Raw genomic sequence first — 144,179 nt, forward strand, 5'->3', positions numbered from 1 at the left:
TAAAATGAAAAAAATGAAAGTAAACAAGCAATTATCATAGTATTGCAAGCAATCCATAAGTCCCCTACCGGTTAGAACCCCATCAACATTCTGAAGGGCCATTGGCCATTCACTAACATTTCAATTTTTCTATATTTTAAGTAAATTTGTTGGAAAAGTTCTTTAAAAGTGATCACAGGAAACAGTTTTTATGAACAGACAGACAGACAGACTGAAGGACACTCTAAAGTTAATATTTGAAACATCCCTGTTACCAAAATATAACATTTTTAAAAGCAAATTTCTTAAAGAGGAGATAACTCTTGAATTAAAGATGCAATTTCATAAAAAAAAATCAGCTCTAATGTTATATTTGCCATGTTTTAAGCCTATTTGTTGCCAAGGCAACCAATATTTTTTCTAAATAGGGAAAACAGATAAGACATGCAAAATCCCAAGACTGCCATCTACCCATATGTCAAGTTTCATAAAAATATTTCCAGTACTTTTTGAGTTATCACTGGATTCAATGTATGTGTAAAATTTGCCATATTTTCAGTCTATGTGTTGCCATAGCAACCAGAATTTTCAACAAAGGAAGAAAAGAAAAAGACGTGCATAATCTCCAGACTGCCATCTACCCATATTACAAGTTTCATAAAAATATTTCCATTACTTTTTGCGTTAACACAGGATCCAGTTTATGTGTAAAATTTGCCATATTTTCAGTCTATTTGTTGCCATAGCAACCAGAATTTTCAACATAGGAAGATTAGAAAAGGACGTGCATAATCTCCAGACTGCCATCTACCCATATTTCAAGTTTCATAAAAATATTTCCAGTACTTTTTACGTTATCACTGGATCCAGTTTATGTGTAAAATTTTCCATATTTTAAGCCTATTTGTTGCCATAGCAACCAGAATTTTTAACATAGGAATAAAAAGAAAAGACGTGCATAATCTCCATACTGCCATCTATCCATATATGAAGTTTCATAAAAATATTTTCAGTACTTTTCAAGTTATCGCGGGATCCAGTTTTGTGGACTGACGGAATGACAGACAGACAGACTGACAGACGGACAGACAGACAGACGGACAGACAGACAGACGGACGGAGGGTAAACCTAAAGTCCCCTCCGGTAAACCGGTAGGGGACTAAAAAAATAAGGCTATGTTTGGTGTGGGTACATAAACATGTACGAACCACGAATATTTAAGCAACAACAAGAACAACACAACTTTGTTTTAAGAATATTGTCCTGTCTTTGTTTGATTTAATAATAAATCAATGATTAAAAATCCGCATCGAACATAATCAATAAAATATAAACAGTTTTTCATCTTTAAACATAAGGGCAATGTTGTGAACGTTTAAATATTGTGGGGAAAAAAAAGAATTTTTTTCGGACGATCGTCACAGTCACATCATAAAAATCGATAATTTACATTTATTATGTGGTTTACCCTTTCAACGCTATCTGGTTTTTGCTTTTCAGCTTTGATCCAATTGACAGACAATTTACTTCGGTTCACAAGGTATATAAATTTGACATGTCTCAAATTTATACCATCTTTCATTTCAAATACTGGGGGAAAATGACCTCTTGATAGGACAAAGTATCACAAACAGCACATTAAAATTGCAATTGATATTAGAAATGAAATATACAAATTAAATTACAATGGTCAAATAATTTACAAATATTTACACCCCCCACACAATGACATAAAAATAAAGTTGAAAACTATGGAGGTTATTCGTTGCCAAAAATCCAGCCTGGTTGATCTGAGCTGAACAGCTTGTTTACGGACAAAATACAAATGTATTTCTTTGTTTGTTAACTCCAATGTTGCATTCTTGGATTGAGTTTGCCGATTTAACATTGTAAACATCTATTTCAACAAAATACATTTTGTTTAACTACAAAACATTATCTGGTTTTCTTAGAGTAGCAATACCAAGTGTTCATCATAACATGCGGAATACTCATTGTTTGAGTATACGCCGACAAAATAGAAGTTACTTTCTTAGCTTTACATTGTCAAACCACCGTGATTTGGATAAGCATAATCCAGCTGTATACGTTTTTCAATAGAAGATAAATAAGCTCCGCCCATTTTCCAGCCCACTTCATCATCGTAAATTAACGTATTTATCCGCTCATTTTCGGTATTTATGTCAGCTGCTGGTCTGAGATGAAACAAGAGCTTCCGTTTACTACATCCTTAAGGTGTTTAGTTTTTCACCAAAACTTATTCACTCGTTTGATTGCCATTCTATGCCTTCATTCAATCAATATCAGTGGGCTTTAAATGAGCCGTGTCACGACAAAACCAACATAATGGGTTTGCGACAAGCATTGATCCAGACCAGCCTGGCATCCGCGCAGTCTGATCAGGATCCATGCTGTTCGCTATCATTTTCTCTACATGTTACAGGGTTTATAAGCGAACAGCATGGATCATGATCAGACTGCGCAGGATGCGCAGGCTGGTCTGGATCCATGCTGGTCGCAAACCCATTATGTTGGTTTTGTCATGACGCGGCTCAAATGATTATAGGCATATAAATTTAGAAACGATATAGATACCGCATTTCCTAGAAAATGAAACTAAAATAATCACCAGATTACTTATTGTCTCAATCTAACTTTTAATAGGGCTGTTTGAGAATATTTTCAAGGAAGTCATGATTATTGATAAGACTATATTCAACATATTCTTTTTAGAGACAATAAATTTTAATGAGCGGATTCTAATTTGCATAGAAAGCTGCTACCTTACCACTTTCAAATTTTCAAGTCAACATCTGATAGAGATTTTGAAACGACCAAATACAGACCAAATTCTGGCTGTTGTCTTTCCTAGTATGAGCATTTGCTATAACATTAGTAACCTTAATTTAAGCGTATGACTTGACAAGAAAAAAACTCTAAACATTAGTAAAAATAAAACCAAAGTTGTATGTACCCTTTATTACATTTTTTTTTATTTTTACCATACTGTACAGATATATTTTCCCACTTTTACAATTTTTTTTTCAATAATAATATTTAAATGAGTCCAAAGATATGTATGTTGATAATCAATTTATGTTTACCCTGTTTATTTTATCTCTAAGAAAGCCACCACTTACAAAACTTAATTAATATTCTGTATAGTATTTCTTGTACATAAAAATAGTTTTCTGCTTTTGATCAGAAAGACAGCAATTCTAGGTAACAGCTATTGACAGTATGTATACACAGAATTTAGAGTTGTCATTGATTTAGTTAAAGGGGTTCGCTGAACACCATAACCTACATCAGCTTACATAATTTTAATAATAAAAGGCTAAATCATATCCTATGACTCAAAATATTTCCTTATGGACGTAAACAGAGATGCTAGGTTAGACTGAATATTTTTTTCAACATTAAAATTGGACAAATTCACAAGTTTCTGGTTATACAACGGAATTATCGATAGTAAACTTTGAATAGTTCCGTGGTTATTCACTTGGTCAAAATTTTGGGTTTTTCTACAAACCAATGTAGTCCTTTCAAGAAGGATGTCACAGGCTTATTGTTCAGTTCTTATTATTCATGTTGCCATATTGAAATTCTAGTACTGACGGCTGAATGTAAAACAATACCGAACAAATGCTTCAGCAAATCGTTTTTATCCTGTGCTTAAATACGTTTTAAGAAAATCAGAGGATATTCAAAGTCAACTATAATGCAGTTTATGTATGTGACATATATAACAGTTTTATTTAATTACTCATTATTACTGTACATTTAAGAGCTGCCTCTCTTTATATTCTATTCTGCTCTCGTAAAAATTAGCTCCGCCAATTAGTTTTCGTCTATTTCCGTGATAATGCCACATATGGAAGTTGCAAAATCGTTTACAAATGTTAATCGCGTTAGAACGTAAAAGGAAAGTGTGGTGCTGTCAACCTGGGAGTGTTCACTGATGCAGTTACATTCTCAAGATCATGATACACAGCATTTTAAACGTGTTGTGTACGTTCTAACATGTCGTAAATTTGAAGTTATACATTTCTAAATGCAGTTTGCAATTAATCTAAGTTCCATGTTTACAGCTTCCATTTTAGCAAATCGAGGTTATCAAAACGCTTAATACCAGTGCAGTATGTAACTCTCGGATCGACAATTAGATTTTTACTTATATGTTTAGTAGAACCGAAGCATGCATTGTCAAGTTTCAAATGCTGGATTTTTGGCAACGAATAGCCTCCATAGAAAACAGAATTTAACAGTTTTATACCGATTTCATTTTGAGTAGAAACAATCATTTCTTTTGCGCGGTTTTTAGCTGAATTCTATTATATATGTTTCGTATCAAGAATAAATAAGAAAACACTTTTCATCAGGATGATTTTATAGATTTTTTTAAGTTTCCTCATTTCTAAACAAGTGCCCTCTAACACCCAGAATAGTGTCCATAGCTCATAAATAAATATCGTACGCATACAGGTGTCTTTTAAGGCACATAACTGACGTATATTGTCATCTTTTCAGTTCTTTTTAGTGTCCATTATGGTGGTCATACCCTATGTAACATTGGTTAATAATCTGAGTGTATGTAAATGTTCGTGAAAATAATCAATCAAAATTCATAAATATTGTATGCAAACTTAATAAACATGTCTCGAACAGAAGAAAAGAAAATAAAGTAAAAAAATATATTGATGAAAAACGTGTATAGAAACTTTCCTATCTTTGTTTAAATTAATATTTACATTGTTAATAATAATCATTTTGTATGTAGCCTGTCTTAAGCAACTTAATATATCTTTAAGAATAATTAATGTTACCTGTGTCACATCCGGTAATCAGCACACCACGGCCGGAAGTAGATATTTTTTTATCAAAATAATATGACCATATTTCAAGAAGTATCTTCCAAATAACATATAACAAGACTGAACATAAGGTGTATTTAAAGAACATATAAGGTATGAAACATAACGCCACTGTAAAAGTTATTTGGTAAAATTCGTATCCAAAGCAACCAATAAAAGAAACACAGTTTTTCATCTTAAATCATAAAGCTATGTACACGTCTGTGTTGTGAAAGTTTAAATGATTTCACATTTATCTAATGCAAAACAGATTATTTTTTCTAGGACAATTAATACACCTTAGAAAACAGAAAAAGTACGTAGCTTATTTTTTATTTAGTTCAGATCCGAGCTATTCAATGATGGTCTATAGTTAATTTGGTGCACACACGTCAATAAAGTTGCTTACGTTGATATTTCTCAATAACTATTATTATTCACTTTTAATACTCGGCAAACGGGATCTCTTCTTAGGAAATCAGTACGCCGCGACCGGATGTGGATATTTTTGTTATAAAAACACAATGGTAATATTTTCAACAGATAACAAGATTATACAAAAAGCGCACTTAAAGAATATATGGAATATTAAACATATTGCCACTTTTATAAAATATTTGGTAATATCCGTCTCTAACGAAATCTATAAAAAAAATACACAGTTTTTCCAGTTTTTCTTCATTCAATATTAAGCTATGTACATTATTTTGTTGAGTGGACGTTTGCAACTAACTTGATCATGTTGAAATATTAAGCAAAGTTAAAACTAAATGGATGATCACCACACCATAAAAGATTTGTAAAGCACATTTGTAGAGTAGTGCATCTTACATCATATTAACCTATTTTATTTCGGTTCACAAGGTTTATAAATTAATATTAATTTGCTTACATCGACATGTCGCATTTATACTTAACATAAGTTCAAAATACTGGGAAAGGGGATCTTTAAAAGGAAACGAAAGCAAAACAAATACGCACTTTTTTCTATAATTTTTGTTAAAAAAGAAAAGGAAGTTAAACAAAGAAAATAAAAATTATGACAACAAAAATGAATAATATACGTGTGCGAAATGATAGGACATTTGTCATGCGATAAAGTAGTTCCGCGCGGCCTATAAGAATAAAACTTAACTATTTTTATACACACAAACTGTTGAATTAGGTACTGTCAAAATGGTGAAAAAGCGTTGGTTATAAAACCCGGTATCTTGCTCTATAGGGAAGGGTTTGAACATAATTTTAGCCACAAAACCTGGCTAAATGTAGGAATGTATACGTATTACAGTAAGTCCATCAGCTGAATACTTAATCCAGTACAGTGCAATGTTTTGGAAAGGGATCCATAAAAAATCACTTTTGAGAATAGTTTTAGAGTATGGTATGAAAACATGCTCGTTTTCGTCGTTTTTCTTTTTAGATTTAGTGAAAAATCGAATATTTCTCGTATCATATAGATAAAACTTTATGTTATTACTTTTTTGCATATTACAATCATATATGTCATAAAATGTTTTGATAGCATGATAAATCTAACCGCTCCATTTAATATGACATTACATGACGCGTTGTTTTGACTTTGATATTCATCACATGTAACACACTTCATTGGTTATAATAGCTCATTTTATTCTGAATTTATAAAATTCGAGTCTTAAAGAAAAACGTGTGTCCTCAAAATAAAAAAATATAAAATAAGAATAAAAAAGAAAGAAAGAAATAGATAAAAATAAATAAAATAAAACATTGGCTAATAAAACACACTGTTTCGCTACCCGCTAAACATATATCTATTCATAAACAACTTACAACAGTTATAGTATTTCCTTTCCTTACTTTTCTTATTACTAAAACTTACATCCTAATAATATCTTTATAATTTAAGGTATTTTGCCCTTAATTGCAAATTATATATTTTTGCTCTTAAACTTTGTAAAATTCAAGAGGAAAATGATTGAAACTAATTGATGAAAACAAATTCGGGGACGGGAGTTGTGAAATATGCTACCTTTTTAATTATTCGTCCCTTAAATTGATTTTTTTTCTCTTTTAGAACAATTTCATGTGTTAAATGTATATGTTTTAGTTTAATCCCTGTCGTGGTGCAAAATTTGCTTAGATTATATGTATTTGATTATATCATATAAAGCACGGCGAAAAATTATTATGTTTCAACAAAGCAGAGCAAATTTTATTTTAAATAAAATTGCTTTAAATTTTGTTTAAGGACTGAAGAAAATAATAATAAAACATTAGCAAAAATATTTTAGAATAAGGTATCGGTATCCTTGATTTTGATCGAATTATCTGCTCGTGAAAGTGATCTAAGAGTAAAAATTCAATTTCAAGGGCTGATTACTTTAGGATGGTGACCCAAGTATTTTTTTTCATCAGTTTGTTTAAATCATGATCCCAAAGTCTCACTTCTGGGCTAAATTTTCATTTCTTTTTTGCCATTGTAAAACAATGCTAAAAGTTCAAATGAGGGGGCTATTACCTTTATTGATGTTAACATTTCCACAAATATTGAATGTTTGTTATATTGATAAACATTGTTTTTAACATTTGTATTATAATAGGAATTGCTAGAAAAAAGAAAAGGTGTGGGGTTTGCGAGGATTGTGAGGCACAAAATTGGATATGAGAGGTAATGGAATAGTGATACCTGCCGTTTACGGCAATTTAATAATATAGGACATCACGGAACTTATCAACAAACAAAACTATACACAAGACATACATGTAAAGGAACACGGAGGTGTTACCGTTCTGGAACTGTCGTTAGTAACACCACCACTGGGGAGTTTACGAAATGGCGTTATATCTAAAATAATTAATATTAAAGTCAGTATATATTGCTTGTATGATACTTTTAGACTAAAATGCATAATACCCGGTACTATACTTTGAAATATTTCTGCATAGAATTTCTGCATAGCTGTGAATTTGAAAATAAAAAGGTTTTCATTTAACTATGGAAGGTTTTTTTATTGAACTATTTTCTCTCTATGCCACTTCCTTAATTAAGCAGTTTTCAAAATATAGTTATCTTACCAAATAGTTTGCATTGAATCCATTGTGAATGTGTAAATATATTAAACGACTTGTTAGACAATTTAACATAGACACTTACATAATATAGAGCTCGAATTTAAAATTGGAAAATTATCGTTCTGTCGCCCATGATTAATAGTAAGTAATTCATTTTCTATGTAAATGAGCATCATAAACTATGAATAATTTATGAGCAAGATGAAAAGATGCAAACAAAGAAGTTAAATGTATATATGTTTGCTATATATTCATGTCTACATTACCAGACAATAAAAAAACAACTTATCTTCTTGTCGTGAAATATATAGCATTTCTTATTTCTAGACGAATATTTACCAGATGACATTTCCGCAATAGCCAGAAATACATAATTTATTGTTTATATATATAAGTTATATGCATTGCAAAGCTTCGAAATATGGAGAGATCAAAGAAAAGTAACATTTAGAAGTAAAGACTGCAATTATATGTGAATTATTTTCTTCCTTTCTTTGAACTTGTACAGTTAAGTCATTCAAACCGTAATCAGTAGCTGTTGTAAGGATAAACACACAATAACAAGTTTTTAATCATGTGATAAAAAACACCCGATTTATTAAGCTAGACTAAGTAATAATTTTATCCTAAATGAATAGTATTTGAAATTATTAAAAATATACATTCACTGTAATTTGAAACAGAAGGAAATGTTGTGTACCTAATGTGTTACACAAGATTTAGATCTTACAATGATTTCTATGATATTTTCTTTCTTTCTCAAATATAAAAAGTCATGTATAACAACTTTAAAGGTTTCTCATTTTATTTTAGAAAAATTTTATATTTCTACAACGTGTGTATCAATAAATCGTATTATAGTTGTTCTATTATTGGTTTTCAAATGCACTGGAAGTGGATCAATTTGAAAATAGTGTTTAATCAGTTGTTTCAAGCTGTTTACAAACTAATGTGAAAACAAAACACTTATCAGGTAGTTTAGATATTCAGGGTTAGATTGTTGGTATACTCGTATTTTGTCAAATATTTATAGGTGCAATGACCTATCTTTTCCAAAATACAATTAATATACGGTTTTCCGCGTATAGACGTCTGTAATGCCATTTTACATGTATATTAAGCAATTACCCGCCATCCGAGTGAAACGAAAAATCTAATACAACGTAAATAACAACTCCTATGAGAATTGTACATAGAAGTTTCTGATGCGACATACACGTATATTTTCTATTTTCATCATGTAATAAAACATTTTATTATATTCTTATAAATGAAATATTTAGAAATATTGATGAAATAATATGCGTATTTTCATTTTTCGGTAATTTTACTGTCAATAATTTATTGTTCAATGCAATGAATTATGTTTTCCGGACTACTTTCGTGTCACAATCTAATTAAAATCAGCTCTTAATAACGCTACGCATTTGGATCTCCCTTCTCGTGGTCTTTCAAACAACTAGTTATTGGCGAGCTTTCATTATTTTGAAAGCGACGCGGTTTCTAATTTAAACCCTTGGAAAACCAATATTATTTTCCAATGAATGCATAATAAAGAGTTGCTCGAACCCGAGAGGCCATTGTACATCGCAAATCAGTCTTATACAAGAATGAAATATAACAATTTTTTGTTATAACTTTTATTTCTTTTGGCGAATAATTTCCATCATGACTGGGTATAAAAGCAATTTAGAAACTTTAAATACACATCATATTTGCTCAGACAACGGTCGCAAATAGAAAAACGTTATGTTAAATTTCAGCTGAGAGGAGTGGTCAAATATGAAATATTGAAAAATTAACACAATTAAAATGCACCGACAACGGTTACACGTGTTATGTATGGCCGGTAATTACACAAACATTTTTGATGTCCTTTGAATCATATCGTAGTGTTGCAAGAGCACCGACAACGGTTGCATCTGTCTAGAAATTGACTGTTTTTTAGGTACTTCGTCACCCAGCATAATACATGTGTCCCCAATCATGAGGAAGCGTTTTGATAGCTGACTCCTGAAATGTAAAACAAAGCACAGCAGAAAAAAAGGTTGCGGAGGGCGGGAAATTAAAAACCTAGATTAAGATTTTAACAAAATTTTTAAAATATGATCAACAGCTACCTTTCTCAAAGAGATCCAAAACGAAAAGGGTGCAACAGGTTCGCGCAGCTCCTTCTGTAGTGTTCTAAATATAACTCTCAGACTGAGCATGCGTATTGATACGCAGTACAAGTGATCGATATTAAGACATGTGTCATTCATGTAAAATAAAAGAGTTTAATCTTGAATGAGTAAACTTTGATATAAACTGAGCAATTTTCACGATTTTGATAACAAACATGACAATGTCTATATATTGTCAAACCAATCTTGCAAATTAAAAAATGACTTTATTTTGTTAAAAATAACTTCTAACATTCTTTCTTACAAAAATAATATTTTTTTAACTTCCAGGGATAACGGTTTTTGATACTTTTTCTAATGCCTATTGAATAGGAACGGGTTGATTGCATGGATAAAATTAGCTTTCTCATAAAATCCGAATTATAAAAAAGGCGAAACATATACGGTCGTCATCAGATCTACATGAAAGAAATAAGCAGATCCGAACTTTATTCAGATTGGCCAAATCACAACATTTAATGAGTAGTCTTTCAAAATGTAATGCCAAAAAAGAGAAAAATGTATATGATAAATAGAAAAGTCAAGTTGCTTTTTTTTAAAATACAGGATTTATTTTCATCTTGTTATATGAAAATTACTAGTATCATATTAAACTCACATGAACATTTATTTTCATACCGATTGATGAAACCTATGGAAAAACAACTTAAATATATCTTCTATATTATAGTAAAATATACAAATTACTCGTATAACCACTATTACAATTAAATAAAATAACTAGAGAAAGGAATTAAAATTCTATAGATCATCATTTCATATCGAATGCAACGTTAGATCATTGCATACGACTGAACATTTTATTTTGTATATATTTATTTTCGATCAATTTTATTTAATTTTCGAATTATTTCTTTACATTTATTATATTATAGCGATATTTTCACGTTAAGTAAAATTTACTTTACTAAGCCTTTTCTATTATTAAGAAATACATGTACATTATTTTCAGAATCAACCTTACTGAGAATTCACATTTCTTAAGAATGTAAGAATTAAATAAAAAGGAAAATCATCGAGAATATTTAAGGCTGCGATAGCATATGCTTGAAATTGATGTAAGAAATGCTTGCTTTATTAAATCTGAATGTATTTTTCTTTATATAGATATAACTTTATCAGGTTTCTTAAGCCATCAAACAATCTCATTCCAGGAAATTAATAAAAATGTCTTTCAACTTTACTGGCAAACTGTGTGTATCGTAAGAAGAAATATTACAAAATGAATCCTTTGAAAATAGTCCATATCTTGAAACTTATATCTTGTATCTTGAAACATTCAGACATCAAAATATCAGAACTAATGATGTGTCAACATTGTTTTTAATATGAGAACTGTTAAGTTTGCATTTATTATCTTAATTTATGAACAGTCATTCCTTTATACTTTTTCACAGCACATATTTTATATTTTGCTTTATCATGATTTATCAAAGTGAGCCATTATGTAAATATCATCTACGAATGGATTAAAAAAATATTTTCGAGATTTTTATGGTTTAATGTAGACTTTACCATTTACTTGTGTTCAAATGTTTAGAACATTCGTTCTCTTCGTTTTATTTCTAGAATAATCACAATTCATTTTTAAACGATATCAACTAAGGAGTTTTATTTAGTAACGATTGACAAAAACTCCTGTATATATAAAGTATAATAGATAAGCAAGAAGATTAATGTCAAGACAACACAATTTCTACTAAGGTCAACAGTTAATGTGAAAAGTACGTTTTATGAAAATACTGACGCTATAGACAGCGTATCAGTAAGCTGACTCCCAATAGTGATTACCTCCCCTGATCAGTAAGAAAGAGTAACAATGCGCTGATAGTTGATATGTAAGGTAGAACTGCATACTTAATCTCAAGTTCCTACCGACATATTTCCTACAAGCAATATGTCTGATAATTTGGATCCCAAACTTCACAACCTGGAAGAAGACAACATTTTTTGTTGGTCCAGAACATATACGTCATAACATTGCAAATCTATAGTAAAATTACCCCTTGTGCAGTAGACAGAGGCAGTTAAAATGGTTGAAATTCATCCCGTTAAAGCCCAAATGTCTACTGTGGTCAAAAACCAAAAACAATAAATTTCGTCCGTTTGGCAACAAATACCTGCATAAGAAACATTTCCCTACTTTGACAACCCCCTATACATGCAAAATATCACAAAGAACTAGGTCCGATGCAATTTAGATATTTTGTTATTGCTTAAAGTTTGTACCCCGCCCCCAACCCCCATCCCTGTATCAACAATCAACAGCATGTGATTTCTGGCTATGTTTTCGAATTTGCCAATGATCGTATTAAATGTCGAAAAAACAATTGGTGTGTTATCTTAATTAAGTTGTGTCTAATTTTACTCAGTCTTATAATGACGTAACCTCGGATATCAAAAATAACTAGAATACCTGTAACAACATAAATATCTGATAATCAAAAGGTCGGTAAACAAACCTGATCATAAACTTCCAAAAGGAAGCCAATCAATTATTTCCAGATAGTGCTGTTTCATTCAAGCACTGATTCCATCCATTATTTCCGTGGTTTAAGTAGACATACGTATCAGACAATTATTATCGAAAATAAATCAAATTGAACTGTCGTGCCATCTTATGTTCGTTTGTCAAAGTAGTTCTTGTTAGTTGACAGATAAAAGAAAATGAAGTTATCTTTATAATTGTATTCTCTACAAAAAATAAAGACAATCACTTTTTCAATAACTATCAATGATTGTTTATTATTCACGTAGTACATTTAGATAAAAACGTCATCTACGATGATAATTCGCATTTAAATATGTATATAATAGATATGTTTAACCAAGATTAATTTGTGCAAACAAGGAAGTGCAGTTAAAAATAGGATATTTGAGTAATACATCATAATAGAATTTCAGATGCATCGAGTATCCACAAGTAATGGTATAACTGCTGAAGTTTATGAGCGGGATCTAATGTTATCATACATTATTGAGTAAAATACCTCATTCTATAAGAAGAGGACATAGTTGTAAAATTTAGGTTTTGCAGCTGTGTACGAGTTCTATAGAATCAGTATGGTATTCAACCATGTACCTCTCTTACACCTTTAGGAGAAAACCTAATCATAACATTTAGGAAAACGCTTAAAATCAACAGAATGTTTCGTATAATATAGAGTTAACAGTTACTTCGAGCACAATTTGGATTTTCTATAGCAATTATGGACTCAGGAATGAAAATGGTAGAGTTAAATTTGAATTTGATTTTTTTACTCGGAAAATCAACACCAGATAAGGTGGTGTACAATGTGCGTTTGTTACCGAATTTCTTACTCGAGCATAACTGATAACAATGTATCGGATAAATATTAAAGGTACACATAAATAAAACAAAACGCACGTTGTACTCCATTTTTTGTAGTACAAATTCTAGGAGGTCATATGTTAGATTGTGTGAATCGTAAAATATAGAAGTCAATCTTCAAATGAATGTAAAATAGGCAAATCTTATATTTAGGGCTTACTTAAATTGATTTAGTATATTTGTGATGATTTTCCTCAAGTTGTAATCAAGCAATGACGTCCAAATGCTATAAATTGTAATATGTTTCCATTTTGTTCCTTTTCAAGACGAAGTGCATAATTTTGTTAATTCGAAAATAGCATATACATTTTAATAAAGATTGAACATACCTTTACTAAACTTTCCTTCCATTGATGATATGCATGCATTATGTGTTCATTTGCAATTAATTAACTCCAATAACTTCACAGCGAAGATTTTACCATAGGTCTTTAATATAAGTCTCTTATATATTTCAGTATATTAAGGAAATACATTTTAAATGTCCCTTGTCTTGATTACGTCAAAACTATTTTCAGCATGCAGTGCATCAATATATCTGCGTTTTATCAAAATGTCTTGTCTCTAATCTAAATGAAAATAACACAGACGCTTCCGTAAATGCCGAAATGACATGTTATTGGAAGCAACGGAGCGAAATTCATATCCGTGCATTGCATAATAGTATGAATGAACATATTTTTGAATAAGTTTTTCAACATGATTTCAAAACGGAAACTTGTTCTATTTGCAAATTTTTATATTTTTACAAGTTTTACAAGTCCGTGAATGAATATATCCTGAAGAATTATCATGAATGTTTCTCACATTTTGGAATTATATTAGCAAGCAAATTTATATGTTATTCACAAAATAAGATTTTACGTAATAAGTTATTACCTAAATGACATTCATTAGCAGAATAACACTCTGAAAGTTCATATATCAACCAATTATTTTCTCTAATGATACAAAACTGGGATCCAAAATTGATTAATTGCCCAATTACTGAGTTAACCCGCCCTACCATGGATGTTCCAAAAAGTTAAAAAAAGATTTTCATTTATTTTGATTCTTATTTGAGAAATGTATTCTTGTACCTTGCCACATTTGATGATTTTATAAGCAAACCTTTAAATATAGTACTAGTATCGTGTAATATTTTTTTTCTTCTGCATAATTTTAAAATTAATTTAAAGTTAACTTATTTAAGTTTAAACTATTCAAGCAAAACATTTCGAATGGTTAGGTGTTGCTGAAAAGAATATTAAATTAGAAATAGTGAATGATTAAAAGGTAGATGAATTGTTTAAATTTTTCCCACTGCTTCTGATACAATTGAATGGTAGTAAACTTACAAGTATTCTTAATTCATGCATTTGTTGCAAACATGTCAATTCACTGTTCTACATACTTTTAATATGGCATAATGCGTTACATGAATAGAAAATATATTTACCATTTAACGTCCGAATCTAATATATTAAAAACGCTTGACTTCGCTATATGTTTCGCCTATGTAAATTAAACCTTGGAAAACCAACACTGAGGGTTTCCAGAACAAACATGGCGTAGATATGGCATATAGCTGACAGGTAAACTTGCAAAACAATATTGCCCATAAAAAATTGAGTATTTTATTTCAATTTTATTCTTAATGTAATGGTCAAACACACAATGAAAAGTTTGTGGCCAACGTTTTTTTTTTGTTCTTTTTAAGTACAGTTTCTCAGAGTTTCTCGTTTAGTCTTTGCGTTGATTGTATTCATGTTGTTTTCAGTAACTAAAGTGTCGTTGTTCTAAGTTGAACATTTGTTCTTGTTTGTTCCATATCATTAAACTGTTACAACAAAACCCCATACTTTATAATAGTTTTAAAAACTAGGTAATGCTATTGTGATGCCTTATTCTGAAGTTTGGAATCAAAATATTGACATGGTACATTTGTATCATTTGTTTTAATCACAAAATGACACTTTCACTAACTATATTTTGTGAACCACAGTCTGTAAATTTTAGGTATCTAGAAACTGTTTGACATTGGTGCCACAAACTTAACGAAGTAAGTCAAGTGCCTAGCTTCTTATATAGTGATAAAAACAATAATTCGCTTTTCAAGAATGTAAACCTTTTTCACGATAGGGCATTTGGCTGTATAAGTATTGATTCTCAATTCACTTTATAGATCCATTAAAATTCTTTAAACATTATTTCATGGTGGTGTTTCAATGTTGAAGAATAATTTCTAAAATATTAATCCAAGAATTGCTATTTTCAATCTATATAATATATTATGCTACTTCAGATTTGCAATTATTGTAATTAATTCATTTAAAACATAGTTTCTATTTTGCTTCGTTTCAAATATAATATAAAATATCAACCAATGAATATTTAATTCACTCTCTGACGTAGGACAAAGCCATCACTATCAGAAAAACGCGAATAAATCATAATCATTAATTCATGCTAGATTTGTTTATCGCTTGGGACTGTTTGATACTTCACACAAATAAAAGACATTAATGCATCTATAATTGTTACCTTTACATCAACTCCGGTTTTGCTGCCATGCTTCTGCGTTTGTTAAAGATAACTGTTCAAAACAACTAAGACATAATGAACGCTTTTTAGAATCAATCTATTGATCTCATATCACATCATGCATTTCATTATTTCATTGCATGAAATCATGAAATTGAACGATTGAACAAATGAAGTAAACAAAATGTAATTGTTTTCAGTTCCTGAGAGTTGTGAAAAAAGAATCGTACAATATTAAAAGGTGAACAAGCTTTAAAACCATGACTACTTCAATTGCTCGCAATTTATAAATAAAGTTCAGCTTTTTTGTAAAAGAAAACATACATAATGAACAAAAAACAAACATGCCTTTAGAGCATTTAGACAAAAGATTACTTGAAAGAAGCTTGAAATAAACAAATCAATACCTTCATCAAATAATGAAAGTAACTAATTTGATTTATATAAATAAATTTCTATCCTTTAAAGATACTTTTCTTTATTTTAGAAGCTTGATTCGGTGTAACATCATCATCAACAGCAAAAAACAAACATGAATTTGTGTTTTGTGTTAAGATTGAAAAAAACAACCTAACATAAGATAATACCGTTACGATTTTCCTTTTTATTCGACATTTCTAACTATTTTCGGTATTTATAGATGTCAAGAGTGGTAGCTTGACATGACTGATTGTCCGTGTTTGTAGTAACAAAATGCTTTGTACAGACTTGCAAATTTTGATTAGATTTTCGATTTTGAAAAATGAACGGAAAATATATCATGAAATAGCACATTTTGACAAAGGAACTTCACTGAGCAATTTTTACGTAGTAGGGGTTTTTGAAATAGAAAGATGTGCAAACGATAATTGAGAAATATACTCAGGAAAAAAAAGAAAATCGTATTTTTGTGCTATTCTTAGCCCGATTTCGGTTAAAAGCATTGCAACGCTTTTCAATTTTGTGTCATCACATAGATTATTTACTGAGTGAGCGAATGATCAGAAGTTTTGCCGAAGAATTATTTCCAGTCCCGTCATGTTAAAAAAAACTCAGTAGAGTGCCTTTAAGAAACAGCTACTAAATCGATGTAAATAACCTGTTTCTTTACAATCGCATGGTGAATGATACGGTTTTACATACATAAAATTAAGAGGTATTACACTATCTAACATAAAAGTTCTTAAATGTTCAAAATGACATACATTGATTGACCATTTTATATATATTCTTAAGCGTTGGAAGAAGTAAACATTATTTTATTAAAACTATAAAATGATGTTTGAATAAGAGAGCAGTATTTCATTAAATGTTAACTTTTATAATTTTACAATGAAGTGAACAAAAAAAAAATAAACGTCAAAAGCTGAGGAAAAACGTTTGTTTTATTGAACTGATTATTTCTTATACATGTATATCAATTTCGTTAACGGAACAGTGTTTAAATGAAATATTTAGTTGCCAGCTCACCCAGGTAAATCTTTTCATTCGAGCCTGTTGTTTAATATGATTGTGCAATAAAGTGTGTGTACAGAAAAATGCTGCATATAATTTTAATTACAAATTAACATAGATTGTATTTTGATATCTCAAAGCTCACACCAGTGCCTTCGATCATTATTGCATATTATCAAATAAGCAGCGTCATGACAAAACCAACATAATGGGTTTGCAACCAGCATGGATCCAGTCTGATCAGGATCCTTGTTGTTCGCTTACAAACGCTATAACAAGTAGAGAAACTGATAGCGAACAGCATGGATCCTGATCAGACTGCGCGGATGCGCAGGCTGGTCTGGATTCATGCTGGTCGCAAACCCATTATGTTGGTGTTGTCGTGACGCGGCTCAAATAGAAAATTTAAGACCAATTTCTATCAGTGATAAAGAAAGTCACTATGTGGACAATGTCCTTACACTCAAATATCAAATTCGGTCGGTCCCTGGTATAGACGTCTGTATTTTTTTTCTTTTATTAGGTAATTACACGTCATCTGAGTGTAACAGAAAAAGCAATATATCACAATTCTCATGACAATGGGAAATTAATGACAAGTGCGATAAATACATTTGAGCTGTTATGTACTTTATATATGACCGTCCTGCATCGTAAATATTTGTGGCTACTTGTTGGATATCCTTTCATAACTACAACAATGAAAGGAAATCTTTTCTATAATTATTAACTACATGTATAAGATTTTTTTATAACAATATAAAAGTATATGAATAAGTAACGAGAATGTTTTTTTCCAGAATTCTTGTATTTCTCTCTCATACATTTATTAAATTTATGTTGTAAACATGATAATTTTACCTTTTTAGCTTCTGTTTGCAAATTTAAGTGTTATCATATTACAATATAATTTGAATTAAGTTTTTTCAATAACCTATCATTGATATAAAGATCAATTTGGCATATTTAAATTCAAGTATGTACACTAACAAAATTTAAAAACACAAAATGTTTAAGCATGGTTAAATGGTGAATGAAGAAGGTTAAAAATTGAATTAATGGCTGAAAATCAATAAAGTAATGGAGACAAAATTCCCCATGCAAAGAATAAACACATACATTTAAATCCAATTACAATGTTCAAATGTCTTGAAAATGATAATCAAAATTTAAAACATATTGAATTTTTCATTATTGTTTGTTTACATACTGTTTATTTCTTTATTCTGTTTACGAAAACAAGACACTAACACTTTTTATTGCAAATACTAAACGACTGTTTATAACGGCCATTTTTCCATATTTGACTTCCACGGTCTGAGAAGCATACAGCAGCATACAGATAAATCTAGCCAATACAGACACAAGTCTCACAGTTTATCCGTTCCTCTATAGAGAAAGGTCTTTGAGTTGATCTTACTTTGGTCAACTTTCTTTGGTTTCGTGTTAATTTGTGCTAATCTATCTGTTGCAGTTTATTTATCATTTCACTGAAATCATTGGCTAAAGATATCAAAAATGTTTTCTTATTTTGGATACATTTTGAACTTTGGAATTATGATAATGTCTTTTACATATGTGTGTAAGTATTATTTACTTGTAATATTTGATAAGGATATCCATAAACAAAAACAGTTGTGTTGCTATATTCTAGTAAATAAAATTGATTGCACGAGTTTGCATTTAAATGAACAATATATAAACATGTTATGAAAAGGCCTGTATTATTTCTCTTCAATTTCCATTCTATAGTTGAGATCTCTATGATATTCGTAATAAATGATCATTGATAACCACAAACTTTTCATTTTCAAACTTTGTATACACATAATACATAAATACCGCTTGTTAATTTTTATTTATTTATTTATTTATTTATTTATTTATTTTTTTTTTGTTTATTGTTTTTTATTATTATTATTATTATAATTATTATTATTGTTATTTTGCTTTTTTTTATTGTTTTTGTTGTTTTGAATCAACATGGTTTACTATAAGAAAATGAAATAACGTAAATTGAAGAAAATGATATTTTTGCGACAAATCTGAAAAAAGTCTGACATTGCATTGTTCATGATACGTTAAAACTTAAAATATTATGAAGTACGGCTTTGTTGTGTATATAATGCTGAGACATTTAAAATCTAAGCTGATTTCTGTAAAATGTATACGCACATGATAACATACAAAAATCTTAAAATGTTATCTAAAACCGTAAGAAACTAGATGCTAGATTTATCAATATGACTATAATAAATTATGTGAAACGATGACATTTTTCTTTCAACTGCCATAATATCTACGTTCAAAGAAAACTAGTAAAATATTATGTTTAAGTAAGCTTTTGTGATAAATACGAGTGTGGGTCAATGGTAATGTAATATGAAGTTATTTTCTAATTGAGTTCTTGATTCTTGTGCTTGTGTACATTATTTTTTCTTCACATTTAAAGATACCGTAAACGTGTAACGAGTAAACGCTTAGTTGAAAGTGATGAAATACGGGCTTGCATAACAGCTTGAGCAAAACTATGAAGATCTGCTTAAAATGTTTATAATGATATATGTAATATTTACATCATATAAGTATCATATGCAACTGTTTCAATGTGGTTGCATAAATTCCAAAATGGGCACTATCACGCCCGGCAAACTGTCGCTCCACTTCAAAATTGTGGTGTACGGTAAAACGAGCGAACGGCATTTCCGAGATAGAGCGGAAGGCCGATTTAAACGGATAATTGCAAGTGTTGTTTATGTTTTTGTCTTGTTATTCATTTAAGTTGTATTTTTTCGAAAAACGAAAATGTAGTTCCGTGTAGGATTGTTTTAGGCTTTCAATGATCTAAGCTGTTACAAAAACAAAATTATTTTAAGCCCGGGAGAACTTTTCTCCCTGACGAAGTGAACGACCATTTGTAGAATATTGAACTTCCCAACCATTAAAATGCCATACCTTTCGGAATTCTTTAAAAAATGTTTTAGGAAAATATCAACCCGTAATAAGAACTTGTCCTTCGTGCAACATAAATTACTTCTGAAGGTTTTCTTAAATTTGTAAATCGATATTTTTCGAAAGTAGTGGAGCAAAAGGGCAAGAGATGGAGCGAACGGTTCGATGTTGAGCGCAAGGCGATATTAATTTAGCATATTAGGAGGAGCGTAGTCTATGAATTTTTATATAAAAAGCTAAAGAAGTTAAAATAGACATGATCAAGTGTTGAGTCTGAGATATATATATTTACCTTTTAAAGACAACATCCTTTCAACGACTTTAGCGTAATAAATGTAATCGCAAAGGTGTCACCTATGGCTGCCGTATAGATTCAATAATCTATGTTCCAAATTTGGATGACGCCAAATCATTGAATTATATGGCGTAAAACAGGGTGCCACTTATTCGAGGTCAATCATGATTTTGACACAGTTAAGCTGCGGTCTCACTTACTCCCGGCAATGCCCATGACCATCCCGGTAAGTTACCGGGATGATTCGAGACGATCCGGGTTGAAATTATTGTTACGGTCACACTTACCCCGGCAGCATTATGGTAGTTCCCAACTAACCACCCAGGATGCGCTCCGGATTATCCAGGCAGAGCCCAGGTGAAGCTACGGTTCATGCCGGTGCTTCCCCGGTCGTTCCCGGATGACGCCAGAAGAGCCCCGGTTGACCCAGGCAGAGCCCCGGTCGATCCAGGCAGAGCTTCGGCAGAGCCAAGGACGATCCAGGCAGAGCCCCGGTAGAACCCCGGTGGATTGAAAACGCCCAAAAAGGATAACATTGATACATAATTTTTATTTAGTATAATATCTATTGTTCCAGAATAGTAATTCATGATGATTTTCTGAAAAATCCTTATGCCATACTGGATAGAAGGGAAATGGGAAGGGTTTTAATACAAACAAGTGCAATCATCGCAAATTGTCGTTATTCTTTTGAAATGATCCGGGCTTTGCCGGGGCTCTACCGGGATCAACTGTAGCTCTACCTTTATCCTCCGGGGCTCTGCCTGTAGTTACCGGGGCTCTGCCGGCATATACCGGGGCTCTACCGTAGCTCTAGATCAACAAGGAAAGGCGGCGGTCAATGAATGCAACCCCCACGCGACCCAGCAAAAAGACTTTAACCGTTGGCAAGGAGTCCAGGAGACCCTCAAACAAAAACAGGACAGAGCGCAATGCGGAGCACGGACAGGTCAATCACTTATTATAAATGAAACATAAAAAGAAATCATCAAAACCGACAAGGAAAACAAAGAAGAAAGATAAATGACTGCTTAACAGGCTCACAAAGTAAAGGGGCATAGGGGAAGGGGATACGAGACCCAAGGAAGGGGGGGGGGGGTTATATAAGAGTTTCAGTTATGTTTCAAGATACTTTCTTTCTTATTTAGCATTGTTGTTTAGTTTACCATTTTCCTCTCAAAGTATAAATGGAAATGTTCACTTTTATAATCAAACACTGCATATTGTCAGTAAAAATCTTGGTTAATGAAAGAAAAAAATGAGTGTAAAAGTTTATTCAGAGTATCTATGAACAAAAGGAACGTAATAAAAAGGCAGTGCTTAATCGGTGTACGGTCCAAAATTATTAACAATCGAAAGACCTACTTATAGTAGAAATAAATTAATATCTTATCATATTTTTCCGGCTTTTAGGGATTCTGTATTTATTTATTTCACATTTTAGTATGTCTATTTTAACTTTAAAAGATTTTATTTATAGAAATTTGTAGACTATGCTTTTTACACAAACTAAATGTCGCCTTGCGCCCAACAACCGACCTTTCGCTCTATCTCTTGCCCTTTGGCTCCACTACTTTTGAAAAAAATCGATAATCAAATTTAAGAAATCCACCATGAGTAGTTTATTTTGCACGAAGGACAAGTTCTTATTACGGGTTGATATTTTCCAAAAACATTTTTTAAAGAAATCCGAAGGGTGTGGCATTTTAATGGTTATGAAGTTCAATATTCCACAAATCGTCGTTCACTTCGTCAGGGAGAAAAGTTCTCCCGGGCTTAATATAATTTTGTTTTCGTAACAGCTTAGATCATTGAAAGCCTAAAACAATCCTACACGGAACTACATTTTCCGTTTTTCGAAAAAATACAACTTAAATGAATAACAAGACAAAAACATAAACAACACTTGCAATTATCCGTTTAAATCGGCCTTCCGCTCTATCTCGGAAATGCGGTTCGCTCGTTTTACCGTACACCACAATTTTGAAGTGGAGCGACAGTTTGCCGGGCGTGACTATGCAATTAAAGTTGCCTGCTAGTCTAGAAGCAAACAATCCATAGTGACTGACAAAACATTCATAAAGTCAAGCTTGTCATTGACAAATATGCCATACTTTCACTCACCAAGGAAGCCCATGTCGCAGGGATATCAAACGGATCTACTCATACAATTTTCAAAAATTACTTGAAGTAAGTTAGGCGAACAACTGCCAGACAGATACCTCATTTGCTAACATCTGACAAGACGAATGAGCGAGTTAAATGGCAGTCATCGTTTCTCTTATGCCGGCTCGCCACGGCGAGCCGGTATTACGTTAGGATTTTACTGAGAAACAAGCTAAAACTCCGAATCCATCCAAAAATTTAATCGAAGCTTGGCTTCCAGCTTTCTGCAAAATTTATCTATCAGGGCTAGGATCCAAAATTATTTAGCCAATCAAATTTAATCTTACATAGCGTCAAAAAAACTTTCAATTTTCACGCCATTTTTAAAATGCAGCAAGTATTGTTTTGAGCGCAAAGCGCATATAATGATGATTAAAATGTTTGTTTTCATGAATTCTTTTCAATTACTCATATTTACACTCACTTTTGATTAAGCGATTTCACCTGTTTTCTCTGTAGTAAGTTTTAGTTTGGTTAATTAACATAAGTGTACATCTGGTTCTGTGCATTTTTTTTTTATTTTTTTTTTCCGGTCATTTATCCTTTCCGATATTTAGTGTATGTATTTACTGGCCGGGATCCGGAACGCCCGGGATCCGGGATCGTATAAGATATAGAGGAAAAAACTAATAAACTATATTTGTGTTGATAATTGTCGTAATGAAAGGCTATTAAACGTTAAGTTTTTATTGTACGTAATGAACGTTAAATTAATTTAACTTAGGGTATAGATATATTTAGAGCTATTTATTAACAAACTTAAAATGCGGAAATCACAATACTTATAATTATATGCCTAATTTATTGGAAAAATCAAAGACTATATTCTTGAACTGGTCAAATCCCGGGATCCCTATATGTTTTAATACGATCCAGCTTTTCTGAAAACTGTATTCTTGAACTGGCCAATTCCTGGGATCTCTTTATATTTTAATACATAAAATCTATATGCTTGAATTGGTCAAATCCCGGGATCCCTATATGTTTTAATACGATCCCAGCTTTTCTGAAAACTATATTCTTGAACTGGCCAATTCCATGGATCTCTTTATATTTTAATACGTGAAAACTATATTCTTGAACTTGTCAATTCCCGGGATCCCTATATTTTTTAATAGGATCCCGGCTTATCTGAAAAACATCTTCTTAGACTGGTCAATTTCCGGGATCCCTATATTTTTTTGATAGGACCCCGGCTTTTCTGGCTGAATTGATTTACTTTAGGACTTGTGTCTGTCAGTCATTCCAATACTAAATAACATATTACAACTTAACTTCGTATTAAGAGACATATTTATGAATTCTAACTATCTAACATTTTTTTGGTCAAGGTCAACAGGCCATATAGTAAATGTGCATAGACATAGGGACTTCATTCTATCTGTTTACATGCAGCTTCATATATACTCATATTCCGACAGAACTGGCTTCCATAACTTTATATGTCACTTTTATTTTGATTTTCGCTGAAGTCTCTTCAGCTAACAGAACTGTCATTTTTACATTTAAACACACCCCTGGAAAAAAATTACGAAGCGAGTCGCTACTAGCTTTTTTAAAAGCTAACCTTGTATAATCTTATATTGTGACTCGTTATTATAACTGGTTTCACTTTTTTATGACACTTTGCAAATATATTAATCAGATTTGTGCCACCAAAAATGTCGACCATGTATTGTCAAGCGATTGATAAGTGTCAAGAATGTATTCAATATGCCGTTCTATCTCATCTAGAAATTATAGAGATGTCGTGTTAAGGAAAAATGAAAAACACTTCAATAAAGTTCGTCATTTGACTGGTATGACATAAACATGCACCGTATTCTCCACACTTGGCACCCTGTGATGTTTTCCTCTTTTCCTAGACTTAAAAACGAAAACATCTTGCAGAACATCTTGCATGTCATCACTACAAGGACATAGGCCGGTCATTTTTCAGTTCTTGAAAGGTAAACAAAATAGGAATAAAGAGGACTATGTTGAAGCATTTAAAATTGGAATAAACTTCTGAAACTTATGTATTTATTTTTTGAAGAGTTGAAATAAAAATTGTAATTTAAAATACTTGCTCTTTTGTGAAATGTATTGACAATATTGCATTACATATTGGCCAACCCTTGTATGTACTTTCAAAATAAAAACGTTGACGATAGAGACAAAGGCATTGGCAACACTATTTAAAATACTTATCAAAATACAACTATTTCATCAAAGTGACAAAGTACTCAGATTATGAAGCGGGGTTTAGAATGTTCTTATTTAAATTGAGATCTTAAAAATCACTATTATTCCAATCAAATACAATTTATAAATGAAATGAAGCTTTAACTTTAAAAAGTGAGTACGAAGCTTTAAACCTTGAAAAGTCAGTACCGCTCAAGCCGGTGCTAGGGGGCATGAGGGATATTGCACTATTTTATTATCCCTAATGTACAGACTTAATCACACCGAATTTGCAATTTTCATGTAATTTTGCTGGGATTAATGCTTCCGAAGGATCACACTTTTTCCTGATTTTTATAATATTTTTCTGAATTCCATTCATACACCTGGAGATTGTCATGATTGTACAAAGTTGAATATTAGCAAATGCTTTTAAAATAGCATTTGTTCATCTGTTCACTTCATATCAAATTTGCTAGTTAAATAAAAAAATGTTGATTTAATTTTGAAATGGATAGACATATCTAACTTTTAAATTTGGCTAATTAATTATTTATTTTATTTGTTTATTTATTTATTTATTTGCACGATTTTAAAAATAATATGATTCGGGAAATCATCAGATGAATAATAATTACATAGTACTTAATACTTTTGTCTTTAAGATTAACATTGCAAATGATTATATGAAGAAATATGCGGCCACACCAAGAATAAATACAAAACCAATAACTGACAAAGACCCTAAAATTATATCAATTGATGAACAAAAAGATGAAAAACAAACCGTAATTGCCAATATCCAAGAAGTGGCCAATTAACTAGTCTCTGGAAGTGTTGTTCTTAACAAGCAATGATTGCGTCCACTTATTCTATGATTAAAGTGGACCAACATATCAGAAAACTGCCATCTAGTAAAACGATTGTCGTGTTATTTTGTGTTTGTATCGCAAAGACCTCTTTGGTAATTTACAGATAGCTTTGACAGTGATGTCTTTTTAATTGCCCTTTAGACATTTTTACAGATAAGTTTATTGTTTAGTGTTTCATAAATGATGAAAAGTAAATTTGATAAAAACAGAAAAGAATCTAAGATCGATTGATCGAACGTTTATAGCTTTGAACAGGAATCATGCAAATCACATGTCTTCAGATAGATAGAATTATCACTGCCTTTTGTTTGCCGACCCTCTTAAATTGTTTATTGTATACTAAACTAAGTAAAAACATACAATCTTTTACAATTTAATACAAATCCGTAATTAAAACCTTTCTACTTTAAGAACTTTGTCGTGTAAGAAATCGCTTTAATTAAAATTTATATTTTAGTCTTTTTTCTATTCATTTGGTTATAAAAAAATTTCAAGGACTAATAATTTCAAAAGAAAGCTAACAAACAAATGATCATTGTAGATAAAAAGGTTAGTTTTAGAAATAAAAATAGTTCAAAAATTTAGTGCTCTTGCATTTCTAGCCAGACAAGTTATGTTACATAATTATGTTCTTCAATGATAAACTTTTAATTATTTTTCATATTTTTTTAATCGGACTTGCAATGTGGTATTCATATGAAAAAAAAGTTTTTAATTTGAATAATAATATAATTATATGTAGTCCGTTTTTTTTGCCCTATCATATTTGATGTCCTCCTGGGCTCCTTGGGGGATACGTTCATTCAACCCTTCCTTGTTGATCTTGTTTTCATATTTAATGTTACGTTTCTTACTCTACTTCTATCTTTTCCAATTATTTAGCAAAATTCATGAATGATGAATGAAGTGATTGACAAAAAAGCAATAAATCAAGTTCCTGGCTTCTTTGTCAAAGTGAGAAACACTGGATGGTGAAAGTAACGATTTGTGTATTAGAGATTTGCTTGAAAAAACTATAAAAGCACATCTTCTGAATCATTACATGGCTTCAGCATAAGATTGGCTTGAAGTAATATTATGATATTACCATTCCCAAAGCATGCTCGTATAAACATATTTTCAAATATCAAGTAAATGTATCACTAAATACTGTTAGAAATTATCAAAACTTATTTTTCACAGATATGGTTACACATTTGTTTTGGACGGATAATAGCAGTCCATAAAACAATTACTTAATTTAGATATTTAGTTACATATTTTAACGCTTGAGTGATACTAATTTGACTAAAGCTATTTCGTTCGATTTTAACACATTTATTATGAAATTTGGCAAACTGGACATTGATCTAATAGTTAATTTTCTCTAATCATTCGGCAATGAATAATGTTCAATTTCAAACATTGTTCCATTAATGATACTGCTTTTATCAATTGAATATTTGTTTTGGATAAAAACTGCATACTTATTTTTGTTATCTGTTTGTGTTGTTCCCCATTGGACAATATTTGCAATTACGGTCAGATTTATATGCATAAATAACAATTACAATTTATAAGAGTTTACATCTTAATTTACTTAAGTGATACAATTTTAAGCTTGTATAATAATACTTAAACTCAATAACAGCTTTGTATATATGAGAATGAGTAGTTGTTATAGGATTATCTATACATATTTATATATGCTGGGTAACAAAATTGCCTATGATTTTAACTAAATATGAGTGTCACATGACCGATTGTGAGTTCGCGGTTCGGGGACGAAAACTTATAAACATAATCGGCCCGCTGAGCACGTGCAAAAGCTGTAACAATGATGTCACATTTTAAGTCATCAAAAACAGCAAGCTATAAAGTAATGGGAGGATTGAGCATGAATCATTATGACAATGTAAGCGTAACATGTACAAACACAGTTTTATTGAAATTAAAAGAAAAATATCAATTTTGTTTTCAGAAAATAAAACTTGTCTCATGGTTATAGTGGATTTTGTATACCCATAAGGGAAGCAACTCTGCAAAAGTTATGGTACAGTACAGAGATAGGCATTTTTTTTTAATTTGGCCTCTAATAATGGAACGAAAAAACTGAATTTACAAAAACTATTGAATATCGAATATGATAATATGATTTTCTTAATCTTCTTTATAAAAAAAAACAGAAAACATAACGTAAAAAACTTTTCGATGGTCATAATGTTTGTGTGTCTGGTTTTTCAGATGGGATGGGGCAGATATAATCTATTATCATCGATTATCATAAAATAGAGAAAATAAGTATCCCTAAAGAAAGTCAAAAACGGCAAGATTGAAAATGTTTGCTGGCTCGGTTTGATTGAGCCTGTAAATGGACGGTACTGTTAAAGTGCAAATTACCGTTCACGCCCTTTAGCAACGGCTTAAGCAAAATTCAACATTAAGCCATGAAAATGATGAAATTTTGGATTCAGAGACATCCGCAGATATGTTCATACGGAGGTAAACATGGAACCTTTAATGTCACACAGTAGTGTCATTCCATGAAAAGTTGCGTATGGTCCACAATTAAAATAAGATGAACCTTTAAGTTAGTTATTAAGAAATGCTAAATATTCTTGATAAAGGAGACTAAAATGTACCGGACGTAATGAGTTTATGGGTAATTTTCCAATGAAAAATACACCAAAAAAGATCTCTATCTAAAAAGTCAAGGTCACAGCATGTTATTAAGTTATTGGATTAAGCATGTTGCCATTTAGTTATGCGCAGGTGGAGTTTGTGTCCCTTCCAATAACTAACACATGCATGATTGGATTTTGGTACACGTGATCGCCATAAGTAGATAATGTGCTGTGTGCAAGCACCTTCAAAGTCAAGGTCGTCCTTGGAGCTCAAATCCTGTCAAGCTTATAGCTGTTTATAATAACTTGATGGATTGCCGAAATTTTTGAAATCACCACCGTCAGACTATGTGCCACATTCAACACTAATGTCTTCATCTTCAAGGTCTAGGTTATTATTGGAGGTTACATTCTGATTATCTTATAAACCAGTCACTATTTGTTAAATTTACAAATTTTTTGAGACATGTCTTCATCTCAGTCAGAGAGCGTGAGGGCATAAGACCTTTGTTTGCAACTTCAAGGTCAATGTTAAACTTTGTGTCCATAAAATATGATAAACAATATCAACAAGGAAAGGCGGCGTTCAATGAACGCAACCCACACCCGACCCAGTAACAAGAGTCAGTGGCAAGGAGCCCAGGAGGACCCCAAACAAAGCAGGACAGGGCATAAGGCAGAGCATGGGCAGGCTTACCAGTAAAATTATACATAAGAATAAATAAGGAGTTACTGATAAGGAACTATAAGAAAACAAATAAATGATTGAATAATCGGCCTATAAAGTCAAAGGCCACAGGGGAAGGGGACATGAGTCCCGGGGAAGGGGAGATAAATAAAAGAAATACAAACTAGGGGCAAAGGGGAAGATAGGTCAAATAAGTCATAAATAAAGTTAAAGAAATTTCTTTTACCCACTTTGGCTCATAATATTTCATTCTTTGGTGTATTATTAAAACATTAGATGTCAAGATGTCTTCACCAGGTTTAGATAATATATATCACGCAACACCCCTGTTAGGTACACATGTCATATTGCAGGGACATCCGTATCCTTTGGACACAATTCTATTTTTCTTGCGAAGATACAAATGATTTTTTTATTCCATTAGTTTCTTATCAATGTTATACTTACAGAATACTTAATTGAAAAATATTAAAACAAGTACTGTTCTATTCATGTTTGTATCTATTTTTATAGCCTTAACCGTCCACCAAACATTTGCTTATACTAATTTCTTTTATTTTTTCAGCTGCACAAACTGAGAGTTTTCATGAAGAAATAACCTTCGACTTTAAATGGACACAAAGTTTAGAAAATGGTACAGTGACGGATATCAACGGTACAGTGATGACTTTTCCGAATATGTTTTTAAACGACGATTTTAATTGTGATGACTTCACCTTTAAACTTTATAAGGACTGGACAATGGTATACAAGTTTGACACAGATGATATCAAGAAGTTATTGTGCAAATGTAAAGGAGTGTGCACGTTTCAAACTGTTGCACCTGATGTACTTGCACAACTGAGAGATCGGAGACTTGATGTTTTGTCTGATTTAAACAGAAACAATTTTATTATTGTAGTATCACTGTTTGCAGCTATTTTCATACTTGGTACCGCAGGTAAATCAGATTTTAGTCATTTATATACGTATTGATGACAGATCTGTTTCATTATTATTATTTTTATTAATTTGTTTTTCATTAATTGAACATTTATCTGTATTCAAATCAGATGAGTTTGGTAAAATGCGTAATTCATTGTTAAGCAAGTACATTAAAGAAACCAAATATGTACCTAATGGAAAGAAGCTGTTAAGAGAACTTAATAAAATGATAACAATACACTAAACAAATTGACCAAAATGTATCAATTTGCTTGCAAGCAATATTTTGATAGCACAAGTTATAGTAATGTAATGATGTCTGGATATTTTCAGTTTAAATGCATTCGAATTCTTCAGATTTTACAATCAAGTACGGATTGTGTTTCTGGCAGTAACAAAGGAATGTATTATGTTGACTTTATCACAACTTTTGCACAAATGGATTAAGAAATATGATCTGAATTAATGAGTTTAACATGAAAAATGTTGTCAAACGTTAGAGAATACTTTTATTCTGATTCTTCTTTTAAAAAAACAAGTTAGTGCAAAACATAAAAAAGTCACTAAGAGTGAACTCGCTTTCTATATCGTTGAAAGCCGAATAATAATTATTTTTATTAATAATTATATTACCTCTGGTTTCTTACATAAATAGAAAAAAATCAGTCTTGAAATTTGCTGATTGCTTAGATGACTAAAATACCGAAATCAAACATGGTGCATCAATTCCTCCAACACATTAAACGTTTTGCAAATGTATGAGGAAACGTACCTGACGGACATTTTGAGTTTATAAATTTATAAGATTTAACTTCCAAAGTTTCATGTTAAAAAAAGAGTAGTATAACTTCAAGTAATTACTAGTATAATTTTCAAATGCTGTAAAATACATCAAACAGCAAATACCAGAATAGTAGAAATGATAGTAAGATTGTCGTTAACCTGTACTTTACAGGCAACATTGTTACAATCGTTGGGTTGTCAACTTGGATGAAACAGCGGTCACCAACCTATGGATTCGTCATTAGCTTGTGTTGCTCGGATCTCCTCATGCTTTTTCTATGTATGCCAATTAAGGTTTGTTTATAACATTTTCATCATGAGTCGGATGAAATAGGCTAACATTGGTAACTTCAAATCCAAATAAGAGCCAAATAGTCGTTTTTATTGTTTTTAACCAGAATTTCCGAAGGAAAAAACTGGTTATTAGATTGAGGTATGTCGGCGGACGGGCGGGCGTAAACAATTTCTTCTGTGCGCAACTCCTCCTACATTTTTCAACGGATTTTGACACAGAAGCTTTGTCATCAAGTGACCTGGCGCATATTGTCAGGGTTTTGTGATTGGATAATATTTGACCTAATTATGGCCCTTTGTTTTTTTCCTTATATAGAATATATAGTGATTAATTTCTTCTGTGCCCAACTGTTCCTACATTTCTCAATGGATTTTGGCCAAACTCTCACAGAGGCTTTGTACTCAAGTGCCCTGGCGCATATTGTCGGGGTTTTGTGATTGGATAATATTTGACCTAATTATGGCCCTTTTTTCCAATATAGGATATAATTATAGTACACAATTTTCTGTGCGCAACTCCTACATTTCTCAACGGAATTTGACCAAACTTTCACAGAGGCTTTGTCATCAAGTGCCTTCGGGCATATTGTCAGGGTTTTGTGATTGTATAATATTTGACCTAATTATGGCCCTTTGTTTTTTTTCCTTATACATATTATATAGTAAACAATTTTTACCATGCACAACTACTCCTACATTTCTCAACAGATTTTAGCCAAACTTTCACAGAAGCTTTGTTATCAAGTGCCCTGACACACATAATCTGGGTTTTGTGATTAGATAATATTTGACCTAATTATGGCCCTTTGTTTTTTTCCGTATACAGATTATATAGTGAAAAATTCTTCTGTGCGGAACTCCTACATTTCTCAACGGATTTTGTTTAAACTTTCACAGTAGCTTTGTCATCCAGTGCCCTTGCGCATATTGTCGGAGTTTTGTGATTAAATATTTTTTTATTTAATTATGGCCCTTTGTTTTTTTTCCTTATACAGAATATAATTATAGTGAACACTTCCTCTGTGGCAATTCCTCCTACATTATTCATGTTTTACATTGCACATAGTTACATTGTTTGTTGCTTGTATTGTATTTCAAATACAACATATTTATCTACAATGGTGATAATTGAAAACCTGGTTTCATGGCATTGCCATGTTTCTTGTTTTTGTATATTGTATATCATACCTTATTCTGTTTTATTTTCGGAATTCAAGGGCCTCGTGGCTCAGTGGTTATTTATTTGTTGCCTTCAAACGTCTTGTCCCTCACCTCCTTTGGCTCGAATCCTGCAAGGGACTTGAAGTTCGTTCATTAAAGAACGTCGATGGTTCTACTCCGTTGTCAGTTTGTCCCTAACATTCGTCATATGACCTTTACTTGGTTGGTGCGACGTAGAAGCCAACCAAACAAATTCAGGAAATATTCAAGGAGTCGCATTAACAAATATTTCGAAGTATAATATTTATTCAGCGATAATAAAGATAAGATCATCTTGTCACTCCATATTCAATTTCTTTACTTATTTTGGGAAATTCAAACTTAAAAAATTATAATAGTCCGTACGTTTTCTTATTTTATAAACGATATCAAATACGAAACAGATATTAAAAATGGTCAATCTGAAAAAAAATTATGCATTAAACATGTTAAATATCTATTTTTAAAAAAACGAACAATTACTTAGATATAAATATTATTTATATATTTTCTTCTTTCCAGGCGACAGAATTCTTTAAAGTGAGTGACATATTCAATGAAATAACATGCAAGTTATCTTACTATGCTAGAGATATCACATTTATATCAACTGTATTGACTCATACAATCATCAGTTTTGAGAGGTAAGGGCACTTTTTTGCTCTCAAATAAGTTGTTCACTTGAGAGACCTTTATAAATGCAAAGAATTTTAAAACTACGTGTTTCCATGTTAAATCACACTGGCCATAGCTTTCGCAGAAACGGCGGATCCACAGCTGAAGTCAGGGGTATCCGTCAAAGTGGAAGCGGTTCTTTGTTGTAATTGGTAAGTGTAATAACAAGTAATCTAATGTAATCAAGTAAAATTCGATTACAGAATACGTTATAAGGGATCGATTTGTAATAAAATTTGTAATAAAATGTTCCAATTTTAACCAAAAAATGACAAAAGTGACGTCTCTACGAAAGTGTTTTCATAAAATTGGCAAAGAAGTTCAGTTTGTAAGTGTACGGGCTGAAGAAAACATGTGGGCTCAAGTTTCACTAGGTGTTTTCCTATCACTTGGTATTAAAATTATCGATGACAACAAGAGTTGAACTAAAAGCCATATACATCCATCGCTACTGTAACAAATCCTCCGTGAATTATGACAACACTGTCATGAATCAAGGTGAAACAGTAAGTTTGAATGAGTTTGTCAAAAGGCGGATAAAGTAGTTTTAGCAAAATGAAAAAATTTCGCCGGTCCAGGGAATATCCTTAACAAGAAAAGAAAATGAATTTTGATCTGCTATCATATAAATAGGCAAATAATCATAATCTTGTTATCGAGCCGTAGAAACTTTGTCATTGGCTGTGTCATAACAGTTCTCTATTTTCATAGCAGTTTCATATGTAAGCTCTGCGATAAGTGAATCAAAGAAAAATCAGCTGTACAATGTAACCCTTAATCTTTCAAAAAAAAATGTCAAAAACCGTGTGATATATCATTGAACTTGAAAAACGTTTCAAAAACTTTATAAGACCGGTCTTTCGTTATTCTTATAATTATATCTCAAGAAACTTCTTTTTTATTATTTAACACACATGGATAATGTAAAATTTTCGTAATAAAATAGTCAGTTGCTACAATTAATGTGTTTTAGATATAATACCATGCATACGCCACACGCTTAATTGTAAATTTACAAATTTAGTTATTATAGTATAATTGATATTTGTAAATGCAAACAAATATTCTAATGATTACAGAAAGCTCAATATTGATACAAAAATTTTAAAATAAACATTTAGAAAGTTAGGTAAAGCTTTACATATTATAACTATCTGGAATACAGGTTGGTGATTTCATATGGAAGTCACATCCTGTGTCTAAGCATCAAGGCAAAAAAACATATTGCTTTTAATGAAACTGATTTAAATTTTGTAAGGAAGAGATTTATGATAGGGCTGGCATGAACGTGTTTCAATCAGTGGAACTTGTATTAAACGATTTATCTGAGTATAATCATTGACGATTTATTTCAAATCGCTTTAAAACGATTTTGTTTCAGCTGCCAATTTTACAAGAGAGATTTCAAATATTTTCCCCTAAATTATGGTAATCAGTTTGAAGATTTTAGCCACTTTATGTTCAAAAGGAATTGTGTATTGAAAATATAATAAAATTCTATTTCATTTCAGAAAATAAACTGATATATATATACATGTATATCATATTAATGTCTAACACACATATGCACATATTATTAACGTGATAATCATACGCATTTTTCATGGAATGACATGTTGAAGATTCCATGTCACCTATGAACAGATTTGCAAGCTCATTCATAACTTTCCCTTTTAAGGTTCTATGCTATATGCCATCCTATGGAGGTGAAGTATCGATGTACAAGACGTAGAGCGAGAAAACTTGTACTTATGACCTGGCTGCTGTCGTTGTGTCTGGCTATACCAACCCCTTTTATGATGGTAAGCTACATCTATATAAAAACGTATTCATAGGATACAAATGAATTGCTTATATCTTAAAACTTCATAAAACATTTTAGCTCTGTATATTCAAACATCATTCATCATTTTACAGCTTAGGTCAGCAATGAATTGATGTTTAAAGGAAAGAAAACTGAAACAAATTAACGTTTATTCTAACACTTCTTACATAATAACATTTTGTATGAAATTTTATTTGGGATTTAAAGCTTATTATTCGAAAGTATTTCCTTCTTTAAACAAAAAAATAACATGATGGCAGGAAAATGATAAAAGTATATTGCTACAGTCTTATTCGATGTCTTTAATAATTATTTATTTAATATTTATTTTTAGAAACACTACTTTGATGAGAGAAGACTGACAATAGAATGTTTGCCGCAATCTAAATCGTTGTCTTTGGTGATTGCCTATTTCATATATATGCTCGGTATATTGTTTGTGATTCCATGCCTTGTCATGATGGTGACATATTCTAAGAGTTCCTCGGTGCTCTGGAAAAGCACAAAAGTTGCGAAGAACTTAGACGAGACACAAGGGTATATATAGATTTTTTTTATTATAAGGCCAATTTAATCATAGTGTCGGCGTGGCCAAGTGGTTAACGCGTCGTACTAGTGATCTAATGATTGCTGACCGCGCGGGTTCAAAACCCGTCAGGGGCAAGCCGTTGTTTCCTTGAGCAAGAGACTTTCATTGCATAATACTGGTTGGTTCCAGGAACGGATTCGGGAGTGTTTCAATAAGCTTATATCGTCCGACAAAATCGGACTAAAATATATTTGTATAAACTAATCTAATCATTTCGCCAAGTTGTTAAGTGCATATATGTGCAACTTTAAATGTTCATATGTAGGTAAACCATTCTTATTCATATAGTTTCAAGGGATTGTTTTCGTAATATCGATAGGCAACCAGCCCTTTGGGTCAGTATATGTTTTAAAAAATGTAATACTATTATTATAGATATATATATATTATTTGGCTACAAATACTCTGTCTTTACGATTGACGGTCAGTAAAAAAGAATATAGACCTAGTGATACTGATAAAATTAACTGCGTCATAAAGCGCTTAATTCAACGGACAACTTTAAAATTTACAAAATGGAAAATTTCAATAAGAACTGCGCAAGGAGTTGTACATCAGCAGAAAAGAAACATTTATAAACGAATACAATCACACGGACACATGCCGTTGATGGACAAAATGCGTGACTCAGGGTGTTACTTCAATGATGGCACCGGTAATTTCATTACCTAAACATAATGACTGTCAAAATGCTGAATGACATCACATTCACTCACAAGCATTATAAAAACCGGTTTCTTAATGAACAAAAAATTACACAAAAAACACATATTGAAAAGCGGACTTATCGAGACATATTCTTTTATGCAATTAAAGGGCCAATTTCCTATCAAGCATTTACATCTACAAATTTGATAAATTCCTCGCCCTGCGGGATTAGGATTTAAATCCGTCCTCGTGCTCCTGAAGATGTTAAATCACGAAAAAATAGCATCAATCCTCTTATATTTCTCTCGAAACGCTACAATTTTCTCCTGAAACGTTCAAAATATATTTGATAGTTTCCATTCAATTCAAAATAAACTATGAGAAATGTGATGATTATAGTTTGATTTTTTTCTACAAAGTAAACGTGTATAATTATTTTTTTTGTAAAATAAACGTGTATTTTATTTTGTAACTTTATTTTCAGAATAACTGATACAAGGAAGGGTCATAAAGTTTCAAACAGTATCACCCAACGCAAACGAGTAAGTGTTTAAGGAAAAAAACGAACAATTATTCATTGCATTTTCACGTATTCCTATGAATAAAATATATAGATATATATTCAATCTGTTTTCGATGACGAAAGCATAAAGTCTTCTTCCTTTTTATAAAGGATAAGGAACCCTATGATGCAGACAAGCAGTTAGTTTGTTAGTAATCACGACGTCGTAAATTTTCAATACTGATTAATATCAAATGTCTGTTTACCTTTTTCTGATTTTCGTTCAAATATACTTACAAACACTTTGCAAAGGCAGTTATCCTTATGTATGTTCTTCTCGACCTCCCAGTTCTATATTTGATAATTCAAAAACATTTTTACCATGCGTTTTATCTCGAATTATTGCCCTTGACAATAAACATGACAAAAAAGCATTAATGGATCATATATCTTCATATTTCGTATAGTTTATATTTTTGTGCATTTTGTAATGATATACATGTATATATTAACGTACAGTTTCCACCCTGAGTTCGAAACATATATAACGTTTATGTTTATCAAAATGTGTATAGTCAGGTATATTTAACTTTTTCAGGTTGTAGCCCTTTTGGTTGCTGCTGTCATATTATTCATAATAAGCTGGGCTCCTCATCTCTTATTCCAGCTTCTAGAAGTAACAGGTCATATACATGTTCTAATTGATATGAATAATGTAAAAACTCTTATAGTCATTGGTGCAGGCTTCACGTATTTAGGAAGTGCTATAAATCCATACCTCTTTATGGCAATGTCGTCGTGAGTATCATGGTACTATTTTTAGAAATATTTGTAGAATGTTTTTGTAAATGCTCTTATTCAATTCTGGTTTTTGTTTACTTTCCAATTAAATGCAATCATATAGGTTTGAATACAGTTTGTTTTAAGATTACTGTTGCCTTCATCTGGCTCAGCATTAACATGTACATAATGTCATTATCTGTACTGGAGTATATAATGCATTTTTTATTTCTAGATATTTATTATGTTTATGTTCATATAGAGCAGAGTACTTTATGTTAAAATATCTAAAAATTAAAAAAAAGTATATTTTACAGAAAAAAAATATCCATTATTGGGATTCATATTTCTGATGTAAAATGTATAGCAAACTTTGTCATTTATAAATTTTTATGAGAGTTGACACAGTCGCAATGGTATTTGTGTTCCGTATCGCAGACATAAAATAACGTTGTATTTCATTATATCTCTAGTAACAGCTTACAAGTGATATCTGGTTTATTTTTAGACAATTCTGTGAACAATCCGCGTGCAGAAATTCTTGCCTCGGAAGAGGTTACCGATCATCTGACAGATCTAAAGATATTGAAAGTGACAAATCTACACGAGAGGCGTCGTCGTCGGTAACACGTGCACAGACACAGGAATCTCGTATTCGACGCGTTCTTTAAGCGTCTTCAAGTAAAATTGAACGTAATGCCTTACATGTTCCTGGTTTATCTCAAAAATGCACATTTTGGATGAATTGCCGTCTCGTTTATTTTGTTTAATTCTTGTTTGTTATATGTTTGAAATATTTTTCAAAGAGCTAAAACAACGTTTAGTTAAATGTGATAAGGGATTGATAGAATGCTGATATTGTATTTCTTTTTGAACAAAGACACTATTGTTAACTTGTTATGCGCATTCGTTTGACAGTGTGAGGAATAAACTGGCATTAGATATTTTAATATATATGTTGTTAAATCCATTGGATAAAATTACGTTCAATGAATGAAATCAAATATTTGCATTGATCGAGTGTTTATCATATTAAAAACCCAAACTGTGATTAATGATGGCGTTTTATTCTTTGACAAAACATGGTAACATCACATGAAATAAACCCGCCTTGTCAGTGTTTGCTTTATTACCCGAGTTACTTAATATATATGATCATGCGGGGAGCAACTCGGATTCGAAAAAAGAACTTTAAAATTTTGGCTTAAGTTTTTAAATTTCCCCTTTTTCCTAAATTTTAGAAATTAGTATTACTTTGCTAAAAACAAATAACTGGGTAAAGGTAAGAAAATTTTTTTAATAGTGTTATTTTAGGGAAATTTCCAAGTCGGGGAAAAAATAAATGATTTAATGAAAAACCACAGGGCCCCTTTGGGGGACCAATAAGTCCCCTGAAACATATTATAAATTTAATTAAAACCCAAATAGAAATTATTATTAAAAACTTTTACATATATAAAAATTTTCGTAGAAATAAATGGGCCCCCTAAAAAAAAATACAAAACAATAAAAATTTACATATATTGAGAAAAATTTTCACTTAAAAATTTGAAATTCTTGGCATATTGGGAAAAAAATATTTCCTTAAAGTAAATGAAAAAAAGGCACTTAAAAATTATTTCTAAATTTTGATAAATTATTATTGCATTAATTTAAAACATTTTGAAGAGCTTTTTAGTTCGCGGACAGCATTTACATTCAGAAGATTAAGAAAGAAAAATTTAATTAATAAGCCTTTTAAATTTCTAATCGGATCGATCTGAGTTCCCGCCACACATGATTGCATGTACGCGTTCACCGGCTACTAGCATTTACTCACAATTCACTTTAAGTATTTGAAGGGCTTGATGTAAAGCAAGTATACATGAACAGTTAAAAACGTTATATGGTATACATAGTCTTGTTATAAATAAACGTTAAAGTGTTTACAATAAATACCTTGTATCAGATCAAAGTTGAAAACAGACGACGGGACAAGAAATGATGATTTCATTTTAAATGATTTACTCACTTAACAACGTTTGAAAGTAGAAAAAATCTCGATTAAAAAAATTTTTTGTGACCAAAAATTTCTAAAATTAAAAAGAAAAGTTACAAACGCGAAAATAAAAACAAGAACGATGAGTATTTTTTTAAATTTTTTTTTAAGCTTTTTAAAATTAAAATTTCATTAAAGGAAATAAAAAACCGCTCCAAAAAGGGAAATTTAAGGTTTACTTTTTTTTCGGGTTATTAAAAGCAAAGCCAAAATAAATAAAAAGTAATTTTTTAAAAAATTTAAAAAAAAAACAAAAAAAAAATTAAAATAATTTTTTCACGACAGTACCCTATGACTTTTTTTTGCAACGGATGCATGGGAAATAAACCCCTTAAATAAAAACCGGGGAAATTTGTATTTTATCCTCACACTTTTGAAGCTCTTAGCCACTGATATTTAGGTCCAGCAAAAGGATACCTTGTCCGTGGTAACATATCTGTACCTTTGACATAAAAAAATAATGTTTGTAAGAACCAAATATTTCAACACCTCTGAGGAATCGATTGATTGATTTAAGAATGGTCATAAAATATCAAAAACAAGATCTGCTATGAACACGACCCAGCAAATCACGGACGGGGTGATTACTTTAACAACACATAATAGGAAATAATAAAAACTCACATGGAAATTAAAGAATATACGATTAACCAATAAGCCTCGAAGGGGACTTGATGGTCGAGGAAGGAGGGGCGCAATATAAAAAAAACTAGGGGCAATTGAAATATACTTACCGTAGACTTACCGAGAATACAACAGGAAGGGAAACAAAAATGCCAATATAATAGTATGAAACAACAAACAAGACATACATCTGAGAAACACAGAGGAGTGCCGCCTTAGAACGGTCAGCAGTATAAGCACGTCTGGGGAATTTAAACATGTTATGGGTGCACCGAACCTCACTCTTAGGTCCGCCATGTTCCTTTTAAACGAGACAATGTAAATAAAATGAATCATCGCCAAATGAAATTCTAACTGGTGTAATGGTTGCATATGAAAGTGAACCCAGTTAACCCAACAGAATGTACTGAAGGCAGACAGAGCACCAAGAGAATCACATACAAGGGTCCAACGAAGCAAGACAGAAGACGAAAATTAAATCAATTCAGTCCCGAAGTCCCGAAGGGTTTCAAGGGTTGTCCATTATAGAGTCTTCCACTTAGTCCGTCAGATGTAATCAAAAGAAAAGGAAACCGTAGTGTCCAACTTTAAAATTGTTGAACAGTAATCATGTCTTAAAATAATAGGGTCATAAGCTCTTTTAATAAAACGTTTAATAATTTTAGTAAATTAATACAGTAGAAAAAATACCATGACCTTAGATCTTATGAAGTTTGTAAATTACATCCCTATAAATCAGGCTTGCTTATAATCCTAGTCGCAGAAATGATTTCAAATCTCTATTGAATTTTGAAATTAAATCGAAATTACGATTGTAAAATTTAGTTAAAGAAATCATTCGTTATTCAGTTAGTACAGAAATATTTAACAAGATATACATTTTAAATGAGCATTTATGATACATTGACATGCAGACCAGTCATATAAATCAAGTCTGCATGGCGGAAACTATATGGAAACTATAAGCAATTTAATTTTGAAGTATTCATAGGCAGGATGATAAAGATTTCTAATATTTACCGAACCAAGAGCTTGATTTATCATTCTGTTGTGAGTATATGGTTGCTTCCATAAATTCGAAAACAATAACAGGTTTAAGTTTTTGTACTGACGTCATACAAAACTATCTAAACGATATGATATTAACTAAAGAATATTCAATTATTTCCATTTATTATAAAAATGACCCCGTCTACCCTATCGTCCGTCTGCTGTTATCAATAAACATGTACAATGTAAACAGAAATTGTCACATTAAGTCGTTATTGAAGTTATTACTTTACACAAGTTTGAGATAACGCTTATCGTTGTAATGCACAGCATAGCCTAGATGAAGTCCTATCAATAACTGATAACTGTATTCATCTGTACAAATATGTCAGTTATGAAGGAAGATCACAAATGTAATGGAAACTAATTCGATTTAAGCTATACTATTTTAAAAGTAAGTGAGACTTATTACGATTTTCTTTTTTTATTCTTTAAATATTTTTTACAATGGTGAATAATTACAAATTAAAATGAATAAATCAAATACGTTCACAGACGAGCTGTTTGTTGGATAAGACCATGGTTTGAAATTATTTTAAATTATTTAAAAACACTTAATCAAAGAGTAGCTGTAAGTTTGATTACATTACATAAAAAATATCAAAGATACTTAATAAAAAAGTTATTAATTTTAAATATTTTAAGAAATGAAACATGTACTGGATTCCGGCCACATACCGGACAAAAACTGGACAAACATATTTTAGTGCGGCTAATAAACAAAACATAAAAGAAATGTGAATCGTTTGGGGGATAAAGTTTGGTTTACGATCTCCATTTTCGACATTTTTCATTTCCTTTCTTTATCTAAAGGAAGCGATAAATGGGGCCCGAAAAGGTCTCAATGAGTTATACTTTTCGTACCAGGACGACACCTACCGGACAAAATCATTTTCAATAAATAAATATAAATAAATATTAGTGGTGATTAATTGAATATATATAATTTTTTAATTTTCAAAACATACATGTGCATCTTTTGAATTGGTGTTCTCCTAATATTGGCATATCCTTTGTTTGTATCTATAGAATAGCACATAGAATGAGGCCCGTCAATAAGAAAGAAAATTTGTTCTTTTATGAAAATAAACGACGCTAACAAGATAAATACCTCATGCGACCTCATTTTAAACAAAATATTTGGGTTTCATTTTTTTGGTGTAAATTATCACCGGTCATCATAATTTAACACTGTTAACACTATTTTATGACATTATCATATAAACAATTACCCAAAAGAGTATTAAAATTTTCATTTTACAATACTTTTCAATAAAGCAAGATTTTGTTACTTTTTAGACTTTGGGAGAGTTACGAAATCAAAAGCTTTTACAAAATTATGATCGTGAACATTTTTCGTCAAATAAGATTAATATTTGATTATGTTCCTTATTTAAAGTTTCGGATATTTCGTCTGTAAATTATTTACACCCTACGTGGTCCTAAAAAACCAATGCATACGCACACTGTACTGAAATCCCCAAGTGTATCTTGCAAAAAGGGAAGTATAAAATATAGCTAACGTGATGTAGTATGATTGACATTAACTAATCACGGCAGATGAAAAGACTTGAAAATTACCTTTCGATGTTTTGAATACTATACAAACATCTGTTTAGATTACCCATGTTACAAAGACATTTAAAACAAAAAACTATCAAACATAAGAAAGGAAAACATATCTGGTACTTGGTTCTATCAGGTAAAAGTTTGGAATCCAGTATGATACATAAATAAATACGTTTTCAGTAAATCTTATCTAGTTTTTTTCAAAATGAAGTATTATCAAAAACACGACTTTATTCATTTCGTGTGTCAATAGATAACAAAATTGATTATATCGCAAAATTTTCTTCCCGGGTCGTCATGCTATGGGAGGTAGGTGATAAAAGCATACCTTTATCACTACCATCCATGGACGGTATAAATCAAACTGATACAACACTTTTGTTTTGAGAGGTTTTGTGACCTTGAAATTTTCATATGATCTTTTTTAGTTCCTTCATCAAAAAAGATGGTCAGATACCAATATTTGTTACATTTACACTTTTTTGAGGGAGCTTTGTCGATTAAATGATATGTTGCATTGATGTTTAAAATTTAAAACTGTTATCTTTCAGCATACGCAGTGTTTATTGAATGATCAAGCTGATAACAGTATCTCACTTTAAGCTGACTTAACATATCAAACATGATAATATAGGATTCATTGATCCAGGAAGTTACCTGTCGATATATCAAATATCTTTCAGCTCTCATCAATTTTTATTTCAATCGTTTGCTTTGTAAGTTTTGTGGAGAGTGTATATATATACAGTTGAGTATAATATATTATGAGCCGCGTCATGACAAAACCAACATAGTGGGTTTGCGACCAGCATGGATCCAGACCAGCCTGTGCATCCACGCAGGCTGATCAGGATCCATGCTGTTCGCTTACCAACTCTATTACAAGTGGAGAAACTGACAGCGAATAGTATGGATCCTGATCAGACTGCGCGGATGCGCAGGCTGGTCTGGATCCATGCTGGTCGCAAACGCATTATGTTGATTTTGTTATGGCGCGGCTCATATATAGTTTTTCCAGTAACATACAGTTTTCAGATATAATAAGTCTAGCAACATGGTTATCAGCGTTAATGAATTAAAATGCCGGCATAGAATCCTGGTTATACTTGTTTTAGTAATAGGTATGTATGACTTTTATATTGTATTTTGATTATTAATTACTAGTAATAACAATCCACTTTTAACTGTTGCTATCTTTCGGGTTGTTCTTTTTTTTTTCTTGGTTTATTTTCTCGAATAATATAGCATTTGTAGCAAGCATTCTACCTTTTGACACAGTTCTGACAATCAAAGAATGGATTAATAAAAAATAATCGAGGTGCAAGATATGTTGAAAAACAAATACTGTTACCCATTTACATCCTGGAGTTTTTTTTCACAAAATGATGCTATGCTTAATCTATATTTACTATAGATTTGAAATTATGTTGCGATTTCTTTCAACTTTAGGCTATGCAAATGCTGGATCGCCTTATATAGCTGAATCTATCCCCGACAGCTCATATTCATCTCAATATGAGAATTTCAGTAAGTACTGTAATCTTGTATCAATATAACTTGTGTAGTTTGTCCTAGTAGTACTGAAGTTTAATATTTCATCTGCATACCGGCATTCACTCATGAACATATAAAAATAGTAATTTCTTATCTTAAAACACGGCAGACACAAAATATTTTTCAGAATAAGTATAACACATGTCTTTATCTATGTTTATACTAAAGCAGATCATCCGCCCGTTAAAACAAAATAAAAATGGGAAAAAAATTTCGCTCTAAAGTACATGTATATATAAGTATAGTAAACAACACAAATGTTTGTTTTTAAAGGATGAAAAATAAATAAACCTACAAATAATATGTTATCAGTATTTCAAAAACAAAAGATATTACGCTCTAAAACAATTGGAAATAAAAATGCTATGTTAACAATAATTTTCTGATTTATTTCTTTACATTAATAACATACATTCACCTAATATGTTCATGGCTTGTTGCAAAAGTGATGATTATACTTTTATAAAAGCAAGCAAAGTGATTCTTAATATCTATTTAGTGCACAGTGTAGGTTGAAAGAATGACACGTTTAAGACATGTATACAATTTAAATATATGTACATGTAAATTATGTGACCCCAACCCCTACCCCAACACTTGCGTTTAGCCTTTTGTACACCAGGGTAATGCTATTGAAATGTTCTTCTGCCAAAAAACTAAGATCTTACACTTTTGTTGAAATCCACATGTTAATGCTTCTTGTAAAATATCTTTACTTTAAGGTATAAAGACATACCCTTGACCTGAGGAAACCCCTTATCTACACAAAGTTTCAGTACTTTTAATATTTCTGCTAAATAGTTTTGATTCCATCCTAGAGTCCTAAAAAAAACATATCGGACACGAAATTTATACATAATGACTAATTGTTAAAAAGAAGCCCAATTCTGCCCTTTGTACATTGTCTCATTTTGCTTTTAATATATCTGCTATGTAGTTTCAATTTCCTTATACGGTTGAAAAGATACAGAGCGGTGACACCAATCCACTAACGGATTTCCAGGTGCAATACACAATGTGGTTATACACTTGATTTTTCGGTTACAGTACACGCAGATTTTTCACCGATTCAGGTATGTTTTTATGAATGACTTTGCTGTAATTCAACCGATTTTGATCAGATAAGGCAGAGTACCCGTAATCATATTTGGAAAGCCCCTGAATGCTTTTTAAGAACATTCGAGTACAGTTTTGTTTTCATAGCCGGGGTCGAGGAGGACGTTACACACTCATTTATCACACCAAGCGATTTTCAGCAAGTGGTCTGTTCTTTATCGCTGTTTCAAAGAAAAATAAAAAGTTAAATCTTTCATTTTTACTAGTACATGTATGTTTAATTTGTCTATTGAATGCAGTGTTTCAGCATATTTTCATAAATTTATGTGTTGAAATGGTACGGAACACACTGGTTTTTTAAAAAGATACGGTACACACAACTTTTAAGTCTAATTGAAATAAATTTGCAAAACAATATATGAAAATATGCTTTGACTTATAATGTGAGTGTCTTTTTTTCGACATTTACATATTTTTTTTATCTTACGTGAACCTTTTGGGCCCGTTTTGTAAGGTATCATTATAGTTACAGCTTGATGTCAACAAGATTATTTTTTAAAAAAAATTAATAGAATGTCGTGTCGCGCACAATTCGATTATAAAATGTTTTGCAATTTTTATTTTCATTTGGTTAGCATGTTAATGTATTACAATGTTCTTCTGTTTTTAAAATCATGTGGGAATCAAGCTGTAAGTATGATAATTCCGACACAACGGGCCGAAGGGTTTACGTAGGATTAAATGAAATATGTAAATTTGAGAAAAAAACATCATAAGTTAAAGCAAATTTTCATATATTTTTGTCAGATTTATTTCAAAAAGACAAAACATTTGTGTGTATCGTATCCTTTAAAATAGCGGTGTGTTCAGTACCATTTCAACATAACTTTATGAAATATGCTATTCGTAAAACATCACTGCATTCACTAGATACATTGGCCATTGTTACTTTCACTTTCAATGAATGTTCTCAAAAACCATTCAGGGGTTTTCAAAATTTTGATTTACCTTGATAAGCTGATATAATTACGGGTACTCTGTGCCATATCTGATCAAAATCGGATGAGTAACAGCAAAGTTATTCATAAAAAACATACCTGAATCGGTGAAAAATCTGCGTGTACCGCATAGTATGGCCACATTGTTACATTACACCCGAGTTTTTTTCGGGTGTAAAAGAATGAAATAATACCGACTCCCTACTTAACTATTTATTGTCATTACATTATATATGTTGTTTCTGTTTATGCAACCAATGAAACACAATAATATTTTGCATTCTTTTTTTTCATGACTGTTAAAAGATTGATCGACTTCATTCTAATGTCTTACAGATGGAACTGTTTGTAAACTTCACATAAAGGATTCTGATGGAAATGACCACATCAGAGTTAAACCGGACAGTGACGATACACGCATTTATTTCAGTTTTGAACCAGAGAATGGTACAAATGATGTCTGGATCAATATAATAACAAAACAAGATTTAGACAGGGAAACCTTAGTAAGCAATGCAATCTGTTTATATATATTTCACTTATGATTGATATAGCAAGTACTAACAAATATATTGCTGACTGGTTTGTTTTTCTATTTATTCATTTATTCATTTATTTATTTAATTATTTAATTATTTATTTATTTATTTATTTATTTATTTATTTTACATGATATTTGTTTGTTTGTTTTAGTTTTTGCATTTGCGGAAAACTACTGTTGTCATATTCACACATTATTACTGGCGGCAGTGATGACAGATCACTGCAGTGATGGCAGATAGCTGAAATTTACCGCTCGGTACAGGTAGGTTATAAATTTGGTTGGTATAATTATATTACACAAATACGGCCCATTTCATTGCTATGAAACTATTGTCCATTGAATGGAGATAGTATAAGGTAATTTTGGACTCGTTTTTTCCTGTTTTTATACTATTTTGAGCAGATTAAAAATGACAGCTTCGGAAAAATCCTTGAAAATGTCTGTTTGTTGTTCAAAATATCTCAAGTTTTAACTAAATGGCAGAATTACGTGTTGTTAATATAGACGTCACGCAAGCCAAATATCTACCCCGTGAGTCTGTTCTTGAAAGTTTTACAGACGTTTAATCTGGTCCGCTCGAAGAAAGAAATGCTGCCGTTGTAGGCAGAAACTTATTTTAAATGCTGCCGTCGATGGCAGAAATACCATGAAAGTGGCTAACATTCTGACAGAAAATCAAGGTCAATCTTTTATCAATTCCTCTATTCTTTGCATCCTTTTAGTCGGAAATGAGATGTTATGTCTTGAAAAAGGAGTGAATTATGCGCTGCTAAACTTAAGATACATATGGTATTGTATGCATGTAACTGACAGACATAACAGATCAAGCACACATGCATGCATGAATATAGAAAAATGAATTTCTTCATGTTAATTGCTCTATTTATAGTGCACTTTGGTGGTACTGAATCATCACATTTTGTATTGTAACTGTGTGTTGCTAAAAAGCTTTTTCGCTGCACATACCGCATTAATAACTTTTCTATCTTGAGAAAATATTAGAAATGCTAGTTTAACGTCACAATTCCGACTTAAAGGACGCAAAGAATAGAGGAATTGATAAAAGATTGACCTTGATTTTCTGTCAGAATGTTAGCAACTTTCATGGTTTTTCTGCCATTAAAATAAGTATCTGCCTACAACGGCAGCATTTTTTCTTCGACCGGACCAGATTGAATGTATGTAAAACTTTCAAGAAAAGACTCAAGGGGTAGATATTTGGCTTGCGTGACGCCAATTGATGAACGTCTATATTAATAACACGAAATTCTGCCATTTAGTTAAAACTTGAGATATTTTGAACAACAACCAGACATTTTCACGGATTTTCCGAAGCTGTCACTTTTAATCTGCTCAAAATAGTATAAAAAACAGGAAAAAACGAGTCCAAAATTACCTAATACTATCTCCAGTCAATGGACAATAGTTTCATAGCAATGAAATGGGCCGTATTTGTGTAATATGATAATACCAACCAAATTTATAACCTACCTGTACCGAGCGGTACATTTCAGCTATCTGCCATCACTGCAGTGATCTGCCATCACTGGAGGCGCCAATTATACGGTGCGATATTGTACTGAAAGAAGCAGTAGTTGAAATTTGACCCGGACACTCATTCTTAAGTAAACAGCGTTCTCTCGGATCTTTATTCACTATCTCGACATTAGCTCATTTAACATACCCAAAACATATATTTCCGGTTCTTTAACTTTACTAGCTCGGCAAATGTTTTGAGAATCCATAAAACAAAACCAGAGGCTGATATGTGCATTATTGTACTAAATAATATCGACTAAACAATAAAAAACGTCACTTCCATATGGTAACTATGTTAGCATTCTTGCATAATAGTGAATCTCTCTTTGTTAAGAGTGTTTATCTATAATGTCCTAGCGGCCCAGCGCCCAGTCTTTTTTTATTTGATTAAGTATCAATTGCATGCATATTGATGCATAACGTTTAAATAATTTCATATATTACAATTGATTTCCAGTCATAAAAAAATCCAAGTAAGCTATTTACAAATTATATCAAGTAAGTGTTGGCCTGGAAGGAACTGATTTAAACTTGTAATAAATAGATATCATATTTGAGAATTGTCATATGGCAATCTTTTACTGGTGGCGAAAGACTTCATTTCCTCCTCAGTGCAAAATTTCAGACCGGGCGGGTACTTAAGTTGAACAACCGAAGCTAACTGGATAACATCACTACTTGATAGAAATTTAAGTCCAACAGTTGCGAGTAGTAAACGACCCTATACCTCTGTTTAATGAAGACAAAGTTTTTAAAGAAAGTATTAAAGCAAATACGGCTCCTTGAGATCTTTAGTTCGTTCAGCACGACATTATTGTTGTGTATACATGTTATGTGGTATTTTAGTTTCTTCTATTTGGCCTTTTTAACTTGGTGGTTCCAGTATTCCAACTTGAATACTGTCTAATCACCCTTAGGACATGTTGCCTGCTTTTTAAATTGTCTTTTGACGTCTTATCTGTGAAATGCAGGCTTCATAACCTCAGATCCCCTTTCAAAATTCCATTTTATTTAGTTCCACCAATTGTTTTCTCGTTTGGGGTACACGCATTTTTTTACTTGGGTCGACCATATGCTGCTTTTCATGGAATGGCACTTACGTGTCACATTTAAGGTTCCATGATAACCGTCATATGAATACATCTGCGGATGTTTAAAGAATTCCAAATTGTACCAGTTCGTGTTGAAATCTGCTAAAGCCGGTGCTAGGGGCTTGGACGGTGACTTGCACTTTCCAGTACCGTCCATGAACAGGCTCAATCAAACCGAGCTTGCAACATTTTCAATTTTGCCGTGTTGGGCTTTCCTTAAGGATTTTGTTTTTCTCTTTTTCATGGAAAGATTAAACCTTAAAGATCCTGTAACTCATTTTTTTAAGGTTTTTAGCTCAAATGAAGATTTATCAATATTGTAAGATCCAAAAAGCATTATTTGTAAATATTACCAAATTTACATTTCAATTAAATAAAGGGAGGTAATTAGAAATTTAGTTTCTATAAAGTCTGAGCCAATTTTTTCAATAAGAAATAAATGCATATATTTTACTGATTACATATAATGCCTATAAACATTTGCAGTACATATTTTACATATCCTTGGATGTTTGAAAATTGTTTAAGAAAAATATTTATATACATATATAGAATTTCACTTAAGTGTGGTTATATATCCTCGTCACTCTTTCACTCAGTACGTGTACGTCGTAGAGACACAGGGCATCGGCAGATAATTTGAAGACTGGGGACGGCGAAAAAAGATCGGAACTTGTGCTGCGGACCAGCTGCCGATGTCCTGACCAAAGCCGAGGGGAATGGTCCTACAAAGTAGGCTCTTGGGTCGACGAAGATGGTGTGCTAAGGTGCGTGAGTCCTTAGCACGGTTAGACGGCTTGAATGGCAGGCCTTTTGCTGGCTTCAACAGCCCTTTCAGCGCTACCCTTTCATATTGTCTCAGGTTACTGTACATTTAAAAGGTTCTCATTGACCGCCGTTCAGTGACCTACTTTTGGCTCAAAATTCATATCTTTGGCTTATACTCTGTGAAAATTGCACAGAGGTAAATTATCACCACTTTGTGCTTAAAAATTAACTCTTTAATGGCATGACTGATGACATGTCCGGGGTCCGAACGCGACGGCGGAAGCTGCATTCTAGGCCCTTACTGGCGGATGGACCCTCATTAAGCATACATACATGGTTACATCCCAGGATCTTTAATGTCAACATGTTTTACAAAGACACTTTTCTTTTTCTGCTTTCAGGGAGGTACGATAAACATAAAACTCATAATTACTGATGATCAACACAATGAGGTAAATGTTTTCGTGGTTAATATGCATAATAAAATGTCTAAACAAGACCAAGAACTTCATCGTCTGAAGAAATTGGTTTTGCATGATCATTTCTGTTTATTGTTACAAATAACACGTATCGAATAACCTTCGGAAATAGTTGTATCCGAAACGGTTACAAACCTTTGATCTGACAGTATATATTATCACCCCTCAATTTTTGTGTAATGTTAATTTCCCATAGGCCACTAGCAGTTATTTATACTTTTAATGTAAGTGTACCAATTGGGACTAAGAAATTTGTACTGTAACAGGGTAACAGTATTTTATACAGTGTAAAATCTGGTCACATGGTCTATTTTCTAAAGAAAAGAAAGTAAAATCATCACAGTAAGTATTCGGGGTAATAGATAAATAACACATGGGTTTGTGAGTAACAGTAAAACTATCATCCATTGTAAAAATACTGTTACCCGAGGCGAACAGTATTTTCCTCGGGATGATATTTTTACTGTTACCCACAAACCCATGTGTTATGTATAAACTGCTACTTATGACTTTTGTTACACATGTTTGAGATAATTTTCACATGTGACAGTCATTTTAATATTAATTTGATTATTCGTTTAATTGATATTCGATGAGAATTATATATTCGATAAAAATTATGTGTTGATTTACTTTCAGATTAAATATGAACATTTAGTTTATATCCTTGACGTAAACGACAATGCACCAAAGTTTTACAATTTGCCTTACACATTAAAGATAGATGAGGTATTGTATTAAACATAATTTTCTATCTATCTATGTCGGTATTACTAGACTTTATTTGCATTTGAATAAGCATGCATGTTTGTACATGCACGTACTTAGATACTTATTTGAATAGACTTGTAGAGTATATATGCTGTTTGATAACCGTAATATAAAGATTATCAAATATTTTTTATATTTCCCGCCAAGTTATTTGTTATTAGTTTACGTCCGCTGATATAAGTCATTGTCGGTGGTCATGTGATGACAAAAATTTATATTCGTAGTTACCCTGCAACAACAACAACAACACGATTGTTTACGATAAGATCAAAGCTAACGATATAGACAATGGCAAAAATGGAACAGTAACTTATTCTATGAAGGTAACTATTGAAGTCATTTCAGTTTCATGTGATATATAATTTATATGTTTAATATGTGTCATTTGATAAACCTGCCATGTATATAATATATACAATCTATGAATCTTTGACTCGAAAATATGTCGCAGTATGAGCATGTTTAACAATGAAAATAGAGTATAAATAACCCACATTGCAAATATAGTTTTAATGTTTAGAAAAGATGATAAGGAGTTTTAAGCTGAGGGTAAAAAAAGCAGGATATTTAATTAGTACTACACAAGTTAGTACCACATAAGTTGCGTCTTCGCGGGGAGGGGATAAACAAAACATATCACGCGACCACAGATACAGGGTTTAATCTTTTACTAGTTTCCAAAATGAAGGGACTCTGGACTGTTCGTTCGCATTTGTTGTCAGGTGCAAAGTTGATTTGACTCCCTCCCTTTACTTTTGTAGCCAATAGGGCACCTATAATCAATATAGTTTAATTAACTGTCATAATTTTTGTATGTTATGCGTTCTAGAATCTATTTTTTAGGTTTTTTTTTCACCGGTAAAAAGCATAACATAAAAGCGGCCATATCGAATCTAAATTAGGTGTAAACACAGAACTGTATCTGTGTTTACAAGTGAAGTATGTAAATGAAACACGTCCTAATGGTTTTTTCCTTTTGCGTCTTTTTAAAGGTAATGTTCTCTGTGAAATTTATAATGCAGATATAATATCAATTAACTTGAATTAAGACATTGTACAGTACCTTGCTAACGAGGCGGTGAGAGGGGGATATCTTATGCAGGTCTGTGGCGGTTCACTTTACTTCAAATAGTGTCAGTATGAAGAAGAAATCTTAAAATGACAAGTTTTTTTTTCAGTTTATCTTTTGATGAGGACTGTAATAAATCATTACTTGAGCGCGATGAAAAGCTTATTAATTCAAATGAAATAATCTTATTAGTCCGTTTTAAAGTGTATAAAACTTTTCACTGACGCTTACAGTTAACACATTTCTTGTTTTAATTTTGAGCGAAACAAATCCAAAATGCCTGTATAACAGAAATATGTTGGGACATTTTCTTAAAGCTGAACAGCACATAAACAAAATCATTGCTAAGCGGTTAAAACCCTACTTAAAATAGCATAATATTTTGTTCTTGAACATTTTATTCTGTTAACCAACTGTGTTCATGTGTTAAATAACAGAAACATTTGAATCGAGAATCGACCATAAAATAATGGAACCGATATGACTTTACCATATATGTACTTTATGAAACTATTTCATAAGATATGGCTTTAGATATTTATACATGTACATCACAACAGCAGGTGTCAAGTGCTGTGTTGCAGCCGTAAAAAGTTGCCCCGTACTTCACTTCAGTGTTGTTACCTTTTTTTCTGGTGCTTCGGGATCATTGAGTCCAGCACTTTTAAGTGTTGAGAATTTAGAACCGCTCAAGCCGGTGCAAGGGGGGTGTGATGGATGTTGCACGTTATCATTATCTCTTATTTACAGCCTTAATCAAGCTGAGTCTGCAATGTTCATGTAATTTTGCTGTTGTTAATGCTTCCGAGGGATCACTTTTTTCAAGACATTTAAAGCCTTTGATAACTTTACTTTAAAATCTTACCAAAATGGTTTTCTTTCCTTGAAATACATTGACAGCGTTTCCAAATGAACAGCTTATCATGTTAGAAAAGGTATTTGCTGCTCTTTTTATTCACAGCTTTTAATGTACTGAATTTAAGACACAAAAAGATTATAACTTTAAAATATCGATTGATCTATTTTTCAGCCAATAGCGCAGGTGAGATCATTTTTTCACTTTTCTCCTGAATGTTTTTTTGTTTTTTTTTTTGTTTTTTTTGCGTAAAAGTATTTAATTGATTAAAGTGACATTATGTTCATTTTTTACCGTCAAGTTGAGCTAAATTGGTAATTCATTTCAAAAGATTGACCTTTATAATGGTGATTGACCAGTTATTGGTAAAGAAAAATGTGTTGGATAAAATATGAAAAGTACCTAAATTACAAAAGGACTGCCCCTCTCTATATTCCGAACGATATTTTCAGAAATTTTAGTGGGTCTAGTGTATTATTGATTAATTTAACATAGTATATTTTAAAATTTAATACATTTGTGGCAAACTATTTAATGTTAATTTGACTTTTCCCTCTACAACAACCATTTACACTTGCATGGGCATAATGTCACTTTAACTGTTTATTTAAATCAACATAATTATTTCCGTACTTTTTAATGCAATTCTCAACATTTCTACCATTGCCGTTTATTGCTATTTTATTATATTGACATACAGTATTATAAATTATTTGTCGTTAAAGGTTATTTTTCTGTTCCCCATTTGTTCAATTGTATTACAGAGCAACATATCACCACTTGTCATTTAATATTGTGCAGTTTTGTTAACTCTCATTCTTGATTTGTATCTTATGGTATGTAAATGTGTACTACTTTCAGACTCCTGAATTGGAGGACGTGTACAAGAAAAAATTTTCAATTGACGTATCCACAGGTGATGTATCTTTAGAAGAATGTTTAGACTACGAAACTAATAGTTATTACCAATTTAATGTAATTGCAACGGTAAGTATCAGTTACATGTCATTTATAATGTCAGACATGCCTTGCTCTTCTAAACTGTTTTCTATAAAATAGTTAAATTTTGTGAACATTTATTTGCCATTTTTAATCTTAAAATCATATTGCTTATGTCTGATCTTTTGTTGAAATTACATGAATAAGTATGTTAATTAGTTTCAGAGCTTTGAACTGAGTGTGGTGCATTAACAAGAACACGATTGTGCAATTTATCGTATGATAAGATTTTAACATTTTCTTGCAAACAAATCGAAAACAGTCTGTGGCGGTATCATTTATTTTTTATTAATTTCAAGCGTGTTTAAAAAGTGAGTAAGAATTGTGTGAAATAGATAAAATATTGTGCATTTGACTTGCAGGATGGTGGGCCAAACGGAGGTAAAAGCAGTAGTGCTGAGCTTATAATCCGTGTTCAAGATGTGCAGGACATGCCTCCTTTCTTTACTGGTTTACCGTACATGATGACCGCTCATGAAAATATCAAAAATGTAAGATTCCCCCAATCAAAAAGCAAAAATACAAAACAAAACATTCAGGAGACATAAATATAACGCTTCAATTGGCACCAGATGACTGCTTCACGGATCTCTTTTACCCTGTAACCCCACTAGTTTGAAGCCCTGAACTAGATCTAGCTTTTTTGGACATATAAGCCCGGTTGATCATATAACATGTTAACTTTTAGCATTGCAATGGTAATTTATTTAGTTAAAGGTGTCCGCATTACATACATGATACATACCATAGATAATTTATAAAAACATAGAAATTTTAATTATATATAATTAATAATACCTTTCTGCAAAATGTTTTTGAACAGTTTTCCTTGTTAAATTTCTCGAAATCTATCTCCTTGGGAAATATAAAATGTTTAATTTTTAGAATGCATCACTGATTAAAGTCGCTGCTAAGGATGGTGATACCGGTGTATCTAATAGAGTGTCTTACAGTATATCAGGTATGTTTGTACCATAGTTTGGAGACCTTTCTGCTGCAAAAGTGAGTTAAATCGTATACATATACATGCACAGTGCGTTACCTGGGTGAAGGTATTAGTTACCCGCACTCCAGAGCATGCCCATTGATTGGCTGATTTTGTCTCGGGTTTCCTTATTGTATCGATAAAGAAAGGGATAGCGATAAAAATATCATATTCAAATGCTCATTCGTTGGGTTTTTTTCAGGGGTTTCATATTGTGACAACAGGGAATGTGTTTCTATTTTTGACTATGATACAAAAGAGAAAGAACATTAAAACACTCGACAACCTGATTTATACTCGGTGGGGCTATGCCTCCTGGCACAAATCAGATAGTCTCGTGTTTCGAAGTTCTTTCTATTACTTGCATTCATAAATTGATTTTGTTTCTAGAAATAAGAAGTACAGTATTGGCTTTGATAAGTAGAATAATTCGTAACATGATATCTTTATTTTCATAAAAAATATATGAAATACTCAAAAGTATGAACATTCTTTCATAACGTATTTATGCAGAAATGTGTACTTTTCATGCTTTTATACTATAGATAGCAATTGTGACAATGTCTTCAAAATAGACAGTGAGAATGGAGTTATATCGACGAATATAATACTTGACAGAGACAGTGGAAAGATACAAAAGGAATCTGGCATCTGTGTATTGACTGTAGAAGTGAGTGTCATACTGTTTTATTTCAAAATATTTTCTTGTTTATTTCGTTACCGTACATGTTCTGCTGTTTATGCATATACATGTATAGTGCTTTTCATGCTGTTTTATCAATTTTTGTAGAGGTACCTAATTTATTTATGAAATATGAACGCATGTACAGTATGAATATATACGTACATATACAAGTTATGAACATAAAATAATCATACAGTGATATATTTGAAACTGTAGAAATTCAAGGTAGCAAAAATCAATCTGAAACCACTGCATCCCAGAATCTTACATATAAAATTATGTTATAATTTCTTTCTGAAATTGTCCACTTGTTAAAGTTTGCTTGTTTCTTGGAGACAAAAAGTCTCCATAATTAATAAGTGATTTATACAAAGAGGCTCTCTAATTATTAAGTGGTTAAGACAAAGAGTCGCCATAATTAATAAGTGATTTAAACAAAGAGGCTCTATAATTAATAAGTGAGTTAGACAAAGAGTCCCTATAATTAATAAGTGATTTAGACAAAGAGTCTCCATAATTAATAAGTGATTTAGACAAAGAGTCTCCATAATTAATAAGTGATTTAAACAAAGATTCTCCATAATTAATGAGTGATTTATACAAAGAGTCTCTATAATTAATAAGTGATTTAGACAAAGATTCTCCATAATTAATAAGTGATTTAAACAAAGAGGCTCTATAATTAATAAGTGAGTTAGACAAAGTGTCCCTATAATTAATAAGTGATTTAGACAAAGAGTCTCCATAATTAATAAGTGATTTAAACAAAGATTCTCCATAATTAATGAGTGATTTATACAAAGAGTCTCTATAATTAATAAGTGATTTAGACAAAGAGTCTCCATAAATAATAAGTGATTTATACAAAGAGTTTTTATAATTAATAAGTGATTTAGACAAAGAGTTTCCATAATTAATAAGTGATTCATACAAAGAGGCTCTATAATTAATAAATGATTGATACAAAGAGTCTCTATAATTAATAAGTGTTTTATACCAAGAGTATCTTTAACCTTTTAATAAGTGATTTAAACAAAGAGTCTCTATAATTAATAAGTGATTTAGACAAAGAGTCTCTATAATTAATAAGTGATTTAGACAAAGAGTCTCCATAATTAATAAGTGATCATTTTGCGAAAAATGGCCGTTTTCATTAAAAGCCTCCTGTAACAAGTTCAAACTGCTATGAAACTATAAAAAATGCTTCACTACTGATGGAACCTGGCTAGACCATAACCTCTGTAAGGGCATGCTCAATTGTAAACGTCTCAAAATTGCCAAAAATCACTATTTTGCATAGTTTTTGTTTTTTTATCAAAACTGATTTTGATGTGCTGCAACTTCTCAATGACTGGGGATAGAGTAAAAAGCTTTTCAGCGACGGTTACTAAATACCATAAGATCGACCTGAGGCCATTTTTAGCCTGTCACATGTCCAAATTTTTCTTGGCGATGAGGGGGACTGCCGCCCCCATTCAAACCCAACAAACAGAAGGGGAGATATCAACCTTCTGGCAACCCCCTGATGTAACTTTTGGATGGGGCGGTGCCGAAAAAGTGGTCACTTTTTTAACAACATTTCTCAAACGAAACACAGTGTTTGGAGCCTTAATAGGGCTTTTTTTTTTCACTGTCTGGGCCTCAAAAAAGGGGGAGGAGACAAAAAGCCGTCAAAACACGTCTTTATGATGGAAAAGGTTAATTCATAAGTGATTGATAATTCATAAGTGATTTAGACAAAGAGACTCCATAATTAAAAAGTGATTTTTGAGAAATATGCATATAAGCGTAACTTTCTTATTACTTTGATTTCATAACATATTCTTTTCATCTAATAAGGCAAAGGAATTAAATACGTCAAAGAAGAAACAATGGGGAAATACAACCACAACAACAAATGTAACAATAACTGTAAATGATGTTGACGACAACAATCCAGAATTCAATGAGACTTACTATAAAGCAACTATAAAAGAGAACGCACCGAATAATGTTCGGTTAACAATGAATCAAACATTACTCGTCAGTGACAATGACCAGGTGAGTGTTTAAACAATAAACATCCTAAGTAGATAACATGTATTTCTTTAAAGTTTATGTAAAATAATTATACCTAACTTATTTTTGTTACACAAACAATTTGTGTTCAAAACAAGTAAACATTATGCAAGCGTTGTTCGGAAAGTTTGAATATTTTGAAATATTTCTAATAACAGTCATTTAATATTGTTGAAATTGGTTTGTGAGTAACTTCAAATGCCACAAGTAGATGTATAGGAAAGAAAATGAAATCTCCCTTTTTTACAAAGATATACAAGTTTTCATAGTTACAAGGTAATTGGCAAAATACAAAAACGTCACTTTGTAAGGTGACGTTGGGATGTCACTTTCGCTAAATTTCCTATCATTCAATTTTTGTGTTGTAAAACATGGCGTTGGTAAATAACATTCAGTATCGAATTGTAGTGAGTGTTTGTGTTACACTCAATAAATCTCCATCATTAACTTATAAAATGAAAATATATTAAGACACGAAGCTTCTTTAATTAATACAGATAGAGAAAAAATACTCGAGTTAGACCTTTATGAAGTCAATCCCTAGCCCCCATTGAATATAGAGTTTTTTTCTTTTTTCTATATATTTTGGTGGCCGTGCAGTGGATTAAGTTGATACGGTTTATGAACTTTCTGAACAATTTCAACTTGGGATAAATAACAATTTCAACTTGGGATAAATTCTTTTTAATGAGAACTAATGTATTGAAACCAAGACGACGATACATACAGAAAGTGTGTGTATCTTATAAAGCGACGTTATTTTCTTTACCTAAGATGTTGCTTCGGATTACATGTATATATGTACAGATTAAATATGAATAATGTTGAAGTTTACGAATATGTGCTTTTACTAAATGTCCCGTGATTATTTGGCATTACATTCAGAAAGTACAAAACTTTCCAAACAAACCTCGTATGTTTTGAAAGTAAACTTGATATGTGAATCTATCAAAACCTGTTTCACACAAGAAGCATTAGGTGCAATACTTTTACTGGTGGTGGAGCAACGTTTAACAGTATCAGCTGGTGTTCATGTTTGAAATGTAGATTTATGTTTTATGCCAAATAAAACCTGTTTCATAAATAGTATGTTGATTCTTATTGATTTTATGTATTTTGCTAATTTCTGGTTTTTTGAAAGTGTTTACCTCTGCAGAAGGAATATTTGTCATTTCCATTTCCTTGTTTCATTAATGTTCCTTGCTATGATTTTGATTTAATTTTGTTTTCCCGATAAAAACAACATGATTCATGTCCCAGCTGAAATATAAAACTTTTCAATTCACTTATTTAATTTCAAGAAGCATTCATCAAATATTTGTTATTTTAAACTTTAGAAAATGCTATAACAACAATATACGTGTATTTTAGGATCAGAAAAATAATAAGATGAACATTGTAATAAGAAATGAGGATAACTCATCGTGTACAGACTTTACCGCTTCACCAAACGTTATACAAGGCTCTGGGAATATCCAGATATTAGTGAGCAACAACAGCTTCCTTGATTACGAAAAAATCCAGAACACTACAATAAAGGTGAATTTGGTTTTTTAATTTGTTCCAAAATCTTAATGTTTGTATTGTTGTTGTTTTTGTTTTGTTGATGTTGTTGTTTTTTCTAGAATTGTTTATTTTGTTTATTTAAACAAACAACTATTAATGGCTGGCTTTTGTTGGAAGTAAATGTTATCATCGCCATCTAATGTTCATCATTTTTGAACTATTTTTTGAGCTCTTGTCTTCATGTTTTTTTGAAAAAGTTGTATGATATTGAGTCTACCATTGGGAAATATTATTGATGTTTAAGGGTATATTGAAGAAAGAAATATGATTTACATTCGTAATTAAGCACCAATAAAAAGAAAATTTGTAGGAAGCTTAAGGTGTAAAATGTAATTTAGTTTCGTCTTCAATATACATGTACACGATTAATAGAAGATTCGTTTTTACATTGATACACAAATGGCGTTAGAAGTGTATGTTAAATCTTATTTATTACAAATTGATGTACATTAACAAAAGAAAAATCTTTCTTGATAGTCAAGTAGAAATACAATGACCGATATATACTAAATACAATGACCGATATATACTAGTACCTCATATAACCTCTATTAACCTTTTTTTTCATTGTATTTCATTTAAGTTGACTGTGTTTATGTAAAATGTAAAAATAGTTTTTAAATTGCAATTAATGCTATAAATAAGTCTCTTGTTAAAGCGATATCACGGGAGCATAATACAAGTTGTTGATTTATTCCTTTAATTCTCTAATCATGTTATGAATTTGATGACTGTTCTCTTTCAGGTTATCGCAACTGAGAATATAAACTCTACAAAAACCGCTGTAGCTATTGTTTATATTAGAATTATAGATGTTAATGACATGACCCCACATTTCAACAGCACCTCATTCAAACTTTATGTGAAGGAAAATAGTAAAAGTGGCACAAAAATCTCTCAAATCACGGTAACTATAAATACATTTTTAAAGAGATTCATTATTTTTTCTGATGATAATGTTGTTTTTATTTTGAATTGGTATGAATTTTATGCGTGTATAAGAATGTTATTTCCACTGATTGATTGATTGTTTGTTTAATTGATTGATTGATTGCAGGCTACAGATAAAGATTGTTCTCCAGAATTTAGGAAGTTGAGTTACAGTATAAATGGAGGAAACGGCAGGTTAGATATTTTGAAGCCTGTTTTGTTGCAAAATTGACAACACATGAAATAAATTTTGCATTAAGTGATAAGAAATTTATAAAATAACATCTATTTGATGCAATGGTTAACAAATTTAAAGATAACTATTTAAACAATGAGTACTATTTAACAACAAATTTATTTATTTATTTTATATATTTACTTATTTATTCGATAGTTTGCTTCTTCATTTATTTATTGTTATCTTTTTTTATAATTTTAATTTACCGTTCAAAACCAGTTGAAACGTTTTGGTATTTTTCAGATTCATTGTAGATATAGACACCGGATATATCTTAGTAAATTGTTCTGATTGTCGCGCCCAGCTTGACAGGGAAAAACAGAATATTTATTATATGACATACACAGCTAAAGATATGGATCGGAGAAGTGATTCCGCTTCACTGATTATTGAGGTCACAGACGAAAACGACAACGCACCTAAATTTCTGTCTAGTATTTACAAAGTAGTTGCAGACGAAAATGATGCGAAATATCTAAATAAGACATCACCTTTGATAAAAATAGAGGTAAATCACTATTTAACTTTTTTTACAATTTTATATTCTATAATCACATGTCTAAAGTCGCTATAGTATTTATATACAATGTATATGAAACAGATTTTGGTAAAATATGGTATATTATCAATTCATTTTTTGCATTAAAATATAGGTTTTCTTTTCTTTCTTTTTTTTTAAATATGAAAAAAAGATACATGTCTCTTCAATGGCAACTTTTCTTGCCCTTATTGTGTGTTATAACAAATTTAAAAACTAACATTTAAAATAATGTTAAAACAAATAATGAATGATATCATAAATTCAAACTATATGTAACGTATATGAGATCATTTCGATCATTCAAAACACGTGATAAGGATGTTATACCTCTACAAAAACATTGTTTGGGGAATTCATATTTCTATTTCAATGCAAAATATAGTCAAGTTATAGAGGCTTTAGTATATTCTAACTTTGTACAACAACAAAACGTGTAATCACGTTGTTTTTTACTGAGTCAACTAATATACACTTAACGAAACTTATAAGTACCCCAAAAACAAACTTGCATTAAACACGTGTTATTTTAAAAATATGCACATTAGATAATGATTATATGTAATGCCCCAATTTGTCGTCTGCTCAAAATGAATTTATGCAAAATTAACCATGCAAAACCATACTTTGAGAGTGGTCGTTGAAAATCGAAAACGAGCACGTGCACTTCGTGCAACTGACCATAATGACCAATATAACATGTATCGATAGAGTGTAGATGTGCCTAACATAAAAACACAAAACATGGCTCGTATGTCGTTGCAAGAACGTGCAATCGCTATTGGACTTTTAGAAGCCGGAGCGTCTCATGAGCAGGTATGTGGTTCAATACCCATTGTTCGTTTTATTGCATTTCAGTGCATGCCCGTTGCATATCAGTATTATGAACATTGTAATTCTTTGGGTTTTTTTCTAGGTTGCCAGAAGAATGCGTGTTACAAAGAAGTCTATTACTAGACTGGCCTCAAAGTACAGACGTACCGGAAGTGTCGCCAATCTTCCGAGGAGACAACGTGGTAGAGTGACAACACGCAGACAAGACCGGTTTATGGTTTTATCGCACCTCCGCCAGCGGAAGCGCACATCAATAGAAAAAGCAAGGGCGACATTTGGGACTCACGGACGGCCAATCAGCAGCAACACAGTCCGATCGCGCCTCAGATCCGTTGGTATTCGTGCCAGACGGCCGTATCTGGTAATTGTACTGCGTGGACACCACCGTCGTGCACGTGTCCGCTGGGCGAGGACTCATCTGAGATTCACACGTGCGAACTGGGCACAAGTCTTGTTACCGATGAGTCCCGTTTCAATGTTCAGGGAAATGATGGGAGAACCCGTGTGTAGCGCCGACGTGGTGAGCGTTATGCTGATGCGTGCGTCGTAGAAAGAGATCAGTTCGGCGGCGGCTCCGTAATGATATGGGCTGGAATTTCACTCCAAGTGAAAACACCACTTGTTGCAATTCAAGGGAACTTCAATGCAGCTCGTTACCAGAACGAAATTCTTCGCCCCGTTGCCATTCCCATTATTCAACAGAACAGGGGCATGACACTAATGCAAGACGGGGCAACGAGCCACACTGCACGCAGAACACGGGAACTCTTGCAACAGCAGAATGTCAACGTACTGCCCTGGCCGTCAAAGTCGCCCGATCTCAACCCGATTGAGAACATATGGGATGAACTTGACCGGCGTGTCTACAGAGGCCCGATTGCAAACACCAACCAAAGAGAACTACACAACCGACTAATGCAAGAATGGGCTAATATCCCAGCGGCTTATTTTAGAAATTTCATTATGTCAATGCGATCACGGTGCTTAGCATTAATTAACGCAAACGGTGGACATACGCGATATTGACTTCATAAGACTCTGGTGCGAATTTGTGTACTGGTAGTGATCTCGGTTTATGATCTTTTTTGTTAAGTTTGAGTTGTTTATAAATGAATTTTTTGTTATGAAATGTTAAAAATATGATTAAACTTTACACAGCATAAGTTTTAAATATTTGCGTAAATCATATCATAATTTATGCTGAAAACTATAACTGGGGTACTTATAAGTTTCGTTAAGTGTACCTGTGTTGATATACGATATAAAAAAAATTATAATCGAAAATACGTCTTTCATGACTCAAAGTTTAAGCAATGCGGTAAAACCCGATAAGTTATGTCAAGTACAGTAAACTAAGAATTGTATTTCTTTACTTTTTTAAAGGCCATCGATGCAGATAAAGAAAACACAAACAACAGTCTTGTTACATATTTCATTACAAGCACTTCACCCAGCAACTTGACCAGCAATTTTACTATTAATAACAGTACTGGAAATATGTATCTTCTAACCATGTTGGATTATGAACGACTCTTGGATACCCAAGGCGAGATTAATATCACCGTAGAGGCACGCGACAATGGGAAACCAGCACTTAACAGTACGACCATTGTAAACTTGCACGTTCAGGTTCGTATTTAGCTTATAGGTTTTGTTTCACTTCATTTTCGATTTATTAAAATGTTATACTGCCAAAATTACATGTTGCCTACTTTTATTCCTTATTCGTACTTTCAAAAACAAAATTTCTACATGTAATAAGTTCTAAGTTGTTTAAAGCTGAAATTGATAGACTTAAAATGGCATTATGTCCATTATAGGGTATATCGTAAGTGACCGGGTTAAGTCAAAATATTTATATTTTGCCATAATTCCATCCTATAATTTACTTCGCATAATTGATAACTAACTCAGGTGGCCCTCAGGTGCTTTTATATAGCAAAAAGATATATATTTTATCCTAAACATTTTCCAGTATTCACTGTTAGTCAATCAGCATTACAACTGACAATCATCAGAAATATGCAATCAATTCTGTTCAACTTGACTATAATAAAATTAATATTATGTTAATTACTTTAACCTCAACTAGATCATCGGTGATAAAACGTAATCTCTATATGCTATTTTATTTGAGAATATATAATCCAGTTAGGCAGTACGCAAAAACAAAAATGATTATTTTATTTTACATGAAACTTTGCTTTTGATTATCAGAAGCAAACACTAAGAAATTAATTGATTTTATATTTGGTTACCAAATTCAATTTGAAAGTAAAGAGACAGGCAGCGATGTAAGTGAAAACCCGGCTAGGTGCAAAGAAAAGTTCTATAGACCGTTTTTACGTTACGATATTTCCATAGAAACGAAAGTAGCATTTCGCGCATCCGCATTCTGCATAGGGCAATAATCAATAATGAAAGAATAGATTTTATCAGTATTCAATAACTTCATTAACAATTGAATATAAGCTAAATGATTTACGTAAAGTTTAGAACTGTTTATTTTGATAAATAAGCGGTGCAATGTTGAATTTAAGTAATCGACATAAACATTTTTGTATTTAAGCATTAAATCAGGGACTTAGAGACTTGAAAGACCCTGCGTGATGCATTCGATTTTGAAATACAAGCATTGGAATTGAACCATCTCGTGCATTTAAGTATGCTGAAAATTATGATGGACATTTTCGGCCATTTAAAACCCGCGAAAAATTTATTGTTTTATCATAAAATATCGCGTGCTACTTTTACACCCAAGAGATGTTTTCTCGAAATCGTACAAAAATGTTGCGAGGAGCGTATAGTAGACATTTCCCGGTATAAAGAAATCGAGACTTAATGCTCAAACTCGTTTTTTTATCAAAACAAAATATCACAGATTAAAATGGCTGCCTAGAGTAGGAATATGTTTGCGTAGCTTAGTCTACTTTGGAGACAGAAAATTTCGCGATTTCCTTCGTAAACTCGACTTTTTACGACAGAAATGTGACAGAAACACTGAGACAGTGTTTCTTTCAGCCGCGACATTTTTGACAGAAATTACAGCGCCAAGTACGTAAACTAGTGTTTTGATAGTTATAATAGATATAAGAAAATATGCTGGATTAACTAATTCAGTGATCCATAAACGCAAACAAACAGCTCTCTCTTAGACAACTTTTCCATCAGTAATTTGAATTGAAACAACAGGGTGTTTCTGATGAAATTTTATTGCATATCTGACAGGATTATCTACTGTTGACACCGACGCTAGAACCTGTCCATGTAAGAAAAGTCGCGTGCTTTAAAATTGGGAGATATAAAGGGAGATAATTGAATTCAATACAATTGTACTTTCCCCTTCTTGGGATCAGATAAAGATACAAAAGCGCATGTAAATTATTATAGAAATGAGAGAATAAATACAGACATATCACCAAATCGATATGCAAGTCCAATAACGGCACAGCGCCTGGCAGAACAGTCATGAAAGCATAGCCACCACTAAAATGTTGGTTTTAGAACAGCTTTATAATACAGTCACAAACTGCACTTCACATTGAAACTGGCTCAACATTCGCATATAAAGAATTTGTTCTCTGTTATCATGTTTCACAAATCAACGATGACATTTTTATTTTTTATTGTATGGAATATAACTTTTGATATTCAAAGTATCAATTACTTAAGCAATTTATCGATCACAAACTCCTCGGTACCAACGCTATCTTGTCAAAGATTTTTATGAAAGTATATATTTTTCAGTAACTAATTGTATAAAACAGCTGCTCCTCTATGTTTATTTATTTAAAAGTGTTTGTTACGCTTGAGTAACTATTTAGTAAAATAGCCTTTGAAACAAAGCATTCTGTGGAGTTCCATAAGTGTGTTAGGATCCCGCATTTGTTTTCGTATTTTGTCATGATATATTTAACGCTACAAACATAAATTGTAAACATTTTAAATATTACAAACTGTGTCGCGATTGTAATTGCTGCTGTAATTCTTTCTTTTTTCTGTTTTTTTTAAACTTATTTAGTATCTTTTGCTCGGCATATACATATAACACATAAATATATATGAGCATGAAGTCATCATGAATATTTATTTGTGTACTCATTTTAAAGGACAAAAATGACAACACCCCAAGGTTCAACTCCACTTATTATGATGCTACTGTGTCTGAGGATGCAGTCTCAACGGAAAATAATTGTAAGTAACTTATTCAACATTACTGACTTATTATTCATGAATTCATGAAATATATTTGTGGTAACAATAATCCGCTTGAAACAATCTTATAAAATAAAACCAATGCACTTTCAACTATTGCGCCACGTGATGTTCAAATAGAAATCATTATTGCATCCAATATTATCAATTTAGCCTCTTTTTCATTTTTAGAGTCCAAAAAGTCCATATCAAATCCATCTCACTTTTCAAATAGCCTGGTTTTCATTTACATACTAGTAGTCCAAAAGTGTCGTATCATATTCATATGGCACCTCATCTAGCATCGTTTCATTTTTGAGAGTTCAAAATCTTATTGTAACTGAAGTAACTGAAGTAAAAATGTCATGTCAAAATGTAAAAAATTGGTGGTGTCAAATAAAGAGGTCATTAAGCATGGTTGAGAACAATACTGAATATACTGGACTGGTACACAGCTGCAAAAAAACGTATATCAGACTCGACTAGTGTTGACAGCTGTGTACACGTCCAATATAATTCACTTATATACTCAAGAATGTATAACAATCTGTAGTATCAACAAAAGTTACTCTTTTAATGTTATACTCCTTTTGCTCACTTTCTGTTTTCAAGCTGCTGAAATTTCATATGTTGACTTATAGGTGGGAATAACAAATAATATACGTTTAAAAACGTTTTAAGAAAACTGCCTAATATGTAAAAAACTGCTTCATTCTTTTTCATTATTAACATGTTTCTTACAAATGTCGACATATTACGATAATTTATATAAAATTGATAAAATGTGTGGCAAAAATGTTAAAATCATTATGTACGCCAAATATTAAATAACTTCATTGGCATTGTGTAACATTAATAAGCCAGGTGATTGTGATCAAAACTGATCGTTAAATACAATCAAATAAAATTAACTTATGATTTTTTCTTGCATTTATTTACTTGATACTGATTTCAACAGACACTAATGTGGCACAAGTGTTTGCGTCCGACAATGACGGCACAGAGCGGAACAAGTTGTTAAACTACATCATCATAAAAGGTGGATCCGACAGATTTACGATCGATGCAGGGACGGGAATGGTCAAAGTCCAGCTTGGTGTTACTCTGGACAGAGAAACAACATCAAATTATACCCTTACCATCCTGGCAATCGATCAAGGATATCCACCAAGAAACGGATCTACAAATATGTTGATAATGGTCACTGATGTAAATGATTCTCCACCACGTTTCAACCAATCAGAGTATGCTGCGTCTGTCAAAGAAGATGCAAATCTTTCAAAGGCTGTAGTAACTTGTCCAGCTACAGATTTAGATTTAAATCATACATTACAATACAATATTACAAACATTGAAGCGTTTGATGAAACAGGGGGAAATGTTAATATATCAGTCGTGTCTGTAAGTTAATATTCATAACAATTTCTTACAAGTGTTGTTATTGTTGTTGTTCTATGTAAAATTACGTAGTCAATTAAAAATATTATGTATGTCACTGTTCAGAACTTACGCTTACGCTTAAATTTTATAACATACATTATATCAGTTATTGAAATGGTCAGTCCATCGCGATTTACAGGCGTTATGCATCTGATATTACATTAAGTTTTAAATAAATGTGTAAAATTTACGTTTTTATTTTCATTTCAACCAAACCACTGTAAAGGATTATTTTGGAATACATCAAAATAATGGAACAATCTTTGTAAAAGGCAAATTGGACCGGGAAACTGCTGCCAGAATTATTCTAATGCTTCAAGTGACGGATGTAAATGCTCAAAAAAACTTACCTCAAACTGCAAAAGGTATAGTACTTTTCTTATAAAATATTATATCATGCACACAAGCGTCACTCAAAATAATTTTGCAAACAATCTAATCTTGCGAAGAGGGAAGTGATTTTTGAGAATAAATCTGATTACTCAATTATGAAAGCCTTGAGCACATACGTTTTATATTCAGGATCACCTGAGCTAAAGGTTATGTCTTGATCATGTCAAGTAAAAACAAAAACTTGCTTACAATAGTTTAAATGTGATTATTTTATTTTATCGTCATCAAACTTTGTAAAATGTTTATATGAATGATCGCTCGAATGATTTGAAGATTAGTCATCTTTGGTCAATGGATGCGTAGATGGCACCTTTTTTTTATCAAAATCAAACGTTTGAAGAATGATTGTCTCTATGATATTTTGTTTGATTCTGAAGATTTATGTTTGGTCATTAACTAGTTTACCACGTCAAATCAAAGATAAACATTATCAACACTGTACAGAGATGTAGAAAAAACCTTGTTTAAAGCCTAAAGGTCACAATTTTAAATTGATGTTTTTCATAATTTGTAAAAATGTTTATATTAATGATAGTTCGTATAAGATTGAAAATGGCATATCTTGGGTAAAAAATATATATTGAATTTAGGAAAAACTTTTCTTATATTAGGGTCATTATTTTATTTGTTATTAATTTTATCATTTTTTTATAACGTTTTGATTCCATGATATAAATAAGTCAGGATAAAATGATAGTCAACTTGGGTAATGAAATATTTCATTAAGTCAATTAAAAGTAAAGCCATGGTAACAATTTTTAAGAGTTAAACTTTGGGTCAACACTAGGCCAAAATATTAAAGCTATGCATAACAATGGTGCATTTATTCTATAATTTACCGTTTTGTTTGCATATAATAAATTTTTTGCAAGATTTTAGATATATTGATAATAAAAAACACTTGAGCAATAGAAGTAACCATTGCTTTCTTTCTTTTTTCCAATAAATTTTAGCTACCCTGACTATAACGCTTGAAGATGTTAATGACAACATTCCTGAATTTACCAACAAATCTTATCAATTCAGCATTATAGAAAATGCTCGGAACGAAGCTATTCTTGGAACAGTTAAAGCAACAGACAAAGATATAAACCGAACAATAACATACAGTTTGACTGGTGGAAGCACGGATAAGTTCAAGATAAATTCCAAAACAGGTATATTAAATCAAAAGTAAACGTCGCGAGGCCATGACTTACATTATACCCGTTCCCCCTCTACAACCTAAAACCCTTAAACACCATCCAAACGTCAAATGTATTGACAAAAATAAATTTTATGAAAAAAAAATTATGACTCTAAAATATTATAAAGGTATTTTACTCTACTTTCATTTTGCATAGAAATATCACTTGCATCTCAATTATCAGCGCATATATTCATCACTTTTTCACCGATCTTAACAATCCTGGTGTCAAATCTTAGATAAATGAATACTTATTAAGGAAACAACACTGACATATTCGCTGATTATACGTAGCAAGTAATATTTAAGCCCAAACTGTCAACAAATGAAACTCGGAAGAGATCTCATTGTACTGTTTTGGTAAAACTCTCACGAGTAAAACACACTAAATTCACAGTGAATGAATATTTCTTTGTCTTGCGTATTTAAATATGATAAAATAAAATTATTATTTGTAATTATGGTTCAATCAAAGCATCATATGAAACTATAACGCCCCTTTTTTCCTATATGTCAAATTCTCAATCCAAAATGAAAGTAAAATGGCGCAGCAGATTGTTTCCAAATGGAGTATTTTCATTGGTCACATGAAAATACTTAAAGGGAAATAATTTTATCATATTTAAATACGCAAGACAAAGAAATATTCATTCACTATAAATTTAGTGTGTTTTACTCGTGAGAGTTTTGCCGAATATTTCTTGCTACGTATAATCAGCGAAGGTGCCAGTGTTGTTTTCTTAAATAGTATTTATTTATCTAAGATTTGACACCAGGATTGTTAAAGATTGGTGAAAAATTGATGAATATATGCGCTGATAGTTTAGATGCAAGTGATATTTCTATGCAAAATGAAAGTAGAGTAAAATACCTTTATATTTTTTTAGAGTCATATTTTTTTTTTCATAAAATTTTATTTTTGTCAATACTTATGATGTTTGGATGATGTTTTAAGGGTTTTGGGTTGTAGAGGAGGAACCGGGGTATTGTTTAAGTCATGGCCACGCGACGTTTACCTGTATATTAAATGATATTTCACAAGCAATCAATGTCATGTAAACGATATCTTGATCAGTTCAGATTAGGGTTTAATACAGCCATATCCAATCTGATATTGAAATTGAATACGATGAAACAACTAAACATACAAGTTCAGTCATGTAATGTCAGTTCAAATTACCAGGTTCAAGATGATTTGAGCTCATATTAATTACACCCGGGTCCCGCAAACAAAGTTGGATAGGGTTACTGGAATCAGTTTGTCACTTGGCGAACCAGTGCGCACTTGTAATCTTGTGATGGCTACGATATAAGATGAATTTTCGTTCTTCTTTCCCTATTGTAAACTGTACTAGCAACTCTCGAAAAAAAGGAATTCCTTCTTTTATACAAAAGTGATAGCCTATTAAAAATATTTTATGATACGAAATAGGCTGAGTACGAATTAATGTGCATTATGAGTTGCATTATCAGAAAGTTACAAAAGAAATTTAGGTTGCTAGAAGTTTAATTGATATTTTATTCTTAAGACAAGTCTAATGTTTTCAAAAAATAATTTCATATCTCAATGTTCTTTATCTGGAAACGTTTTCATATTCCGTAAAATATCTTTAACTCTTTTTACAGGAATCCTGTCGAAAATTGGTGAATTAGATAGAGAAAATAGAACAGTTGTATACGTTAATGTCACTGCAACTGACAATGGTATTCCACCAAATTGCAAAGATGTTAATGTTAGTATTGTCGTAGATGATTTTAACGACAACGCACCAAAATTCGGAGGATTCAATAGAACTGTTTACCTAAATGAAAGTTCAGAGAATGGGACGATCGTTTTGACTATAAATGCATCCGACGCCGATGAAGGCCCAAATAGAAACATCACATATTTCATTGATCCCACTATAAATGCTTTCGAAATAAATAAAAGTACGGTAAGTCATTTACATTTCTATATATACATTATATATTTTTCAGTCTTGATTTGCAAGATTATTAATTTTGTTAATTTCCCTGATCCTGAATATATATATAATTCACCCGTTAAAAGGATCTTCAAGATAATGACGTTAATAACGTCGCTTGGTTACGACGTCAAAACAGTGTAAAGGGACGTTACTCTTATAACATTTTAAAGGGACATAATAATAAGCTATAATATTATTGTTATATATATATCAAAGTTATTTTGAATTCAATTCTGGTTTGATATATATATATATATATATATATATATATATATATATATATATATATATATATATATATATATATATATATATATAAAACAAGTATAGATAAATCTACTGATTCTTGTAATAAATCTAATACATCAACTTTTTTAATTGTGCCACAAATAATAAGATTAATTTATATATCGAATATCACATACAAATGACCCATTTGTTAACATCAATACTTTAATTGAAAATATTTGTTATCTAAAAGATGCAGTATTCCAATTTACTTAGTAGCATTTTCAAATAATATATGTCGACATATATTACTCTTTATGCACGCATTTCATTTTTGTCTGACCAACATAACACTCAAATCCAGTTTTTAGAAACATTATACATTTATTGAGACTTCAAACAAATACTTCCAAGTTCATAATATATGTAAACAATTTGTGTAGTTTTTACACCTAGATCTTTCAACAATATTGCAAGTATACTCTTTCAAATATCATGTCTGCATGTAAACCAAAAACATAAATAGTTTATGCTTTTGCGTTATGTAAGTACATGTAATATATATATTTCAAATATTTTTTGAAACTAAAATTGCCATCTGAGCTTTCAGCATAAGTCTTTAGCTTGCCGTAAAGAACAATAGCTTATACTTATAATACAACAGTACGAGAAAGTTTATAATAATATGAATCTGTTGTCACGCATAATAAAAGATATATTCCTTGGAATTGGCTACCCCCACCACACACACAGACACACACACACATACACACACACGGACACACGCGCACACACAAGCGCGAGTGCGAACGCACGCACACACACACAACGTATTTTTTTATATTTGCAATTAATACTTTATCAGCAGCATATATCTATAAAAAGTATATATATGCAAAGCATTTTCTGATTCAGCATTACATATGATTTATTTGTTATTACTTTCTTAAAGGGGGTGATCACGGTAAGAAATACAGTCGACCGGGAAAGCACGCCTGAATATAACTTGCATATATTGGCAAAAGATAATCCTGTTGACATAAAGGAACAAAAAAGCAATGATACAACTGTAAAAGTTATCGTAGAAGACATAAATGATAACTGCCCAAACTTCACAAAGGTCGAATACAGTGCTAGAGTTGAAGAAACCAAATCAAATGGAACACTTATAACTACTGTTTCGGCAAATGATAAAGACATTGGAGAAAACGCCAAGATTTCGTATAAGATTAGTAATTCATCGAATACAACTTTGTTTACAATCGATGAAAACAGTGGTATTGTTAAAGTAAAACACCATTTAAAAGACAAAATAGGATATTATAATCTTACAGTTATAGCATACGACCATGGTTATCCTCAATTAAATGGTACCGCTGAACTTTCTATCGAAGTTACCGACATAAACGACCATAAACCTAATATAACGAATATTCCAGTCGGGAACAAAATGAGTCTTTACGAGGTAAATTGCACTATACATTATATACATTATATAATGCATTTCGTCAACTAACCTGCTGTACTTTTATGCCACCGCAGAATCTGCTATGGCATATAGCGATTCACCTCTGTGTGTGTGTGTGTGTGTGTGTGTGTGTGTGTGTGTGTGTGCGCGTGCGCGTGCGCGTGCGCGTGCGCGTGATATAGATTATATTATTAGCTATAAAGATTGTTGACAGGTTATATGGCCCTATATAAACGGCTATTTGTAAATATAAACCGAGCCGCTAGGGTTCCCGAGGGTTGGATATTCCGATCCGAATCGTAAACATTTGTCAGGTATTTTTTCTTGCATATTTTGCCATATTATTTCATATTTAAAATGGTTTACCTCACTATGATATAAATTCATGGAAATTAAAGTCATTTCATCCGTAACTATTTTCTTACAATAGCGTATGAACTTACAACTTATATAACAACGGCGAAATGACGTCATCCTAAGCACATATTTCCCTTCTAAAACGACGTCATTTTAACGCGGTTCATTCATAAAGTGCGCTAAAATTACGTTGTTTTTTTTTGCACGAGACTCATCTGGCAACCCTATGCCAGATGAAATTTCCGACATGGGTAAAACTCAAGGATACGCCAGTCTGCTGTTGTTTCAATTTTGCCCATAGTGCCAAAATTGGCCTGGCCCCGGGAATTATAGGTTTTTCTTAATTGTATTCAATGAAACTTTAAAAAACTTCCACTCGGAATTGACAAAGACTAGTTTGATATTTGTCATGAAACATTGTGTATTGAACCTCTACTAAGTTTGTTCAAATTATAGCCATTGGGTCAAAATTGGCCCCGCCTTGAGGTCATTGATTTTCATTATGTACATATAGTAAAAACTTATATAAAAAGTTACTCTACCTGCATTTCAAAGTTTAATACACCTATGTTATACACTTAATACCTTTTTTTGTCAATAAAAATTCTTTTATTTTTGAATCAATTATTGCACTATGGCCTTTGTATCTTAACATTAGACACATCTGCACATGTGTCTAATGATTTGACATGCTAAAATATGATGTAGACCCCCAAATGCACTAGACACTATTGCATTATGGCAAAGTTCAATTGTATAATAACAAACAAATCTACTTCTGTTATATTAATGCGATGGTATAGCATTGTTTCACTAATGCATTCTTGTCTTAATATTAGACTTGCCGAGCATCAATCTTTATAACTGATCATTATCATTTTGATGATAACTTTTTGAAAATTTAAATAAATCTACCACAGTTTAGACTAAGAGTATGACTGCATTTATTCTTCAGTAATCACTAAAATCTTCATGTTTATTTTCTTTTAGTGTGCCAGTGTTGGGGCAAACGTTCATAATTTCAGTTATACAGACGGTGATTTTTCAGATGTAAACAAATATGCAATTTTTAAATTTGTATCACAAAGTAATGAAAGCAGTGCGTTCAACTTGACACAAGATGGAAAATTAATCGTGAACCATAAATTAGATGTTTTAAAAAAGGATAGTTACACGGTAAGGAAAATAATAACTACTTCTTCTACTCAAAACTACTTTAAATTTCCAGTAAGACATTCAGGTAATACAAATAATGAGCCTGAAAATGTGGTCTATGTCAATGCTTATTAAATATTATGTCGAATATGTTACATTTGGGTGCACATGTACCCCCAGTAATACTGTAGTGGCTCAGTGGTCCAGAGCGTTGTTATAAGCGAGTTGTCTTGGGTTCGAATCCAAATACGGCGGGATGTTTTCTTAACTGTAACGAACTTAAATGAATTTCAAAGCATTATGTTAGGGCCCGTCTACACCTATCCAAGTCTTGAATGCAAGTACCATATTCAGTTGTATTGCATAGTGTAGACACCCTACTTGAATGAGCTTTAAAGAGAAATTATGTGACATTCAAGAAGATAATTCCTTGCAAGAAAGTTAGAACACGTTCTATTTTTCTACAAGTTTTTGGCTGTCAAGACACTGATAACACCGGTTTGACACAAAACATGTGCCCTGAAGGTGTGATAGTGTTGTTGTTTTGTTTTTGTTTTTTTTATTTTCTGACTTTTTTGTTACTGATTCAGTGTTCATGATCTGTAAATTTTAGTAAATGTATAAAATATCTTGGTCAGAGGAACAGATCAATACACTGATACACAGAAGAGCCAAAAAAAAAATCAGTTTTTCAAGTAGTCAAAATGGATTTTAAATGATCTAGTTCATTTAGTGAATAACTTTCATCAAATAAAGAATTTGCATCAATTTATCAGCTCAAACAATATTTTTCTCACATTTTCCATTATTTTAATTAAAAGAATGTACACATTTCAATTTTTTATCCTGTCACTTGTAACAATTTCGGCCCGATAACAAGGTGCCGTATATTTTTACTGATCTACGGCACTTGATCACGTGGTATGCATTGTTTGCCGGACTACTTTTCAAGAAAAAATATAATTATGATTAAATTTGGTGGTTAAATGTGTTTTCGCCTCAGAGTTTCCAATAGAAACGTTAGTTAAATCTTCTGTGTGTAGAATAACGAATTTTGGAAACGTTGATAAAATTTTGTTTGTTTATTTTATTTCACTCTTTAATTGTTCAAGCGAAATAAAAATTATTAAAAGTGAATAAATGTAAAACTTAACTCGTTTGCGACATTAAAATAGCGTACTTGATTTGATTGTTTTGCACGTGCTGTTTGGCGCTACTTTGTGACGTCACTTAAACAATACTTTAAACGTCTGTACAGCGTTAACGACTGAATAAAAGATATTGGTGCTCGAATTCATTTTCTTAGTTAGACCATTTTCTTTCATTCTAGATAGTTTTCACAACAAAATTCGACAAAAAATTGTTTTAATTTATCACATTTTTCAAACAAAATGGAGTCCTCAATGTGAAAATACACAGGGAGATAACGCTTCGGGCCTTCTTTGTTTAGGCCTATATAGTTCTTCTAAACATTTCCGATAGTGTGATTAAAGCTAGTTTGCCTAATAAAATTCTTTTAAAAAAAAAGGTGACAGGATAAATAGAATAATAGATTGGTGCCGTGGATGCAGAAAGTTTATCTGGCTCTGCTTCGGAATTTATTGGGTTCGCCTTCGGCTCACTCAATAAATTCCTCCGCCTCGCCAGATAAACTTTCTCCATCCACGGCACCAACCTATTATTCTCTATATTTACTCCATTGTTTTTAGCTAATTGCACCATTTTCCCGCTTTTTTTATTCACATATTTTACAGAAACATGATAGGATTGCAAAGACAAAGGTATAAATCCTGGGCAATCTTAATTAGACATTCCAGTAAAAATTGTGCCTGATTAAATATTGAAAGGGCCATTTATTTAGCTTATCTAAATGTGACATGTAAGAAACTTGAATAGGTGTAGACACGGCCTAACACTACGAAATGCCGTTAGGGCCATCGCCTATGAATATGTTGATCTGAAACGCGATAGTCGATAATACGATGGTGAAAACGCGAAATCACGAAACTACGATGGTAAAAACGCGAAAGTACGATGATGAAAACGCGAAAGTACGATGATGAAAACGCGACAGTACGATACTACGATGATGAAAACGCGATAAACTATCGTGTTTTCACCATCGTAGTGTCGCGTTTTCACCATCGTAGTTCCGTGATTTCGCGTTTCATCATCGTACTGTCGGGTATCGCGTTTCAGATCAAACCATTCATAGGCGATGGCCCTAACGGCATTCCGGAATGCCGTTAGGGCCATCGCCTATGAATGTGTTAATCTGAAACGCGATAGTCGATAGCACGATGGTGAAATCACAAAATCACGATACTACGATGGTGAAAACACGATAGTACGATGATGAAAACGCGATAGTACGATGATGAAAACACGACAGTACGATGGTGAAAACGCGATAGTACGATGATGAAAACACGACAGTACGATGATGAAAACGCGATAGTACGATGGTGAAAACGCGATAGTACGATGATGAAAACACGACAGTACGATGATGAAAACGCGAAATCACGAAACTACGATGGTGAAAACGCGACAGTACGATGGTGAAAACACGATAGTTTATCGCGTTTTCCTCATCGTAGTATCGTACTGTCGCGTTTTCATCATCGTACTTTCGCGTTTTCATCATCGTACTTTCGCGTTTTCACCATCGTAGTTTCGTGATTTCGCGTTTTCACCATCGTATTATCGACTATCGCGTTTCAGATCAACACATTAATAGGCAATGACCCTAACGGCATTCCGTATAACACAAAGGCTATATTGTTCGAAAAATTGTGCGTGTTTTTTTTCTGTTTTATTTTCTTTTGTTTTCTTTTTTGTTTTTTTTTTCTTTTTGTATTCCCGAAAGAGTTTCAGGCATATTATGTTATCCGTCCGTTAGCAATTTGGTTTCCGGAGCATAAAGTAAGTTTCATTTGGCCATCAAAATTCAAACTATTGATTGATTTCAGGATTAGAAGGTCAAAGGTCACTATAATCTTAAAACTGAAAATACCTTAAGTTCCATTTGGCCTACAATATTCAAACTTCATTTGATGATTGTCCGTATTGGGTAGAAGACCCCTATTGAGGTCACTATTGCTTTAAAACTGAAAACAGTTGCCGCTCAATAACTTAAGGATTAATCAACCTACAGCTGGAAAATTTTATAGGATGAACAGTCATGTCCAATACATGACCCCTATTGATTTTAGCGTCATAAAGTCAAAGGTCTGGGTCACAATGATCTTAACACTGATAATTGTGGTTTCAGGAGCATAACTTAAGTCCCATTTGGCCTTCAGTTTTCGAACTTCATAGGATGATTTTCAATATTAGGTAAAAGACCCTATTGATTTTAGGGTCACAAGGTCAAAATTCAAGGTCACTTTTACCTTAAAACTGAAAATAGTTTCCCCTCAATAACTCAAGTATTAATCAACCTACAGCTGTAAAATTTTACAGGATGAACAGCAATGTCCAATACATGACCCCTATTGATTTTAGGGTCACAATGTCAAAGGTCAGAGTCACAATGATCTTAACACTGAAAATTGCGGTTTCTTGGGCATAACTTAAGTTCCATTTGGCCCAAACTTCATAGGATGATTGTCAATATTGTGTAAAAGACCCCTAGTAATTTTTGGGCCACAAGGTCAAAGGTCAAGGTCACTATTACTTTAAAGCTGAAAACGATTTTCGCTAAAAAAAACTTTAGTATTAATCAACCTACAGCTGTAAAATTTTATAGGATGAACAGCCATGTCCAATACATGACCCCTATTGATTTTTTTGATAAGTTTAAAGGTCAGAGTCACAATGACCTTAACAGTGAAGATTGTGCTTTCTGGAGCATAACACAAGTTCCATTTGGCTTACAGTGTTCAAACTTCATTGGATGATTGCCTATATTGATCGATATCTATATTGGGGTCACAAGGTCAAAGGTCAATATCAAATGACCTTGATATTTTTAACAGTTTTACAACTGTCAAACTTGAAAGGTTAATCGCTTATAATTAGTACATTTATTATACGCCCTAAAAAATTTGATTATATTATGTAATACCCCTGGCGTCTTTCCGCCCATTCGTCATAGCATTTTTACTTTCAAGACAACAACTTGATGGTGGCGCTTTGGAAACAGTAACTGTATAATTTTTATATATGAAGGTTCTTCAGCTATTTTGAAGGAGTTAATACTTTATTTAATTCTCATGTCTTACAAAGGTTTTATCCTTTCTAAAAAAAAAAACACTTTCGGGCATATAACGCTCCGCCTAGCGGTGCTCATGTTTGTTGTTATTGATTGTTGTTGTTGTTGTTGTTGTTTTTCCTTAATGGGGGGGGGGGTCGAATTTGATTTTTTTGTGTGTTAATTGCAATTTTGTTAATATTTATTATATAATAATGTTTATTTCTAATATTTAACAGCTCGAAATTCAAGCAACAGATACAGGAAAACCACCATTATCATCGGAACCAGTATTCATTACTGTTCATATACTAGATGTAAATGACCATGTGCCATCATTTACCAATAATATAACAACTTTAACACTATCTGAAAACAGTACTTTCAAAGACAGTGTTAAACAAGTAACGGCTACAGATGATGACAAAACCTCAAAACTTTGCTATAAAATGACAAGTACGTACATATATTAATACTATAACAAATAAGTCATGAAAGTAGATTATATATATTATACCTGTTATTGAGAAACAAAACTGAAAATGTTTAGCCTCATTAAGTCTAACCTAAGTTGTCACAAATGCAAAGTTAAAAATGTTTGATACTTGGATTATTATGACGCTTATTCATATTCTAAGCTTGAATCTCATTTCTATGAGATTATAGTATATATTTAACTTATTTCATAATTAAGTTGATTTTTTTTCAGATTCTGTCATATTATATGTTAATATAATTTTATTTTTATAGAGTCAAATTGGACGGAATACTTTAACATAAGTAAAACTGATGGAAAGATATACAATATTAAAAAACTCGATTATGAAAGGGCCCATTCTATGGAACTGGAAATAAAAGTGAACGATTGTTCGCTTCCGGATAATACTACATACTGTGGATTAAATCAAACCAATATAATAAAAAAGAACAAAGTTAAAGAACAAACAACGATCAAAGTTTTAATCACCGTCACGGACACAGATGATAACCCACCCGTGTTTAAGCAGAAACATTTAGCCACAGGGATGAGAAGAAACACTGAGGCTGATACTGAATTAGAATTACATTTAAGGGTATATCTATGCATTTTATAAGATAACATTTTAAGATACAATGCAAATTTATGTGATGCTTGTGGATAATTAAATCAACAAAATCCTATCTATTAAATGTCTTAACTGTTAGCATTGTAAACGTTGTTTGATTTTAGGATAAATAAATGTGTTTTGTTAAGTTTTTTTCATTATAACAATAAATTATATCACCAAATTGACGTTATTCCTAGTAAAGATTGTACAGAATTCTATTTGCAAAAAATATTTGTATGCAACATAATCCAAATATCAAAGACCAAAATTGTGCATTAATGTTTTTTCTTCAGAATACCTCTTACATAAATGATGCCGACTCTCCTGAAAATGGCGTGCTAGGCTGGACGTTTTCCAACTGTAGAAACATAACAGTCAGTCCTGAATTACAAAATAAAATCAAACACGACAGTGGTGATAAGTTATGTGATGATGGAATTAAAGTAAGTGCTGCATATATTTGTGGTTGAATTCTCTGAATGCGGGTGGCAGTAAAAATAAAAGTGAAGTCAGCAATGATGATGATGAAAATGATGATGATGAAGTTGATGGTGATAATGTTAACAGTAAACTGAACTTAATAAGCAATGTCATTGAAAAAAATGCAATATGCAGATAACATAAATATCATGTACAGTCATGGTAAAAGTAATGCGTATCGATATCGGCTACTCGGATCCTAAATTGGAGAAAATTAAATTCCTATGGTAGGATCCAAATAGGTGGAAATGAAACTTTTACAAGCTCGGTTCGATTGAGCGGGTTAATGGAGGGTAGTGGTTATTGCAAACAACCGCTTACGCCCTCTAGCACTGGCTCATTTAACGTTAGCTCATTCACATTGTAATAGCCAAATGTTTCTACGTAATTTCGATTATAGTATACACATGTTGGGAACGATCTGATTCTAACGCAATAATAAATCAAAGCACAGAAGGCGCTGAATTTGTTTGGGTCTCAGAATGTAAGAAAGGTGCAGGTTGTGAGATTATATGTATAGTGCCACCAATGCTTTCCAGCGTTTTAATTGTAGTAAATTGGCTATAAGACTAATTGCAACACTGATATTCAATCCAATGTTTATTTGACTTTAACAATTTGAAAAAAATGAGTTACCTTTACTGGGATTTTAACTCCAGACCTCTCGCTTTCTAAGCGAGCCCGAAAACCCTTCAGCCACGGTGAATTTATATGTGAACGGGCTGAAGAAAACCATATTATTCTAAATTAGGGCTTGTAACGACTTTAACTGTTGTTTAACACAGATGTAAATAATCCTGGAGCTTACTATAAGCATTTATATTTATAAAGAATCAAAGGGCTGCAAGTTCTGTGGTATTTTCTGATCTTTGCAATCTAAATCGTACTGTATATCTGTATGCATTTTCCTGTATAGGTTTATTTTTATGTAATTTAATTCATTTTGCAAGGAACCAGAGTTTGATACATACAGAATTCTGCATAACTAGAGTTGCATCAAAAAATCATTTATGTTCATTTTTTACGACAGCCACACTTTATCCTTGCATATCATGGCTACTTCCTTAACAAAAACACTTAAAAAAAGAATTTAACACAAAAAAGTTTCCTCGATTGGGATTCGAACTCGAAACCTCTCACTCACTACACCAGCGCGTTACCACTGTACCACGGAGAAGTTATACACAGTAAGTCTGAATAATATCAAGTCATTCTAAATTTAGAACTTCCATTGCATTTCGGGTTTGTAATCCTTATTAATTTCGAGGTATTTTGTTCAGGGTAAACCTGTTGTTTAAAATTGAAGTAAATATTTTAGCGAAAATCCTCTCGCCCAAAAAGTCCGACATGTAGAATCTATATATTCCACTACTCGGTTTGTGTAGTATTCGGTAATAAATAGTATTTTCATTGATAAAATCATATTCATCCGCGTAATTTGTGATTGTGCATTTATTGACAATTCTATAAGCCAACGCTATTGATTAACTTTAAATGCGTTGTAATTTGTTGGATACTTGTAACAAAATAAAATATTTCTTTCTTTTAAATCGCTAGTTTTAAGCTGTTTTGAGAACTACTTGTTGTTAGGTTTGTTGTAAACTTCTGTGTCAGAGATTGAATGTCCGCTTCGTATTTAGTTATTTTCGATCAGAAAATACAATAAAACAATATTAGAAATCTTCGACCATTCGGGAATTACTTTGCTTGAAAATTGATGCGCCTGTCTTTGACCATCTTTACGCAGTGATCTCCCTTGAATTTTTCGGCTTTAGTGTACATACACAAGGGAAGTAACCGCTTCAAAAAAGTTGACTACTTTCGGCATTTGCAATTAACAACATAAGACTCTGAAATTTCGCTACCATTATTTGTTTGGTCTGACGACCCAAACAAATAACCAGTGAAATTAACTTGTTATTTCAGCATATATTTTGTATCACCAAAAATGGAACTATAGTGAACAACAAATTCTTCAGTGAAGATTTATCCGGTTATTTTATTGTGACTGTTAATGTATCGGACAAAGCTGGATTCGACACTGCTAATGTGACGGTAAATAATCTCAACCCATTACCTGCTGAATTTGTGTAATATTTGAGCCGTGTCATGACAAAACCAACGTAATGCGTTTGCGACCAGCATGGATCCAGACCAGCCTGCGCATCCGCGCAGTCTGATCAGGATCCATGCTGTTCGCTTACAAACTCTATTACACGTCTCTCAAACTGATAGCGAACAGCATGGATCCTGATCAGACTGTGCAAATGCGCAGGCTGGTCTGGATCCATGCTGGTCGCTAACCCACTAAGTTGGTTTTGTCGTGACGCGGCTCATTTCAATGTTGTCTAGCCTTGAATGTTGAACAGTCCATACAGAGTCTAAAGATAAACTGTGCTCATCCTTAAGTCAAATATTTTAATCACAGAAAATTATTGAAATTTATGAAATTCTTACTGAATATGTCTAATTTGAATTTTAAAAAAAATAAATAAACAACTATGTATGGGAAGTTGCGTTCACTGTTACGAGTCAAGTAAAATTGGTCATCCAGTTTTTTTAAAGACACTATGCATTCATGTTGTGACCAACTATAGTGTGTAAAATTTCAAACATAATGTTCATATCTACTTCGTGTGAAGTCAAAACATGTTTATTTTATATTAACAAAGATACTATGTAGCAATCATCAATATTTCTAATATCAAATTTGAGCATAGTATATCTTAAAACGGTTATATCAAACAACAGAAATGACCTACTAATTATGTAGTACAAGGTCATGTTAGTCTTGCTCTTTACTCATTCTAAAGGATTATAACTTTCTGTTCCAATATCTTAAAGGCTTATCTTGTAGCTAGACAACATGTTTTAAATTGTCGTTCACTTTTAAATTTTGTATTTTCTTTCTCGATTTTCATGGGATACGCTAGAATGAGAACTTGGTTTAAATATAAGAATAAAGATCAAACTTTCATTGACAGGTGTTAACAGTAATTCTGATAACTTTATTATTATTATCAAATTATTTTTATTTTATTTGAGATTTGTTTATAAATGTTTTACATATGCTTGTTCTTATTGCTTTATCTAAAATTTATTAGAAATTTTTTATTGCTCAGATTTACTTGATAAGTGACTCTCAGGTGATAACAATGTCGATTCTCAAGCCAAAAGATTGGGTAGCATATAGGAAAGATGATCTCTTAAGGTAATTGATTTTCTTATCTTTATAGTACTCTACCCTTCATGATTTCTTGTTGAATCGACTTCAAAACATGGAGACGGCAGGCCTTTATATATTTAATAATAAATATTTAAACAATTACCCCTATATCCATCGTATCAGATACCAATACATGTATATGCAAACGTTTTATTATCATTTTGTCTACGTATCTACAATTTATATTTAGAGGCGTATACTCGTAGTATTTAAAACAAACTGGTGTTGATTCCTGTAAAGTTTGATATAATTACGCATGCGTATTAATTCTTTTGATGCTGATAAAATGATTTTTTAATTTACAAATGCCTTCTTCATTAAAGCGAACTCAGTAAAATTCTTGGATATACAGCAGTCTTTGACAGTATTCAAGACCATAGAGAAAATGGAGTTTTGAACACGCAAGGGTTTGTTAGCTCTTTACATTCTAAACATTTGTCCACTTGAAAGAAATTACATAAACTTTAATCCTCACAATTAGTGTTATTTTGAGTCAAAAGTTAGATAAATTTATTAGCATGCATTACGTCTTCTGGTATGTATTGACATTATGCCAAGTGTAAATTGTGAGTGCTCTGGTAAAAAGCAAAATAACTTTACATTTTGCCACAATTGTATTTATTTTTATTTTTTGCTATACAAAAATAACCAGCAATCCACGTGACCCGCGGTATGGTTTATAAATTGCGTTTGGAATGTATCTGTTACGTTCAATTTTTTAAAAAGAGTGAGGCAGTCTTTTAAGAAGTTGAGTAGGTTTTATATTTTATCCTAAACATTTTTCATTATAAATTATTGGCCAATAACCAGTATGATGATGAATCTCTTAAAATATATTAATAATTCAACTCAACTTGACAGCAAAAAAGTGAGCATAATGTCACTCTAAGACATTCAACCACATACGGCAGCAAATTTTATTGTAAATCATTACTGTATTATATTTAGTTATATGAATGTGTTTAATATTTATGATTAATTTCCTTAAAATATTATTTGTTGCCAAAATGTCAAATGTATTGTAAAAATAAAAATAGTATAGTATGCTTTTTTTACATTTTAGCTCTGACTTAAAATTTCATATCGTTGATCCGAAAACACAAGCGGTTTTGGCGGGAAAGGACTCTATAGAGTAAATATAACTTTTCATTACAACAATAAGCACCCTTTATAGTTTCAGAATTCCCGTATATGCGCAAAACTTGGCAACGAAAATTATCAGTATCAAAAATAAATGTAAAGAGATTTAGAAGAATTTAAAATGATTGCTTTATTTAAAGATTTTTCTTGAGAGTATAACAGGAATAGTTTTTGAGATACCACACCTTCATAAACAAACTATTTAACATACTAAACAATGACTACTTTTCGTAGACATATGTTTAAACTGCACCGTGGGTATTGTGATTTACAAAAAAAGATTCGTTTTGGGTTTTAACACATTTATTTCCCGGATTTATACATATTAACGAAATACAATTGCAATACAAATGCATCATTTAACGATTGAACATATGAAATGGACGTTAACTAGTGTTTTCCTGTTTTTCATTGCATTGTTTTGATTATTTCCCTTAGCTGACCGACAATTTAGTATTTATTAAAAATTTTTTACTATTATAACACATATTCGGATTAAAAGCAAAGTAGCAGAATGATGTAGTGAGTTTGCCTCTTCTTGTAAGGACATTTCTGTGTTTGAGTGCTTATATTTATATTAGGAATAAACCAAAATAAGTCTAAAAGCTTTTTTATGTAATGGTACCATATAACTATTTGACACTCATTGTTGATTTCCCAGATGTTTTTCATTCTATGATTTAACAAGAACTGTTTTATATTAATATGTGTATTTTTTTAATTAAATCTATCTTCTAATAATAATTCATTAATACAATGTGTAGGAGTTATTAACTGAGCCTTTCTTTGCATGGTGTTGTAGTTGTTGTTTACTAAATTCCCTTGTTCCATCAAGACGCTTAAAACTTTTAGTTTTAATTACTAGGTTGTTTGATAAACAAGCTAACAATGCGGAGATGATAAATCTGCAGAATACGTATAGTGTTATGAAAGTCACTCAAGTAAGTAATACTATAAGCAGAGCAGGTAACTGTCAATAGATTTAAACTTTTAGCCTGGTAAGAGCAATCACAAAAGCCTTTGCTTATCAAATTTGAAATCAAACCGGTCAACCCGGAACCGCACTTAGTTTTGTTGCCAAACTATTTGACAGTCACCTATTTAATGTTGATTTCGTGAAATTTGGACCAATATAAACAAAATCAAGCAGTCCATGACTTCTAGCATAATGCAAAGTTCCCAGCAATACAAGCAACTAGTAAATATTTTCCTATAGTCTAGACAGTATCTGAACAAGCGAAACTGACCTTCGTTATGGATTTTTGTTACACATCCCGACAAACTTATGTAATATTTTATAAAATATGTATTGATCTAAAACAAGCGGGTGGGAGTGTATTATTTTAGTGCATCATGAATGTTTGAAGTAATCAGCAATTATTTTCTCTAAAATAAGTCCGAAAAGATATATAATTGTCCATAAGGACAAATATGTACTTAATAAATATAAACATCTTTCGGGGATATTTCTGTAAAGGAAATCATTGTTATGAAAAATTTTCAGAAAATGATCATAAAATTAGAGCAAAATATATGAATAATGTTTTAAAAGTTCGAAAATGATTTGTTTTAGCACAATATGGATGAAAGTACTGCAGAAGAAGGGTCTAAAAAGTTGACGCTGATCTTAGTAGCTGTATCCATTGGAGAAGCTCTTATAATAGCCATTGTCATATTTGTTGCACTTTCTGCAAGGAACAAGTAAGTTGAGCAAAATATGGTGTTTACTTTTTCGGCCGAAGGCTGTATGATTGCAGCTTGACTTTTGGTAACTTAACGCACTATTTGTCTTCTTTTTCCCGGTACTTGCAGGACTGATTCCCAGCTACGGTATTATATATGAAACAAAAAAAGAAGAACGGTCTTTAATTAAACATTAAATGCAAAGAATTTCTGACAATCTTATTTCATAACTTTTTTGTTCTGTTTGGATATCTCATATGGATTATTTTTAATGCTCTTAATTTAGAAAGATATAGATATGTTTATTGTACCACTCGAAACTTCTGCTTTACATTTTTATGCTGAAATTAATATCTTTTCTTGTAGATTTAGGCGGAAACTTAAAGCGGCAGTCATAAACACGCCAGGTAACCATGATGATTTTTTTATTCACAAAAATAGCTTCTATATTGCGATTCACTTTTCACTGAAAAGTAATTTTTATTGCCAAAAAAGTCATAATCATAAAATATCTTGCAAGCATAGCAAAGAGTAAATGTAATAAGAGTTTTTGTAAAGTTTTATATATTTCCGACACTTAAAGAAAAAGTCATATGACAACTTTACTGGTTACTAATTCATCATGAATATTTTCATTTAGTTTCTCAAACGACTTTCAAATTGTAAAGAAATCAGAGACCTTAACCGCTCTTCCGTAATTACCTTTTTTGAAATATTGAATCTCATTTTGACACAAAAAAATTACAACCTCATGTGAGAATTATTAAGTTCTGGTTAAAACTTGTAAATAAAGACAACATAATATTAAAAACAGTTTACACTCAGGCACTTGAAGATAGCAATAAAGGAAAGACAAATTGGGTTTCTAATGTTAAAAATATCTTAAACAATAATGGATTTTCATATACTTTTGATAATTGTGACAATATAGACAAGGTTATGTTTTAATCTGAATTTAAATGTCGTCTTATTGATTCCTTCAAGCAAGAATGGTTCGGTAATCTTGAAAAAAGTCCTGTTTTATGTATATATAGAAATGTTAAATCTTGTTTTGAATATGAATATTATTTAAATATACTACCTAGGTGTTTTAGATTTTAATTTTGTAGATAAAGAATGAATGGCCTTCCTTTAAGAATTCAAACAGGTAGATTTAGTAGACAGAGAATCCCTCGTGAAGAAAGATATTGTTTGTTTTGCGATGATTTAGATATTGAGGACGAGTACCATTTTATCTTTATATGTAAATGCTATGATGTTATAAGAAAACAATACTTAAAAGCCTACTAATAGAAATCCATCAGTTTACAAATTTACTCAACTGTTAAACTCAAAAAATAAAAATGAGCTTATACGTTTATCCAAATTTGTTAAAGAAGCTCTTTCCATTAGGTATGTACTTTCAAATGCTACTGTCTGATTACAATTAATGTTCATTCTCCAAATGTGTTGTTTTGATTCCAAAAATATCCATAAAAGCATCTTATTTACTTATAAAAGTAAATAGTAAATACACATTTTCCCATAGCTACATGTTTGTTTGATTGATTGATTTATTGATTGATTGATTGCATGTTTGTGTGTTGCTATGAAACTATTGTATACGTAAAATGTGATATCCTTATTTTGTTTGTTAATTTTCATGCAGCTATTACATATGTGAATATAATGTATTGTAGATGATGTACTTTGTACAAGTCTTAATAAAATATATGTTCTGTTGTGTTCTGTTCTCATTATGAATGTAAAATCAACTTATAACTCTTTACATTTTTAAACTTTTACTTAATTTATTGTTTGTATTTTATCAAGACATCTATTGTTTATTGTTTTTAATAACAAAACACTAATTTAATGATGTAGGTCTAATCATAAGGATATGAATATTAATTACATATTTCTCTTCAATGGTATTCTATCTTTTACGGCACATGACAGAAGTACATTTAAAATCACTTTCTTTGAGCAAATGTACAACACAATGTTTTATTATAATAGATCAATAAAATAAACTTATTCTGATTCGTGAAACCACATTACAACTTTGATATTAATACAACAGTTATATATATGTGTATGTATTTTCAGACATGGAAATGCATGTATTAGAACAAAAGGAAGCTGCCATTCCAGGAAGCAATCTTTATTCAAAACAGTAAGTTTTAAGTTTTAGATTTTTTTTCTTTCAGGTGTCATTTATTTTTTCGTTTATAGGCAAAATAAAAAGTTTTGGCAAAACCATTTTTCAGAGGATTATTTATTAGCCTTTTATTGAAGTTAAGTCCATCAGGTCTCTTGTTTAAACTGCATTGATAGAGGAAAATTGTATGAAAATTTTAAACAGAAAACAGATTTCCATTTGACCTTAAATACTCTTTTTTTTCAAAAAAAAACTTTTTTATTCTTGGTGCCAAATAAAATTGCCAGAACAGCAAAAACAGCCATACAGCTGAGTCATATTTACATATTTTGCATCATAGCAATGAAGTTATAATGATTTCGTGTTTTGTATTGAAGTCAAAATACTACTTTGTTTACAATTTGCTTCCTTTATTACTGTTATTTGACATTCAGTGCTGTTTTCTGCGGGTGATAAGTATTTAACATGTTCTGGATCAATTACACTAATAGTACATTGTAAATAACATGCTTGCCTTATATGAAAATCAAAACAATTATTCATTTCTTAGGCTTAATGTGTCCTTAAGATTCTTTGTGTACCATATTTATTTAAACACACACACACACACATATATATATATATATATATATTGAAATTAAGTATATTTATATACAGCTATGAATTCAAACAAAATGATTAAAGGTGAAATTAACAAAATGTCTACAAATATATTCTGAACTCTTTCCATCTTTAGGAACAATCCGTTGTTGAATGCTGACATCAAAGATGTTATTCACGACCAAGGTGTAGATGATGAAAGCTCTCGAAGGTATGAACAAATTTCAGGTTAAAACTTCACACATTTGAGTAAATCATAAGAGCAGTTTAAGAGATAACATACAGATATATAAAGGTTTTAGTGCTTTGAATGTATCATTAATTACAGCTCATGTTAAGCTGTTCATGATTTAAGAATTTACAGTTTTAACCACCTTATTTCTACCCAGGTATTATCGAAACTAATTTTACAAGTTTTGACACATAATAAAAATGTTTTTGAATAGTAAGTGTCTTTAAACATGTGAAATAGATTATACTGTTTTGACCACTTAATCTTAATATTATTAACTTTCATGCGAAGGAGTATAAGTGCATTTCGTAGACTTTGATGGTTAAAAATTTATGTTTTGAAGCTTTTTTTATTAATATTAGTATTAAATTCTGCTCATTTACGATGATTATTCGTTTCATGTCAAACTATGACTTGACACAAACAATAATTATCTGGTGCTTATTTATTATCCTTTCCGGATATTTTGTTTTAACTTTTCTACAACACGCAACGATGAACGTTTGAGCTGACCATTTGCTAGAAAGTACACACACTTGACCATTATTCATAAACTTTTTTGCTTTGTAGATGTTGAGCTTTATAACATCAAATAGTTTTGTATTAACTTTCAGTTTTGAAGGTGTTGACCTTTAAAACATCAAATATTTTATATCAACTTACAGTTTTGAAGACATTGACCTTCAAAACATAAAACATTTTATATTAACTTTCAGCTTTGAAGATGTTGACCTCGAAAACATCATTTTTTATGTTTACTTTCAGGTTTTAGTACGTAGATCTTAAGTCTAAGATACATACTTTCATCTCATGTATATATGTTTTACAATCAGTTTTGAAGACGTTGTTTGAAAATAAATCAACGTAAATATATTTACATTCAGCTTGAGGGACGCTAACATGTATATATAATTTAAAGATCAACAACGAAAACTTTTCCTAAGAGACTTCAGACTACAATCACTACAATCATCTAGTTAACTATTTAGCGATCGCATTTTTATATTTATATTTAGCTTTGAAGACGTAGACCTTGATGAAAATGTTGTTGATGATCACACTACTGTGTATGACAGAATAGAGGAAAAGGAGGCAACAATGGACATGTACAATGATGATACCTATCATTCCATATCAAGCGAGGACCTGCTTGACGCAACATTGAATCTTCACGCCATGCGCAAGTCTAAGGAGAGTTTGGACAAAATTGATGACGATAGTCATGACGTCAGATATCATTCGGCAGACACCACAGCAGCGTTTATTAATGAATCATTCATGGAAGATTTAGAAAGCACAGAAATATGAGTCTGATAACATTGCAGTTTAAGCAGATACTTTTTGTATTCTAATTTGATGCTATAATCGATTTATTAAGCAGATGACATTTTTGTAAAACTATTTAATCAATTATTGCATATGAAGGATAAAACTAATATAATTATGATGTAAATTTGGTCCTATAGCATACTTTCTAGAGTAGATGGGACACCTAATATAATCTCTAAATGAGTGATATTATTTCATATTTCGGATATCACTGAAAGTTTTACAATACATGTGAAAAGAATAAGGAAACATATACAAGATGTATAGATCTACATCTTTATAAATGTACTTTAAAATTTCACTAGACGCATTGTTTGAAAGTTTTAATGAAGACAATTGCTATAACATTCTACTGCTTTTTATGTTACTGTATATCAGACATATTTGTATGATATAAGAGTGTTTAAAATGTTATAAGACCAAATATATCCGAATGCCTGACATGTATATGTGAATAAACACAGTACTAAGTACTAGTACTATATAATGTTTATATGTATTGAATAGTAGAGTTTAAAAAAAAATAATTTTCAACTGGACGAACATTGTATAAAGATGATATAATATATTTGCATTGTGACTTACGTAATAAATTATATCTTATTATTATCAGTAACTCCGTGGAACGACTCAGCGTTGTTGGTTTGTAACAGTCTTAATTTCTATCGTGTATATGTAAGGGCTATATGGTCAACTGTTTAATAAAGGAATATTTGATTAACCAAAACTTATATCGAACAACACATTGCAACATGCCGGGCTAATCTATTTTACAAAAGACACCGCGGACATGTAAAACATTATTTTTAAAATATGTGTCCATAAGTTGCTGTGTTAAAATAACATTATACGCATATTTTTTTCCAATTTTATCACACATTTGAATACACACTTAAAGTGTATTTATACAAGGGTTAAATCAATATTTATAAAAAAAATCAGTCAAATAATTGTTAATTCAGAAATTGAAAATATTCATTATTAAGTAATTTTCATTTCAGTTACTTATTGAAGGTCCTAAAACTGAATAAAGCCCCACATATTATTTTTACATATTCTATCTCTAGATTTAAAACTAAGTATTTATATGATGATTTGCTGGTGATATTTTTTATTCTCTACTTATATGTACATACCTGTTTGCCAAATTGAGTGATAAAGTTGAACACGAAAAAAAGAATGTCTGATAAATCATGTAATGAAACATTATTTGCAAAACAACTGTATTTTTTGTATATTTAGATTGCAATTAAATGAAGGCAAATAATACATAGTTTTCGCATTTAAGATTTTAATGGGTTTTTTTTGTTTTATTTTATAAACAAATGTATACCTACCTATTCATGTCATTATTATATTATATATCATCATTGTTTATCACAGTATTATTTTCTCATACTATAGATGATTCACATAAAGAAGTTAATCATTTCCTGTCTTCTTCCTCATTTTCTTTATTAATGTTTCTATGTTACTCAAGTATCCCATATAACTTTTATTCTTATTATATTCATGATTTCCATTATTTGCTATAATAGTAATCAAGCATAATATAAATACATTTTTACATTTTGAAAATAAATTCATACAAGCGTGTCGTGACTTTTCTATAATACCATTTACCAGTACTAACTATATGACTTCACAATTCACTTATTTGTATTTTTAAAGGCAAAGTATGCCTCAGTAAAGAATAAATATTTCAAACATGAAAGGTCAAACATGAATTTTATAACATTTTAGAGCAGGTAAGATGCATATCACTTTCAAGAAGTGAACCTTCATATAAAATTATTTACTCTTAAAGTAGTAGACTAGTGTAAAATAGTTAGTTTAATTTTACTTCTAAAAAACTAAATCATTATATAAGTGTACACATTGACGGAAACCAACTGAAGAAAAACACGGTTGAGATAATTGGAAAGAAAAATAAGTAACATTTTGGACACTTTTAAAAGAAAATTGAAGAAAAAAGTTTTCTTTAGCCGAATAGGCCTTTAAGAGAACTAGATTTTGACAGAATTGCTATGTGCCGATTATCTAACATTAAATGTGTTACATTCGCATAACTCAGTCCTTATACAACATAATATGTTATCAGGTGATTGAATTAGAATCAAAAGTCGAACATTTTATAAAGGAAAATGTGTAACTGAGCAATTTGCTTTATAAATATATGTTAAATGTCATCGTATGATAAATAAAAAGATACACAAAAAAGAAAATATAACACTCTGTACATTAAGATAATAATTTAACATATACTATCTCAATTTAAATATATTTGTGATTCTCATACTAATTCTTTCACAATTAAACGCTGATGTTTTAAAATATTGTAAAATTGAAGATGTATGATATGCCCACATCAAGGGGGCTTAGTTTTTGAGATAATAATATCAAACGTTAAAGTTGTTTCATCAATTTTACTCTACTTTCTGAATAAATATTAGAAAAGAAATAATATTGGAATAAAGATTAGAAAAGAAATGATATTGGTATTAATACTTTATAACCACAAAAAGTAGTAAAACATTAAGTATTTGTGCTAAATTCAACCTTTTATTATCACCTTTTAACGTCAAATATATTGATTAAGAACGTGGCATTATTTAAGAATAGGATTGCCTCAAAATAAGTAATATTTCCTACCCTGGAAATATGTGTTCCCCTACCTACTTAATCATAATGTGAATGCATGAGAAAAAGATAAGGAAAACCAGAATTCCTGAAAAGCCAACCACGAAATCGAAAAAGCTGAAAATGTTGCAGGCTCGGCTTGTTTGAGCCTGTTCAAGGACGTTTCTGTCAAATGTAAACTACTGTCCTCGATCCCCCTAGAATGTACATAGGATATATATATTTGACAGATGTCTGTTGCTTTCTGTAACCTTCATAATATCGCATTCTTATATTTTTCTTGCATATCAGACTGGTGTTTTCGTAAGTTTTAACCGGAAATTACCTCTTGTGTGAGGGTCCAACAGATAATACACGTGTTTTTATACAATAGCGTCATTTTAGCGCACTCTCTAAATGAATGACGTTAAAAGGCGTCATTTGTGCGTATTTAAGAATACAACTACGTGATGTCATTTCGCCGTTATGAATGAAGGTGAAAATGCATACGTAAAAAGGTTACGGATGAAATACCAAACTTTTAATGACAAATTGATAATTGAGGTAAAATATTTAAAATATGATTACATATGGTATATTGTGCAAGGCAAGAAAAAATATAAAAACTTGTATGTTGCTTAGATCGAAATATCCGTCCATCGAGTCCCCGCCAATGTACAACAGCTCGGCAAGTCTCGTAATCTGAACCTAACATATGACAAATATCATTATCGTGGAGTTATATTTTCAGTAAAAGAAACTTATCTTATAATATTTTTCACTGAAGTTTTTTTTTGCATTAAAGACTAAACAAGAAAACGGCTGACATTATGAACTCTAATACCTTTTCAGTTTGTTTGTTTGTTTCATTTTACTCCTTTTCCCAACTGCATTTCAGTCATATAGGCGGGTAGTTTCCTAACCTTCGTTCCTGGAGAGTTTCACCAGTACAAGACTACCTTCCTCCGCGCTAAACTACCAAAGCATCTCCCGGGGATTGAACCCACGCCAGAGAGGTAACTGGATTTGAAGTCACCGACTCTAACCCCTGGACCACGGAGGCGGGTTACTACCTTTTCAGAATAAGGTGTAAATACATTCATGTGATGAAGTATATTATAGTTTAAGTATATTATCAACTTTTTTCAACTTGTCATCGACTATCTAAGTCTGTAAGGGGAGATCTTCCAAACAGAAATTAACCACATGAAATATATTTAAATCAAAGATGTAGTAGAGTAAATTAACCAATCTCACGAGAGTTTCGAGACATAGATATGGTCAGCATCAACTTTAATTGCTCTACTGCTGTGAGGTTAACAAGTATCAATATAATTTTGGTTTTTATATTTGGACTTGACAATAGCTATTAAATACCTCTTTGGGGTGCTAATGGCTGTTTCGACAGCTCTCAATTGCCTTGATAAAAAAATTAATTTCTCTGAAGTGTCCTTCTTTGCAATTATTTCCTATAGTTCGTAAAAGACATATCAGCAGGAGCTTGACTGTTTCTCAGAGTTTACCATTAGAAATTTTCAGTGAAACAATGTTGATCTTTGTCAAATCAAATCAAATCAAAATTCATTTTTTGTCAGTATACATATATAACATTTTACAAAAAACAAGCTATGTATAGCTTTTGACCGACATCAACAAACAAAATGAATTACTCATATCTACAAGCATTTGAACAAAAATGAATGTGTCGTTGTTCATACAGATGCGCAGTCTTTTCGGCATATTTTATGCGTTTTCATACATGTTAACAGATGAACTGTGCACGTTTAACAAATTTTAAGAAATCGATGAAACAAAAATAAATATATTACACCTAGGATGACAAATATTGATGACAAATATTTCATTTAAAAGTACTGTTCTTTTTTAAGTCAAACCAACTTATTTAAAGTCATAAGGCGATTAATTATCTTTACTGGTTGAAAATTTAACGAAGATTCCCTTCCTTACCAAAGATTGGACTGATTGGAATCTCCGCCACTCAATTACCTAGCTTGTTAGCTGCTTCATCACATGAAAAAATCCAGTTTCTGAAGGAATTTGAAACCACATCATAGAACAACGTTCATATACTAGTATATCAATAAAATTCTAAAGCGTTTCAAATACACAAAGTTGATATTAAAATCGTATGTATATTCTTTTATCAATCCTAACTCACTTTTGTTTTTCTTGTTGTTCACATTTATAACTGGTTCATGAATTGATATCTTAATCAAACTTTTGCCACAATGATTGTATGGAGAATATAACTTTTAAAAGACAGATTTTAAGGATATATATTGACTACACGTATGTTCTTTAAAAATTAGAACTTTAACACACAATTTTCAAACTACCTAAATAAAATTATACCTCCTCCTTTTAATTATAAGTATTGATATAAAATAAGTTTTTATTGAAAGGCGGAAAGCGGACGCAAGTTCAGAAAAAAAGCGTGACTATCAATCGATTATAAGTTAGCAAAACATGCTTGTAATGTTACGACTTATAAAATATTTTAATCGCGAAACTATTTTATTGTTAATTTATGCAGTCATTAACATTGATAACAAAAATGTTGGACGAAGCTGTATCACCCAGTATGTAATTGATATGAAAAAGTTTTATGTAAAATAAACCGACCTGCAACATTTTGAATTTTGTGCTGTTTAAACGTTCTTTAAGGATGTTGGTTATTCTCTGTTTTATGACTTTAGATTTTTTTAACATGCCAAATATTCTACATTCAACATACTTATTTGATATCGTAAACTGAATTCGTATTGAATAATTCCATTATTCCTCACAAATATTAGACATTCAGATTTCCAAACCTGATTTAAAGGTGCATCCTTTTGAATTAATTTTAACGTAGTATTGATAGATATATATTCCCTGTAGAAAATTTAAGTAATTATATCTATTACACGACTTTAAATTGTGGAAATCCTCTTACGGCTTTTGTACAAAGTAACAAATATTTAAAACAAAATGTCGTAAAGGAGCTTTATTTCGCGTGTGTTTTAATTTATGCTTTTTGCAGAGAAGTATACTTTATTTTGGCATTGATTGTTGATGACTACATAATTTTATTATGAAGACCGTAACGGTTGTCCTCACTTTTGGATTGAATTTGCTTTTTTCATTGCCAGTAGAAAAAAACAAGTTTCTACCCATATCCCAAAATGTTATCAAATTATGATATTGTTTCACCGGAAGATCGGACCGCCCGTAAGGCAGTGATCGTAAAAGGTTCAATGTTACCATTTTGTTGTTAATTTGTTTGCCTAACAACAGTAAAACATTTTAAATAGAGTAAAATAGGTTCCCTTAAGAACGCTTAAATTGTATATATATTGAAAATGCTGCAGGCTCGATTGGATTTACCATTTCTATGGACAGTCGCCATGGACGGTAGCGATATTTGCAAGCTTCTGTCTACGGCCCCTTTCACCGGGTTTTGCGAAATTCGACATTTAAACACTAAAATGTTAAAAATTGGACGAAACATCCGTAAATATGTTGTGTGAAACTAAATAGTATCTTGATTCGCATTGTCCTCGTTATTGTCGTTACTACGTTTAATTATATTAAATATCATGTATCTGCCAGTGAGATAATCCTCTTATAGACCTTGATAAAAAAGTGCCAACATGAAGACAAGATATTAGTCAAAATGATAGATATGACTGCCGTCTTAAGCAGCTATGCGTTAGTATTTAGTCTAGAATATACTTATCTATATTAATATGTGAATACTACTTCTGTACGGAGAAGATGGGTATATATTTTATAATGAGATATATACGCGGAAAGTTCGATGTAAATTAAATTAAGAAAATAATCATCTCAGTATGTGAATCTTATAATGTATATGCAATTGTAAGTTTGTTTACTCCTATTGTGCGTACTTTTACTTCTAATTTGTAGTATGTAAATGTCTGTTTAAAAAGAGTTCTCATCTTCTGAATATAGAAGTAGTATTCGCATGATATACATAAATCTGTTCCCGATTAAATACCGAGACATTGGTACTTAATATATCAAATCATATCAATCACTTTGACACATGTCGTGTCTTCCTGGTAAAAGCCTCTTAAACGAAGTTCATCGAATCTTTTGAAGCGATCACTTCCTTATCAAAGTCTGAAAGAGGATCGTCACATTTCAAAAACATGATATAAAATATAAATAAATGTAGCAGGCGTTATCAATATCACAGGAAATGTGGAAATCAATTCATTTGCACACAACTTTAAATGTGAAACTGCTGGTTTGATACCAGGTAAACAACAAAATTGTCACATTCAACGTTCCATGAGCATCGCCATACTAACGATCACATCTCTTCCAGTAAAACTATTTCATAATTTTATAACATTTTAGGATGTACATGTACACATTAGCTAGCATTTACTTTAACATCAAATTAAAAAGGGTCAATCAATCTTTGTAAGTTTTCAAAATTTGCCGCAATAGTCAACCGTTAAGGTCGTTAAAATACGTTAAATGAACATGATGCATCATCAAGTAGATTTTTAATCAAGTAAAGGTCTCTGCATTGAAACAAACGCGAAATTATTAAGGTCATTTTACTTCTAGGCATCTGTTACTTTTTTTAATAAAGCCTTTAGAAATAGGATAGCCTCAATTCAATGGTATTGCAATAACTATTACTTGATTCATCTGTTACAGATATTATATATTTATCAATACCATGTTATTATAATAAGATAATTTTTAAGTGCTGCATGTTTGCATTAAGTTGATTGCTTTAAATGTTTTATATTTGTGAGGATTATGAACAAAACAAAACAAAATGAGCCGCGTCACGACATAACCAACGTAATGCGTTTGCGGCCAGCATGGATCCAGACCAGCCTGCACATCCGCGCAGTCTGATCAGGATCCATCCTGTTCGCAATCAGTTTCTCTACTTGTTATAGGGTTTTAAAGCGAACAGCATGGATCCTGATCAGACTGCGCAGGCTGGTCTGGATCTATGCTGGTCGCAAACCCATTTTGTTGGTTTTGTCATGACGCGGCTCTTATATTCATACAGATTACATTTATAAAATCAAGACTGGAAAAACAACATTTAGCAAGTTAAATCTTTAAAGGTTTGTTCATTTTAACCGGAAGATTATGTAAAACCACAAGACGAAAGATAATGTTCCATCGATGTTCCATAACTATGGTGGCTGATTTACGTCATGTCGTATTTTCGCTTCTTCACCTCAAAATGAGAAAATACGTAAACACGAAGGGTTGCGTTTTCGGTTTTTCGCATTTGTCGTATAGTCGCATTCCTTTTGTCGTATATTCGCTTTGTCCCATTGTTACATTTTCGCATTCCGGTTGCACATGCACATGGAGACGTCAATAAATTATTATCATTATTATTAAGTTTTGTAATGATATATTATTTAATAAAAAGTCATATATAAGATATGTTGTATGTATGATTTAAAAGTATCATCCCGCTCCTTACACATGCAAAACAATCAAATAATATAAGAGTAAGGATTTCAGACTGTTTTGAATCAATTAATGTAACAATTATTATAACAAATACATATATAATATGTTCATACCATCTTCAGATTATCAGTTTATTGTTTTTAATATTTTACCGCTGACGGGTTTGACATGAGAATTACCGACTGCCCGCACAAATCTAAAAATAGATATTTACTCTGAAATGAGGTGTATTTTCACTGGACAACATTTTTAATGTTTGTTAATTCTAGAACAGGACTTCTGTAAGAGATACTTCATTTGATTATGTGATTTAGTTTGATTAAAACAAGTTTGATGGTTTAATTTATAGATAAAAAACACACATATGAAAACATTTGGCTGCCATAGTTCTCGGTCATTCAGCCTTCTTCAGTGGCTTTATTGCATTTTAATATTTATATAATATTTTTTAAATATATTTTATTCATTATTGCATTATGTCATGTTGGCAGGCGTTCCCCAGGCTTTAAAGATGGTCATTCTGTCTGTCATCTTCTCCATACTGCACGAATATCAGTAAAAGGAGAACAATTCAAATTCACAAAAAAAAATTCAATACGTATATTGTATTTAAATCATATTGTATTATAATGTGTTTCTCTTGATTAACGGTACTTAATGCTTTCAAACAAGAAGGGAAACATTAAACATATAGTACAAAAATGTCATTAGCTGTAACATTTAGGTATTTTCAGATTGTGTATCCGTGCGCATGTAAGACCGGAACACGAAAATGTAACAATACGAAAAGGCGCAAATGCAACAATGCGAAAATGTTTTTCGCATTTTTGTATTTTGAACGCGAAAAAGCGAAAATACGACAGATGGAGTGCAAATATACGACAGATTTTATGTGCCTTTGTCGTCCCTTCGTGTTTTCGAATTTTTGCATTTTAAGGCGAGAAGCGAAAATACGACATGGCGTAAATCAGCCACCATCCATTACAGACAGCTAACACATTTGTCAATTAAAATATTTTGAAGATTTTCAAATAGTATATCAGTAGTTTATTTCTTTATGATCATAAAACAACAAATTGGGTAGTCTATTCAAGTTGTTATGATTCATTAATAGACTTTAATATGATTCTAACCTTATTACAATATAATTAGTCTATTCAAGTTGTTATGATTCATTAATAGGACTTAATATGATTCTAACCTTATTACAATATAATATTACTGTATCAATATTCTGAACGATGCTCTTACCACTAACCAATCAATTTACAAAACGACTATTAATTTCTTTTTAAGAATATAATAAATAAATTACGCATCGTATTCATTGAAAATATTGAAGAAATTAAAAAGAAAATGTTTCTAAAATATATTCTTTACAAACATAATTATATAACCAAAAACATATGATATTATAATAATATTCATGTGTTACAAATACAAAAGGGTCATGTGAGACGAGTGCAATTAAAAGTAAAACTACAATTCAACACGTAGCATTTAAGCTATGAAGAATTGTATTGTGAAAATTGTATCTTACAAAATATATATAGTGCAAATTATATCGTGCAGTCTAGACATGTTATGTTATTCAAAAAGTACTCATTTACAGGAATTTATATAAGACTGTAAGAACATTTAAGTTTTCTCCGAAGGATTCTCAAAATAAACACTAATAAAACACATGGCAGACAAAAAATTTATAACACATGTACAATCCGATATCTCTCTATTCCCGCGTCCCCCCCCCCGCAGAATTATTCTATGTTAGAGTACAGTTCATCAAGATCAAAATATTTGTACTGGGTGAAAGCACTATAAATTATTGTGAACTTTCCGAAAACTTTTAAAATTAACTCTCTTCTAAAGCATATGGAATTAGAATTATTACATTTTATATTAAATGTCATGTGTATGGCAAATTGTTGGAAAATTATAGAAACACAGATATGTCATTATCACACTATATAAACGACATCACTGTACCTTTTATGTTTGTCCTGTCCTGCGGTTTCAAAAACATATAATTTCCAATCGCTGTGACCTTCTTTGGGAGCCATATATTTCAAGTTGTACCGTAATTTAAATGATTTACATGTACACATTTCATATTTTCAATTAATATACTTTACTTATATTGGCTTCAATAAATTGTCCTCTTTACATTTAATATTAAATGATATACACAAAACCAATCAAACATGCCAATAATTTTCCAAATGTTAACACAAGAATAGTATTTTGATATTCACTAAGACATGTAGGACGTCTTAATTTTTTAAACAAGCGATTTATTAGTATAGTTTTTGTTTCTTTACTTATTACATTTAACATGGTTATTGCTTGAAAATGAAATTGTTTGAATAGTTCCTATTCTTAATGAATATTAACCGATTAAAATAAACATTGCGTAAGGCTTTTCCAAATGACAGCTGCATCTACGGGCGTTTCTAAATTCAAAATATACTATTTTCATGTTTAAATTCTCATTAAGCCAGCGCTTGGGGTGTTTCCATTCACAGGCTCAAGCTAAAATTTTGAACGTTCTTGAGGGATTCAGTTTTTCTCTCTGTTTTTTCCATGTATATGGGTATGTAACCCATCTCGGTGATATAAATCGCTAGTGAAATTTGTTGAATATCTGTTTTAATTCTGAGTTTGCTACGCGTCAATAAAATGATATCAAATTCCGTAAAACAAAACCGTCTGTGGTTAATATTACAATTTGTTACATTTGTGCAGTGATACTAAAATGATGTTGAAATCCAAAACTAATCAATTGTAGATACGAGTATTTGTCAGATTTCAAGTATAACAATAATCATGTAACAAAATCAACTCAAACAGATCACCTTATCCTTGACTGGCTTCATAACAATATTTCAACCTTAGTTAACAACAGTTGTTTCGTTAAGTTTCCGTATATATTTCTAGATTGACTGTACCTAAGACTATTATCGGATAAGAAGTCTAGTTGTTTCTTTCTATTAAATATATTGACCTTGCTCTGTTTCATCATTTACGAGGGACGGTCAGAAAATATCCGGACTTTTCATGCTCCTCTCTTTCCACGTGCAGCTATATACACACATTATATAATGGTGAAAACTTCATTCATTCGCCAATAACGTGGTCAATTTATTTTCAATGATAGTTGTGTATACACAGTATTTTGCCCTCTGATATATGATAGGTGTTTCGTCTATCATGGACTCTTTGTTAGAGGAACAACGCTCTGTTATAAAGTTTCTGGTTGCAGAAGGTGCAAAGCCCTGCCACATCTTTCAGAGGCTTAAAAAAAGATTTTCTGATAAATGTGTATCACGTTCAACCTTCTACATTTGGGTTTCTCAGTTTTGTGAAGGCAGAACAAGTGTTTGTGACAGGCCTAGAACTTGGCGGCCAGCTGAGGTGGTGACCCCAACAATGGTAGCAAATATTAAAGCTTTTGTCAACAAAAATCGTCGAGTAACTTTGGAAGAGGTAGCAAACAAGTTTAGCATCGGTAAGGCATCGGCACACAAGATTTTACACGAACACCTAGGCATGAGCAAGGTAAGTGCCAGGTGGGTGTCTAGACAGCTGTCCGCAAATCAAAAGGCAACCACGAAGATGGTAAAAGTGCGTAGACATAGGTGGAGAATATTTTGAAAAAGAGTAGAAAGATCAAATCATGAAGAAATAGCATGAACATTTCATGATAATCAATTATAAGTTATCAAGACATACTTGTATCGTTATGACTTAAGAATACTTTAATCAAGAAACTAATTTTAATGTAAATTTACGCAGTCATTAACATTGTTAACACGCTTACAAAAATGTTACTCGAAACTTTATCACCCAGTATGTGATTGATGTGAAAAAAGTTATATGTAAAATAAACCGAGCTTGCAACATTTTGAATTTTGTACTGTTAAAACGTTCTTAAAAATTTTTGTTTTCTCTGTTTGGGGCGTTATGGATGTTGCACTTTTTCCATTATCCCTCATGTACACACTCAATCAAACCGAGTCTGCAATTTTCACGTAATTCTGTTGTGATTAATGCTTCCGAGGGATCACTTTGTTTCCAGATTTTTATACTTCACAACAGCAGGTGTCAAGTTCTGTGTGGCAGCTGTAAAAAGTTGCCCCGTACTTCACATAAGTGTTGTTATATTTTTCTGGTCCTTCGGGATCATTGATGCCAGCAGTTTTAAATGTTGAGAATTTAGAACCGCTCAAGCCGGTGCTAGGGGGCGTTAGGGGTGTTGCATTTTTTCATTATCTCTCATGCACAGAATCATTTAAAACGAGTCTGCAATTTTCACGTAAATCTGTTTTGATTAATGCTTCCGAGGGATCACTTTGTTTCCAGATTTTTATTCATTGATGAAAGCCACAACTTCATTGGATATCATAACTTTAGAATAATTTAACATGCCAGATAGTCTACATTTTACATACTCATGATACTTATTTGATATCGTAAACAGAATTCGTATTAAATAATTATTCCATTGTTCCTCACAAATATTAGACATTCGGATTTCCATACTTAAGGGTAGACCATGGGTTTTGCATTACCTCCTCTTTAAAGAGTTTTTAAATGGGCGAGAATCACTTGTCAACTACATTGAAATTGATGGGCGTGGGTTCAAACTGCAGAAGGGTCAACTTTCTTTTCTTTCCTTTTTTCTCTTTAACATTTGGGTATCTCTCAGATCCCTTATGGAAAAAAAAGTGTTTGATTTTAATTATATAATTATTGTAGGTAATTATTTGCAAAATAATGCCAAATTTAATAGCAAATATGATACCAGATATTTTCAAAACTGAATTAAATAACAACTACAAGGTAAAAGTAGTTTATATTTCGTCTAATTAACCTATAAACTGTTACAATAATTTAGGCAAACTTTGAAAACAGCCCCTTATTGTGGTAAATTTCAGGGATATTTTTAATAATGCTTTTTATATTGTGAAATGGCCGAATAAGTGTTAAAAGTGGGTGGGGTAGGGTAACATTTTTTTTTACATATGAAAACATTTTGTTTAGAAACAATCATTTTGCTCGTGTAATTTGTTACCTGAATGCTATTATTTATTTCTTAACAATGAGCAATAGGAAAACATTTTTCATAATGATGATATTATAGATTATTTGGAGTTTCCTAATTTCTGAAAAAAAAACCTTCTAACAGCTAAGTTTTAGTTCAGAAATTTTTCCATAAGTCATAAACCACACGGTAATCTATTTAAACTTTGCATACAGGTGATCTTTATGACAAATAACTGTCATATGTTGTCAATTTTACAATTCCTTATAGTGCCCATTACCCATGATCTACCTTAATTAAAAGGTGAAGTTTTTTCTTTTAATTAATTTCAACGTGATATTGATAGATCTATATTCCCTGTAAAAATTTCAACTAATATTATCTTTTACAACATCTTTGAAGAGTGGAAATCCTCTTAAGGCTTTGGTTAAAAGAAACGTATGATTAAAAGCAAAGTGTCCTTAGGAAGCTTAATTTCGCGTGTGTTTTAATTTATGCTTTTTGCAGAGACTTTTATTTTATTTCAGCATCAATTGTTGATGACTATATAATTATATTTTGAAGACCGTAACGGTTGAACTCGCATTTGGTTTGAATTTGCTTTTTCATTGCCAGTAGAAAAAAAACAAGTTTCTACCCACATCCCAAAGTGATATTAAATAATGAAATTGTTTCACCGGAAGATCAGACGTACCGCCCATATTGCAGTGATCGTAGAAGGTTTAATGTTACCATTTTGTTGTTTACTAGTTTGCCTAACAACAGTTAAACGTTTAAAATAGACTAAAGCAGAATCCCATAAGAGCGCTTAAATCGTTAATATTGAAAATGCTGCAGGCTCGATTTGATTTACCCTTTCTATGGACAGTAGCGATGGACGGAAGCGATATTTGCAAGCTGCTGTCTACGCTCCTTTGCACTGGATTAATCGGAATTCGACATTTTAACACTTAAATGGTAAACATTGGAAATTTCGAAACATCCGTAAACATATTGTGTGAAGAAAATAGTATCTTGATTCACATTGTCCTTGATTCACGATATGTGTCACAATGATAGATATGACTGCCGTCTTAAACAGCAATGCGTTAATAATGAGTAGAATAGATTTATCTATATTAATATGTGAATATTACTTCTGTACGAGAAGATGGGTATATATTTTATAATGAGATATATACGCGGAAAGTTCGCTGTAAATTGAATTTTCAAAATAATCATCTCAGTATGTGAATCTTATAATGTATATGCAATTGTAAGTTTGTTTACTCCTATGGTGCGTACTTTTACTTCTACTTTGTACTATGTAAATGTCTGTTTATAAAGAGTACCCATCTTCTGAATATGGAAGTCGTATTTGCATGATATACATAAATCTAATCCCGATTAAATACCGAGACATTGGTACTTAATATATCAAATCATATCAATCACTTTGACACATGTCGTGTCTTCCTGGTAAAAGCCTCTTAAACGAAGTTCATCGAATCTTTTGAAGCGATCACTTCCTTATCAAGGTCTGAAAGAGGATCGTCACATTTCAAATACATGATTTAAAATATAATTAAATGTAGCAAGCGTTATCAATATCTCAGAAAATGTGGAAATAATACAACATTAAAGCAGCACGCCTCCAGATTCATCCTAATTTTCATGAAAATTTTAAATAAATATTTAAAGGTAAAATATTGTGAAATGAACAAAGAAAGTACTTGACACCTTGCAGTCGGCACTTATAATCCACATAAATTACCAAAATGAGGTCAAAATGTGCATAAATAGCCCTTACTGCGTTAGTAACGCAGTAGAAATATGGTGATAAATACTGCAAAATACAGTCATTAATGCACATAAGATATAAATTATCACTTAAATCTTTAATCTGTTTACTTTTCTTAAAATATTAGTATGGTTTGTCCAAGTTTAATGTTCTTGAAATATTTTGGGTTATCTGGAGGCATGCAGCTTTAAATGTGAAACTGCTTGGTTGATAACAGTTTAACATCAAAATTCACACATTGAAAGTTCCACTCGCATCGCCATACGAACGGTCAGATCTCTTCCGGTGAAACTATTTCATAATTCTATAAAGTTAATGATGTAGATATAAGCTTGTATTTTCTTTTACAGCAAACAGAAAAGGGTCAATCAATCCAAAGTTTTAAAATTTTCAATTTAGTCGCAATTGTCAACCGTTAAGGTCGCAACAATACGTTTGATAAACATAACATGAACATGATTCATCACCAAGGATGAGAATTTCAAGCAAGTATAAATCTCTATTGAAACACACGCGAAAATAATGTCAATTTACTTTTAGGCATCTGTTACTTTTTAATAGTCTTTAGAAAATTAATGATATTGCAATAAATATTACTAGATTTAATTGTTACACCAATACCATGGTCAGATAAATTTTAAGTCCTGCATGTTTGCATTTAGTTGAAAGGTTTGAATGTTTTATATGTGTGAGGATTATGAACAAAAACAAAATAAAGTATTCATACAGATTACATTTATAGTATCAAATAAGTTAGAAAACAACATTAAGCAAGTTAAATAGTTTTAAAGTTTGGTTAATTTTAACCGGAAGAGTATGTAATAACACAAGCAAAAGATAATACATGTTCCACCGATGTTCCATAACAGACAGCTAACACATCTGTCAATTAAAATATTTTGAAGACTTTCAAATAGTATATCAGTAGTTTATTTTTTATCATAAAAAAACAAATTGAGTAGTCTATACAAGTTATAATTCACTCATAAGACGTGAGATCATTCTAACCTAATTACCCTATAATATTACAGTATCAATATTCTGAACGATGCTCTTACCACTAACTAACCAGTTTGCAAAACGACTATTAATTTTCTTCTTGAAAATACAAGAAAATAAATTACGCATCGTACTCATTGCAAATATGAAGAAATTAAAAGGAAATGTTTCTAAAATATATTCCACACAAACATTATATAACCAAGAAACATATGATTTTATAAATGTAAATTTACAAATACAAAAGGGTCAAGTGAAACGAGTGCAATTAAAAGTAAAACTTCAACTTAACACGTAGCATTTAAGCTATGCAGAATTGCACATCGTATCGTGCAAATTGTATCGTGCAAATTGTATGCAGTCTAGGCATAGTATCGTATTCAAAAAGTACTTATTCACAGCAATTTATATAAGACTCTTAGAACTTTTCAGTTTTCTCAGAAGGATTCTTAAAATAAACACTAATTTAAAGATAAAGAATACTTAAGTACATATACACAATCCGATTTCTTATATCCCCATCCCCCAGAAACGTACTCTGTGTTAGACTACAGTTCATCAAGATCAATATATTTGTACTAAATGAAAGCCTTATAAATGATTGTGAAGTTTCCGAACACTTTGAAAATTAATTCTCTTCTTAAGCATATGAAATTAGAATAATTACCGTCGTGTGTCTGTAAAATTGTAGGAAAAATGGTAGGAACATGAATGTGTCAAAAGAGCAGTTCATAAATGAAATCGCTGAACATTTTCTTGCAAGCCATCACAATTCAATGTTTGTCCTGTCTTGCGTTTACTATAACATTTAACTTCAAATCGCTGAAGCCTTCTTGGGAAATAACATATTTCAATGTGTGCCGTTATTTAAATGTACACGTACATGTTCAAAACAGAAACGCCGACCTGCTGTTTTCCGTCTTCGTTGAACATACCCTCACTCTTGTTACAATAATGTAATTTATGTACATTTTTAAAGTGTTTCTGCATTTGGTGAAGTATCGGATGTTTTTAATATTTTCAAGTTAATAAAAAAAATTAATTCACAAATTCCAAATCACATGTCGACGTCCATGTTTTCGTAGTTTTGATTTGCAGTTATCGCTCAAATTTGACAACAAAATTAAACAAAAGCGACACAGCTTAAACTCGTAGGGGCATAGTTCCGCATATTTACAGGAAAGCCCTCGGATTTTATCGTACACAATCTTTAAAGCTTCCTAATATATCAAACAAGCGATTTACTATTATGTATTTTTTGCTTCAACACTTATTGAAAAAGAGAAAAAAATCCCTAAAAAAGTCCAACAATTTAAAAGGAAAAATTTAAAATATTGCAGGCTCGGTTTGATTGAGCCTCTTCATGGACGTAAGTGGTAATTGCAAGCTACCGTCCACGCCCTAGCACCGATTTAAACAGAATTCAACATTTAACATGAACTGGTTAAATTTTGAATCTGATGTAATCATATGGCGGTTATCATGAAACCTTCAATGTAACACGTTTGTGCCATTCCATGAAAGCAGCATATGGTCCCGAAGGAAAACAAAGGGCAAAACTAGTTAACAGGATATCCCAGATGCGCTGTAAAAAGACAAAATTAAAAAGCAGGCAACATATCCTAAGGGTGACTAAATAGTATTCAAGTGAGGAATACTGAAATCACCCGACTAGAAAAAACAACACTAAAATTATAAAACACGGTCGTGCTGAATGAAATTGTTTATTTATTTTCTATTCTAAATAAATATTAACACAAACAGAAACACACCTTTTTTTAAGGTGGTTACCAAATGACCACCGCATCAACTAATGTTGTTAAATTAAAAAGAAAATCACCATTTCCATGCTTAAATGTTGAAATCTTAAGCCATTGCTTAGGGCTTTCATGAATAAGCTCAGTTATGCCATTTCTTAGGGGGGCTTTATTTTTTCTCTGTTTTTCTTATGTCTATGGTATTGACACGCATCACAATAATATATATAGCTATTGGAACTAGCTGAATATCTGTTTTAACTTTTAATTTGTTAAAAGTCAATAATGAGTTAAAATAACGTTAAACAAGATCGTCCATGGGTAATTTTAATTATATTTGTGCGTTGATACTAAAATACTGATGAAACTCAAAACGCATCAATTATAGATACATGTACGTGTATTTGTCACATGTTTTCTAGACTGACTGTACCTAATGACTATTATTGGATAAGAAGTCCAGTTCTTTCTTGCATGTACTTAATGTAGTCACTTGTACATTGAACTATCTTGACCTCGTTCTATTTCATCATCTATATCCTTCCCTAATCGGATTGTTAAGACTGTCAATTATTGTATCTTGAAGAAATAACATTCAATTTGAGGGGATATTTACGCCCTCCTCGACTGTAAGATTGGTCTGGATATCAAAATGGTTTTGTTGTTGCTTTAGGGTAGAAGAGATATTGATCATTCATTACCAGTTCGATAATTAATAAACATTCCATTTAAAATTGTCCCGATATTGTATGTGAAATCAGACATAGAAACATTATCAATCATCAACATTTTGCAAATTTTAACCGGATTTAATTTGTATCTTTTAAACCAAAAACAATTGTGATGTAAAACACCCTTTAATTTTTCCCAAGGGAAAACTAAACTTTTAAAAAATGTCAAATTTTAAATTTTTTTTTTTTTCAATATCAAAGCAATTTGTTTTGAGACATTTTTTATAAGGGTGGAAATTTAAAAAAAATGCGGAATAAAAAAATTTGGGACAGGCTTAAGATTACAAGATTAAATAAAATTTTTTTGTATGATATAAAAATAAAAATTTTGAATTTTAAATTTTTTATATTTTTTTTTTTCAAATTTCCATAAGGGAAATGGCCCCTTTAGGTCACAAATACATTAATATATGGGAAAAAACAGTGTACCAAAAACAAATTTAAAAAGTTTTTAAGGGGCCCAAAAGGGGAAGGTTTAAATTTCCCTTTGATGTTGAAATATTCCTTAGTATATTAATAATCCATTTTCTAATAATATCTAAATGTTTACAAAATTATTGTATGTGGTGTATTTCTATAAACTACCCCTGCTCTTCCTTTGTCACAAATAACTATGTGTGTTACGCATATATGAGTCCTTACATACTAGTCAAATCCTGATCTTGCCAAAACGAAACACAAGACCAAATAAATATGAGTCTTAATATTTTAGATATTGGAATTTGCATGCTGTAAGTATCCTGATCTTATCGAAAACGAAAACAAGATCAACATATAGCTTTGAAGAGAGATATTCTTAAATGCTCTGAAATCTAATGCTCAGTTAAAAAGAATACAAACATATTAAATTCTGTAATTGTATAGTGATGAACGTTAATTTTTTGTTTGTTAACACTTATTTTATTTTTAAATTTTTTTTCGGCAAGAAGGAATTTAATTTATTTTTTTTTTTTTAGAAAATTATTTTTAAAATTTTTCTTATTTATGTTTTTTTTTATCATATACTTTTAAAATACAAATAGGAAAAGCGAGAAATTATACACACAACCCCAATCGGAAAATTTCCTCCAATTACGGCAACGAAAAACAGTCATTAAAGCATGCCCCGCTTTATTTTCCCCCATCCATAAGTTGGGTTTTAAACACTTTTATTTTCAGTTTAAAACTTTCACTAAAAATTTTAAACAAACCCCAAAAATTTCATTTTATAAAAGTTTTGTTTTTCCCGTAAACATATCTCCCAAATTTAACGATACCCTTTTATTGTCTTTTTCATGATTGGGGCCAGGGCCCATTATCTATTTCCGAAAGTTTAATTTGGGTCACGTAGATCAAGTAAACCCTGGAAAAATGAATTTGACAGAATTTAAAGTATTTTATAAAAGGGGGATAATTTAAATTTAAAACAGTTTATTTCCCGGTGGGGTACTTAAAATAAAGGGGGCAATAAATTTAAAAGAAATTAAAAGAATTTTATAACACATTTAAAACCCCATCGAATGCCAGTCCAATTAGAAGCCCTCAAACAGTATGAAAAGCATAGCCCCTTGGGTCTACCCCCTCACATAATAAAGGTTTCGAACAGTTTTATACAGTCACCCAAAATGCAAATAACCCTTGAAAAAAAGCTTTAAAAATTTATATATAAGATTTGTTTTTTTTTAAAATAAACTCACAAATTTAACGATGCATTTTTTTGTCTTTTTTCACCCGATTGGGAAGAGAACTAAAATCCCATTTTTTCCCAAAGTCAAATGGGGTCACTAAAAATCAGTAGATCCGTAGGGAAAAAGGAAATTTTGACAAATAAGTTATATAAAGGGAGATAATTAAATTTAAAAACAGTTATAAATTTTTTCCCGGTGGGGTCATTAAGATTTAAAATGGAGATAAAATTTTTGAATGAGAGAATTAAAACACACATACCCCACACGAAAATGCCCGTCCAATACGGACAGCCCTAAAAGAAACAGTCATGAAAACATAGCCCCTGCTCATCCCATCCACATAATGATGGTTTTAAACACTTTTAAAACATCACAAACTGCACCACACATTGAAACAAGCTCAACATTCTCAATATAGAGTTTTTTTCTTGTAAAAATATCTCACAAAAACAACGATGACATTTTATTGTCTTTTTCCTATTGGACCCGAAACTAATACTATTTCCGAAAGGAAATGCAACGTAAAATCAAATAATCCGGTGGAAAACCCAAAGATTTTTTAAAAGAAAAAAGTATATTATAAAGGGAGATAATTAAATTCAATACAGTTATACTTTCCCCTGCGTGGGATCACTTAAGATACAAGTGTGCAGATAAATTAATAGAAATGAGAGAATATATATACACACATACCACCACATCGATATGCCAGTCCAATTACGGCACAGCGCCTAGCAGAACAGTCATGAAAGCATAGCCACTGCTCATCCACCATCACATAATGATGGTTTCAGAACAGCTTTATATACAGTCACAAACTGCACTACACATTGAAACAGCTCAAATTCTCATATATAGAGTTTTGTTCTCTGTAAACATATCTCACAAATCAACGATGACATTTTATTGTCTTCTTCACTGATTGGGACCAGAGAACTATATATCTATTTCCGAAAGTCAACTGGATCACGTAAGATCAAGTAGATCCGTAGGATACAATGAATTTAGACAGAATAAAGTATATATAAAGGGAGATAATTAAATTCAATACAGTTATACTTTCCCCTGCGTGGGATCACTTAAGATACAAGTGTGCAGATAAATTAATAGAAATGAGAGAATATATACACACATACCACCACATCGATATGCAGTCCAATTACGGCACAGCGCCTAGCAGAACAGTCATGAAAGCATAGCCACTGCTCATCCACCATCACATAATGATGGTTTCAGAACAGCTTTTATATACAGTCACAAACTGCACTACACATTGAAACAAGCTCAACATTCTCATATATAGAGTTTGTTCTCTGTAAACATATCTCACAAATCAACGATGACATTTTATTGTCTTCTTCACTGATTGGGACCAGAGAAACTATATATCTATTTCCGAAAGTCAACTGGATCACGTAAGATCAAGTAGATCCGTAGGATACAATGAATTTAGACAGATAAAGTATATATAAAGGGAGATAATTAAATTCAATACAGTTATACTTTCCCCTGCGTGGGATCACTTAAGATACAAGTGTGCAGATAAATTAATAGAAATGAGAGAATATATACACACATACCACCACATCGATATGCCAGTCCAATTACGGCACAGCGCCTAGCAGAACAGTCATGAAAGCATAGCCACTGCTCATATCCACCATCACATAATGATGGTTTCAGAACAGCTTTATATACAGTCACAAACTGCACTACACATTGAAACAAGCTCAACATTCTCATATATAGAGTTTGTTCTCTGTAAACATATCTCACAAATCAACGATGACATTTTATTGTCTTCTTCACTGATTGGGACCAGAGAACTATATATCTATTTCCGAAAGTCAACTGGATCACGTAAGATCAAGTAGATCCGTAGGATACAATGAATTTAGACAGATAAAGTATATATAAAGGGAGATAATTAAATTCAATACAGTTATACTTTCCCCTGCGGTGGGATCACTTAAGATACAAGTGTGCAGATAAAATTAATAAGAAAATGAGAGAATATATACACACATACCACCACATCGATATGCCAGTCCAATTTACGGCACACGCGCCTAGCAGAACAGTTCCATGAAAGCATAGCACTGCTCATCCACCAATCACATATGGTTTCAGAAAAGCTTTATATACAGTAACAAACTGCACCTACAACATTGGAAAAGCTAACATTCCTCATATATATGAGTTTTTTTCTCTGTAACATATCTCACAAATCAACGATTGACATTTTATTGTCTCTTCAACTGATTGGGACCAGAGAACTATATATCTTTTTCCGAAAAGTAACTGGATCACGTAGATCAAGTGATCCGTAGGAACAATGAATTTTAGACAGATAAAGTATATATAAAGGGAGATAATTAAATTCAATACAGTTATACTTTCCCCTGCGTGGATCACTTAAGATATACAAGTGTGCAGATAAATTAATAGAAATGAGAGAATATATACACACATACCACCACATCGATATGCCAGTCCAATTACGGCACAGCGCCTAGCAGAACAGTCATGAAAGCATAGCCACTGCTCATCCACCATCACATAATGATGGTTTCAGAACAGCTTTATATACAGTCACAAACTGCACTACACATTGAAACAAGCTCAACATTCTCATATATAGAGTTTGTTCTCTGTAAACATATCTCACAAATCAACGATGACATTTTATTGTCTATATTACTTTATCTGTCTAAATTCATTGTATCCTACGGATCTACTTGATCTTACGTGATCCAGTTGACTTTCGGAAATAGATATATAGTTCTCTGGTCCCAATCAGTGAAGAAGACAATAAAATGTCATCGTTGATTTGTGAGATATGTTTACAGAGAACAAACTCTATATATGAGAATGTTGAGCTTGTTTTCAATGTGTAGTGCAGTTTGTGACTGTATATAAATGTTCTGAAACAATTCATTAATGTGATGGTATGAGCATGGCTATGCTTTATGACTGTTCTCTAGGCGCTGTGCCCGTAATTGGAACTGGATATGCGATTGGTGGTCTGTGTGTATATAATTCTCTCTTTCTTTAATATTTTCTGACACTTTGGGTATCTTAAAGTGATCCAGCTGTGGGGGAAATTATTAACTGGGTATTTGAATTTAATTTATCTCCCTTTTATATACTTTATCTTTGGTCTAAATCATTTGTATCCTAGGATCTACTTGTCTTACGTGTGATCCAGGTTTGACTTTCGGACTAAAGAGATATAATAGTTCTCTTGGCCCAACAGTGAAAAACAATAAAATTGTATCGTTGGAAATTTGTGAGATAATGTTTTAAGAGAAAAATCTATATTGAGAATTGTTGAGCCTTGTTTTCAATGTGTAGTTGCAGTTTGTGACTGTATATAAAGCTGTTCTGAAACCATCATTATGTGATGGTGGGATGAGCAGTGGCTATGCTTTCATGACTGTTCTGCTAGGCGCTGTGCCGTAATTGGACTGGCATATCGATGTGGTGGTATGTGTGTATATATTCTCTCATTTCTATTAATTTATCTGCACACTTGTATCTTAAGTGATCCCACGCAGGGGAAAGTATAACTGTATTGAATTTAATTATCTCCCTTTATATATACTTTATCTGTCTAAAATTCATTGTATCCTACGGATCTACTTGATCTTACGTGATCCAGTTGACTTTCGGAAATAGATATATAGTTCTCTGGTCCCAATCAGTGAAGAAGACAATAAAATGTCATCGTTGATTTGTGAGATATGTTTAACAGAGAACAAACTCTATATATGAGAATGTTGAGCTTGTTTCAATGTGTAGTGCAGTTTGTGACTGTATATAAAGCTGTTCTGAAACCATCATTATGTGATGGTGGATGAGCAGTGGCTATGCTTTCATGACTGTTCTGCTAGGCGCTGTGCCGTAATTGGACTGGCATATCGATGTGGTGGTATGTGTGTATATATTCTCTCATTTCTATTAATTTATCTGCACACTTGTATCTTAAGTGATCCCACGCAGGGGAAAGTATAACTGTATTGAATTTAATTATCTCCCTTTACATATATACACATATATATACAAAATAGATATACTATAAAAGTTACACTTATGGACATCACGAAGATTGATAACGATTTGTATCCAACTTCTCTTTTCTAATTTCAAAAGCGCTATGCACATATTTACCAAACTTACGTGCTACACAAATGTTTTCCGTATTTAATAAGTCTATGAGTTTTAACATATTTTGTCTTTTCCAATAGGAAGTAGGTATTAAACGTTTTCATATATCACTTTATAATTTACATTCCAATACAAAATGAAATTCGTCCTCTAGGACGTTACAACAAAAAAAAGTTCTTTCATTAAATGGTGTACTATGGGGTTTAGTCCATCTACCAGTCTCAATATGAAGCCTATGAGATGATACTCTTAATTTAGTTACACTACTACAGAATCTTTTCTCATGAATAAAATTAAGGTATGGTTGAAATTTAAAGTCGGATATTTGTTTATAAAACAGAGCTCTACTCGAGTTATCTAAACTACACGACCAATTCTGTACGAATTGATCTGTTAATCTTTGTTTTACAATACATAAAAAGTAATCTCACACTTCCCACACTTTGCATTAACCAAGCATCATAAAAACCTAAATCACACAGAAGATGTTTTACAAGTGAACGCCAGTTTGTTTTGTTGGGAAAATTTTCAAAATCGTTTTTCAGTAATGTATAAACTTTGTTCTCATATTTATTTTCATTTGTATGCAATATCTTTAACCAAAATTTTACAATATTGTAATAACGTACTGATTTTAACGATATTCTACCTAGTTCACCATATACAAAATCGTTTTGAGTAACTTTTTTGACACCAAGAATCCGTTTACAAAATTGCATATGTACTCGTTCTACACTATTACCTTGAATAAACCCCCAAACCTCGCTACCATAATTCAAAATAGGCATCAAATAGTTCTAATCTATGGGAAAGTGAAATGTTAACAAATTCACACAAATATTTATCCATTTTAAAAATTGCTTTCATTGCTTGTCCAGCAATGGTGTTCTGTGCTTCTGTGAACGAACCACCCGTTGTGAATACTAAACCTAAATATGTGAACTTATTAACAATATCAATAGCATTATCTTTATAATAAAAAACTAAGTTATCTGGCAATCTACCGCCTCTTTTAAATATCATAATTTTAGTTTTAACTGTATTTACTGTAAGTTTCCACCGATCACAATAATCAGCCAGGCAATTTAAATTATTTAAAATTTAATTCATCACTACTATTAGCAAAAATAACAATGTCGTCCGCATAAAAATTAAAAACAGTTTAAACATATTAACATCTATTCCTTCCAAGTCATTATGAAAGAAATTATCTTCTAAATCGTTTAAAAACATAGAAAAAAGAAAGGGAGACAAACACTCTCCTTGGCGTACGCCTAGTGAACATTCATAGCTATTACTTAACCTATTACAATATTTAATTCTTGATTTGACTGAGTCGTACATTGATTTCATTATCTTTAAAATATCACCACGAATTCCAAGTTTAATCAGTTTAAACCATAAGTTATCCCTTACAACATAATCAAAAGCTTTGGTGAAATCAATAAATGCACAAAAAAGTTGCCTCCCCTGATTAATCATATGTGTAATTAAGCCATGCAATACAAAAATGTTGTCAACGGTTCCCATATTTGACCTAAATCCAGCCTGTGCCTCTACATAAACACTATATAAATCTGCCCATTTAGATAATCTGTTATTCAATATACGAGTAAATAGTTTCCCTAACGTGCTAAGTAATGTGATACCCCTATAATTATTAACATCGTTTATACTACCTTTTTTATGTAGAGGAATTACAAAACCTTCCGACCAACTATCTGGGAAGTACCCGTGTTCAAAAATTTTATTAAATAAACATATAAAGGGTGAAATAAGTATATTTTTACCATGAATAAAAACTTCATTTAAAAGAAAATCCGGACCACCACTTTTACCCGATTTAAGCTGGTGTATAGCCTTAATAATATCATCTTCGGTAAATTTTACATTTAACTCAAAAAGATCATACGGTTTGTCAAATTCAAATGAAAAGGGTACAATACAATGATCAGATAATATGTTTGGGTCCGATACTTCAAAGCTTTTAACATAACTAAACAAATGTTGTGATCCTATTACATAATATCTACTAAACTACAACCTCTATGACCGACAAATGTATATTGACCCTTTAAATTGTCATTTCCTACCCGACCATTTAAGATGCGTAACCAGTCTGTTTACACAAATCTAATAATAAAACACCGTTATTGTTCATTCGGCCTTTCTCCTGAGAATATATCTTTAACTCTTTATCAATAATATAATCGTCCGGCAAACATTGTACGTATTTAAAATTATCATCTACAACAAAATCTGGTTTGTCCGAAATACGTGCATTCATGTCACCACACAACAGTAAATTAAAGTTACTTTCATGTTTTGAATCAATCAGAGTAATAAAATCAATCAGTCTGTCAAAAATATTAGAGTCAATCATCGACTGCCGACTACTATCGTCCGGAACAACGTAGCACATACATATAAAAATATCATTTTCAAGAGACAATTTTGAACCCTCGATTTTTATACATAAAATGTCATCACTACTTTTAAAAACAAATGTATCACTTGAAACATATTTATTTCGTACATAAATAATAATTCTACCAGACGCCCTTTTACTGTTTTGTTTAATCTCATTTCTATTTAAGACGAAATATTCGAAATTGTCAACATTTAAGTTAGATGACTCATCTGTCCATGTTTCACTGAATAAAACAATGTCATTATTTTCAAAAATATTTCTGATTTCAGGCGAATTTGATCTAAGTATAGGTTAGAGTGCATATTGGGTGTTCTTCGAAAATAAGAAAGTTAAAAAGGAGCGGAGCTTGCGAAGCGACTGTAGCTTTCTTCTTTACGAAGAACATCCAATATGCACTCTAACCGACTTAGTGTTCTTCGAAACTCATTTCCGCCCACTTGCGTTTTATAATATAAAACGTCCAGTTTATATAAAATCTGTTCTATTAAGATTTGAAACCTGAAAATTTGAAAAATCCTCGTCGGTGATTGGCTTAAAAAAATTGGCGAGCACTAATTGTCCTTTTTGTAGCGATACCCTGTATATTAAGTAGCACAAACCGTAGTGGTAATACTATTGACCTAATTGTTTATCGTTCTTGCTCGTGCTGTCATTTCTATTAATAGAAACTGGGGAAATCCTGTTTTGTCTTCTGTATGGACTGGCCGACTCGACACGCTTTTCTGACCTAGACGCCGCACGAATATTTCGTGCACGCCCCCTCTCAGGTAAATCTCGTTTATCGCCGCTATTTACTGGCGTGTTATTGTTTGTTATTGATGACCTAGATGTAACAGCTCCATATTTGGGTGATGTGACACTGGCGTATGTTTCTACAGATTGTGTATCTAGGTTAAAATACACTGCAGGCATATCTGACTGACTTTGAGCAGAATTTTCACTGTTATTATTGTTCGTAGTTTGATGTGATTGTGATTTGTTATTGTTTTGATTTGTGTGTGATTCAGATTGGTGAACATTTGGATTATCGTGACTATACATTGGTTGGCTGTGTATTGTGTTCGGACATGTAGAATTGTTTACAGTGTTACCGCATGTGCTATTCATTTGAGATATAGGATTTTGTTCTTTTTGTGAGGATAATGGGATACAATACTGAGGGCCATTAAATGAGTCATTTAATGCAGGTAAGTTGCATGTATTGTATTGTCTTTGCATGACGTCACCAGTTTGTTGTTGGCTAAATGCGATTGTATGCATGTGTTCCAGTCCTTTTCCATTTTGGGGATCATGCTGACTCTGATAATATGGCTCGGCTAACTGACTTGTTATTTGGTCGTTCAGTCTATCAATGTGTTCGATACTTGACAACCTACTAGCATTTATATATCGTTGCCATTCGGGCATTTCATCATGCACAAGCCTACCATTCAGTATTAATTTAGCTGGGTAAACGATTGTTACTTTTGACCAAGGATTTTTCTGTTTGCACTGTTTATATCTAGGCCACAGGCGAGATCGGGCCTGCTGGATCTCTCTTGGTAGGTCAACACTGATTGAAAAGGGGGGTATCTTTCAACAATTTCGCTTTACTCAAAATGTAATAGTATCACAATAGTCTCTAAAATTCAAAAGTCAAATCATGAAGTTTTATTTCTAATACCTGTTCAAATTCAAAAAATGTATCAAACATTGACATAGCGAAGACAATTGATTATTTAAAAAAATATTTCAAGAAAGATTAAAAATATAGCAAAAAAAGTCTTATAAAATCGCAAGTTATGGATTTACATTATTTTCTATAGGAATGAAAGTGAATGTCGGCTCAAACATTTTATAGTGGGAACAGAATGAAAATAACCTGATTTAAATACACGCTGTGTTTCTGCCATTCTTGTTGTTTGATGGAGGACCATATGTTAAAAATGGCTACCTTAAAAATATACTTTTTCATTAAAGATATGATATGCTCTAAAACGATTTTTGAAAGTACTGACACTTTCTACAAACTTTAAGTCTCTTTTTAAAAGTATAATAAACAGACATGTTGTTTTAAACTCTTTACTCTGTTGGTATACATTATGAATCCATACTGTCAAAAAATGTGTTTCTTTTTTAAGAAAAAGTCACTTAACATGACCAGTTAGATGATGCAGCTTACACAACATTGTTTCTGCATTCTACATACTCGGCATACATTTCATAAATTTCTGCATTTAAAGTTTGTTTTTTTACCCGAGGATGAGCATAATATATCTTTAAATAAACCATAACAAAATATAAAGAATTACATTGTGTATACTTATATAATATATGCTATCAAAATTGTGATTAGGAGGAATGGTCTGTCAGAACCTATGATCATGTCCTAGATTCAACTTGTAATTTTCAAAGTTTAGTATAGTAATACGTGTTCCGATTTATCAACGTTAAAATGATGTTCTAATTCATTAACTTTATCAGCTTACAAGGCATGAAATCTCATTCTTGTTATTCTTATTGATGGTAGATTTTTTATTCCTGTTTCCTCCTGTGTTTCATCAATTAAAGCTAATCAAAATATCATTTTCTTGCACTTTTGTTGAACTGAAAACATCATAAATTGAATTTGACATTATACCTGAAGACAAAATATTTTTCTCACAATGCAGAAATAAAACAGTATCATTTTCAAAAAAGTATGCCAGATGAGGACTAACAAAATCTTTAATTTACACAGTGGCACAAAGGTATTCTTTTTAATGTTTCTTTTATAACATTGACTTTTACTTCATTTTTTATGATTAAGAGCTTTTTGAATTGTTCGTTTCTTGTCATTGTGCTCTCAAGATGTTTAATGTTTCATTTTTCACTTGATAAAGAAGTGTAATTTTTTTAGCTCAATATTGCCTTTTTCAGTTCGAATTGTTTTTCACAGAAGAATTGAAAGGATATAAAGCTATATCTTATGAAATATTTTCATAAAATATATCAAACATACAATTACATTAGTTCTAAAAATCTAAGGTCGACTTTGGAGAGAGTCACAACATAGAATGTCTCTGTTATTGAACACATAAATATTGTGCGTAAACAGAAAATAATCCGAAAAAAATATTATTCTGCTATTTAAAGTAGGGTTTTATAATTATCCATTCAGCAATGATTTCGTGCATTCGTTATTCGTTTTTAAGTCAATTTACTACCATATTTATTTTATACAAACATTTTATAAGTGTTCTTTTTTACATTTCAGACAATAATTTTTGAAGCAGAATTATAGTTTTATACAATTCAAAGGCAAATAAATAAGTAAACTTTGTATGATAATTAAAATTCTCAATTTATTGAATTCAAAATTAATAACCTTCATCATATATCATAAAACAGTTATAATATATAAAGAAAACACAAGTTGTTCATCCGGAAACTAGTTAAAGTTTCAAATACCTATTAACATTAACATTGCGAAATAAGTAATATTGTATTTTTTGGCCATTTTTCAGGCAGTATTTTAAAGCCGAATTCGAGAGTACCACTGGAAATGAAAGTACATGTACTTATGAATCAAAAGTGCGATAACATAATTATACCGTGTCTTTCACCAGTAACATATGACGCAACAAACATTTTTTTGGTCTTTTAGGAATACCTATACCGTCTATGCGATAAAACACTTATAATTACTATCAAATTCTCCATTTCGTGTGAAAGTATTTGTACTAATATTTTTCTCAAAGAATGTTGATTTTCAGAATACCACAAATGTCTCATCTCTTTTCACTTAAAACATCTAAATAAAAGAATATACAGTTGTCATATGTATTTGTAATATACGCCTTTAAATGCACAATAAAATAATTTGTTGTTTAAACTTTGAAAACAAAAATTGAATATATCCAATGAATAATGGTCATATACTATGGTCAAAGAATATATTATATGACGTTATTTATTGAGTTACTAGTATTAAATATAAGACATATTGTATTAAAAAAATAAGGATACACATATTTCATAAAAACATTGATTTTATTTAATTTTTCTTTACTTTATTGCAAAACTACAATAATTTAGTACAGAATCATTACCGGGAAGGTCTACATAATGACTTGATTTATTACTTCCCATAGATAGAAATATAGAAATTTTCTTCATTTATTTATCAACAAAAATAAATTCCAAAAAAGTTGACTTTATTCTATTTTTCTATCTGCAGATATGTTTTGAAGAATTTGTTATTCATATTGTGTATTCTTAGACTTCGTTGATTACAGATCGAAGAATTTCTGGGATTTGTTTTGTTTCTTGAGTTTGATGTGACAATTATTCATTATTCTATCCCATTGTCAGGCTTACAGGCATTAAATGGCTTCGTGCACGGCTTTACGTCTGATGGAATACAAAGATCGCTCCGTTCCACCTTTTTTGGATGATATATCTTCTAAAATAGTATAAAATATGAAGTCAGATATGTAGTCTTTGGTTTTAAAAATCCACATAAAAAGTCAATTTTACATTATTTTTATTTCTATTGTTCAAAGGCATTTTACATTTTCGTTCATTGTCGCACTGTTTATAAGAGGTTTATGTTCCTCATTTTTTTTATAAAGAAAGTATTCGGAACTACAGATATGAGAAGATGACCTGAATAAAAGTAAAATTTCCATATGTCAATTTAACCTTTTCTTCTAACAAGCGACAAAATAGTGCAAAAACGCCGTTTACTAATAAAACCATGCAAGCGTTGCCTTAGTAACATCCAAAGATTAAACAATCATAAAATTTGCTTAACATCTGATATAGTCAAATTTACAAAAACGCTATGATAGGTCAGTACCATGCACGTGGCAATAGTTCACAGATCAATTTTCAACCTCAATGCTGTTTTTAACACCTAATACTAAGTTCAGATATTGAAGTATGTTCAGTTGCATGGCTCTTACCAGCGATATGTTCGGAATTGATGAACGATGACACAAGCAAATATTTGGAAAATAAGGTGTTTTCATTTCTTTCACTTTTGGTCTTATAATTGTAATACCTAAATACTGGCAATTCGTCAACATTGCGTTCCTTAGTTGTTGTTGTTTGAATATTAAGTTGTACGTCATCTTCATTGGATCCTGTAAGTTATAGGAAGAGATGTTTGAATGGTTCATCTTGTATTTTGGCACAATTTTGATTCAACTACATGTATAAGTTGTTATAATTTCAAATAAAGAGAACATACAGAACATAAATTATACTACTGAAAAGATGAAGATGTACATAAACACGCAATATTTGTTCATTGTTATTACCAGTATGTGTTTATATGATAAACTAACAAGTCATTATGAAGGTTTTCACATATTGTTACGTCTAAATGTGCGTATTAACGTCGGAGGATTCAAAGATCGTTGCCATTCTATTGATAAAGATCAATCAGTTGCGCCTTAAAATGGCATAAAATATCGTATAAAAGTGAAACAGGATTGTGTGTGTGTGCGTGCGTACGTGTGTGTGCGCGCGTGCGTGCGTGCTTGTGTGCAAACGTGAAATAAACAATTAGAATTCTTAAGCTATGTGTATTACAATGACCAATAGCATTCTAGTAGAGCTCTAACTAGTTCTAAATATACAAATATGTAGTGGAGTTTGTTCTATTTGATTATCGCAATCTTTTTTACAATCTAAAATCATAACGCAAAGTACAATAATGTACTTATACATTGCTTTATTTTTAGAGATAAAATACATGTATCGTTACAGCATTTATGCTTTCTGTTTCTTTAAACTTTTAGGGGGCTTTTAAATTGAATTGTATAGTACATGTTTTGCGAAATAACGAGTATAAAAGTCTATTGTTCTTTAAGTATGGCGATTGCTCTTAAATATGGTTGCTGATTTGGAACGCTTTTGAACGTCGTGTTGGCGCTAGCGACAACACGACAGAGTGCCCAAACGGCGCGTTGTTGCGCTGCCGTCTTGTCATCCTGTCTCTACCTGTCTCGTGGCGACAACACGCCGCACGACAACGCGCCGTTTGGCGTACATCGTTAGCGACAGAACGCGAAGACGAAAATGCGCCGTTTGGTGCTTTGTCCTGTTGTCGCTAGCGCCAACACGACGCACAAAAGCGTTCCAAATCAACCACCATATTTAAGAGCAATCGCATAATAGTATCGCTTCTGATTATACAATTGGAGATATAAGTGCTTATTATCGTGAATAAAAAGTGCGTTTGAACTTGAATGTGACATTGAAAGAATCTGATATAAGTAATATATAATAATATATAACGCTATTAACATCCTTGTTAGTCTTTTAGAAATATATAGATAAAATACACAGTTTTTTTAAGTTTTTAAATACACTGTTGTGTGTAAAAGACATCGTTAAAATTTGTCAAATATCTGTTGGCTACCACAAACGTTTGTTAAACTTGTCCTTTAAACTTTAAAGGAGAATTAATTTTGCCAATGGCATCTTAATTTAGAAATGCCGTAAAACGTTTACAATGATAGGAAATAAAGTAAATATCTACACTGAATCAGTGAGAAAACAACTGTACAAAATGGAAAAAAAACTTTCATAATTTTATAAAACCAGATATTTACTTTCAATACTTTAATCATATTTTAAAGCACAAGAAATTGAAATTGCAGGTTCTAATGTCAGTCTTGGACCAGTAGTCTGCTTTTGGCTTCGGCATTTATTTAAAAAGAATAACGTTTTTGGACAGTATAGGAGTTCAAAACTTCAAAGAAACAACGTGTTTAAGGGCATGATTATTTGTGATTCATTCTTTTATTTTTATAGCTATATTTATTCAAAATGCGGAGTACCAAAATTTTCAACGGTAACAATGTAAACAGACAGATTAATTTTACTAACGCATTTTACGAATTGAAAGACAGATTTTTAGGATGTATACGCATATTTTAAATACGTTTTTATATAGTTTCAATCTTTTGATTATCATAATTCCACAAACAATACGTAATGCTACAGAAGTATAAAACAATTTCTCTCAAAAGCAATTATTTATGTCGTAGCATTTTAAGACAACAAACACTTTCCTTTGTATTACCATGAATGTCATTTAAACCAGATGTTTGTATCCATTAATGTTATTCATTTAAATTCTATACATTAAATGTCTTTAATCGTGATAGAAAAAAAATGAAAAAAAAATTGTTAATACTTGATATTGACAAAAAACGATATCATTTGAAATCGTCATATCGACGTCATTTTTTATTTGTCATCAAACTTTTGGAATATTAACATCATCAAAATATCAAGGGAACCGTGTTTCTATGGAAGCCCTGGAGGGACATTTTAAATTAATATTTAAAACTTAAAACTTATTATTTAAAATTTAATTATTAATATTTAAAATTAATTTTTTAATATTTAATGATTTAATCTTATCAATAAAAATGGACGCGGGAAACCATTCCGTTGACAGATTGACGCCACAAGAAGCGGCAGCGAGAATACGAGTAACGAAGGAAGTAAAGTAAGTTGGACTTTAGATACAAGAAAAACTGTTTTAAATCACACTAGGACACGCACACGCACTTAATTTCATGGTGAGGACTGGCTTAGGCGGGTTTATTTATGTATTTATTGCAAATGACAGTCCGTCCCAGATTGAAGGGGTTAAAGGTCAGAATTGGGCTGAGGGGAATATCATTTGTTCACCGCCATGTCAAGGTGTGTCGCACGTTAGACACATGCTCAAAGGTCAAGGTAATACGAAGTATATGGAGAGTTGTCCTACTTGCCCCGGCGTCGGCGTCCAGATTTCAGATTAAAGTTTTGGTGAAGTAAAATATTTTTCACTATAAATTTTTCATTTCTTAAGATATCAGCTTCAAACTTCAAATATATGTTCCTTATCATCAACCACATCTTATATGTCAAGGTTTATAACTCTAGCACCAATATTTTTAGATTTATCTCCCCTTGAAATAAGAATTTTCCTTAAAAAATATTATTTTTTACTGTTACTTCTGTTTTTTTCTTAAGGGATCAACTTCATACTTCAAAAACATGTTCCTTATAATTAACCACATGTTATGTGACAAGGTTCATAACTCTAGCACCAATATTGCAAGAATTATCTCACAATACACTTAGATTTTTTTTACTGAAAAATGTTATTTTTACTATAACTTCTTTAGTTTTAAAGGTATCTACAACTTATTTCTTATCATCAATTACATCTTATGTGACGAGTTCTATAACTCTTGTAGCAATATTTCAGATTTATCTCTCTTTGAACTTAGGATTTTCTTTAAGAAATATTATAACTTCTTTATTAAGGTATCTTATTCAAACTTCAAATATATATTTCTTATCATTACACACATTTTGTGTAACAAGGTTCATAACTCTAGCATGACTATTTCCAAAATTATTCCCCCTTGAACTTGGAATTTATGTTAACAAATGTTATTTTTTTACTATAACTTAGCACATAATTATACAAAATTTATTTTTCTTACATAGTTTTTTCTTCTTTACTGCGTCCAGTATTTCATTAGTCGAGCTTTGCCTCCTGTGACAGCTCTTGTTTATACCTACATTGACTAGTCCATTTTTGATACAGTTCACAGCGTCTGCTATAAAATAAACATAACAACCAAGCAGGCTGGACATGCTGCCCTTTGGGATTTAGGTACTGTAAATCTTAAATGAAAAACCTTGATTTTAAGACGAGTATTTTAGGGCTACCATCAACCTATTTTTATGATCATTGATTTGCATTGGAAATTTTCATTACAAGACTTATATGTTGTACATGTTGTAATAGTGTGCTTTTAAATGCCTGCAGTTTGCAAAAACCTTGCCACAGGTTTGGTAAACAAAACTTTAGATGTAGATAAAGGGGAACTCCCTACATCTAGCAGATTATATTCTCGAAACATAAAGTTTATGCTCAATGAAAGTAAAATGATAAATAAATACAATGTCAAAGAAGAATCTATGCTGAATGAAACCTCATTTTACCACAATTTATCAATTTAGAGGCCTTCTGAAATAAATTGCTTCAACCCATTAATTGTACAGCAACAACTCTACATAGATTATTTTTTACAGTACTGCAAGCATATTTTAACAGCTAGTTTTATCGATAATGATTGGGAATGTATAGCTTAAACTTTTAATTTAAGTTATAATATTTTCAAAGATTCTATTATTTATGTTTTGGAGGTTGTTTAGTTTGACATCAGTTATAGAGTCCCTCTAGGCCAAAATTGTATGAAATTGCTTGGTAATAAAAGCTCTAATATATTTTAGGCAACTGCTGTGCAGAAAGGCAGAGGACAAAGCAGTGCATATAAAATGACAAGAGCGATCAGTAATCACATGTGTCGCCTCATGATGGCCAATTTCATGTTGGGACAAATTTTGTGACAGACGGACAGACAGACAGACAGTGCACAACTAGACTTGGTACTGATCATTCCTGTAAAGTTTGGATAAAATTGCACCAGGAGTTTATGAGGAGTAGTCCGGACAAGCTTTTGCGTATCTGGCAACACACAGAAAAAACACCTTTTTATCAAAGGGCCATAACTCGGCCGAAAATCATTCACCCGGAAAACCCGTGCAATATGCGCAAGGACTTGAGCTACAGATCAATCCTGTAAAGTTTCATTGAAATTGCATTAGTGGTATAAGAGAAGTAGTCATGACAAACTTTAAAAATAAAAATTATTAAAGGGCCATTACTCTGACAAAAATCATTGAACCGGAAAATGCTGACAATATGCACAACTAGACTTGGTACTGATCATTCCTGTAAAGTTTGGATGAAATTGCACAAGTAGTTTATGAGGAGTAGTCCGGACAAGCTTTTGTGTATCTGGCAACACACAGAAAAAAACACCTTTTTATCAAAGGGCCATAACTCGGCCAAAAATCATTCAACCGGAAAACCCGTGCAATGTGCGCAAGAACTTGAGCTACAGATCAATCCTGTAAAGTTTCATTGAAATTGCATTAGTGGTATAAGAGAAGTAGTCCGGACAAACTTTAAAATTAAAAATTATTAAAGGGCAATAGCTCTGACAAAAATCATTGAACCGGAAAATGCTGACAATATGCACAACTAGACTTGTGTAAAGTTTGGATGAAATTGCACCAGTAGTTTATGAGGAGTAGTCCGGACAAGTTTTGTGACGGACGGACGGACAGACAGACAGACAGACAGACAGACGGACGGACGGACAGACAGACGACGGAGAAGTGATCCCTATATGTCGCCACTACTCCGTAGAGGCAACACAAAAATGGGATGGCAGAACTACCGAGATGGAAGAAAGTACAGAGTTGATACTGAAGCAAAAGTTGGATAAGCATGCGTGATGTATTACACATTCGGGGAAAGTCTGGCAGTAGAAATGATAAGATATCAAGCGCTAAGTAACTATTTCCCGTACGGAGAAAGTAACATGGACAGTGTAGAGGACTACGACTTCTCATTGGCTTGAGCATCAGGACAGGTGATTGACAGTTATACTGATGTAGACCAAAATCCATGCAGTTTCACAGGGTATTTAAGAGCTAGCAGTTTGTATGCGTCATAGTGCCATATATACCTGAGATAAAAAAAGGAAAACAAAAGTTTCTTGATAAATGGAGTCCCTGTAGAAAAGGTCGACAGAACTATTAACATAAAGTACAGCAAAATTAAGCACTCATTATATTCTGAAGAACAATCTGAAGTATTTGCCAATCAATATTGAGGTGCTTTAATGCGTCTGGGAGTCCAGAAAAAGATGAAAGTGATCCGTTTGAAGATGGGTATGTGGTTTCTAGAACAGGAGTACAGAACACAGTCTTCCTAGAAAGAGTTGGAAACGTTTATAATTGTTCAGAAGCTTCATCGCAGCAACATTTTGTATTGAATGGGCCATATCAAATATTTAGTTTTTCAGTTGATGATAGTAATTGTTTGGTTCTTGGTAAAATAATAATTACATACATTTAAAATGGTTGATAAACGGAAATTCATTTTGTAGTGGTATCAATCGTTGTTCTGTTTTCATGTGAAATTGTATACAACTGACATATATGCTGTAGCCCTTATTATAAACATACAAACTAATTGACAGTTATAGATGATGATGTAATTATCATAATAATGTTTGATTCTTAAACACTTTCATCAATGTAAAATGTTATTTGTTTTGTACCTGCTAAATGCTCAAAGCACATTTGTGGCATATGTTTATTTTTAGTGACAGTTCTTGTTCTATTTAGTTGAAAAGTAATAATTTTGTTGAGTTTGCCTAGTTGAGCCTTCAGTTCTCACCCACATCGCAAAACTTGCTATGTTTTTAACTTTTGAATGAATACCCTTTTATTCTTATGTTGTATGCTAAAAGTAGTTACCCCAAATTGTTATAAATTGGAAATTGGACCTGAAGCGATTATTCATTGATGAGTGTAAATACCTAGCTTTAATTTTGTACTTTGATAAGTCACTGTAATAAAAGAGTAAAAGTTGTTACACTGACTTTGCTGCCTTATTTTAAAGTGGACTGTAATTATACTTTTTAACAAACAACTATAACCTATCTATACGTCATCAGTAAGGGAAAAAAATATTATCATCCTTACTTTTCTTGCTGTTATTTGTCTTAAAGTTGCAGTACATAACTGGATGGTTTACCTACTGACTGCACTGTAAAATCAGTGAAAATGCTTAATGCTCAGGGAAAACATAAGGAACATTTTCCATTTGATGGAAACAGTTATTTTGCGTTACTTTGGCAACAGTAGCATAAGGGATGATACCAAAGATGTCAAAGTACTGTACTACTATTTCTATCACGGAACCTGTGACCAGATATCAATTTCTTGTAACCAACTGTTTTTAAAAAATGTCGAAAATGATGAGGTTTCTCGTCATTGTTAATTTCAGCCATTTTAGCACACAAGAGTTAGATTTTTTTACAATAAACGCAAAATAAACAAAATATAGATGGTTTAAAGCTTGTCACAAACTTAGTTGATCAAACAGTAGTATGCAAACGTTTGTTGGCTAGTTTATTTTAAAACAACATTTAAGATGCATAACTATTTGCATTGAAAAATGAAAACTGTTCAGAAATAAATAGAGCTCTGTGTTTCATTCAACAAAGAGAAAATCTGATATATCTTGATTCCTTTTTAGCTCAGCTTAAAGGTGAGCTACTGTCATTGCCCATTGTGTGTCGTCTGTCGGTGAGTTTCTCAACATTTCCCTTGTGAACACATTACAGGTCACATTTTGTATCCCATCTTCATCAACATTGTTAAAAATGTTTATCTAATTGATTTTCTAGGTCAATTTTTAATCTGGGTTATCTGTGGTCATAAACTAGGTCACTAGTTTAAATCAAGGAAAAACATAAAGAACACTTTAAATGCTGTATTTTCAACTTGAACAACTTAAAAGTTTATGAGAATATTTGTCTGGATAATCTTTAGGTCGAGTTTGAATCTGGGTAATATGGGGTAAAAAATAGGTCAAAACAAAGAAAAACATTTTGAACACTATATGCTTTTTTTTTTTAATTGGAACAACTTGTAACTTTTTTATAGGTCATATATGTAGGTCAAAGTTGAAACTTGGGGTTAGAAAGCGCTAAAATGTGATCCCTTCTGGAGAACATTTGGCAATTTTTTAGTACTGCCTACAAAAAGCTCATATGGTTTATTTTCTAATTTCCTACATACGGTTTACTTAGATTTCTAGCCATGTTTATTTAAGTCAGATTTGTCATACAATTATCAATGTAGAATCAGAATGTTTCAAGAGAGGTCTCGTGTTTAAGTTCTTTTATTATTTTTTTCCGTTTGATTTATGACCTGTTCTAACAATAAGTAAAGCGAACTCGAGATCAGCCTAGAAATTTTAACTAGCAGTTAAAGATAAAAAGCACATACTCCGGAAAACTAAGAACATCAATGTTTATTCATTAAAAAGTATATATATTATTATATATGTTCAATATCCTACAAATCAACATTTACACCATAATCAGTAGAACCTTATAGTTCTAGTACATTTAACAACATTTTATTTCTGGTCTTCCAATACAAGTGCACATGTCTACATGTTTTTGTGGTCGCACATTGTGTTTTTCCAGAGAATACAATGCGATAAAGTCCCGCTTGAAGAACATCCGCTAAATTAAATCGCTAAATAAAATCGCAAGCATTTGCATGAATAGGGTTTGACGTATCTATTTGTCCAAGAGCTCTCAAATCCTTCAACGTTTTCATCCACCTTGGTACCATAAACTGCAATTCTTTTGGAGTATACATGACACGGTGATGCCCGTAATAATTACAACGAAGTATCCTATTTAACTGAAGGAGACCAACACGTATGTTGTGGTTAAACAATTTGTGCGTACTTGAAGTCAGCATGAAAGTACTGCGTAATCACTTCTAACCTGGTGCTTCCGTTTCCAGATGGCAATAGGGATGACACATCTGTTGACGCAGGAGTCACTTTCAATAAAATGATAAAGACAAACAGCAACGGGATCTCCATGTTTACGACCTTAAAAGAAAAATAAATAAATGAAATATAGCGTTATAAAAACAAAGGGCTAGCCGGGCTGTAAACATGTAATATTGTTATATATCCACCACCAACAACTAAACATTATCGTTAAACAAACCTAACCCCTGACAAGCAGGGATATTTCTGTCAGTTTTAAAGCTTCAACCAGAACAAAGTGTATTGATAAACTTTCTCAACTGCTGCTTTTGACACCATATAGTCAATAAAATGTAAAGCGGCACCATGATAAAAACTAACATATCTTATGGTTTCAACTGTAAGCATGAAAAATATAACAATCGAGATATAATATTTCTCGGAATGTTTATTGTATATATATATAAAAAATGGCAAATACCTGTAAGCAGCTATATCGAATTTGCAAATTTTTCTTCGTATAGCAACCTTTTGGAAGAGACCGTTGAATTCAAATACCCGCGTCTTATGTATACTGTTCTTAATTTTTAAGTATTAAGAATTAATTTTTAAATATTAAGAATTAAATTTAAAATATTAAGAATTAAATAATAAGTTTAAAGTTTTAAATATTAATTTAAAATGTCCCTCCAGGGCTTCCATATGTTTCAGATTTTCTCTTATCTTTTCACCCCAAAAATATAACATAACGTCAAAATTTGTATGCGACTTTTTACGACCCTACTAATAATAACGCAATAAAAGATAATTAAGCCGATGATTGAGTAAAATTTCATGACCCCATTGTCTTCGTAAATGAATTCCCTTTCATGTGTTTCAAACCGCATGTTAATTGCTTAGTTATTAAAATGTTAAACCGAAAGATTCAAAATACGTGCCGAATCATCACTCTCTGTGCTAGGTCTCACTCAAACGGCCTTGGTAAGGGCATCTGCAGCTGACTTCATACAAACTACGAAATTCAAACCAACATTTACTGTAATTTATTGATAGTGATCACGGTCAATATCATGTAAAAGATATAAATTGTTTTAAAAACATTTTTTTCAAAAGTTTTAATGATTTCTCGACATTGTATATATTTTCCTTAGCGATTTCATATAGCACTAATATTTAGGAATATTGAAAATTTTAAAGAGGGCTCAACTTTGATATTATAAATGTTATTTCTAACTTATTATTTTAGTTTCTTGTATTTGGCCTTCATTCTTCAACTTGGGTGATTCCACTATTCCTACTTGAAAACTGTATAATCATGGATATGTTGCCTGCTTTTCAAATTTGTCTTTTGAAGTCTTGTCTGTGATATGCAGGCTTCATAACCTTAAAATCCCCATTCAAAATTCCATTTTATTTTGGTCCGCCCATTGTTTTCTCGTTTAGGGCACACGCATTTTTTTACTTGGGGACCATACGCCGCTTTTCATGGAATGACACTATTGTGTTACATTAAAGGTTCCATGGTAATCGCCGTATGAACACATCTGCGGATGTTTCTAAATTCAAAATTTTACCATTTTTTATGTTATAAAGTTGAATTATGCTTAAGCCGGTGCTAGGGGGCGTGGACAGTAGTATGAACTTTCCAGTATCGTCCATGAAAAGGCTCAATCACACCGAGCCTGCAACATTTTACAATTTTGCCGTGTTGGGCTTTCTTTGGGGATTCTGTTTTTCTCTATTTACTTGTAACAAGTCATTTAAACAGAAATGCACTTAGATTATATAAATTGCATTTATTGCAGCCACATCATATTGAAAATGCGTTTCAATATGGCAATGCGTTTCAATATGGTACAAAAAGTTATCAAGTAAATGACTGACAGAACAGGATATTTCTTTTGAAACTTTACAATTTATTACAATTATAGTGGCCGGAAGCGGCCTTTTAAAGTCGCACAAAAAACTTAACCGTCAGTTTATGAGATGTCGAAATTGTATAAAAATGTTGCCGTTTAAAAAAATTCTAGTTTTTTCTGCCACACTTTGGTCGTGAAAAGAGAGTATTACGAAAGAAACCGCAACATTTTCTCTATACAAGGTGGACTAAGCCACGCCGCCTACATTAGGTAGCAAATTGCGGCCGCCACTATAATCCGTGATATGTCGTTTTGATGTAAACTTTTAAAGAATCGAGTTTGAGCATTTGGCCTCGACTTTTTATGACGGGAAATGTCGCGGCTGAACATTGCTATTACTCACCATTTTTTTTATTAGACCGTTGTTGAGGAACTAAAATCCTCGATCCATGATTTTCCTTCAACTTTTTGTAAACTTTCAACAATTGCAAAAGATGTCGTGAATATCTTTCTGTTCCTTGACTTTTATAGACAAACAAAGCATAAAATGTAGAGGCAAACCATGCACGCTTCCGGCCACTGGAGTCAAAATGTTCCTTGCTGTTTCCAACAACTGTTTTAAAACATGGAGCTTTATACATTTTCCGCGACATTGTACGATTTTGGCAAAAGACCCCGGCTTACAATGACCGAAACCGGCACATTTATTTAATATTTGTTAAACGGTCTCTGTTTCCTTTTTTCTTTCTTCCCTTTTCTAGTGGTTAAATTAATAAAAAAAATACCATTTAGGAATCAAACTCTTTTTAATAAATGCTACATCAGAATGAAACTTAGTAAAATTGAACAGTGATGTATATTGGTATCGACCGTCATCTTGAATGCACCTCAAATATTTCAATGTCGTAAATCGAAAATAAGTCAGTACTCGTTATTGAAGCAGAACTCAGATGACAACCTCATATATTTGGAACCCAAAGTGCGTTGATATGTAGCATTTTAACGCACTTTGGGGTAAATATGTCGATTTTGACCCCAAAGTGTGTTTGACCCCAAAGTGCGCTGTGAAGTTTACTACACTTTGGGGTCGGACGCCAAAGTGCGTTTCACTCCAAAGTGCGGTGTTACAGTGCCTCAACAGTGGCAGATAGGTAATTGGTAGATTACGCGCAAAGCAGAGCCCTAACCCATAGGTACCTTATTAAAACGTTTCTGGACTACTTCTTCCAAATATGAATCACGTAGGTGTTCAGAAGAGTTTAATAAAACTAATAAACAATAAATCACATTTTAGGTGTTTTCTCGTTGAAATTGAAATTTCTAATATAAGAAAAAATATTAAAGTCGCAAGATAAATTGACTTTGTCAGCATCAAGCGTCACAACTAATTATTATTTTTATCCAGCTTCATTCAACTAAAATATCTTTAAAACTAGGTGTCTTTAAACAAAGTCATTTCATACTATTTGTGACACAAAAAATGGCGGACATGTTTTTCTCGGAGTACTTGTGACTGGTGTATATACAGTAGAGCGATAAGATTTATGATTAGTCAACACATTTTTGTGTCCTTGATCTACAAACCTTTTAAGGATAAGAGAAAGATGATTCCTATTTTAAAGTCATATGGGATATTCATATTGGAATTATATCGAGATATTTGTGTTTCTTTCCGAGAATAAAGACAGACTTTTTAGATTTGCAAGTTTGATAACCTTCTTTAAATAGCAATGAACATCCGACAGTTCTAATACAACGTCAGTATATAAAATGTTTGACTTCTATTCATTCTCCATTCTTTAAACTAATATTTACCTGAAAATATATTGAACTGTTAAATGTTTAATGTATCATACTGTTTACCCGCAATAAAAGCAGTTTGTTTAGTAGTAGCGTGACTTATATTTCTTTCAAAAATAGCAAAAAAAACGCCAACGCAAAATGAATAGGACATATGGTTTCCCGAGAGAGACTATCCATTTGTCAGTTACAATAAAGCGGACAGAATTCACCAAGTGAGTTTCGTAGGGTTTGTTTTCACTAACGCAAAATATAGAAACAAGATAATCCGGGAATTGTTTTATTTATGAAGGCAACCTAAACTTTGTACTGGTAAGAAATGTATCTGTAGCAGCATTTTGGCCATTTCTCTGTATGTATTTTCACATATTATTTCTGAAAAATTATATCACTAGATACTAGAGATTCCAAGTTCTATACAATTTGACACATCTTTCTTTATTTCGGATTTATACATTTCGGCTTCATGCTCAGCAATTCTTGTAATGAAATAAGTAAAAGAAACGCATTGACTTAGACTTGACTTGATAAAAGAACGTGAAAATTACTTTATGCTCATTGATCATAAAGCAATATATAATTTTTATTTTTCATATAAATTCTTGCTTTTTTGGTGTAAGAATTTTTTGAGACCAACTTTTTCGAACTATTATAATGTAGTAGCATTTATGTGTTAAAATTACCATGTTATTTGGTAACCGACTTTTGAAACAAAAAAAGGAGGCAAAAAAGAAAATAATGCAATTTAAAATTATATGAAAAATTCTCAAGACAATGGTCCTTCGGGATCATTGATGACAGCAATATTAAGTGTTGAGAATTGAGTACCGCTCGAGCCGGTGCTAGGGGGAGACATGGATGTTGCACATTTTCATTATCCCTCATGTGCAGACTCAATCAAACATTAAGTTCTCTTGTAATTTTTTTTGTGATTAATGCTTCCGACGGATCACTTTGTTTCCAGAATTCTCAAACACAGGCCCTTAAAGCATTAATATCTAGCGTAAATTAATGTAAACATTTATTTCAATTATTATTGAGTAAAAAGAGATTAAAATTTAAAATTTGCATGCCACCTTCTTTGACGTTTTTATCCGAAAAACCGCTACCATGCCGTTTAACTTCTTTTTTAGGTGCGAGAAATAACTTATAATTTTAGCCAACCAAAAGGCCCGTTATAAAATCTTTTTTGAATGGAATGAAGAGTTCAATCTTTAGCGATTGAACAGTATATTATAAAGGTTTTGACAGATTATATGGACGGTTGTAAGCAATGGTTATATTGCTTACAACCGTCACTTCGTTTATATCTTGTAACGCAGGAATGTGCAATGACGCAAAAGTAATGCGGAGTCTAACTAGCGCTATTGCCAAAACGAGTAACACGGTAAGTAAATTGACCAAAATAGTATATCTTTAATTAAATTAAAGGAAATAACTAAGCGCATACGATTGCAATACATACTGACATACTTTAACCTGCATTACAATTTTTCCAGGAATATGTTGTTATATGTTACCCTTTAGAGTTACCTCATTCGTTTCCAAAGCGTCTTTGAAGTTTCGTGGAAATCAATAAGTACATTAAAACTTCATTTTCTTCTTATTCGATATACCTTTGCGTTTTTCCAAAAGCAGTCGTATGCGCTAATTCAGTTCTTTCAATTTGATATACAATAAAAAATATTAATTCATTTAATTTCCTTGGTGCTCGTTGCGGCCTCAGAATATACAGGGTGGATTGTATACGATAATATAACCTGTAAAGAATCTTTGTAGCCAATTTATGATACAGCAAACTTTTTGTGAGAGAATACTTCATAAATTACAACAGTCGTGTATATACGTTGAATTTGCAGTGTCATCGCTATCGCCTTGTTTCGATAAGAATTGAAAAAAACAAACAAATGATAAGTCATTTTTAATGTTAACACTAACGTCCTAAACAAGCAATTATGAAAATTTATCAAGAAACATAATTTGTTAAACTTATCAACAAAACCATTTCATAAAGACAAAACTTTCTCTTATTTTCTTAATATGTGCTTTATTGGGTTACAATGTTCTTTACTTTGTGTTACTTGATATTCTTACATTTTATATCTGCAGTTTCAGAATTGATATAGTAAATTGTCTGTTTCACAAAATGACTATGCAAAAATGAAAGATCATTCAAAACATGACAATGCAGAACAATATGCATAGGTTAGTGTTTAATAATATGTATTAACAAAAATAATTGGTCAACCGTGCCGCAGGCACGGGACCAATTATTGTTGTTAATGCGTATCTTTTTAATGATCTACATTATTTTTCAACCAAAAACAAGGCATTTCTCTAAACCGCGTGTACATTGTCACCGATAGCCCCACCCTTTCATAGTATTCACAAAATAGTGATATAACACAAACACATGATGTCTACACCTAGTCAAGTCCCTTAAATGTCACATTTAGATAAGCTAAATAAATGGGCATTTCATCATATAATGAGGCACATTTTTAACTGAAATGTCCTTTGTCTACAGTAAGAATATCATGTTTCTAAAAAAATTGTGAATAAAAAAGCTGGGGAAAATGATGCAAATAGCTAAAAACTATGGAGTCAATGGAATGTGTACATTCCTTTAGAATAAATGGAAAATATGAGAAAAATACATTTTGAGCTTATTAATTGATACAAATTCGTAATTTGATGCAAGTTATTCACTAACAACATTTAAAAAATCCCTTGAAAAACAGATCATTCTTTTTTGTGGTTGTTTACTATTCCCGGATATGCTGTACCTACATATTTTACATTTCAGTGTGCAAACCACACCTGTAACTCCTCTAATTTAATGCATTATTGAAATTAGTTAGACTGGTTAGACAACTGATTAAGAAAATTTTATTTAGTTAGTACACATAAACCGAAGTTAGAGTAGACTATGCAGTAATTTGAAAAATACTGCCATGTGATTGGACAAAAAAATAATGTTGATCATTAATAATTTAAAACACCGTGCACAAGAGGAGTTACTAGCTCACTGTCATGTCGTGGTATTAAATACTCAATATAACACGAACTGTAGCACCAAGAAGCGGTATTTCAATGGAATTTATAGTAAAAATATTGTTTACAGTACCATTTTTTTATTCAACAACGTTTTTTTTACTACAAATCGTACTTGAATTTACTCATGAAAGTTTTATAATACTTATAATATAGAAAGTGCATACTTCCCGTTCAAAACAAATTATTTTCACAGTGATCTTTCATCATATGTAGCATATTTTGATGAACAAATTCATGATACGAGGGGTGTCCCAGAATTACGTGGACTTTTGCTGTAACTCAAAAACTACTGAAAATAAAAACAAACAAAATTAACATGAACAAAATGCAACTTTATTGCATTAGTACAAAAAATTTCAAAGTTGTCCGGCAACTGGATCAGTGTCTGTGGGCAGGGTAATGAGACAAGGGGTAGCGGGTGCAGGGCAGTCCATTCCGACGTCATTCCGGTGGCGTCGCTAGTTGTTAATAAATGCGTGGCGTCGAATGTCAGTTTTTCTCAACATAGTCGCCGCCTAACTCAATACACCTATGGTGTCGATATTTCCACTGGTTGTACATCGCCCTGTACCACTCCTGGTCGAAATCAGCCACCACTGATAATAAAAATAATAATAATAAATAATAAAGCATACTATTAACTTTTGTTACAATAATAGTGTTAACGACGACGGTGATAATGCTGACGCCGTATTATTATTATTATTATTATTATTATTATTATTTATCATTATTATTATTATTATTATTATTATTATTATTCTTTTTATTATTATTATTATTATTATTATTATTATTATTGTGGAGTTTATTTTGTACGCAAAGACAGTGTGCGTTAACAAGGGAAATAACCTATCATGCACTGCTTACTATAGGAGTTTGAGGTCACTTTCTTAAAAGCTGAAGCGGATAAATTGCGTTTAAAATAATAAATTGTGATTAGCTTAATTTTTAAAAATCAATTTTTTTAAACACAAAATTTACAGTGTAACGCCTGTCCCGATCTATGATGTCCTTGACTTCCTTAATTGACGCCGCAGTCAACGTTGACTTTCTCCCACCACCCTTGTCGTCTTCAATGTCCTCCCGGCCGTCTCGAAAACGCTTATGCCACTTGAAAACGAGTGATCGACAAACAGGAGGTCTCACTTTTGCAGTCTCCAACATTTCCTGCGTCTGTGTTGGCGTCTTCCAAAGATTAACACAAAACTTGATGGTAGTCCGATGTTCCGCGTAATCCGTGGACGTCATTTTTTGTTAAATATCCAAGAGCAACGGTTGTCAGTTGTCCGCTGGTAAATAATAACGGAAACAGCTATTACGTCAAAATTTCAAACGAACGTTCATATGACGTCACTGCATATGCTTACGACGTCGCGCCATTTTTTACGTATAAATACGGAAGATATACGAAAGTAAAGACAACTTATTAATACAAAATATTGGACTGCCCCGCCCTGCGCATACAGCGTTACTATAGCGACGTAAAATATAGAGAAGCAATGTTAGAAATTTAAAAATAATGGACATATTCATTAAGGATATGTTAAAGGTATTGTGTACAAATTTGCTAAAAAATGCATTAAAAAATAAAAAATTTATAGCAAAAGTCCACGTAATTCTGGGACAGCCCTCGTATTATCATTTTTAAAACACTTTATGACCAGTATCAAATTCTATAAATCTTTCTCTGATTTATGCGCAAATAATGTACTCTTCTACATCTGGGGTTTAACATATTTTCTTTTTTTATTATTATTATTTATTTTACCTTTTAGAAATGAATATTTCATCTTCAAATCTAAAGAAAAAGCTTTGAAAATTAGATTTTGTGACAAATATACGGCTTTGAATATATATTTTAGAAAGATTCTTGCAGCAACGTTTTTGTATCTAACTAGATGTCTCCACCTGCTGTTTAAGGAAAAATGGTAATAAGATATAATGTTAAAGGATTTCCACTAATGGATGTTTTATGAATTTTCAATGTAGCTTATTAAACAAATAAAAATTACTTTCTAACATAAAACTGTCTAAGAACATAAAGAAAAAAGTCAGTTAAAGCGATTTGTGAAGGGACACAGTGCATTACTTTCCATAAAGTGCAAGCATATTAATTTTCTGGGTTTGGTGAAAAGCTAAAGAGAAGCTATTTATTACATTCACTTTCAATAAAAGTCAGAGTTTAAATGTTTATTTATATAATACATAATGTGAAATAATTATATAAACGATTGCGGGTTCCTTTTCCGATTTAGGCCTTTTTCTATTTTAATTAAGTTCCTTTTAATTCTTATTCCTACCACATTTTCCAATTAAATTTGTCATGAAATCATTGAAAGTTACTGTTAATGTCTGTTTTTTTCCTTTAAAATTGAACCAAAATTACTTACTTGTAAAGAGTGAAATTTGTTCACACAGACGGTTAGCTGTATATGACTTGGTTTCCGTTAGTTGTTATTCTGTTTTTAATCTGAATGAAAATAAATATCTATGTGGAAATCACTATGTTTGAACTAATGCATGTATATATAGTACATAACATAACAATTAATAGGGCTTCAAATGATGTAAATAATTAGGTAATTTGCAATGAGGAACACATTGTCTATGTCATCAAAAAGTAAAGTGTTTAGGTAATTACATTGGAATTTTCTTCTTCTTTCTCATTAAAAGACATAACTTGTAGATTATGATAGTTTTTTATATTTAATCAAAGCTTAAAAGCCGTTTAAAATTGACTTAAATATTGTTTTAATCAATTTCACAGCAAATGCTTATAAGAATGATTCTCATTTTCGAAAACAATATAACATAACGTGACTAAGAATGTTGTATTGTTCTATTTTTTTTCCAAATTTTAAAGGAATTGAATTTTTTATTATATTTAATAGCTTTAAACTCTGAACACTAAGCAAAAACATTAGCAATTTCAATATTTAAGTTTATAAGGAAATTAAGATTCAATTTTTCACAAAATCTTTTAAAATGTTCATCAGTTTAAACAAATGCAAATAACAAAGGCACCAGTTATATCATTTATATATGGTTTCCACTTTAAGCAAACCGTATGTTTTATCAAACTTGATATGCATTAATTTTTAATTCATTTTTACCATGTTCCCATTATGAATCTGTAAGACCCGACTTATTAAATATGACTTAGGGAGAACCATGACTTTTATATTAAATGCACCACCATCTGCTTTGCATACCAATGACCTGAATTTCAAACCTGGCATAAATCCAAAGGATATGTTGTGCGTCTTTTTTTTCAATGTCTGATAAAAATTCCATTATATCCATCCCCACTGTCGACGCACAAATTGCCTCCGATAAACTGCATCTTAAAAACTGACAGTCGAGAGTTAACAAGGCTTACACAAACACATTTTAGGATGAGATCATATGCACAAGTTAGTATCGAACCTATTACCAAAAGGTTATTAGCACATAAATGTAGCCGAAGCTTAATTATATTTTATTATTATTATTATTATTATTATTATTATTATTATTATTATTATTAATACCCCTGTTCCAATTATCAAATATTATCAAATATTAAAATTAGTGTTTTATATAAAAAAGTAATATCTTTATAAGAATTAAAATCATGATACACATTGAATATAAGAAAATTATGACAGAAAGACAGCCCACAAGCAGTAAAACAAATACTAGTAATAGGAAAAACATCACAAGAAAAAGTGAAACAAAAACGCTTTTCTCACCAAATCAAACTGTTGTCATAAAATAACAAAAGTTTTTTTAATCAATTTTATTCATGATGAAAGAAAAGTGTGAAAAAGCACGTGTTCTGTTGTCACTTTAAGGTATTATATGAACTAAAACATCTTAAAGACATGAATTATGGGCTCTTACGTTCATTAGTCTTCAATTAGATAAAAAGTTTGATTGCATTAAGAAAAGAACTGGAATTTCCATACCTTTCATAAAATGCGGTTAATGTAATTGAATAACTTGGCAATATTAATAAAAAAACAAGTTCATAATAGTTGTCTGATACCCTTGATATAGGACAGATATTAAAATATTAATTACTTTAAAGATAATTAGGGGAAAAAATCAAAGTCTGTTACCATAGAAAAGGATTGGGAATTTCATTTGCAAATGAATATGACTTCATTTTTGCATTAAATCTCTGAACACGCATTGCTGTCGTGACAGAATATTGCATTTAATCGCTTAAATGACAATCTTATGCTGCATTGTATCTTAGTGATTTTAAAATCTTTTTTATTTGCCTAGGAAATTGAATTCTGTAGATAAAAGAACTGGTGACTGTTTGAAAAGTACTCACCAATATTGGTCAATGAAGAACAATATGTATTTTTTAATTGCAAACAAACTTTTCAAACATTTAAATAAAATTAACGTGGTTAGCAGAAGACAAAGCATGTTAATTTTTTGCTTTAGTTTATGATTTTTATTGTATTTGCGTATGTTTATATCGTCATTTTGTAAATTCGTTTGATACATAATACCAGACGTATGTTTCAGGTAAATAAGTTTTTATAATTATTACTCATTTACGAGATAGCCGAAAAATTTGGTTGTCATTGATACAAAACTTCGGTATCGTCAGCTTAGTGGTCAGTGACTGGAAAAAAAGGTTTGAGGTCTCAGCAGATAACAATTTGATTTTTATAACTGATTCGGTTAATAACTTATGTTTTAAGATTGGTGTTGCGTTGCTCATAATATACATTACACTCAAATTTGAAGTTTTCACAGTTAAAATAGATAATATACATTGTTTGGGCAAATTACTATTTTAAATGTTATTTGTTTTTGAATTCACATTTAATATTTATTTTGTATTTTGGATAAAGATGGTTGCAATTTCTAGCCTGCAGATTCTTTTTACACGTATCTAATACCAACAATTTCAGTTAACACATGTTTCATTTTGAAACAGCCAGTCCCTTCCTTGAACGCTTGTATAAATGCAAAGTCATAGAATGGTTTCAGTATTGTCCAGTTGCTGCCAATTAGATGACTTCAATACACGATACATATAATCATTACAAGACAACATCACCATTCATTTCACATTACAATTAGTGGTAAAACAATTGTTATGCAAACAATATATCGCTAACTACCATGAGGAATCACCAGAATTCGTAATGCCTCACAACAGGCAATCACACTTATTACCTTGGATATATATTTTATAATAATGATGCCTCACTGGTAACGTCATTAACCACGTCATATATTCAGATATATCATTCACCTGACATCATTGTTTGAGTGGATTGTTCAGTAAGTACAAGAGACGACATATGGTGAAATATTCTATATTAATGGACATGATAAATGCATTCATTGTCTAACATAAGCACTTTTGATGTTTCTTTTATTTAACCGCAAACTTACACTAAAATAATTTATGTTTAATTAAAAATTATGGATACAAATGAGGAGTTATTCGTTGATATAGGTTAATGTGATACAAAGATTCGCAATTATCCAAGATATTTATTGTATAGTAATATATTATTCATTAATGAGGTATAAAACATCTTAATGGATTTTGATTGATGTATACGTTGGAATATTTCTTAATTATGCGGATATAATAGATGATAGTGGTTATAAAAGATTACTCGACGCATTGAAATCGGCCGATTCCGGTAATTCGGCCGAGTAACCCGTTATAATTCATAAGCATTTATTATTTTACAGTTTGTCTTTAAATTATTAAAGCATATTATGGGTCAGAAACGAGTAAATATTTCTTTTATCATAAAGGCAAAGATAAACCTTAGAAAGTTTAAACAATTTTTTAGAGCATGTTTGATGTATATCATTTCAAGAATGCGGTACTTAAAGTAAGGTAATTTGTCCTATAAGTAGTAAATGTAAACAAGGTAGTAATATGACTTCCATACAAAATACTCAATAACTGCAGCTGTACTTATTGCCAAAAAATATTAAAGCAAAAGATGTTTCAGATAAGTGGAAAATGAGTTCATTTTTAGACACTTTAAAAGATCACCTAAATAAACAGAAATAAAGATAACATCTTTTTTCCTGGAGCATAATTAGCCTTAAATAGTCCAGCCAACTGTACGTATAAATTTTATAAAGTTTATCTCCGTAGATTCCATATTTAGCTCTCAAATTTAAAATTGACTTCAATAGTGAAACACAGAGATTGCTTAACACAGGATGTAATGCGATCGAGGTCAAGGATCACATCTCTTTTGTTGTTGGGGGTATGTTGTTGCGCATTCATTTCCATGGTACCCTGAACATGACATTACTTCCTGATATAACGTGCTCTGACACGTGAGTTTGTATAACATACCACTAAATCATATTTTCCTGAGGTTAAAGACACAAATTTAATGTTTATTCGGGCTGAAGGACTACAATTGGAGGTAAATATCCTTATGGAAATGCTTGAAAAAAAGTGCCGGCCGCTCTAAAGATGTCAAACAGGTATACCAATAGCGACTATCAAATTGTGAAATTGTATGTAAATTTGAACGACAAAAGATTGAAATGATACAGACACTATGAACATAATGCATACAATGTAAAACAGCTTCCGCATAATTATTTGGAAATTACAACACTTTCTAAGATCTAGAGTTCATTACCGTCTCTAACTTTGTATCGCTCAATACTGTGATAACCTTATAGTGCAGTTCAAGTCTTGTCTTGTA

At 31.6% G+C, this 144,179-nt stretch overlaps 3 protein-coding genes across 3 annotated transcripts; all 3 read left to right on the forward strand.

The window, feature by feature from the left end:
- Positions 1 to 18,777: 18,777 nt before the first annotated feature.
- On the forward strand, positions 18,778 to 38,277 carry LOC132752369 (QRFP-like peptide receptor). Its single transcript, XM_060742689.1, has 9 exons — positions 18,778 to 18,958; positions 29,681 to 30,055; positions 30,995 to 31,116; positions 32,839 to 32,960; positions 34,670 to 34,793; positions 35,151 to 35,353; positions 36,538 to 36,595; positions 37,154 to 37,353; positions 37,844 to 38,277. The coding sequence occupies exons 1-9, from the start codon at positions 18,895 to 18,897 to the stop codon at positions 38,004 to 38,006; spliced, it is 1,431 nt and encodes a 476-aa protein (XP_060598672.1). The 5' UTR covers positions 18,778 to 18,894; the 3' UTR covers positions 38,007 to 38,277.
- A 3,011-nt stretch (positions 38,278 to 41,288) lies between these two features.
- Positions 41,289 to 55,318, forward strand: LOC132752395 (cadherin-related family member 1-like). Its single transcript, XM_060742718.1, has 10 exons — positions 41,289 to 41,441; positions 43,645 to 44,143; positions 46,561 to 46,730; positions 50,568 to 50,618; positions 51,285 to 51,374; positions 51,641 to 51,739; positions 53,516 to 53,527; positions 54,203 to 54,328; positions 54,703 to 54,831; positions 55,226 to 55,318. Exons 2-10 carry the CDS (start codon positions 43,999 to 44,001, stop codon positions 55,316 to 55,318), a joined length of 915 nt encoding a protein of 304 aa, XP_060598701.1. The 5' UTR covers positions 41,289 to 41,441; positions 43,645 to 43,998.
- Positions 55,319 to 55,874: 556 nt separating this feature from the next.
- LOC132752405 (cadherin-23-like) lies at positions 55,875 to 92,268 on the forward strand. Its single transcript, XM_060742729.1, has 27 exons — positions 55,875 to 55,995; positions 57,850 to 58,050; positions 59,440 to 59,607; positions 60,380 to 60,541; positions 60,692 to 60,759; positions 61,046 to 61,310; positions 63,558 to 63,803; positions 66,284 to 66,368; positions 67,327 to 67,769; positions 68,035 to 68,173; positions 69,155 to 69,358; positions 71,014 to 71,321; positions 72,535 to 73,047; positions 74,398 to 74,583; positions 78,997 to 79,213; positions 79,508 to 79,830; positions 80,139 to 80,288; positions 82,252 to 82,380; positions 83,448 to 83,536; positions 83,875 to 83,958; positions 84,615 to 84,683; positions 85,557 to 85,632; positions 86,265 to 86,392; positions 86,741 to 86,781; positions 88,463 to 88,529; positions 89,251 to 89,325; positions 90,363 to 92,268. Exons 2-27 carry the CDS (start codon positions 58,015 to 58,017, stop codon positions 90,652 to 90,654), a joined length of 4,563 nt encoding a protein of 1,520 aa, XP_060598712.1. The 5' UTR covers positions 55,875 to 55,995; positions 57,850 to 58,014; the 3' UTR covers positions 90,655 to 92,268.
- Positions 92,269 to 144,179: the final 51,911 nt, after the last annotated feature.

The sequence above is a fragment of the Ruditapes philippinarum genome, unplaced genomic scaffold (genome assembly GCF_026571515.1).
Source record: "Ruditapes philippinarum isolate M1 unplaced genomic scaffold, ASM2657151v2 ctg649_1_1_1_1, whole genome shotgun sequence".
Classification (NCBI taxonomy): domain Eukaryota; kingdom Metazoa; phylum Mollusca; class Bivalvia; order Venerida; family Veneridae; genus Ruditapes; species Ruditapes philippinarum.

What these genes read in the sequence shown, in the direction of transcription:
- LOC132752369 (XM_060742689.1), top strand. Translation starts at nt 18,895, where the DNA reads ATGTTTTCTTATTTTGGATACATTTTGAACTTTGGAATTATGATAATG. An exon ending in AATGTCTTTTACATATGTGT is followed by an intron (nt 18,959 to 29,680) that starts GTAAGTATTATT and finishes TTATTTTTTCAG; the next exon opens with CTGCACAAACTGAGAGTTTT. An exon ending in TACCAACCCCTTTTATGATG is followed by an intron (nt 34,794 to 35,150) that starts GTAAGCTACATC and finishes ATTTATTTTTAG; the next exon opens with AAACACTACTTTGATGAGAG.
- LOC132752395 (XM_060742718.1), top strand. Translation starts at nt 43,999, where the DNA reads ATGATGCTATGCTTAATCTATATTTACTATAGATTTGAAATTATGTTG. An exon ending in ATCTCAATATGAGAATTTCA is followed by an intron (nt 44,144 to 46,560) that starts GTAAGTACTGTA and finishes AATGTCTTACAG; the next exon opens with ATGGAACTGTTTGTAAACTT. An exon ending in CTGATGATCAACACAATGAG is followed by an intron (nt 50,619 to 51,284) that starts GTAAATGTTTTC and finishes ATTTACTTTCAG; the next exon opens with ATTAAATATGAACATTTAGT.
- LOC132752405 (XM_060742729.1), top strand. Translation starts at nt 58,015, where the DNA reads ATGAATCAAACATTACTCGTCAGTGACAATGACCAG. An exon ending in ATAAATGGAGGAAACGGCAG is followed by an intron (nt 60,760 to 61,045) that starts GTTAGATATTTT and finishes GGTATTTTTCAG; the next exon opens with ATTCATTGTAGATATAGACA. An exon ending in TTGTAAACTTGCACGTTCAG is followed by an intron (nt 63,804 to 66,283) that starts GTTCGTATTTAG and finishes CTCATTTTAAAG; the next exon opens with GACAAAAATGACAACACCCC.